The sequence below is a fragment of the Taudactylus pleione genome, unplaced genomic scaffold (assembly GCF_031769625.1).
Source record: "Taudactylus pleione unplaced genomic scaffold, aTauple2 ptg000241l, whole genome shotgun sequence".
In the NCBI taxonomy this organism is placed as follows: Eukaryota; Metazoa; Chordata; class Amphibia; order Anura; family Myobatrachidae; genus Taudactylus; species Taudactylus pleione.
In genome coordinates, this window is record NW_028284643.1 from 609,223 (window position 1) to 753,401 (window position 144,179).

General features: G+C 44.9%; 1 protein-coding gene across 3 annotated transcripts; it reads left to right on the forward strand.

Moving 5' to 3' along the window:
• The first annotated feature begins 27,412 nt into the window (after positions 1 to 27,412).
• LOC148516783 (P2Y purinoceptor 2-like) lies at positions 27,413 to 102,570 on the forward strand. Of its 3 annotated transcripts, none has more exons than XM_088479568.1 (2): positions 27,413 to 27,721; positions 98,751 to 102,570. In XM_088479568.1, exon 2 carries the CDS (start codon positions 98,774 to 98,776, stop codon positions 99,824 to 99,826), a length of 1,053 nt encoding a protein of 350 aa, XP_088335694.1. In that variant the 5' UTR covers positions 27,413 to 27,721; positions 98,751 to 98,773; the 3' UTR covers positions 99,827 to 102,570. The 3 variants fall into 3 exon arrangements, with proteins under 3 accessions (XP_088335694.1, XP_088335695.1, XP_088335693.1); XM_088479569.1 differs by having other exon boundaries at positions 27,413 to 27,523; XM_088479567.1 differs by lacking the exon at positions 27,413 to 27,721 and adding an exon at positions 43,766 to 44,218.
• The last annotated feature ends 41,609 nt before the right edge of the window (positions 102,571 to 144,179 follow it).

Consider the following 144,179-nt stretch of genomic DNA (forward strand, 5'->3'; position numbering starts at 1 on the left):
ACTGAGGTAATATTACAGCATTACATAAGTGTCAGATGTTATTATGGTATACTGAGGTAACATTACAGCATTACATAAGTGTCAGATGTTACTATTATATACTGAGGTAACATTACAGCATTACATAAGTGTCAGATGTTACTATGGTATACTGAGGTAACATTACAGCATTACATAAGTGTCAGATGTTACTATGGTATACTGAGGTAACATTACAGCATTACATAAGTGTCAGATGTTACTGTGGTATACTGAAGTAACATTACAAGTATTTCATAAGTGTCAAAGGCTTTTATTGACAATTACATTAAGTTTATGCAAAGAGTGAATATTTGCAGTGTTGACCCATCTTTTTCAAGACCTCTGCAAATCGCCCTGGCATGCTATCATTCAACTTCTGGGCTACATACTGACTGATGGCTGCCCATTCTTGCCTAATCAGTGCTTGGAGTTTGTCAGAATTTGTGGGGGGGTTTTTGTGCACCCGCCTCTTGAGGATTGACCACAAGTTCTCAATGGGATTAGGGTCTGGGGAGTTTCCTGGCCATGGGCCCAAAATTTAGATGTTTTGTTCCCCCGAGTCACTTAGTTATCACTTTTGCCTTATGGCAAGGTGCTCCATCATGCTGGAAAAGGCATTGTTCCTCACCAAACTGTTCTTGGATGGTTGGGAGAAGTTACTCTTGTAGGATGTTTTGGTACCATTCTTTATTCATGGCTGTGTTCTTAGGCAAAATTGTGAGTGAGTCCACTCCCTTGGCTGAAAAGCAACCCCACACATGAATGGTCTCAGGATGCTTTACTGTTTGTAATTTTACCTCAGTATACCATAGTAACATCTGACACTTATGTAATGCTGTAGTGTTACCTCAGTATACCATAGTAACATCTGACACTTAGGTAATGCTGTAATGTTACCTCAGTATACCATAGTAACATATGACACTTATGTAATGCTGTAATGTTACCTCAGTATACCATAGTAACATGTGACACTTATGTAATGCTGTAATGTTACCTCAGTATACCATAGTAACATCTGACACTTATGTAATGCTGTAATGTTACTTCAGTATACCATAGTAACTTCTGACACTTATGAAATGCCTGTAATATTACCTCAGTATACCATAGTAACTTCTGACACTTATGTAATGCTGTAATATTACCTCAGTATACCATAGTAACATCTGACACTTATGTAATGCTGTAATATTACCTCAGTATACCATAGTAACATATGACACTTATGTAATGCTGTAATGTTACCTCAGTATACCATAGTAACATCTGACACTTATGTACTGCTGCAATGTTACCTCAGTATATCATAGTAACATCTGACACTTATGTAATGCTGTAATATTACCTCAGTATACCAAAGTAACATCTGACTAAAAAGGTCTAAAAACACTGAAGCAGCAAACTTTGTGAAAACCAATACTTGTGTCATTCTCAAAACTTTTGGCCATGGCTGTATATGTACATATTGGTCTCCTTGTGCAGTGGATAGTGTATTATTATACAGTATTAATAATTAACCCTATTGATGGTCTATAGCAGAGCACCCCTAACAGTGCATGTTTTTCAGATCTCCTAGTTGGTGCACATGGGTATTTATTGCAGGCTAATGCTGGGCATACACTATACAATTATCTGTCAGATATCTGTCCCATCTGGCTGGTTGGATTGAAAACCTGGTAATGTATGGGAGCATATGACAGTCGATCATATGGTTTTAAACACTGGAAAACTGACAATAAAATAAGTGTTCAAATGGGTTAAATTTGTGTGTTTTAATCAATTTGTCTGAACGACCATTTTTGTCTGTTTTCCAGTTTTTGTGAGCAAATGGTCGATTGTCATTGGCTCACATACATTACCAGGTTTTTATTCCAACCAGCCAGATTGGACAGATATCTGACAGATAATTGTATAGTGTATGCCCAGCATAACACATGTTAAAAGATTCACAGGCGGTGCTGATTATTTCATTTGTGATACAGAGAAGTACATGAAGCAGTAGTAAAATGTTATTTTTTTACTATTTCTATTGTGGTCATGGTGTGGGCTGGTGTCGAAGCTGGATAATTGGCTGAGACAGAATCAGTTTAAAATTATATTGGAACGACGCCATCTTGCGAATGGCCACAAGACACCATCTTAAAAAAATGAGATCTGCACGATGCCATTTTGCGAATGGCCGCCCAGCGCCATTTTAGAGAAACTCACACTTAGCAGCTTAGATTTGCATGCGGTGGGATAAAGGAGACAATAGGCTGTTGGAGGCTGACCTGTGTCCATTTGAATCGACCTGTTAAATGTCCTGTAACAGAAGCACCGTGACGGAGGACCAATGGAATCATGCCAAACTTGCCTATTGTATTGCCTATCCCTGTAAGGGTATATATGTGCGTTCAGACCCCAATCTGGAGTCTTATTGCTGATGCTGTTGACGGAGGTTTTTTGTTGATGCCGGTAACTGGTCCCAGAGCGCGTGCGTATATAATAACTGTATCTTGGGTCTGTATGATTTCTTTGCGCTAAATTCTCTTTAGATCACAGCCTGTAACCTACTGTTTTTATGTTGAATAATAACCTTTGTGCGTTGGAAACCCATTTCAAAGTCTGAAGGCATTTATTTACTGTATGACTGCGTATGCAAATAGTGACAATTCTAGAAGGTATAGGCAGGATTTAGAAGGTATAGGCAGGTGTGTATAGAGGTTTAAATCCAGTGTCGTTAGTTGGGGGCTCGCAGTGTTAATCTCGCAACCGGTCTGTAACACTCGGTATCGAACTCTCAGCAAAAGGGTGGAGGCGCCTGACAGGAGAATGCATTGTGCGTTCGGAATCTGTTACTACCGTTGTTGCTGAGAGTGCGCTACCGGTTATTGTGACTTTAGGAGCGCTGATTGAGAATCCAGGGACCGGGGAGGAAAAAGTTTGTTTTCCTTTGTCGATAGGTTGTTTTTCCGTTTTATTTTGTGTGTTAAAAAAAGGGGGTGTCGCATTATTGCGTACAGGGCTGGGTCGCATTTTTGCGTACGCAGCTGAGTCGCATTTTTGCGTACGCAGCTAAGTGTAAGAGTCATAATATGGTTGTGTTATAGTCGCATTATTGTGTATGCGACTAGTCGCACAATAGCGTATACGCATTTCCAGTCTTGCTGCCACATGTTTTAAACAAAGCCGTTGAGATTACATTATCAATTGTTCCCAATAACTGGGTTAACATGTATTTTTCTGCGCAGGAAAAAGTGTGTAACTGTTAGTATTTGTTTTAGGGTGTAACACGGGACCTAAATGTTAAGGGTATCATATGACCCTTAAGTGCTAGGAGTAACGTACGGCCTAGTGACTCGGTAGCAGCTTACCGTTTACTTTACATAAGGCAGGCGTATGGGTTGTTATTTTTGTTAAGGTTCGGCTCCCAGTGTGATTATAGTATTCAGTAATCGGTTAGGCTTATTTGAGCACTATAATTGAACCGCATAGTTTTGGGCTAAACTGTGATTGTGAACTGGTGAGAGGGTGGACGAAATCAACTGGAAAACAAAGGGTATATATTGCCCCCTAGCAGTTGAAACGTAGTCATAAAGGGATTTCGGCGTGGGAGCAGCTTTTCTTCCATAGATGTGTGGAGGTCTTCCATAGGGTTTGTAGATACACCCTTTTTCCAAGGCGTCCGCAGGTAAGTGAAAGTATGTTGACTGTCTTTCACCAGTTTAAATTATTATTGAAAAACGTAGGATTTGTCCCAGGATGGGAGCCACGCAAACAGTAGAGATGTTAGACAATGATGTGCAGCTAATGGAAGCGCCGCTTGGGTCGGCCCGTCGTATTATTCATAAGTATGGTGCTTATGCAATAAGGTACTGTGATATACTGTATGGTTTAAGATGACGATAAAGAGTGTAAGGCCGTTTCCCAGAATTGGTAGTTTTGATAAGGATGTATTGAACAATGTCCGAGATCACATCAGTCTGGTGCGTTCTCGAGTGAAAAAGGTAAAATATAATGAATGTTTAAAATTATGGCAGCATGAGGGGGATGCGTGGCTTAAAGGTGTGCAAGAGATGCAAACTACCGTCTTGAGCACGTTACCAGAAAGTACACCTGCAGCACTAAATTGCAATGCGTGCGAGCCACGAAATAGCGCGCACGTGCAGCAAGGCAGCGTTGTGGAAGGTATTACCAGTGGTTCACGCGCACCACCGCCGCTATGTTGATGGTGGTGCAGGTACAGTTGTTGAAAAAACCCATAAAAATGTAACAAGTAATTTGTACCCTCTCTTAAGTAACCATATGGAAAATGTTTATTGTGTGGATGATGAGCCTATTGTTATGTCTGCCATTTCCCATGCTGTACACATGTTAGATGCTCCACCACGACAATCACAAGTGGTGCCGCCATCTCCATCAGTGATAGTACAGGAAGTGTTAACATCCACTGTAACAGTGTTAACATCCACTGCGCCCGTTGAGGAAGTTGTTAATACTATACGTTGCAGTAACAGACTAAACCCCCAGCCAGGTAATAAGGTCAAAAGTAACAGTGCGGCCGGTCTGCATCCCATCCGGACAATAACTGTTCTGAATGGGAATGCAGATGCGAACGGAGTAGTGCCCACAAGGGAAGTAGTAATGCATTGTCCTTGGACAAGAGCAGAGCTAAATTCCATAATGAATGATTTCCCCGATCCCAAAAAGGAATTAGCCAAATGTCAAAGATTTTTGAGAAATTTGGGTAGTTCTCACGAGCCAACCAACAAAGATTGGCCTGTCTACTACGCAATACCGACATGACAAAATTTATCACGGATTGTGTATTGGATGGAAATGTTCCCTTAAGAGACGAAATTAATCAAGGTAACATTTCCCGCATTGTAACTCAATTGGGTGTATATTTTCCAGTAGTAGTTAACTGGAACAAAATCTTCACCATAAAACAAAAAGAGAGTGAATCTGTAGAAGATTATTGTGACCGGGCTCTGCAGGCTATCACCCAGTACACTGGGTTAGAAGATATTAAAGATAGCACTCACCACAGGGGAATGATTGTCACTGTATCAATGGATGGTCTTAAAGAAAACCAAAAGACCCGGGTTCAGACCTCACAGCCTGGCTGGAGGGGAGTCACAGTAGACACCTTCATAGAATCCGCAATTGAACATGAGAAAGAAATCTCTAAGAAGAGAGAGACCCAGAGCGAGAAACTAATGGCTGTCAGTATTCAAGCTCTAGAAGGAATGACGGTAACATCACAGCCAGCAGACACACCTGCATCCACACCTGCACCTGCATTTGAACAGTTACACGTCCTCACTATTCCTACACCACAGCAAACGCAGCCCTACCCCACTTATCACACACAGCCACAAGTCACATACTATCCACAAAACCAATAACTCCCACAATATCCTCTCCCTCAATATCCTTACCCATACCCACCACCTTTCCCTCCTGCTCAACCCACACAACAATCCTTTCATCCACCCAACCCACAAAAGTGTTTTAATTGCAACCAGTCAGGACATCTAAGTAAGAACTGTACGGCAAAGAGGGTAGGACCCCCTAACCAGAGAGTACCTGGATATCCCCATAAAGGATATACACAGAGACCAGCAAATGTCCAACAGGCACCAGCTCCAATTGTGGCCGTTAATGCAGTAGTCTACAGATAGTCAGGTTAATGGGAAGTACTAGGGAAGAACCGGTAATGATGGTTGATGTAGCTGGTACTAATTATCCTTTTCTTGTAGACACAGGGGGGACCAGGTCAGTGATAAAATCTCCCGTTAATAGACAGGTAACCAACAAGACAGTACCAACAATGGGCGTAATGGGTAAAGTGCAACATTATCCTTTAACAAAATCCACAGAGGTCACTATCGGGCCGTTGCATACCAGGCATTCTTTCCTCCTGACAGTAGCAGCTCCTACTAACCTACTGGAAAGGGATTTGTTATGTAAGATGGGATGTGTTATGTATTGTACCCCTGATGGTGTATTTTTAGATATCCCAGAGAGAGTTGCGCACGAGGTGAGGGATATGTTGGACACTCCCCAAAAGATAATGTATCACTCTACCAGTTTAAGTGAAAATCCATCTCAGGTAGATCAAATGTTATCCCAAATTCCAGATTCACTTTGGACCAAGGATGGACAGGACACTGGATTAATGGCAAACGTAAGCCCCGTAATGGTAAATTTTAAAGGCGGTAGGCAAGCTCCAAAAATTCCCCAGTACCCACTAAAACAGGAGGTAGAATAAGGGGTTTATCCCATAATTGAGCGATTGTTACAACAGGGAATTTTAGTTCGTACAGCTAGTGTAGCCAACAGTCCCATCTTTCCGGTAAAGAAGAGTGGTGGGAGGGGTTATAGGCTGGTACAAGACCTTAGAGGTGTTAATAAGGTGGTAGAGAGCCAATTTACCGTAGTGCCAAATCCAGCTATCATTCTCATGCAGATCCCACCAAATGCAACCCATTTCACTGTCTTTGACCTCTGTTCTGCTTTCTTCTCTGTGCCTCTTCATCCTGACTGTCAGTACCTATTCACTTTCACATACAGGGGTGTACAATACACATGGACACGATTTCCCCAAGGTTTCATAGACAGCCCCAGTATCTTCTCCCAGGCCTTTCACGACTGTTTACAATCTTTTCAACCTGCCAATGGGTCTGTTCTAATACAATATGTAGACGATTTATTGCTATGTTCTTATTCGTTTATGTCATGTTTAAATGATACTAAACTTTTGTTGCTCCATCTCTCGCAAATAGGACACAAGGTTGCTAAGGACAAACTATAGCCATGCCAATCCAGAGTAAAATACTTGGGACATTGCCTAACCCAGGGGTTACAACATATAACTACTGATCAAATCCAGGCCATACAGAACATGACACTGCCGCAGAACCAACAGCAAATTCCTACCTTCTTGGGAATGTGTGGATACTGTAGAATGTGGATCCCAGGTTTTTCTATTTTGGCCTTGCCATTACAGGACTTAGGGCCTGATTCAGAGCGCTTGCTCTGAATCAGTGCCTGCCTATCGTATTTTTAGAGCGGCCTCCTGGCCGCTCACATAGCTGTGGGTGACCAACCACAGCTAGTGCGAGCGGCCAGGATGGTGGTCACGATGGTCAAGACCATCGCGACCATTGGACTTGCGACGAGACCCTTGTGGTACCACCCCAGCCTGACTGAGGCAGCGCATTGCCTGACTCATTTGGGAAAGCAAGGTATGTGCAAATTGGTGAGAGCATACTGGTGCACACCGGGGTTTTCTCAAGCGGAAAAGAGAGCAATGTCCTGTCTGACCTGCTTGAGGAAAAATATTGGAAAAAAGATCCCTACCGAACCATCCCACATTCCACCGACTGACGGACCTTTCCAGGTAATACAAATTGATTTTATCCAATTACCACCCTGCAGAAATCTCCAGTATGTATTAGTGTGCACTGACGTGTTTTAGAAATTGGGTTGAGGCATACCCAGCGGCCACTAATACTGCTGCGTTTACTGCCAAGAAAATTGTACAGGAGTTTGTATGCAGATATGGTATCCCTAAAATTATTGAGAGTGACAGGGGTACTCATTTCACAGGTGATGTTTTTCAAAATATGTGTAAACTGATGGGTATTAATAGTCGACTTCACACCCCCTACCGACCGCAAGCCAGTGCCAAGGTAGACAGGATGAACGGGACTATTAAAAATAAACTGAGTAAAATCATGGCAGAGACTGGACTAGGATGGCCAGAAGCGTTACCTTTGGTCCTACTTAGCATAAGGACCATTCCTAGGTTTTCTCTGAATCGGTCGACATTTAAAATACTATTTGGCAGACAACCTCATTTGATTATAAGTCCACAGGAAGACTTGAAGGGTAACAATGAGGTAACTATAAAGTATCTTATATCAATGAGTAAACAGTTAAAACAGCAACAGCAGAAATTTAAATTGTTGTCACATGATATGCCTGAAACTAACTGTCATGATGTTGAACCTGGAGAATATGTTATGATCAGAAATTTCTTATGTTCAGGTTGTTTGATCATTGGGAGGGTCCATATTAGGTGCTGCTCAAGGGTACCACATCTTTGAAGGTGGCCGAGAGAGATACCTGGGTCCATTCCACTCACTGCAAAAGGTCAACCAACCAGTAGAGAAACAAGGCGGAGACAAGGCTGATAACGTGGACCTGTCGATCACGAGCTTGTTTCGGGAGGATTAAAAGGTTGTAGTGAGATGCCTGAGCTAAAGAAATTTGCAGGTCCTTGCTGCGGCGATGGACTGGTCTGCTGTGTTCATTTTCATATTCTCTTCCAGAGTTTCCATCAGCCTGGTTTGTTCGGGGTTATCTGGTTTCTGTGACGGGGGACCGATAGAGGAGATGGGAGCTGATGGCAGTGCTGATGGAGTGGAGTCAAGAGGAGGAGTGCTATGCCAATCAGGGGAGTGTCTGACCAATCTTAGTACTGTAATTGTTAAGAGATCTGCTATTTTGGATAATCGGGGACAGCGTGAAGGTCTATCGTCTGAGGATTATTGTATGTGTGAGTTCTGTGGGTCCGTAATTGATGAGAGATGCATCCAGCGTTGTCAACCTAAGTATAATCAGTATTTGGGTGGGTATCCTTTAGAGGATTATCACACCATGGTGGGCAAAATTTTGAACCAAACCGACTGTTGGGTGTGCTCTCACATGCCCCAAGGACAGCATAATGTAGGATTGGTGCCATTCCCATTAAATATCTCTGAAATATTAGAATTGCCAAAAGGGAAGACACTGGATGGAAAATTTCTTAATACCAAACCACCTAATTTTAAACTCCACCAGTACCAAGTATATAAAACACTTTTATGTTTAAACATCACCAACTCCAATGACCCAGGAAGTTGGGAGGTGACTGGTAATAATCAGACGATGACCTTCTCACAAAGAGCTCACCGTGAGCCTATGAATTATGATCTGTTACGCACAATTAGATATAATGGGAGATACTTTAGGTATCGGTATATGCTTAGTGATACCAAAGAAATAGTTGGCAGGGTACCAGAAGGGTACTGTGATAAGGTTATACAACCAGAAACATGTATTCACCAGATGGGAGAACCCGAGATAGGATTATTTGCGAGGGAAATGTGTTTAATGATAATGATGGATACTATTCCTTATGTTCTCCCTGATGATGTATATTTTATATGTGGAAGGAAAGCGTATAAATGGCTCTCTCCAAGTTCTGAAGGTTTGTGTTACCTGGGAAGAGTAATCCCAGAGGTTATGACCCTCACACATGTTGAAATGCTAGGTATTCATAAAAACACACCATCACCATATCTTCACATGCAGTATGAACACAGAGGCAAAATAAATATGATACCTGGTGATTTGCATAAATCCACTCAGTTAATTAGTGAGACAACTGGCTTTCAAGTTTTAGTAGCATTGGATCACACCAGGATCGCTCGGGGTACACTAAATTTTAGATATATCCAAGATCTTGCTAAATTGATAGATAATATCACCGAGATGTATGATGACACATTCAGGTATACAGGTAGGGAATTGCAAGCATGCAAGAAAGAACTGGTGCAACACAGATTACTGTTAAATTACTTAAAAGCTGACACTGGAGGGTACTGCGTAACTTTGGCCACCCAATTTGGAGTGAAGTGTTGCACTTATGTCACGAATGATACCAGCGACCCCAAGGAGGTGATAAACCGGAAGATGGATGAAATTCTGCAGCTAAAATGGGAATTTTGAAAGAACCATAATGCTTCAGTGGCTGAAGTGGAGGAGAAGGTAGAGGAATGGGTGTCATGGTTGAACCCAGGGAAATGGTTCTCAGGTCTAGGAGAGTGGGTCCAGGAAATGATCGCAAACATAGGTAAACTCCTGATCCTCATAATGGTTGTCATCATAGTAATTGGCATATGTGTCAAGTGTGTTCCTACTGTGTTGAAGTGTGGAAGATATAAAAATAAGGTAAACCGGAAGAACAAAATTATGATGGTGGTCAGTAGTGACAATATGAATACTGAGGTAAAAGTAGACCTGCATTACAAATCTGAACTAGGAAATACCATCATATAATGTATTATATTTAGACTTGCACAAAATGTATTATTAAAATGTTACTTTAAAATACCTCAAATAATGTAAGTCCTTATTCCCTCTCAAGAATTCCTTTAAAGGATAGGTGCATCCCCACATCTCTCCCATGATCTTCCAAGATCCATGCGTATAATGGTAGTTTTATGTCCCCTCTTAGAGACCCATTATTGATGGATTAAGAACAACCTTGTGCCATCCCATAATAACATTAAATAATATGTCAAAATTTAAGCCTAAAAATTAAATGTAAGATCAGTGTATGATAGCATGTTGGTTGCTATCAAAGGGTGGACTGTCAAAGCTGGATAATTGGCTGAGACAGAATCAGTTTAAAATTATATTGGAACGATGCCATCTTGCGAATGGCCACAAGACACCATCTTAAAAAAATTAGATCTGCACAACGCCATTTTGCGAATGGCCACCCAGCGTCATTTTAGAGAAACTCACACTTAAGTACATATGGCGATGCTATTATTAGCATCATGCGATCGCATATTTCACCATACCCCATACACACATTAAAAATACGCACATTAGCGAATGCATAATACCCCGCGTACGGATGCTGTTTATTAGCTTCATGCGTACGCATCTTCCCTACGTTAAAAGTCCTCACTACATAAATCTAACTAGCGTCTTTTCCCAAACCACTAATACTTACACATTGCACACTCACATAAAAGGTTCCATAGCTTCAAAGTGTAATATTCAAGGTTTATTCATTTATTACTAATGTTGTGAAATAAAGACTATTTGATATCTAAGATTTAGTACATGATAAGCAAACCGTGTTTGGTGTTGTACTGATCTACTCTGTCTCAACAGCTTTCCAGTGTCATCAGTGAGAAGATCGCAACATGCGTTCGCAACTTATGGACTGTAGAGAGTTAAAACACTAAAATGTACTATGTAATGTTAGCAGCTTAGATTTGCATGCGGCGGGAAAAGGAGACAAAAGGCTGTTGGAGGCTGACCTGCGTCCATTTGAATCGACCTGTTAAATGTCCTGTAACAGAAGCACCATGACGGAGGACCAATGGAATCATGCCAAACTTGTCTATTGTATTGCTTATCCCTGTAAGGGTATATATGTGCATTCAGACCCCAATCTGGATTCTTCTTGCTGATCATGTTGACGGTGGTTTCTTGTTGATGCCGATAACTGGTCCCAGAGCGCGTGCGTATGTAATAACTGTATCTTGGGTCTGTATGATTTCTTTGCGTTAAATTGTCTTTAGATCACAGCGTGTAACCTACTGTTTTTATGTTGAATAATAACCTTTGTGCGTTGGAAACCCATTTCAAAGTCTGAAGGTATTCATTTACTGTATGACTGCGTATGCAAATAGCAACAATTCTAGAAGGTATAGGCAGGATTTAGAAGGTATAGGCAGGAGTGTATAGAGGTTTAAATCCAGTATCGTTAGGCAACTGGAAACCCCCATGCATTTGCCTATGACCACCTACCAAGATGTAAAAATTAGCTCATGTGTGATCTTCCAATAAAAGGATCTTCTACCATGAATTTAAAAAAAATTCCATGTCTATAATTGCTCGTAGTAGCCAGGGCCGGCGCCACCATTAGGCAGCTTTAGCAGTATGCCAAATTAACGAGTGACGGGTGTCTCTGATAGAGACATCCTGCAGTGGCAGCAGCCGTGGGTGTAATCAGCCGCCGCCGCTGTCAGTCCACATGATCTCACTGCACTGGTCACTGCCAGTGTGAGATCTCAGCCAGGCTGCCGCGTCCGCCCGGGTTGTCAATGCCTGTGACGTGCGCTGTTTACAAACATCGGCGCTCTTCCCTTGGCCAAGCAGCTCTCTCCTACCTATGATCGGCCAGACTGTAGGCATCAAAATCTCACTATATATATACAGGTTGAGTCTCCCATATCCAAAATGCTTGGGACCAGGGGTATTTTGGATAACGGAATATTCCGTATTTTGGAATAATTGCATATCATAATGAAATATCTTGAGAATGGGACCCCAATATACACACAGAATGCATTTATGTGTTATATACACCTTATACACACAGCCTGCAGCTCATTTTATACAATATTTTCAATAATTTTGTGGCTCAAGCAAAGTTTGTGTACATACATGAAATAAATTTATGTTTCATTTACACCCTATACACACAGCCTGAAGGTAATTTGATACCATATTTTAAATAATTTGTGCTTTAGACAAAGTTTGTGTACATTGAACCATCAAAAATCTAAGTTTTTATTATCTCAGTCATGCCAAAATTATTCCGTATTTCGGAATATTCCGTATTTCGGAATATTTGGATATGGGAGGCTCAACCTGTATATATATTTATTTATTTAATTTGTGTTCATATATATGTGTGTATATTATTGATTCCTAATAGTTGCTGTTTAGCACTGCAAGTCGCTTAAGAAAGAATTGCTTTCCAGTCCAATCGTGTGGTTCCAAAGCACAAAAAGTTATTTATGTAAACAGGGAAAGATTTAACAATTAGAATAAAAAGCAATAAGATATATATAAGTACAGCCAATACATACGCATGCGCTACTGGTCCGAGTATGCAGTATTTCAATCCTGAACCCTGCGGTCACCGTCACCCACAGAAATGGACAAATGACTGAGCACTGAGACCAGCTCATATTCGGTACAGGTTACAGAGAGAACAATGGGACAAGTTGGCAGGTTTCCATTGGTTCTTGCTTCTGGATAATCTGGTCATTGGTTAGTTCATACGGTGTCATCAGGGGGATGGCTCAGTCCTCAAACGGTCACATTGTGTAGTTTCCCGCCGAACAGCTAGCTACAATACTGCATCCTAATAATAACAATCTGTGCAATAACTCCCTATCATCCATAACTAGCAGATGCAAGATGCGACTTCTTTGCGGATAGGTACGGAAGTCTGCAAGTAAACAGGGATTTAGTATTATACCAAACATGACATGTCTACTATGTTCTAAACCTTAGTTCTCACTTAAGTACATATTACATCATAATTATTAATTAATAATACCTTTAGTAACCCTTTTTTATTAACTATTGCGAAATGGGAACCTATTGTATACATATGCATTCGCATATGTGCGTCCATGTAATGTCCGTATGTATGTATGTGAGTATGCATGTGAGCGTCTATGTGTACGTATGTGGATATACATACGAGTGTCTATGTGTATGCATATATGTTTATGTGTGTGCATTATGTGCATCAGTGTATGTGTAATGGATTAATATATATATATATAAATATATATATATATATATATATACCCCTAACTTTATCCATTAACTGACATATTTAATATTATGTTTGCCTGTACCAAATTCCAAGGTGTCATAGACAATAAAGTGGTTCTGCTCAGAGGTGACCAGCAGATATTTCCTGGAGTCATAACGTCTGACAGCTCATCAAAGGTTTTCCTCTGTTTATTTGGAGTGCAAATGTCAGTTCCTCTTAACTACAGTAGCATTGAACAAAAGGCATATAATTGCTAAAGATATTCAGTCTCTGACAATGGTCTTTAACTCTGCATTTAAAAACATTTAAAACACTCCCCTGCGCATACCAGTATCTGTGTGCATTTTAATTATTTGTTACAGACATACAAAAACCTGTTTCCCATACACTGACTAAACCTTGATACGCACTTGTGCGCATCGGATTGCGCCAATGCAGAGTAGCGTCTGATTTACTCTTCATTATAACCAATTATTTGATGTCGACAATATATATATATATATATATATATATATATATATATATTGTAGGGGGGAGGCAGTGGGCTGAAGCATAAGTAATTGTTAACAACTTGTTTAGCTGAAAGGGACCTGATCATACATCCGTTCCCCTCTGAGTAATTCACTCCACGTTTTATCAATTTCCCTCTGAGCAACTTTAAATTTAGTGTTCCAGACTCACTCTATTCACAGAATACTCTCATTTTAATGATAAGCCAACATCCTCCACTTCTTAGTTTATTTATTCAGCAATGGATGCAGAGGCGACAAGGACACACGCGGGTAATGTTTTAATTCTGCGCGTGCATCCAAGTCACACTGCGCAGGCGCCCCAATGGTTACTGCCGGGGAGGCAGAACAAATTAGTACGCAGTGCCTGGGTGATAACAGGGGGGTGGCTAGCCAGACACGGGAGCTTTGCAGTCAGCGACTGTGTCATTTTCGAGGCTGCTCTGATTTCGTCGGCCATGTTTAGACGGGCATTCTGCGCCTCCATAGGGCTGCTGCAATGTCCAATGGTGCGACCGATGTGCGACTTTGTACGCACAGTGGCGGATTGGCACCACAGATAGTGGGCATCTCTGCACGTATCCCGGTGGCGGCGGCATTATTATAAAGACACAAGCACGCTGCGTAAAGGGATGCATTCACATCCGCCTGTGAATCAGGCCCACTAAGTGCACCTTGCAAAAGCTGGGTTTGGATTAGCTTGCGGAAGCGCTAAGTACTAACTGTAAGACTGCAGATTTACTAGTGATTCTGTTTATCTTGTCATTGTATACACAGGACAAATCAGTGGGTTATCATAACGAATCACTGCAAAAATATTGCTAATAGCAACCGTGTGTTTATCCATTGAAAAGCTTTCTAGCATTGCTTTATTTGGCCGCTGTGAAAAATTCACACACTGCAAATATTAATGTTGCAATGTTTACCCTCCGATAACAGGCTCTTAATAAATAAATGACAGACTTAGCTATCTCAGCCAAATTGCAACAATGACACTATTCTGCAATTACTGGGAAAGTTTAGTAGAGACATTTGGTCATTTCTTTCTACAGGAAAAGATTCCCACAATAAAATATCCTTGTGTAAAATAATCTAATATTTTGTAAGATATTTTTACAGGGTAAAAGGTAAATTATACAAACGTTAAATAATATTATTTGTCGAATATATTGAGATCTATTAATCGTGTGTGTGGGTGACTTAGTTATATATCTGTTTGTTTTTGGCGATCAGCTGACCACTAAGGGCCCCATGGCAGCAGGTCTGGTTAGTTACTTTGCTGAGCTCTTTATTCAAAATAAGGTCATTTTACAAAATATATTTAGTTTTTGCAGATATTTCCTGCAGACATTTCAAACAGGATGATGTCACAGGATGATGTCACAGGATGAAAACACATCTACTGCCCCAATCAGACGTGGATGAGCTCACAAGACAACCTTTTGTGGCAAGATTGGGACCATCACAAATAGGACATTTCGGCCGTGTGTCCTCACTACATTAAACAAATAATATGGCACCGAGTTCCTATTTCAAAGTTATATATAAATCATTTGTGTGAATTACACTAAACCAGAGGTTCACAAAGTGGGTTCTCAAGGCACCCTAAGGGTCCATGGTTTAAGGCTATCCATGCTTGGAAACGTGTGACTTCATTAGTACTTCAGTCAATTTCATTTAACCATCTGTGCTCAACCATGGATAACCTTAAAACCTGGACCGTTAGGGTGCCTTGAAGACTGAGGGCCTGATTCAGCAAGGAACACAGTTGCTTGTAAGCACAAAATTAGTCGATTAATTCGCAATGCGCATGTGTATGCCTCACAGAATGTGAGCCAGTCTCTGCCATCGGGACTGAGATCGCAGAGGATTCCACAAACAGGAAGTGCCGTTTGTGGGTGGTGATGGGGGGGGGGGGGGGTCGTCGGGTGAATGCAGGCGTACCAGTGGTTTCAACTGCGTACATAAATTAGTCACTGTGATACCATACACTACCTGAGGCCTCATAGCGTGCACTGAAGTAAGCAATTCCTGAGTGAGGTCTGGGCTTCATTAACTGTGCGTATGGGTCCGATGTTACTCGATGTTACCGATTGTTGCTCTATGTTGACCAGGTATACGGATGTGAGTAAGGGGAAGTGGGCGTCCTTATGTCAGGCTGCGATCGCAATGCGGATGCAAACATTTACATGTCCCCACTGATATTAGCAACTGCGCTTGAGTTTGGGAACCTCTGCACTAAACTAATATGATTGTGGGTAAGTGAAAATGTCATTAGCAATTCAATATGTATAAAAGTTCAAATAAATTGCACATATAAACATTCAATAAAAGTATAATAATAATACAATCACAGCAGAAAGGTTCAGGTAATCAAGCCACAGACATAACTGTGAAAAATAAATAGTCTGGGTGCTAAAACTCTGCATTGACAGACATCAGCAACTTAATAACACAGAGGCTCACAGTATCTAAACAAACGGGTGTTTAGCAACAAAATAACAAATACATAGGGCCTCATTTAGTAACGAGTTTTATCACCAAAACGAGTGATAAATGTCACTGTGTGTGATAAATTTTTCTCCAGCCAATCAAATCCCAACTGTCAACTGTTAGAAAAATGACAGTTGGGAGCTGATTGGCTGGAGCATCATTTATCATACACAGTGACATTTATCACTCGTTTTGATGATAAAACTCGTTAGTAAATGGGGGCCATAATTTGCTCAGTTAAAGCGAGAATTCTTGTGCAGTTTTCCTGCTTCCCGGGACGCCTCCTTTGCAGAATGATTCTGACTTCTATCAACAGTCACAGCTGTGTTGTGGTTGTAGGTTCTCGGTGTCCTGCCTGTTGTAGACGTAAAACGTGTAGATTGCCACAAAGGGTGGTACATTCAGGAAAGCTAATCTCCACTATTTCCCCACCATCAATTGCAGAAATCAAATGTTCCAAATATTGATCCTACAAGCCACTGGGATGCGCTTCTATGTATGTCTTACAATTTCAATAAAACATAACTCTGGTGAACACGTTTTGTATCCCTCTGTTTTGAGTACCCTCAGTTTTAAGCATACATCTGATGTCCTCGTACAATTTATTATCTCCTTTGTGGGGCATAAAATTCTGTCATGTAATGGCAGAGCAGGGGGTAATGTGGGGTAGGATGTACAGTACACAGTGCAGAAAGAGCTCAGAGGGGCTTCCCAATGACTGTCTGCAAACTACAGTCAGGTGCATAAATATTGGGACATTGACAGAATTTTCATATTTTGGCCTCTATTCACCACCACAATGGCTTTGAAATGAAACAAACAAGATGTGCTTTAACTGCGGACTTTCAGATTTAATTTGTGAGTAATTACATCCAAATCAGGTGAACGGTGTAGGAATTACAACAGTTTCTATATGTGCCTTCCACTTTTTAAGGGGCCAAAAGTAATGGGACAAACTAAACAATCCTAAATCTAACTTTCACTTTTTAATACTTTGTTGCAAATCCTTTGCAGGCAATTACAGCCTGAAGTCTGGAACGCATAGACATCAGCAGACGCTGGGTTTCATCCCTGGTGATGCTCTGCCAGGCCTCTACTGCAAATGTCTTCAGTTCCTGCTTGTTCTTGGGGCATTTTCCTTTCAGTTTTGTCTTCATCAAGTGAAATGCATGCTCAATCGGATTCAGATCAGGGGATTGACTTGGCCATTGCATAACATTCCACTTTTTAGCCTTAAAAAACTCTTTGGTTGCTTTTGCAGTATGCTTCGGGTCATTGTCCATCTGCACTGTGAAGCGCCGTCCAATGAGTTCTGAAGCATTTGACTGAATATAAGCATATAATATTGCCCGAAACACTTCAGAATTCATTCTGCTGCTTTTGTCAGCAGTCACATCATCAATAAATACAAGGGAACCAGTTCCATTGGCAGCCATACATGCCCACGCCATGACACTACCACCACCATGCTTCACTGATGAGGTAGTATGTTTTGGATCATGAGCAGTTCCTTTCCTTCTCCATACTCTTCTCTTCCCATCACTCTGGTACAAGTTGATCTTTGTCTCATCTGTCCATAGGATGTTGTTCCAGAACTGTAATGGCTTTTTTAGATGTTGTTTGGCAAACTCTAATCTGGTCTTCCTGTTTTTGTGGCTCACCAATGGTTTACATTTTGTGGTGAACCCTCTATATTCACTCTTGTGAAGTTTTCTCTTGATTGTTGACTTTGACACATATACACCTACCTCCTGTAGAGTGTTCTTGATTTGGCCAACTGTTGTGAAGGGGTTTTTCTTCACCAGGGAAATAATTCTTCTGTCATCCACCACAGTTGTTTTCCGTGGTCTTCCGGGTCTTTTGGTGTTGCTGCGCTCTCCGGTGCGTTCTTTCTTTTTAAGAATGTTCCAAACAGTTGATTTGGCAACACCTAATGTTTTTGCTATCTCTCTGATGGGTTTGTTTTGATTTTTCAGCCTAATGATGGCTTGCTTCACTGATAGTGACAGCTCTTTGGATCTCATATTGAGAGTCGACAGCAACTGATTCCAAATGTAAATGTAGAATCAACTCCAGACCTTTTACCTGCTTAATTGATAATGAAATAACGAGGGAATAGCCCACACCTGTCCATGAAATAGCTTTTGAGTTGATAGTCCCATTACTTTTGGCCCGTCAAAAAGTGGGAGGCACATATAGAAACCGTTGTAATTCCTACACCGTTCACCTGATTTGGATGTAATTACCCTCAAATTAAATCTGAAAGTCTGCAGTTAAAGCACATCTTGTTTGTTTCATTTCAAAGTCATTGTGGTGGTGAATAGAGGCCAAAATATGAAAATTCTGTCAATGTCCCAATATTTATGCAGCTGACTGTATATCAAGTGCCATGTGACTGTGGTTGCTATAGTAGTCGCATGACACTGTGGACACTGGCCCTGATTCAGAGCCGGACGCTCTGACAGAGCGCTCGCTCTGTATCAGGGCCGTCCCTCTTATTTTTTAGAGCGGCCTCCCGGCCGCTCGCATAGCTGTGGGTGACCACCCACAGCTATAGCGAGTGGCCAAAAAGATGGTTGCGATGGTCTTGACCAGGGGTCTTCAAACTTGGCCCTCCAGCTGCTGTGGAACTACACATCCCAGCATGCACTGCCACCTTTTTGATATAACAGCATGCTAAAACTATGTGCAGTGCATGCTGGGATGTGTAGTTCCACAGCATCTGGAGGGCCAAGTTTGAAGACCCCTGGTCTTGACCATCGAGACCATCGGGCTTGCGATGAGACCCATGCGGTAGGGTCTCATTGCCGCAAGCCCTGGAGTGCTTTTGGCTCTATCAGAGCCACGCCCCCGGCACGCCCACCAAAGGGGGCGTGCTGTCACTCACCATCGACAGAACGCCCCTTTTGGTGTGAGACCCATAGCGATGGCTTGGCCATCGTTATTCGGGTCTCGCGCATGCGCACGACGGAGCCGCCTCCGTCGTGCGCATGCGCACTTGGCCAACATCGACCCGCTTGCGAGCGCTCAGCGCTCGCGAGTGGGTCTGAATTAGGCCCACTAATAGCTATCTGAAGAAACAAATCAAGGAAATATGGGAATCACCAAGCTTCGTCTTATAACCTGACAAAATGATGGGATTGCTGGCTTAAGTATGTCACATACAGTATAAACCAAATAATATTGAAAAATAAATAATAGATCCACATCCCCCCACACCAAGTTACATGCCCAATCAGCCCAATCATGTCTACATTTTTTAGAGGATCCACTATCAAATTAGAAAGTTTCATCCTTTCTCTGCACACAGTGGAGCCGGCTCCGTCGTGCGCATGCGCGAGACCCGGATAGCAACGGGCAAACCGTCGCTCCGGGTCTCGTACCAAAGGGGGCGTGCTGTCGATGTTGAGTGACAGCACGCCCCCTTTGGTGGGTGGGCCGGGGGCGTGGCTGCCCAGACGGCGGCGTTCCCATGGGAATGCCTACCGCCTGGGTCCAGCCCCACTGACATCACAAGTGATGTCAGTGGGAGTGCTTTCGGCTCTGTTAGAGCCGAAAGCAATCTGGGGCTTTCGGCAATGAGACCCTACCGCAAGGATCTTGTCGCAAGCCCAATGGGGGGTGGGAGCATTCCCTGAAGCAGGGGCATGTCGCCCCCGTTTTCCGGGAGGGACGAGACCAGGGTCTGCGTTGGCCGATGCAGATTTCCCAGCCTCGCAAATTGCCGGAAACTGGCCAGGCTGAGTAAATCTTAACTTCTTATCTTATGCAGCCTGGCTGACGGAGCGACCATCGTGACCATTGCGATGCTGATACAGGGCGGCAACTACGGACGCTGATCGCAGATGCAGGAGGGAGATTTCCTAATGTTAAAATCACTCTAAATTATCAACATTGACTGACTTTCCGTCCGCAAAATCTGCATAAATTGATCAACATCACTCTTTAGTAAATGAACCCCTAAATATCAATATTCCCAGTATATCGATGGTCCATCCCTAGGTTGCACTATCGGCTTGTACTAGATCATCCAGTACAATTAGACGGTAGTGCATCGTTAAACAATAAGATGGTTTTTCCTCTGCAAAATCATTCTGACCTATGAGGTAGATGAGATACTAATTAGCGGTCACTTTTACACAATAGGAAATCCCGGACAGGGCAATCAACAGCGGCAGCTTATTAATGCCCTAAGAATTATTTATGACTATCATTAGCTGAGAGCTGACTGCTTGATTTCTAATGTTCTGAGTGATATCATTTCTGAATTTAATGAAAGAGAGGGTTGAGGTCGTCATCATATCTGTAAGATACACACAGGCATCACACCTGGTGCGGAACCTCCTGACCTACCCGCGCCTCCTGACCCCCACCCTGAGTGCAAAAGGGGGCGTGGCCTCATGTCAGTGAGGCCACTTTCCCTGAGTTGTCCCATATTGGGGGTATGACTGCGTGTCACGCCCCATTGTTGTCATGCTGGGGGCTTTGCCATCGCCCTGGACACAGGGGTGTGTGTAATGGATGAGGTGCGCCACTGAAGATACATACTCTTCCACCTGCCAACATGATACAATAGGTACTGGGATGGTAATTTAAGTATAAATGTATCCATGACAATGCAGAGACCCATGTGTGATATAGTGTATAGTACATGTCATTGATAATGGAGGATGTCACAATAGGCAGGATGCACCAAAGCCGGGGGGTTTGACCATATTTCTTATATGTATCGCAGCCCGGAGCTTGGATCTACTCGCATTTCCCCCTGAAGCAGATACAATCAAATCCCTCCCAGCACACCCCGCGGCGTGCGCGACTCCAGCGGGACTTCTGGGTCATAAGCTCAGAAGTCCCTCTTTCGCAAAGGACAGCTCTTATCGGAAGAGCTGTCCTATGCGTTTAATTCATGCAATCCTGTCTTAATTAACGCCGCATGCATGCGATGAGTGGCGGGGAGCATCACATGCAAACTGCGATGCATCATGCATCCCGCACAATAGTGGTATTCCTCTAGCGATCCGAGCCATCGACTCTAACTTGACCTTAACAACCATTTGCATATGTTGCTCCGAGTTGTCCTGATTTTTTATCATAGCAGTTATGGTTATCGCCATTGGAAATTAATTAACTTATAGGGTCAGATGTACTAAGCTCTGAAAAGTGATAAACTGGAGAGTGATAACCCAGCAGCCACTCAGCTCCCAACTGTCATGTCACAGGCTGTGTTTGAAAAATGACAGTTGGGAGCTGATTGGCTGGTGGTTTATCACTCTCCAGTTTATCACTTTTCAGAGCTTAGTACATCTGGCCCATAATATTTATTGACAGCAAAAGCCCTCAGATAAACATTAGTGGGTGGGCTGCATGCGCGGTGCATCTCAGGTGCATGATAATGGGTTAATGCCATATCCAGATGTCATTAGTCCATTAACTGCAAAGGGGCAGCCCCGCCGGGAAGGGATCTTGCGATCCCTCTCCGGTGGCCTGCCGGAGATCCCGCTGTGCATCGCAGCCTCTCCTGCATTGCACATGCGCAGCTAGATAGCCGCACATTCGCAGTCGCTGCCCGATGTCAGACATATATGTGATCATTTTACTTATTCTTGATCCCAGGGACGGGAAACTCGTGTCCCAGAGTTTTAAACAGATACATTTGGCAGATAAAGAATCCTTATGCGGAAATAAGGATTCTTAATATTCCTGGGCACACCGCACAGTATAATAATTATGCCCCCAGATCTATACAATTTCCACCTGCACACTTGAGCCAGCTCCATTCAGAATGATGAAAGTCAGTCGCTGGCTCTGCTGTCTGATACTGTACAACTTATCTGTATTGACTTACTGATAGGGGTTCTGATCTACACAAGAGAGCAAACAGGTCCCTGGCCGGCGGTCTGAGTCCTTATAAAGGGGCCGCACCAACCAAGATAAAAGTAAAACTACTATTGTTATGATTTGTATATGATCATTGTTCAGCCTTTTTGTGATCAATTTGTTTTCTGTGCTCTTTTCTTTTTATTTTATTATGGACATTGAGCCTGATTCAGACCTAAGCTGCGAACGCACGCTATGGGCGAGTGCCGAGCGTCTGCACATGCGGATGCGGCAACATGCGCGAGCCACTGACTGCGATGGGGAATCGTGTGCTCGTAGTACACAGAGTAGACGCTACTTTGAGTGACAGATAGCGCCGTTTGTGAGTGGTAACAGGGGAAACAGCCTCCAAGAACCACATATGAAACACTTGGCCTGATTTACTACGGATAGCAACTGTGACCACGGCTGCGATTATGCACGCAGTCTCACTGTGATATGCTAACACGATGGTTAGCGTTACTGCCTCACAGCACTGAGGTCATGGGTTCGATTCCCACCACGGCCCTAACTGTGTGGAGTTTGTATATTCTCCCTGTGCTTGCGTGGGTTTCCTCCGGGTACTCCGGTTTCCTCCCACACTCCAAAAATATACTGGTAGGTTAATTGGCTTCCCTCAAAATTGACCATAGTGTGTATGTTTGCAAGCATGTGGTAGGGAATATAGATTGTAAGCTCCACTGGGGCAGGGACAGATGTGAATGGTAAGATAATCTTTGTAAAGCGCTGCGGAATATGTGTGCGCTATATAAATAACTGGTAATAATAATAATAATAATAATAATAATCCACTATGATCACTATGCCATTGCAGCAGAACATAAGGACGACCACCTTACCTTACACACATCCATAATGTTTAGCAAGACTGCGAAACCATCAGTAACATGGAGTACAATCGGAGCCTCACGTATACTTGCACAAGCTCTGACCTTACTCAGAAATTGCTAACATGCAGGGAAGTAAGATGTATGTGGACACATCTGTATGTTTGTGAATTTCACAGATTTGCTCCGATTTCACATGCAAATTTTTGTGGCACGAGTTCCATCGTATCCCAGATTTGAAGTACACCCGATTTGACAAATCTCACACATGCCATAACATGACTAGTTACACCTTCAAAAGACGAAACTCCAGCAAAACGATTGTTTATAAATGTGCATTTTGTAACGCAAAAAAATTTCTGGTGATAAAATGTGATAATGGATCGCATCCCAACACGATTCTTTAGTAAATCTCCCCTACCTGTTTCAGCATGGGGCAGGCATTTCACCGCATTAGGCTCATACACCTGTGAATTGTGCATTATATCAGCGAGGGGCGGGGCTTCAATCGTCAGCCACAGCCGGACCACCTACTGTAGAGGCGGAGACAAAGCTTTCTCCATCTCAAACCGGCCAGGGCGGGTCCAGAGTGGCTCACTTCTGGGCAATATTTGCTGCAATGTGGGGGTCCGTTCTGCCTATAATCCGGCGAAATAGGCTCCAGGTGTGTAAGTGTCTCCAGGTGCTTTTCTCACATAGCGGCAGTGTTTTCAGGTGCGCTGTTTTTCCTTTGTTTATTTTTTTTAGATCTATATGCCCCTAAATTATATATATAGAGACTTAAGAATAAAACATGTGTGGTACCCCCATAGTTATGGGGTTACCCCTTAGTAAATTAGGGAGGCACTTAGGTGTCCTGCAGCCCCTTTCAGTTTTTTTTCTCCATAGGTTTATACAGCACTATGGATCCCATAGGAAGATATAGTGAACTTTGATTGACCCTGCTCCTGTCAGGCCCTACTGAGCATGTGCAGACAGAAGAATTTATCTCTTGGACAGTAACCCCTTTTTGCGGGAAAAATCACCCCCATTCATTGGCAGCCTGGGTGTCCAGGCAGAGGACTCTAATGGCGGCCTTTTGCTGGGGTTCCCCTGTCCACTCAGGGAAGTTGGATAGTGGGGGGTGGAGAGAGATGTGTAGGTTTTAAAAGAGCAACCCCTGAGTAGAGGGAGTGAGGTGTGAAGATCTTTCTGTGGCGTGCCCTTAGATCTGTGGAATATGGGGAGAGTGTGTTCACCCCTTAGTTGCCCTGGATTGCAATTACTGTACTCCGTAGCAAAGAGGAGTACACCACTGGAGTGTTATACCAAGTCCCTGCAAGTGCCTCACCGTGGATTATAAATACTGTACTCCACAGCAGAAATGGAGTACCCCACTGGATTGCCATACCAAACCTCTACAAGTGCTGGGGTGTAATTACACTCACCCTGGAGGCTAAAGAACCCCGCTGAGCCTGCCCCTGCAGGACCCCTTAGTGTAATCAGCACCTGTACCTGTCAGCCACGGCACCCGGAGAAGACTGTTGCTGCCGGGACTTTCTGGGAGAGCCGTAGGACCCCTTATGCTGTGGGTTGCCTGTAGAAGTGCCTGAAGACACAGAAGATCGGAGCAGGGGAGCTGCCTACGGGATCAAGGGGAAGGAGCCCACACCGCGACTTGACCACCAGCGCTGACCGGAGGGGATGCCGACCTGGAGCAAGGCTATACTGGGAGGACCCGAGGACAGCTTGCAAGAGACAGCCCAAAGGAAAAGGCTCAAGGGCCCCTGGGCTGCAGTAACTTCTCTGCCGGACGGAGCCCTGAGTGGGGAAACTTTCCCTGGATACACCCTCAAGTAGTGCCTGCTGGAAAGCCGTGACACGGAGCTCTGGGGTGGTGCCTTGCATCCCGGAGCTCCGGTGGATGTCGAGAGGAGGCTGAACAGCCGCAGCAGGGGATGAGATTGCTACAGATTCCCTGTCACCATCATAAGTCCCTAGTCTCCACATTCCTCCTTATTATCCTCCTGGTCCCCATTAGTTTTCCCCCACTAGAAGTATAATAAGGGGATAGGTCTCCCGAGCCTAGTCTGGGCTTAGAGTTATTTGGAAAAACCCCTTTTATGCTTGCTGGTAGCTCTTTATCTATTTGTTAGGGGCTCCTTTACTTACCTGGTAGGGTGTGGCTGAGGATCTGTTCAGCTCAGTAGGCAAGGGGTATAGGGTTAGGTTACCCCTTCTGTTACCCAGAGTCATATTGGTGATTATTTTCCTTTTGAACCTCCAGCTCATGCTGGGAGGGGACGTAAGGTTTGGTTATTGCATCAGCTCATGTCTGATGCAAGTGATATTAATGTAAATGCTGTTGTACATGCCATGAAATGTATACCTATTCACTGGTAGTGGTGTAAATGTAATCAATGCACTGCTTGGTTGCCGGTATCTACTGCAGGGACAGTTCATGCTAATGTAATGTATATTCATGCCTGCTGATGCCTCATTTGAATGTTGCATTTCTCAAAGCACTGGGTATTTCTACTGTTATTCATTTTAAATGCTGGTTCTGTTATGCAATGTATATGAATGTAATGCTTATTTAACCTTGTGTAACCCCAGCTGGCAATTTCGGTAATTGGTGGCATAGGCATTAAGGTAGTTTGTCTCTATTTTTCCCAGCAAAGGCTCAAAGACCATCGTGACCATCAGGCTTTCGACGAGACCCTTGTGGTAGGGTCTCATTGCTGCAAGCCCAGAGAGATTTCGGCTCAAACAGAGCCAAAATCTCTCCCACTGACCTCACTCGTGAGGTCAGTGGGGCCACCCCCAAACGGAGGCGTTCACATGGGAACGCCTCCGTTTGGGCAGCCACTCCCCCGGGCCTGCCCACCAAAGGGGGCGTGCTGTCACTCAACATCAACAGCACGCCCCCTTTGGTGCGAGACCCAGAGCGACGGATTGCCTGTTGCTATCCGGGTCTTGCGCATGCGCACGATGGAGCCGGCTCCATCGTGTGCATGCGCTCTGGGCCACCATCGATCTGGTTGCGAGCGCTCAGCACTTGCGACCGGGTCTGAATCAGGCCCTCTGTGCGGTGTAATGTGAATAAGATTGTGCTACTGTGTGGAGTAGTGTGAATTGGGAATGCTATTGACCACACCCCCTTTCTTTTGAAACCTCGCCTTTAGCATACCTCCCAACCATCCGGATTTTGGCGAGAATGTGTCCCAGATTGGGGGGGGGGGGGAATGGTGAATAGATGCCATGGACCCTTCATAAAGATCCATCTATAACTGAAACCTGCACCACTACAATGCTCAGCAATGCTCAGCAGGGCACAGGCAGCTTTTATAGATGGGTTTATCTGTGTACCCCTTGTACCACCCTTGTCGCCGGGCCTGCGCCACTGCCTTCAGGAGGTCCGCCACTGAGCCCCATTCTAACTGTCAGAGTATTGTCTCCAATGTGAGCGATTACGCATCTGAGATTGCATCCAGTTCAGCGCCACACCCATAACACACCCATAAGACGGACCATCTCCATGTGACTGCATAGCTGCCTCCCTCTCATCTCTCAGTCACGTCTGAGTCTGTGCATCTCGATTGCTACATCACCTCTATGTGTTCACACCGTGGGATCCCTGTGACACAGAATTAGGCCCTGTGCTATGCAGACTATGGTGTGTTACTTGCTAATTATACCCTCTTCATGGGCTGGCCACACTCACTCTAAGGGGTTAATCCAATTACCCGCATAGGGGGTGAGTCGCCATTGCAAAGGCTTACAAGCACCGGCAACGGCACCTGTCGCACCCCCATCTCATGCCAGACTTGCACATTTTTGTACGCTGAACAGAAATCCGGCAGTACCGTCAGAGTGGCATACAGCCGCACTTACTCTAGTCACGAGAGGACTTGCGCCTAATTGGATTGCCCCCTAAAATCAAGTATTTGGAAATCCCCCTTTATAAATCCTGCATTTACCTCTGGCTTTGCAAGGTAACAAAACACATTTGGATTACATCTGTAACACAGCAGATTCCAGGGCACTTCCCTGGCTGGTTTGGAATCTTCCACTAATCAGACCAGAAGTAAATCCACAAAGTGTGAAGACTCTAAACTTGCATTGGATCCTGGAAGTGAGAGAGACCCTGTTATCCTAATGGCTGATCATTTGTTCCCTGAGCCCTAAGATTTCTATGAGAGCAGCTCAGTCAGTGTGAGGTCAATGTGCTGTGTTTATTACCAGCCTGCCTGAAGATCAGTCCCAGTCACTCCCAGTCCCAGTCCTCCTCCTCACACCCACTGGCTGTATGAGAGGAGGGGACGAGCCTGGGCTAGTGAGTAAGCACACACACACACACACCATGCTTTCCCTCTAGACTTTGGATCCAAGGCTCGGTCTATGGGAGGATATGTAGCCATCTGGGATCTGCAGGAGGATCAGGGACCTTGGCTGTACCTGTCCTGGTGAGACTGTGCTCTGTGGGATCATCTCATATATACAGTATATACAGTGTACTGTATAAGCCTGGGCTTGGAATCTGTCTCTACCTCTCATGGAATTGCAACTTGTAGCCCCGGGATGTCCTATAACTACAGATACATGCTGGGACTTGTAGTTCCCCATCATCTGGAGAGCTACAGGTGGCCTCTAGCTGACACAAGGTACTTGTGGTTCTACAATATCTGGACATTGTTTAAAACGCATTGTGGTCTGTTCTTGCAGCAATTTCAGGACTAGATAGATTCTATGCATACACCTATACAATATGTGCATACACCTATATTATATGTACATGTACCTAATCTTCATACATCTATAAAAATATTAATACACCTATATAATCTATTCATACACCTATATAATCTATTCATACACTTATAACGTGTACATAAACCTAAATAACCTGGGCATACACCTATATAATCTATGCATATACCTATATAATCTGTGCATATTTCTACATAATCTGTGCATACAGCTCTCTAATCTGTGCGTACACCTATACAATCTATTCACACACCTATATAATATGTGCATACACCTATATAATCTTTTCATACACTTATAACAAGCACATAAACCTAAATAACCTGGACATACACCTATATAATCTATGCATATACCTATATAATCTGTGCATATTTCTACATAATCTGTGCATACAGCTCTCTAATCTGTGCGTACACCTATACAGTCTATTCATACATCTGTATAATATGTGCATACACCTATATAATCTATTCATACACTTATAATGAGTACATAAACCTAAATAACCTGGGCATACACCTATATAATCTATGCATATACCTATATAATATGTGCATATTTCTACATATTCTGTGCATACAGTTCTCTAATCTGTGCGTACACCTATACAATCTATTCATACACCTGTATAATATGTGCATACACCTATATAATCTGTTCATACACTTATAACGAGTACATAAACCTAAATAACCTGGGCATACACCTATATATTCTATGCATATACCTATATAATCTGTGCATATTTCTACATAATCTGTGCATACAGCTCTCTAATCTGTGCGTACACCTACACAATCTATTCATACACATATATGTGTGCATACACCTATATAATCTGTGAATACACCAATATAATATGGGCATACACCTATATAATCTATGCATACACCTATATAATCTGGGCATAAACCTATATAATCTGCAGATGCCTATATAATGTGTGCATGCACCTATATGAGCATTGTACTGAGGATAGCACACTTTGCTACCCCTGTGATCTTACACTCTACAATGTTACTGTTTCTCAATGACCTGAAAGTGTCACTTACATGGAATGATATAATGGGAAACTAATTTGCGGGGTCTAGTTACTAAGTGAGAGTTTTTAGAAGTGGAGATGTTGCCCATAGCAACCAATCACATTCTACTTATCATTTATCTAGCACCTATATAGAAGATAATAGCTAGAATCTGATTGGTTGCTATGGGCAACATCTCCACTTATAAATATACCCCGTACCTGTGTTTAAAAGACCCCCGACCCCTACCCACATCAGATGGATTCTGTGGTCGGAGTAGGGGCTGGGATGATATGTGTTAGGTAATGGACACAATATGTTGCTGTGATGAATATTGTAACTGTGCTGGGCTTATGGTGTTGCAGGTGAGTGATACATTGTTACATTGTACTGTGGGTTACAGGGAGGGGAGGGGATCAGTTTCAGAATGTCTCTCTGTATAAAGCTTTCTTCTTATCTGGAACTTCCAGCTCCCCTACAGGTGTGTAGACTTTGTAACGATGCCCCCCTCCCTTTATCTCTTTGTATGCCCCCCTCCCTTTATCGCTATCTTTGGTTACATAGAAAGTGAAGGTTCCTTTGAAATGACAGTAGACCTGGGATACATCCGATGTGATTTCATAATAGCAGGTAGTGACAGGTAACCAGGACGCTTCACTTGTACCCTGTTTCCGGCTGTAGGGGGCGCTTTAGAGTGAGTGCCGAAGCCAATTGGAGTGGTATAAAGAAGGATTCTGCAGTTGGAGTGGAGTGTTTTGCAGCACTCTTTGTGTTGCTGGGCATAAATAATAATAAAAAAGAGTTGTATGGGCTAGTAATCAGCTGGACTGGGACAGTCCTTAATGCATAAGTTTCTGGTCACAGTTATGCTCCTATGTGAGCCTGTCATTTGCTGAAACAAGGTGTCTTTATGTAGATTAGATATAAAAAGCAATAAAGCGTACAATAACGCAAACTTGAATTTGTCGAATGTTGTACAACTTCTCAAATCCCCCCCCCACCCCTCCCACAAAAGATCGACATTTGGGAATATATCAGTATTTCCAGTGTAGTTCTATTTTATTTTATTTTCTGATCATTTTTTTTTTTACCGAAGTGTAATATATTGTACATAATTAGTTAAGATACAATATATTGTCAATTGAATGAGAATAACAGAGTGAGATAACTAAGGGCTGAATCACGTTACTTTAGTATAAATACACACACATTGCACATAACTTTGGAATATGAGATACTGTATACTTGAAGAATCATAGCTGCCACTGTAAGAAATGTGTAACAACAAAATGAGACTATTATTTTATTTCATAATGTGTATATTTGGTTGCAGCGCTTGTTACACTCCCTTTTTTTTTTTTTTTTTGTATAAGTAGTATGAAACACCAGAGACAAAATACCCACTGATATTCATTATACGCTCATGCTCGCCCAGGGGAGGTGCCAAGATCAAAGTAAGCCGTTAGATCAAAATACTTGCCATAATACCTGGTAGTGCCTCATACCTCAGTGTTAGGTGCCTGATAATCAGCGGTCCCAACAAAAAGTAAAAATAAATATTTTGACACTGATTGCAGCGGCATGACCATAGTGCCTGATTCAGGCCCTTTACACAATGCTGATATCTACGCAGAACGAGCGATTATTTGTCATTACGCGTGCGTGAAAGCCGTAGTGCACACATGCAGCCATTGGTTTGCGATTACACTTGCAAAGGGGATTAATTTGTAAAGTGATTAACAGGTAGTCAGTGTTTGGGAGTGGTAACGGGGGGTTGGTTAGGCAACGCAGACACGATGGGACCGTTTAAACTCCATTTTATGGGCGTGCATAAATTAGCCATTGCCATCTCCTTCACAGAATGAGAGCTCTCTGCGTGTCAGGGGAGCCGCAGTCTTTACGGCTGGTCAGACTAGCCGCATATGCAGCATACTGCACTGATCTGCGTCGTTGTTACCAATGTTTGCGCTGTTGCATGTCGTCGGACTGATCTGAGAAGGCAGCAGTGAGCGTCCCTAAGCTTGTGTACACTTTGGGGGACATTAACATATTTTCGCAATTTCGGTCCATAAGAGATCGCAGTTGTGAATGAATTAGTGAAAATCTTTGAATCAGGCCCATAGGTCAGTACTGAATATGAAGGAGGGGAGGGATCTGAACAGATTCCTCTACACTCCCTTATAGATGTTAGCATAGGAAACAGCTGCTCTAACACTATTATATGGGGCCACCAGGCAGGGCTATAAGGAGGGTTGTGTGAGCTGAGCCATTGTTCAGACCAGAACGTTCTGGGGGCAGCACCGTTGCTGTCCCACGGCCCCTGCATCTGGCTAGCAGGGTGCCTTAAACGGCCAGTAGCGCAGTTGCTTACAAAGGACCTTCTGGGCAAGCACCCTGCAGTCTGTACTGCCACCTGGAGTGTCCAGGCAGTAGCGATGGACATTGGAAGATAATGATTAGCAACCATCGATGTTTCCAATTCGATAGAAGTACTTTTTCCTTCTAATACCGGAAATTTGATGGTTGCCAGCCAACAGATGCAGCTTTCCGATGCCCATCCGATGGTTGGCTCTGGAGGGGTGCACGGCATCTATTCTCAGTGTAGGGGGAGCCTGGGGGTAACCCAGTATCTCAGAGAGTGCTGGGCAGACCCCCACAGTGATGCTGACAGGGGGTGCACAAGGCTCTGCCCCTTTCATGCTGGCTCCACCCCATTTTCTGAAGGTCGTAAAACTATCGCAATCATTAAACTATCAAATATTTGCAATGCAATTGCTAGTTGTCATCACATGTCATGATTTGATGTCGGTAGCCCAGCAACCATTCGATGCCGGGCTTCCGATGTCCGTCCCTACCAGGCAGCTCTCCAGTCTCCACTTTCTCCTGCCGGTAGCCCCACCCCCTCATGTGACTTCATGTGTTCGGGGGGCGGGGCGGCATATGGAGGCAGTGAGCCCTGCTCCGGCGCTGCCACTAGGGTCCCGTAGCTTTGTACATAGAACATAATTAGGCATAATTACAACCTCCGAGTTACATGAAGGTGGAGTTGGCTATCGGAAACCATCAGAGAAAAGCAAAGCATGCTGGAGCTAGTTATATTGGAGAAGACCAAAGGAGATATCTCTTGTGTTAGACCTTTCTAAAATACCTCCACAACCTATGAGGAAACAGCCATTTCCACAAGAGTTTGGATTTTTTTTTATCTCATTAAATAGTCCCCTTAGCCAACACCAGCAGCTTTATTTAATAAATAAATCGGTATCGAAGCGTGTACAAATCCCGCGTGCGACCAGGCAATTGCGATATGAAAGGGGTATTAGTAAACTGCGGCAATGACAAGGCCTCTGTTTAAATAACATGTCAGTTTTGCCTGTACAATGTAGGGGAACTTTCTATGGCGTAGGCAGGACAACTTCCTGAATATCTTGTTATTCAAGGCCTAAAGTGAATTGCATCAATATATGCATAATGTATGTTGTTTTTACTTAAATCCTCAGATATTGTCTGATCATCATAGGGCGTACTTGTCAGGGAGACTCCCTGAAATAGCAGCAATCTCCCTGTCTCCCTGAAGAGTCTAACAATCTCCCTGATTGCACCTTATCCCCATTATGAAGCTGTTATATAAAAATAAACAGAGATATTTACATTCTAATGGGATCATTAGTATTATTTCCCTGCATTCGTTACAAGACACAATGATCCCTATGGCTATACTGTATGTATTTTCTGTAATGTATCAGTGTGTCTTCAAGTAGGCAAGTATGTCATAGGGAAGTTATTTGTATGTGGTCATTTAAATAAATGAAAGGAATAGAAGTATTTTTATATTCAATCAGCAACATAGGACAGTAGAACATACAAGTATTTTAAATTATTATGTTTTTTGGGGGGGTTTTTTGCAACGTGCCACTGCTTCCGGTAGAAGTAATCGAAATGACAGTGACATTTTATGCACATTGAGTTTTGTGGTAGGACAATACACAGGTAGAATGGGCATACATCCCATGGAGCATGGTCATGTTACATTGTACTAGGCTGTCTTTAAACCTCATCCCATGAAATTGGGCACTTGTGTAGGTGCATGTTGGTTTGGGCAGGGGTACACACCATGTAAATCGGGACATACCCTCCTAAATTGGAATAGTTGGAGGTATGCATTTGGAAAATATAATGCTCTAGAATCAGTAGTGCAAATAGGCATACAATGTTATTTTCCAAATCCATTTCCACAGCCTAATTTGAACTGAGTATTCCTCCAGGATATTATGCAGACAGTACAATATATCCAATAAAAAAATAAAATAATGAAAATATAGGGCCTGATTCAGAGCCGCTCGTAAGCGGCAGTACGCTCGTTCCGAGCGATGTTCGCCCATCTGCGCATGCGTATGGTTTTTAGTACGCATGCGTGTACCAGCTAATGCGGCCGAAAATCGTTTGTTCGCTATATAGCGAATGCCTGCTACTTTGAGTGACAGAATGAGGCGTATGTGGGTGGTAACAGGGGAAGGTGCTTGAAAACAGGGAGTGGAGATCAGAACGCAGGCGTGCTTAAAGGTCAAAGCGGGCGTTTTATGGGTGTGCATAATTAAAACAGGGGCATCATTGACCACGTCACTTGGTTGTTTTATAGTCAGAACTGCTCGCAATATAGTGGTAGGGAAAACCAACCACAAGAATAGCGAGCAGTTCATACGCTGTTCGATGTACTCGATTAATCTAATATATAGCGGACATGACGTATGATGCGAGCGGCCAGGGGGCGTTTTTATCAAATAAACATACGCATGTTTTGTTCGCTCGTTCAGACATGGAGGCGTCAACAGACCGCAAGGAGCGAACGGTTCATTTGAATAGCCACCCCCTTTTTCTGAACGAGCGAGCGCTAATTGCGATCAGCTCTGAATCAGGCCCATAGTATTTTACATGAATATGTGTAAAGTGTGTGTGTAATAGTTGTATAATATACATGAAATAACAGTAGTGTTTATACAACTAATTATACCCTCTCCATACAGCAGGTTGCCATGATAAGAGGGAGGAGCTTCCCAAACTGAGCAAATGGGGATTGGCTGAGAGCCTGGCAGACTTGCTTTGTAGAAATTAGGGATGTGCAGGCTCGGTTCTACAGGCTCGGTTCTACTCGGTTCCGTTAGTTTTTTTTTTCCGAATCTTATTGGGTTTCAGCTGTCACGAGTTTTGGATAGCCAATAAGATTCGGTAAAAAAAAACGAACGGAACCGAGTAGAACCGAGCCTGCACATCCCTAGTAGAAATACACTCTGGATTGGATGATTCCTTTATTATCTAATATTAACATTTATAAAGGTGTCCATCTCCATGAAATCTCTGTACACTGTATTGTCCAACTCCACTCAGTATGTTGTATTATACCCATTCACTAATTCACCAAAGTAAGGACATAATGCTACCCTGAATGCGTCTGTAGGTAGAATTAGGACCTCATTCAGAGCCGGTCGCATAGAGCGTGCGGACGGTCTGAATGAGGGGAAGACGTCTTGAATTTTCAAGACGTCCTCCTTTGCGGTGGTAAGGCTGTGGGTTAACACACACAGCCTTACGGCCGCCTAAGGTGATGGTCGCGATGGTCAAGACCATCGCAACAATCGGGGCTTACGACGAGACCCTAGGGTAGGGTCTCCCTTGTCGTAAGCCCCGGAGAGCTTTCAGCTCTGTCTGAGCCGGAAGCTCTCCACTGACATCACTAGTGATGTCAGTGGGGCCGCCTCCAAACGGTAAGCGTTCCCATGGGAACGCCCCCGGTTGGGCTGCCACCCCCCCGGCCCGCCTTCCAAATGGGGCGAGCTGTCAATCAACATCGACAGCTCGCCCCCTTTGGATCGAGACCCGCTACGACCGGCGCTGTCGGTTGTAGCGGGTCTCACGCATGCGCACGACGGCGCCGTCGTGCGCATGCTCTGTGGGGGGCCATCGACCCGGTCCGAGCGCATAGGCGCTAACGACCGGGTCTGAATGACACCCTTAGTGTGGTAATCTCTCCGCTGTATGCAGAGGGTCGGGTACATGACATTTTGCGTATACTTGATGTAAAACATGGAAATGAGTAGTGTCACACAGCGATGTACGGGAGGTTTAGTGAGCTGTATATGTACTGTATATATAGGGTATCTGTTCTGCTGCAAGTCTCTCAGATGTTATCCGGCTACACAGACTGCAGAGGTTCTCAGGAAATACAAGTAATTATCTATCTATCTATCTATCTATCTATCTCATATCTACAGTTTATCTATCTATCTATCTATCTATCTATTTAATATCTATCTCATATCTACAGTATCTATCTATCTATCTATCTATCTATCTATCTATCTATCTATCTATCTCATATCTACAGTATCTGTCTATCTATCTATCTATCTATCTATCTATCTATCTATCTATCTCATATCTATCTATCTTTCTATCTATCTATATCACGTATCTATCACATATCTATCTCATATCTATCTCATATCTATCTCTCTATCTGTCTGTTTATCTATCTATCTATCTATCTCATATCTATCTATCTATCTATCTATCTATCTATCTATCTATCTATCACATATCTATCTCTCTGTCTGTCTGTCTGTCTATCTATCTATCTATCACATATATATCCCTCCACATATCTATCTCATATCTATCTATCTATCTATCTATCTATCTATCTATCTATCTATCTATCTATCTGTCTGTCTGTCTGTCTGTCTGTCTGTCTGTCTGTCTGCCTGCCTGCCTGCCTGCCTGCCTGTCTGTCTGTCTGTCTGTCTGTCTGTCTGTCTGTCTGTCTGTCTATCTATCTATCTATCTACCTATGTATCTGTCCATCTAATATCTATCTACTGTATCTATCTATCTATTTATCTATCTATCTATCTATCTATCTATCTATCTGTCTGTCTATCTAATATCTATCTACTGTATCTATCTCATATCTATCTATCTATCTATCTATCTATCTATCTATCTATCTATCTATCTATCTATCTATCTATCTATCTCATATCTGTGTTGTAGGTCTCTATCTATACAGTATGATACATTTTTACTGTACAGTATCTCATTTTTAGATCTTTCTCTAAGGGTTCTATTCATTACTTCTTAATTAACAATTTCACCTTTGTAGAAATTAAGTACAGTAACTTGGCCATTCATTATAAGGGTAAAGCAGGAGATGTCATGGAGATCTCCTGCTCAGCTTTCAGGGCCTGATTCAGAGCCACTCGTAAGCGGCCGCTCGTTCGCTCCGAGCGATGTTCGCACATCTGCGCATGCGTATGGGTCGTAATGCGCATGCGCCAACCAGTCAGTGCGGTCGGAAATCGAGCACTCGCAAAATAGCGAGTGCCTGCTAATTTGAGTGACAGGATGAGGCGTTTGTGGGTGGTAACAGGGGAAGGTGCTTGAAAACGGGGAGTGGAGATCCGAACGCAGGCGTGCCAAACGGTCACAACGGGCGTTTTAAGGGTGTGCATAATTAACAAAGCAGCGTCATCGACCACGTCACTTGGTTATTTCTTAGCCTGAACTGTTCGCATGATTGCGGTAGGAAAATCCTACCACAAGCACTGCGAGCAGTTCAGACGCCTTTCGATGTACTCAATTAATCTAATAGATAGCGGAGATGACGTAGGATGCGAGCTGCCAGGGGGCGTCTTTACAAAATAGCGAGCGCATGTTTCGTTCGCTCGCTCAGACATAGAGGCGTCAACAGACCACAAAGAGCGAGCACTCAATTTAAATAGCCGGCCCCTTTTTCTGAACGAGCGAGCGCAAATAGCGTCCGGCTCTGAATCAGGCCCTCAGTCCCTATATGGCCCGTTATCTTTATTGTATGGGAACCAAAATTCATCAAGCTCCGAAAATACTAGCTTAACAGTAGGAACCTTCACCATCTTCACATGGACGTATTTATAATGGGTCCATGTGAAGATGGTGAAGGTTCCTACTGGGTGTGTGGTGCACAGGGGGGGGGGAGGGGGGGGCACACCACACCACACCACACACCCTGCACCCATATTTTCTGATACTTACCTCTCCGAGGTCCCGCGTTGGGTGTTTCAGATAGTTTCAGACTAGTGCCCAGAGTCTACTGCTGCTGCGGTCAGCCATCAGTCTGCTGCCGGCCGCCGGGGGGGAGGAGGGGACCTTGGACGGGGAATGCACACGGACCCTCTCCTCTCTTAATACGCCTCTGCATCTCCAGATGACGTTTGTTCCCAGACCCCCGCTCCTTCCTATGAGAAGGTGGTCCGGTGTTTGCGAAGAAGGATCCGATCAGATCCCTCCGCCACTGTTCGGCTCCTTCCACCGGATGCCGGGTTCTTTGTACACATGAGTGAATGAAGTTTCTGCATGCGCACTAACATTGCTCATTTTCTCTGCTACAGAAGTAGCGTTGATATAGATTGTGGGGACAGATGATTTTCAGATTTGCTGTCTCCACCCCAGATACAATATTGAATTGCTCCGGTGTTTTAGTCCCACCGCTGCTGCTCGCAGCGAGTTGAATACTTAATTATAAGGGGCCATCTGGCCCCCGATAATGAATAGTCCCCTAACTCTCTCAAATCTGTCATATTTATGTCAGACCTCTCTCATATTCATGTTATATCTCTTTATTAAGTCATACCTCACCTCACGCACATATATACGTTTCAAATGGTGAATGCTGTTCCAAACCCTCAGATCCCAATTGATTCTTGAAATTTGGAACCTATTGGTGTCCGAAATGTCGATATAAAATAGTTTTCCTTTTTCTCTTTTCTACAGTATATAACTCATTCTCTCCCGCTCCCTCTTTATCCCTCTCTCGTTCTTTATCCCTCTCTTTCTTTCTGTTTGCCTCTTCATTTCCCTCTGCCCCTCCCTTTCCCTCTAACTCCCCCTCTGTCGTGGCCCCTCTCTTGCCCTCTAACCCCCCCCCTCTGTTGCTGTCCCCCTCTTTCCCTCTCTCACTTCCTTTCTCTGAATTATTCTGTATACTTTTATATGTATACTTGTGTGCACTGTTTGGTGGTAATATCAGTTTGTGGTGATTCACATTGTACTGTGGGTCTCATTCAGACCCACTCGCGAGCGCAGGCCGTTCGCAAGCGGGTCGATGGTACCCAAATGCGCATGACGGAAGCTGCTCCGTCGTGCGCATGCGCGAGACCCGGCGAGCGACGGGGAAGCCGTCGCTCGGGGTCTCGCACCAAAGGGGGCGTGCTGTCAATGACAGCACGCCCCCTATGGTTGGCGTGCCGGGGCGTGGCTGCCCAGACGGAGGCGTTCCCATGGGAACGCCTACCGTCTGGGTCCGGCCCCAATGACATCACTAGTGATGTCAGTGGGAGTGATTTTGGCTCTGATAGAGCCAAAATCACTCCAGGGCTTGCGGCAGCGAGACCCTACCGCAGGGTCTCGTCTCAAGCCCGATGGTCGCGATGGTCTTGACCATCGCGACCATCATCATGGATGCTCGCATAAGAGGACGCACCAGAAAAAAAAAAAAAAACGCCCTGATTCAGAGCGGGCGCTCGTTCAGAGCGTCCGGCTCTGAATCAGGCCCTGTGTTATTATGCTATTGCTATATCAACACAGGAAACATGCATTGAAAGTAGAAAGTAGCACTGGGCTGACACTCTAGTGTGGAAGTAGAGGGGTGTTGGGGAGTTATCGGAATATCTAAAGGCGTTAAAAACCAAGGGGTCGTGCTATGAAAATCGTGATTTCTTCTGAGCTTAGTGAATTGATGAAGACCACAGTGCTCATTGAGGATTATGGAGACCGTGTTATCCGGCGTTACTTAGCTGGACGCAGGAGAAATCTCTGCCTATATTCGATTTATAATAATACAGTATGAGGAATAATATACAGTACATTAGAGTCAGACTTTCCTGACAAATTATATTATGTGCAGAAATGCTGTGTGGCAGGGGGATCGGGGGATATAGGACGCCCCCTGGCTTCAGCATAGCTGCCAAAACAATGTGCAATAGTTTCAGGGTCATTTTGCTGCCGAGCGTCTGCACCAAAGCACTTCGTACATGACGCTGAATCTTTGAGGCTACTACAATCCCCATCGTCTCCTGTTTATTGATTATAACATTTTATTTTTTTTTAAATGACTGAACTTCAATTCATAATTGGGCAGCACGGTTGGTGTAATGGTTAGCATTACTGCCTCACAGCACTGAAGTCTTAATCTCGATTCCCACCTTGGCTCTTACTGTGTGGAGTTTGTATATTCTCCCTGTGCTTGCGTGGGTTTCCTCTGGTTTCCACCCACCATCCAAAAATATACTGGTCGGTTTTACTCGATTATGTTTGGGTCTGAAGTTACTGAAGTTGCGCTAATGTGGCGAATAGAACCAAGTGAAAACTGAACCGCTCATCTGTAGTGCCTTGCCACTGCCAGAGGCGCAATTAGGGCTGATGGTGCCCAGAGCAAATAAAAAAAATGTGGTGCGTCTGAAAACTGTCCAACCCCCCCTCCCTTTCCCCACGAGTCCCATTCCCTGGCTCCTCCCAATATATTGCTTATATTACTGGTTTTATAATTTATGTCTTCTCATATTATATTGCCCGAGTCTAACATTGCAGGCAGTGGCAGAACTGGTGAGTGGTGGGCCCAGGTGCAGAAATTTGCTTTGGGCCCCCCTCCTCCAAGTTCAAAGTGCAGTGGGTGACAGGGAGAGGTAGAGGGTGACAGGGAGAGTCAAGACGTAGACTAAGAGAGGCAAGAAGGTGACAGGGAGAGGATGACAGGGGGAAGCAGTGGGCGACAGGGAGAGGTAACAGGCAGTGGGTGACGGAGAGGGAAGAGGCAGGAAGAGGGCGATAGGGAGAAGTGAGAGGCAGTTGGTGACAGGGAGAAGCAGTGGGTGACAGGGAGAGGTGACAGGCAGTGGGTGACAGGCAATAGTGGCAGGGACAAGCAGAGGGTGACAGGGAGAGGGTGATAGGAAGAGGTGACAAGCAGTGGGTGACAGGTAGAGAGAGGGGCAGTGGATGACAGGGAGAGGGTGATAGGGAAAGGGTGATAGGAAGAGGTGGCAGGCCATGGGTGACAGGGAGGGGCAGCGGGTGACAGGGAGAGGGTGATAGGGAGGGGTGACAGGCATTGTGTGACAGGGAGAGGGTGATAGGAAGAGGTGACAGGCAGTGGGTGACAGGGAGATGCAGTGGGTGCCCTACACATTATACCACACTGTAGTGCCCCCCAGTTATGTCACACTGTAGTGCCTCACACATTATACCACACTATAGTGCCCACACATTATGCCACCTGTAGTGCCCCCACATTATGCTACACTGTAGTGCCCCCACATTATGTCACACTGTAGTATCCACACATTATGCCACCTGTAGTGCCCACACATTATGCCACACCGTAATACCCACACATTATGCCACATGTAGTGCCCACACATTATGCCACAGTGTAGTACCCACACATTATACCACACTGTAGTACCCACACATTATGCCAGCTGTAGTACCCACACATTATGCCACACTGTAATACCCACATTATGCCACACTGTAGTGCCCACACATTATGTCACTGTAGTACCCACACATTATGCCACTAGTAGTTCCCACACTTTGTCTAACTGTAGTGCCCAAACATTATTATGCCACACTGTAGTCCCCACACATTATACCACTGTAGTGCCCACACATTATGCCACCTGTAGTGGCCACATATTATGCCACCTGTAGTGCCCACACATTTTGCCACCTGTAGTGCCCGACACATTATGCTACACTGTAGTGCCCACACATTATGCCACCTGTAGTGCCCACACATTATGCTACACTGTAGTGCCCACACATTATGTTACACTGTAGTCCCCACACATTATGCCACCTATAGTGCCCACACAGTGTACTCACCAGCAGCATCCTCAGACAGCCGGCAGAGCAGCAGTCACAGCCTAACAATGAGTCACACCCATTAGGCTGCACTGCCGCTAAACTCCAGGTCAGAGGAGCATGTGATGGGCTCCTCCAATCAGAGCGCAGCACATGCTCCTCTGACCCCACTGCAGAGACTACTGGGATTTATTACCCAGTACTGCACTGCAGTGCTGCGCCTGACTGCACTGTGCCCTGGTCCTCTCTGCGTGTAGCTGCCGGCCGGCTCAGTCACAGCATTGATGACTGGCCGGCAAGCAGCTGCACTGCAGCCTACCATACAACTACAAATGGCGCCGGGCAGTGTGGATCCCTATATTGCGGAGGGCCCCGGTGCAGTGCATCGGCTGCACCGCCCGTAGTTCCGCCCCTGATTGCAGGCTACTGAGCTTCCAAACTGATGATTGTGTACGGCCTATTTGATCTGCATAAATGCTATGTTTAGTGGTGTATACTTTGGATTGTTATTTAGAAAATCAATAAAATAGAGTTAAAAAAAAAAATTAAATAATGGACTACAGACTGGCAATAATACTTGCCATAGCCTGGACCTGAAGGGCCAAAGCACAAAGCATATTCTGTGTAAGAAAATCGGGTTTTACCACTCAATCACCATTCACGGGCCTCAATGTGTAATTGTCTGCTCTGAGATTATTATTCTAATTTATTTATACGGCACCACTAGTGTTCCGCAGCGCCTTACACAGTACATAAACAAATAACTAACCAGTGACTTACAGTACAATACAATACAGGACCAGGACATGGATAATATACATAGCTACATTAGCGACCATAACACCCACATAAGCAGCAGAGGATAAGCACCAAGTGTTAGGTGCCTTAGTGGAGATGTTTAGTTTTCCCAATATATTTTCCCCCTTGTGTTCTCTGACATATCATGCAGTAGAACCTGTGTTATCCGGGCTCCAATTCATTCACACAAGCAAGTTTTTTGGACAAATACATATAATTTTTTTCTGTTAGCTTTTCCACAACGCAATAAAATTCCATCAGAACCATTGGAGCCTTAGGGGGTCATTCAGACCCGCTCGCGAGCAGCAGTACGCTCGCAAGCGGGTCGATGTTCCCCACTGCGCATGCACGCGACGGAGGGAACTCCGTCCATGGGAACGCCTACTGTCTGAAGCCGGCCCCACTGACATCACTAGTGATGGCAGTGGGAGTGATTTTGGCTCTGATAGAGCCAAAATCACTCCAGGGCTTGTGGCAGGGAGACCCTACCGCAGGGTCTAAGTCGCAAGTCCGAATGGTCGCGATGGTCAAGACCATCGCGACCATCTTTTTGGCCGCTCGCATGTGCTGTGGGTGGTCACCCACAGCTATACGAGCGGCCAGGAGGCCGCTCCATTTTCATGGAGGAGGGCCCTGATTCAGAGTGAGCGCTCTGGTCAGAGCGTTCAGCTCTGAATCAGGCCCTTATTTATATGTAAATATGGCCACATTCCTGCATTGCGGTCATATTTGCACTGCGCGCTGCCATATTACAGTCTGTGGCTAACACTAAATAAGTCATGAGAGTGAATGGACAATGGAACCTTCGTTATGTCCTATATTATATGTGTATATATTGTAAAGCTTTTGGGGCCAATGTATCTAGTTGTTTTTAACATATAATTATAATTTTATGTATTGTGCCTATGCAGGGCCGTAGACAGCCAGCCCGGGCCCCATTACTATCAGAGAGGGGGCGTGACCTAATTGGGAAGCGTGTGCAAATCCAGGGGGGGCGTGATCAGTGTAGTTGTTCCCCCCCACAGACAGAGAGGAGACTGACGCTGCTGCTCAGTAGCAGTGAGCAGTCTTCCTGATCTCCTACTGCAGCTCAGCACACAGCAGCATGTGCTGGGCTGCTGACGGATAAGAGGGAGGGGGGGGGCAACTTAGGACCGAGGCCTCTGCCAGGCAGGGCTGGATTAAGGCTTGTGGGGGCCCCAGGGCAACTAAATTGTGGGGCCCCCTCCAAGCCGCAGCTGCTGAGTCTCCACCCGTGAACAGGTGCCGTTGGACACCTGTTCTCGGCAGGGTCAAACCGACCCTATGTGGGGGCCCCGGGGCGACCGCCCCCTTAAACCGACCCTGCCGCCGGGTACAAGCCCGGGTAATTAGTACCCGATCCCCATCCCCCTCTGCGCCCCTGTAATTATGTACTAATTACACAATGCAGGAGATGGCCCCGGTAGTTTGTAACATCTTCAGATGGTGGTAACTGCTTTAAGCCTATGGAGGCTCCTGGAGCAGGATAGAGATCTTTCGATCTCTCTATCTCGCAGATTCCAGCCGGCGGCGGACGCTGTCACTGTGCGCATGCGCAGCATCTGCTTACACAGGAGAAAGACTTCTACTCATTGCAGAAGATATCATTTGCAGGGGCAGCGGTTACCGCAACCGCTATCCCTGCGAGTTCCCCTTTGTAAATAAAAATGAAAATATCCCCTGCGATATGGATACATAATAATCGCAGCAGTTCAGCGATTATTAGTACATAGCTCCTTTAGTTTTAAATGTGTATTGACAAATAACTGCACAGACGGGGGCAACTGCAGATAAGTAGGTGCGTGATCTCACAAAAGGGAAACAACAGCAAAATTGCTGCAAACTAGCAGTTTTATATTATTTCAAGTCAGTGACTTGGGGACCATCCAGCCAGCTACTTATAAATTACACTCTGGCCATACGGGGGCCCCGACAGTGGAGGAAAACTGAGTAGAAGGACTAGCTATGTGCCCCAACAAACAGTATAAAAACTTAGAAGTTACATCAATAATGTACAAACAGGAAGTATTGCAAACAACAGATTCCATTCCCGAAATCTGTTTCCAATTAAAAAATCCTTCAGGAACACATACACACACACACAAACACACACCCCCTACAATTGCAGAGTACTAGTAAGAGGAGATTGTAGTACAGAATTCGTAGTGCATTCAGCTCTGGGCCTGACGATATCGCAGAGAGATGACTGAGCGGCTGTGATCCGTGATTCATTCTCCAGGAATGTGGTTCCCGGATTATCTGCCTCCACTTTTATTTCTGGGGAAATTATTTTATCCTCGGCACTGAAGGGATTAGCCATTGCAAACACGCAGACACAGTGGTGCTCAGTGGTGTGTACAAACCTGCTTCCCGATCAGATGCTACCGTTGCTCTCTTTATTCTCATTTTAATCTATATGCAGCAACGACATCATCTGTCACGTAGCAGAGTTGATGGCATTACAGAAATATGGCAGCGAACACTGCACAACATGATCTCCTGAGCAAAACTGTGATATTCAAGGACTTGTAGCATAGTACAGTACCACTCCTCTACACAGTGCCACCATATGGAATGGGATTGAAATGCCGGCGGCTGTTTAGCTGTTCAGAACCCAGCAGCGGATGTCCGATGGGATCAAGATCCCGAAAGGGGCAGGTAAGTACCCTAACCTCTCCTGTTCCCCCCCTAGCCCTCCCTGGTGCCTAACCCTAACCTCCCCCCTTAGTGTCTAACCCTAACCTCACCCCAGGGGTGCCTAAACCTATTCCCCCCTCCACGCACCCTAAATCTAACCCTCCTGGGGGGGTGCATAACCCTTACCTCCCCCCCAGTGGTGCCTAACCCTATCCTCCCTCCCTGTGGTGCCTAACCCTAACCTCCCTCCCTGTGGTGCCTAACCCTAATCTAGTAAGTAAAGTAAGTAACAGATCTGCATCAAGATACAACCAGTGGCTGATTTTACCTTGGGGCTGCAACCCCCCCCCCCCCCCAGTAAATTCCGCCACCCACCTGTGTTCCCCACAGATCCCCTGCAGCTGCAAGTGAATTAGCAAGCAGACCTCCGTAATAAAAGCAGAAGCGCTTTCCTATTGGAAGCAGTTTCTGCCAATCACACTACACGTCAGACAGGCGGTCCCAGGGGAAGGTGTCTCCTCCCCCCTGGGACTGCCGTTAGCAGAAAGCTTTTATTATGGCAACGTTATTCGGATGCTTGGGGCTGCAGTGGATGCAGCCCCTAACCGATGCTGTTTTCTGCGCATGCGCGTTTTTTTCTTTCGTGTGGCTCTTCTTTTTTATCGTGCATGCGCACTGAAAAATGAGGCCCACGCACAGCCGCTGCAGCCCGTGCAGTCCCTCCCGCAAAAAAGGTAGGAGCCACTTATGCATACAACACTTGTTTTTTCCCCATATTTATTCATTCAGACAGCAAATGCCTCTATAATAAGGTACATAAATAATGTGCAAAAACTCAAACTATAATCCAGCTGCCCCTTTCACCTACTCAAGCTGGTAACACAGTTCACACAAAACTTACATGTATTCAGTTTATCTTTCTATACCCAAGCAACCCTCTGGCTAGGGATGGCCATCATTGGGCTGTCCATGGATGAGGGCATGGCAGGCTGCAGACCAATCAAAATAGGGTTGGGGTTTACCATGTCATAGGGGGTGGGGATAAGCTATGTAACTAAGGGGGGGGGGGGAAATATCGGGTCCTAGTCCGCTATCGATGGCAAAGAATCATTGTATCTCTGCCATCAATAGCAAAACCATTGGCCATCACTAGTTAACCATCTCTGATTAACTATCGATGGTCGATAGCCAGCCCTCCCTCTGACCCACGGATGAACATTGCTGAGAGACTGGATCATTAAATCCCACTAAGCACTTTTTTCCATTACAGTCTGGCTGATGCACTATGCAATCTCTGGCACTTAACCTCAGGTACCAAACTCTGGTTATCCCATAGATAGTAAGCTTGTGTGTATCATTTTGTCTTGTTTCATTACCGCGTTTGCCCTCAAATGTAAATCGCAGCAGAGTATGTTGACGCTATAAGAATTAATGGTAAATAATAGTTCTATAATTTATCTATACCCAAAGAGCAGCAACATAACATGTATCCGGCAGCTTCAGGTTCCAGGCTAGTTCAGGGTCAGTGACATAACCTGCAGCGTTATATGGAACCAGACAGATTCCCACAGACAGCTGTTGCCCAAACCAGAGACCAGGCTGCAGTAGTAACTCGTGCTCAGTCACACTAATGACTGTTTGGAGACGTAACCAGCTGTCACACGAGAGCAATTCATTCATTTCATACGGAAAAAGTGAAGCTGTAGTGGGAAGTCATTGAACTTTTATGTTGCATTATGGGAGATTTTTTTTGTTATCTTCCAGATTTGAAGCTTGTTTTAAACACCTCTGTAGTCACATTACAACATGGAATCCTGTCAGTACATGTGCTGCTCACTCATTAATATTCATATGACTGATTTCACGCAGGTACTCTGCATGTACCTTAGGCTTAAGGGAGGGGCAGAGTTTTCTTAACATGAGAGTGGGCTGGGATCATACTTCTCTACTTTTGCAAAAGCATTTCAGGGAGATTGTGAAAGCAGCAACTATGAGCGTGGTGGTAAAGTGGGCGTGTACTGCTACATCTGAGGGGCGTGTCATACATGTGATGGGCGTGTCCTGCTACATCTGAGAGTGCATGTAGCCATAGGGGATCATTGGGCCTGATTCAGAGCCGTTCGCTATTTGCGGTCGTTCGTTCAAAAACAAGGGGTGGCTATTCAAATGATCCGTTCGCAAATTGCAGTCTGTTCACACCTCTAAGTCTGAACGAGCGAGCAAAACATACGCTCGTTTATTTGTTAAAAATGCCCCCTGGCCGCTCGCACCATACGTCATGTCCGCTATTTATTAGATTAATCGAGTACATCGACCAGCGTATGAACTGCTCGCTACCACAATTTTGCGAACAGTTCTGGCTTAAAAAAAACCCAGTGACGGGGTCAATGACGCTGCTGTTTTAAATATGCACACCCATAAAACGCCCGTTTTGACCTTTAAGCACGCCTGCGTTCTGATTTCCACTCCCCGTTTTCAAGCACCTTCCCCTGTTACCACCCACATACGCCTCATTCTGTCACTCAAAATAGCAGGCACTCGCTATATTGCGTACAAATGATTTTCGGCCGCACTGACTGGTTCGCGCATGCGTACTAAAAACCGTACGCATGCGCAGATGTGCGAACATCGCTCGGAACGAGCGTACTGCCGCTAGCGAGTGGCTCTGAATGAGGGCCATTGTGCCTTATTATAACCAATGCAGGAAAATGATACTAATGATCAAATTTGAATGTATATATCTCTAGATTTTTTTTTATGTAACAGTTACATAATGGGGGTAAGGTGTAATCAGGGAGGTTACAAGGGGTACATTTACTAAGATGGGAGTTCTATTTAAGAAGTGATGTTGCCCATAGCAACCAATCAGATTCGACCTATCATTTATCTAGCACCTTCTAGAACAGGGGTGGGGAACCTCCTGCCCTCATCTGGCTAGCAGAGTGCCTAGAATGGTACCCTGCATCCAGAATCTATGCAGCAGTGCTCCCTGGAGCGTCCTTCAGACATTCACACCGCTGCCCTCACAGCTCCCCGGAACATCCTGAGGATGCTTCGGGCATTGCTGTAATCACCGGCGATTGTGGCCCCTTCCCCATGTGATGTCACACGGAGGGGGCGCGGCCTGCATCAGGCCCGCGAATAATGTTCGATATATAAAAATGGCCCTCGGCAGAAAAAAGGTTCCTCACCCCTATTCTAGAAGATAATACCTGGAATCTGACTGGTTGCTATGGGCAACATCACTTCTTAATAGATTTACCCCCTAGACTCTTCAGGGAGACGGGGAGATTGCTACTATTTCAGGGAGTCTCCATGACAATCCAGGAGAGTTGGCAAGTGAAGGCCCCCATACATCAGCAATTGATTGTGGCAATTCTGCAAATTGCAATGGATTGTGTATAAAAATCTGCAATGTACGGGCTTCACAGATCGCAGATTGCAGATTGCAACCAACGTGATTGGAATTGTTAAATCAGATTGTCCAACATGTTGGATGTCACAGATGGATTGGGGCTGTAGATTGCTAGTGTATGGATATGGACATGATCAGCAGATTTGCAGACCGTTACCAGTAAAATGATGGGCCTTTCAAGACTGGCAGATCTGTGTTTGCGGCAATCGATCTGCAAATCACTGAAAAAGATCTGTAGTGTATGGGCGCAGATTGCTAGATTGGGAAATCCTAAAATCAGGCAATAAATCTGCAAATTGTTCAATTGTGGTTTTCAGATTGCTGATGTACGGGGGCCTTATGACTGGGAGTGAATCAAAGTGTTTAGTGACTGGCTGTTTTCTTTTGGTAGAAGAGTTTAATAAATACCTTCTTTTAATGAGCAAATGGAAAATAAATGCAAAGAGTAAATTTCTCATGGTTCCCTTATTATGTTTGTGCTACCCCAAATACTTATCCCCCAAAGAAGTCAGCTAGGAGAGGAGAAAAGCAAAAAAAACCAAAAAAAACAATACAAGTAAATAAAGGCCCCCATACATCAGAGATGGATTGCAGCAATCGTGCAATTTGCAATCGATTGTGTATAAAAATCTTTCCCTTTTTCAATCGATTGTGGCAATTCTTCAATCGATTGAAAAAGGGAAAGATTTTTATATACAATTGATTGCAAATTGCACGATTGCTGCAATTAATCTCTGATGTATGGGGACCTTAACTTTGCACCAAACGGTCAAAACGGGCATTTTAAGGGTGTGCATAATTAACAAAGCAGCGTCATTGGCCACGTCACTTGGTTGTCTCTTAACCTGAACTGTTCGCATGATTGCGATAGGAAAATCCAACCACAAGCACTGCGAGCAGTTCAGCACTGAAGGGGCACCTCCTCCATTGCCCACAATATATTCACCCCACTTAGGGCTGTAAATATGTACCCGGAGTGTACCATCACAGCCGCCCAATACATGGCCCCTCTTCCCGGCACCTGAGAAGCCACCATAACCATTTACTAGTGGAGGGCTGTCAGACCATCAGATGCCGCTTCCGTCTATCTATAGCCTGTCCCAGCTCATTGATGTCGCAGCTCCTCAGCAGCTTCTTATGCCAGTGTGACACATCTGGTGCCCCCCTTCACCCACAACTGCAGACCTGTACTGTGGGCCAAGCATAACCGCGGCTGCAGATCTTCCAGGAGCTGGATGTCAACAAGGATGCACCAGATGGAGCTGCGGGTAAGCAGGGCCGAAACTAGGATATCTGTCACCCAGTGCAAGGCAGCAATTTTGCGCCCCCTCCCTTCCCGTACCTGGATTTTGTCCTTGCTCCTCGATAAGGCAGTGCACTACTCAGACATCCCTGGTATAGTGACTTACATTATCCACATACCATAATGCCCATTACACATTATGCCACACACTGTAGTGCTTATTACCAAAGTGCCACTTACATATTTGCCCAACACCATTTTATGCCCCACAGTAATGCTTCTAATTATTTTAAAATTACCTGCTCGTTGCCAGGGGGTTTATGCTCGTTGCCAGCTGTTACATGCTCGTTGCCAGGGGGTTTCATGCTTATTGTCAGGGTATTTATGCTTGTTACCAGGGGTTACATGCTCGTTGCCATGGGGTTTCATGCTCGTTGCCAGGAGTTACATGCTCGTTGCCATGGGGTTTATGCTCGTTGCCAGGGGGTTTCATGCTTGTTGTCAGGGGATTTCATGCTTGTTACCAGGGGTTCCATGCTCGTTGCCAGGGGTTTCATGCTCGTTGCCAGGAGTTACATGCTCGTTGCCATGGGGTTTATGCTCGTTTCCAGGGGGGTTTGAAGGGAGAAGATGCAGCTCTCGGCATCCTCTCCCTGCAGCGCCAGCGTTCCCGGCACTTCCGGGAATGCTGTGCGCATTGCGCTCTGCTAGAAGACACTAGAGGTCCAGTAGGACCTCTAGCATCTGTCTCTTCTTTGGCGGCGGCCATTTTTGGATGGCCGTTTTCAGCAGAGTCCATGCGGACGGCTAGTCCGCATGGAATCTGCTGAAAACGGCCATCCAAAAATGGCCGCCGCCAAGGAGGAGACAGACACTAGAGGTCCAGTAAGGACCTCTAGCATTTGTCTCCTCTTTGGCGGCGGCCATTTTCAGATGGCCAAGCCAGATTTTTCACCCCCTCGCAATACCCACCCGGTGCACGTGCACCTCTAGCCCCCCCTAGTTGCGGCCCTGGGGTAAGAGGCCATGGGAGGCGGGGTCCTGGGGCACCAGCGACTAAGCTTGGGGGCAGAGGTTTGGTGGAGCAACTTCCCGGCATGTGAAGCAGTCGGCAGTAGACTGGGCATTTTGTGATTTGTAGTTCCACCACAGTAGCAGTCTTACAGTATCTTGACTTAAATTCAGTCCTCAAAGCCCCCTCATCAGGTGGTTTTCCCCTCTATCTGGGTTATCAGGAGGGCTCCCCACCTACATCAGTTGGTTTTCCCCTCCATCAGGGGTATCAGGAGGGCTTCCCACCCACATCAGATGGCTTTTGCCTCAATCAGGGGTATCAGGAGGGCTCCCCACCTACATCAGTTAGTTTTCCCCTCCATCAGGGGTATCAGAAGGGCTCCCCACCTACATCAGTTGGTTTTCCCCTCCATCAGGGGTATCAGGAGGGCTCCCCACCTACATCAGTTGGTTTTCCCCTCCATCAGGGGTATCAGGAGGGCTCCCCACCTACATCAGATGGCTTTCGCCTCAATCAGGGGTATCAGGAGGGCTTCCCACCCACATCAGATGGCTTTTGCCTCAATCAGGGGTATCAGGAGGGCTCCCCACCTACATCAGTTGGTTTTCCCCTCCATCAGGGGTATCAGGAGGGCTCCCCACCTACATCAGTTGGTTTTCCCCTCCATCAGGGGTATCAGGAGGGCTCCCCACCTACATCAGTTGGTTTTCCCCTCCATCAGGGGTATCAGGAGGGCTCCCCACCTACATCAGTTGGTTTTCTCCTCCATCAGGGGTATCAGGAGGGCTCCCCACCTACATCAGTTGGTTTTCCCCTCCATCAGGGGTATCAGGAGGGCTTCCCACCCACATCAGATGGCTTTCGCATCAATCAGGGGTATCAGGAGGGCTCCCCACCTACATCAGATGGCTTTCGCCTCAATCAGGGGTATCAGGAGGGCTTCCCACCCACATCAGATGGCTTTTGCCTCAATCAGGGGTATCAGGAGGGCTCCCCACCTACATCAGTTGGTTTTCCCCTCCATCAGGGGTATCAGGAGGGCTCCCCACCTACATCAGTTGGTTTTCCCCTCCATCAGGGGTATCAGGAGGGCTCCCCACCTACATCAGTTGGTTTTCCCCTCCATCAGGGGTATCAGGAGGGCTCCCCATCTACATCAGTTGGTTTTCCCCTCCATCAGGGGTATCAGGAGGGCTTCCCACCCACATCAGATGGTTTTCGCCTCAATCAGGGGTATCAGGAGGGCTCCCCACCTACATCAGATGACTTTCGCCTCAATCAGGAGGACTCCGAGCCTCATGCTAATTGTGGCGTGCTGTCAGTCACCATCGACAGCACGCCCCCTTTAGTGCGAGACCCACAACGACGGCTTGGCCGTCGTTATTCGGGTCTTGCGCATGCGCACGACGGAGCTCCCTTCGTCGTACGCATGCGCATTTGGGTACCATCGACCCACTTGCGAGCGTCCTGCGCTCGCGAGCTGGTCTGAATGAGACCCTCAGTGCTCAGGACCCCACACAGTTCACGTTTTCCAGGTCACCCAGCAGGTGCACAGGTGCAGCCATTACTCACTGACACATTTTAAAATATCCACAGGTGGAGCTAATTTTATTTCACTTGCGATTCTGTGAGGAGACCTGGAAAACATGCACTGTTTGGGGTCCTGAGGACCAAGTTTAAGAAATCATTGTAAATATAAACGGTGTATGTTTTGCTGCAGTCAGGGTTTTTGACGTTTGCCACTTTACGGGAAGCAGTCGGGAAGCCGATGGACAGAATCCCGAGCGCCGGCTTCCCGACTGTCTAATCCCGGCAAGGGGTTAAATGACAGGCGTCGAAATCCTGACACCTGTAATTTTACCTACGCCGGGAGCCCGACCTCCGGGTTACCGATTGAAGGTAAGCCTGGCGCCGGGCGCGGACAGCCGCGGGGGGAGTTAGGTTTAGGGTTCCTGGGGGGACTTTGGGTTAGGCACCCCCCCCGGGAGTTTAGGGATGGGCTAGGGGAAGGGAGGGCCAGGGTTAGTCACCTCCGGGAGGAGGTTAGGGTTAGGCATCCCCCCAGGGGACTTAGGTTTAGGCAGCGGGGAAGGGGGGGTTAGGTTTAGGCACTTAGAGGGGGATGAGGGTTAGGCAAGGGGAAGGGGGTTTAGGCAGCCCCAGGGGGGAAGTTAGGGTTAGGCACCCCACGGGAGGGTTAGGTTTAGGCTGCGGGGAAGGGGGGGTTAGATTTAGGCACTTAGTGGGGGATTAGGGTTAGGCACTTGGGGGGGAGGTTAGGGTTAGGCACCCCTAGGGGAGGGTTAGGGGGTAGAATAGGGTAGGAAATACTTACGTTGGGACGATCAGGATTTTCACTGCTGCCGGGATGCCGTTGTCGGGATTTGAACCGCTGGCCATGCGGCCGGCGGTCAATCATACTGAATCCCATTTTACATAGAACAGTTTTCAATCAGTTTTGTTGAATAAGGTGTGAGGCCTTGTACACGAGAGGCGATTGTGTAAGGGCAGCCACAGAGGACGCCAGGTTCTCTATCCCAGCTGTCTCTACAATTTAATTCCAGATGCCTAGTCAGCTAATGTTGTATATCCTGCTTAGATAATGTACTTGTCGTGTTACCGCTGGACCTTGGTTCCGGCTTCTGTTGCCTGAATTAGTGTTTCCGCCTCTTCCCTGTGAGGTGCGTAACCTGCTGTCCCCAACTCTCTGCATTCCTGCCACCTGCTGCTGGCACCTCTGCGCTGCTCTTATCAGTAATTGCCACATGTCCTAATAGCTCTGAGTAAACGTTATCTTTACCACGTGACGCGTAGCACAAACTCTTCGTGTGGTGCTTAATTATGCTCAGTTCAAACAGCTTCAGCTGGCAGTGTTGGGGGATTGTGAATCCTTTGCCACGGGACCTGGGATCACACCATGAAGTCACTAGGGCCCCCACTTATTAATGATTGTTATTGCAATGCGATCTGGACATGACATTAACGCCCATGATCATACATCTGGGGGATACTAAATATTTGTGGTTAACCCCCGAAAACGAGTGTCAAATGTACAATGATAAATGGCTCCCAGGTGACGTACTGGTCAATTGTAATTGTAGATATGCAGATGTTTAAATGGCTTGTCCATATTTGGATAGCCCATTTTTAATTTAACCCTGGGTATCCCGCATAGCACATGGGTTACCCCCTTCTTATATTCCCATCACCGGAATCCACGTGGTACCGTGCTGGTGGAGCTGTCTCCATCCTCAGAGACGGATGGCGGGCTTGCTGCTCCAGGGCTGAGGACTTAGGGCAGTGAGCTAAGCGGGCAGAGCCGGCCCTAGCCAATTTGGTGCCCTAGGCAAAATTTTGGCTGGTGCCCGCTAGCAGATAATCCCACCAACATGGATGTAGTTATATTGCCATCGGACGGGATGCCGCCGGCCGTCCATATACAGACGCCGGAATCCCGCCGCCCGCAATAATGCTGACACCGATATCTCAAAGGAGATGAGGATACTGGCATCGGAGTCCCGAACGCCAGACTCCCGAAGGTCCAGAAGCGGGTAAGTATGTTGGTTTCCCCGGGATGGGGGGGGTTAGGTTTAGGCACTCCCGGAGGGATATTAGGGATAGGCACCCCCCGGGTAGGATTAGGGTTAGGCTACGGAGAGGGGGGTTAGGGTTAGGCACCACTGGGGGGCGGGGTTATGGTTAGGCACCACTAGGGGGAGGTTATGGTTAGGCACCACCGGGGGGAGGTTAGGGTTAGGCACCACTAAGAGAGGGTTGGGGGGGAGGGTTAGGGTATTTACCTCCCCCGTCGGGATCTTCAGTGATCGGGCTTCGGTTTATTCAGCAGCCGGCATATCATACTGATCATACACACACATAATATATATATATATTATATATATATATATATATACCTCCCAACATTTTAATATAATAAGGAGGGGCAGGCCGTGCTGAAGGCGCGCAAGGCCGAAAAGGGGGCATGTCTTGTGGGAAAGGGGCGTGATCTATGGGAAATGAGGCGGAGCCTCGCAGCTTCCCCCGTTTTCGTCACATTGGGGGCGTGCCCTGCACTCTCCGAGATGTATGATCTTTGTAAATATATGTATATATACTATATACATATACAGTGTACAAATATACACATATATACACACACACACGCACACACACATATATTTTGTACACATAACACATACATACAGACATATATCCAATAAATACACATATAATATACACACATATATATATTGTACACATAGGACCCAGTGCCTTTAAATTTAACTAGTAAAAAAATGAATAAACTGCCTGCTTGACCTTTCCTACTGTACCTGACAGACTACACGTTCCTCTCTTCAGAGAACATCCACCTCCATGCTTAGGGGCCAGGCTGCGGCTGTGCAGCCCTTCCTCCCGCCTTCTCCTTCCCTGCAGCCTGCATCTGTGGCAGGGGGCCCCATAAGAGAGGGGGGCACGGGGATACTTACCCCCAGTGCTCCTCCCCTTAATCCAGCTCTTGGGGGCAGCGTTGTGGAGGAGGCTGGGGCAGCGGCAGAGCCCTGGAATGCCCCCAGGCATTTGCTTAGAATGCCTAGGGCTGGCTCTGCAAACAGGGTTTGAAGTAATTTGTTGCCCCTTATTTCAGAAGCAGCTTTTATTATATCCCCTGTTGTTTATTTTATGCCGCCCCTCTAACTGATGCACTTTTTTGTATATAATCCGCAGACAATGCTATGATCTGTACACACGCTCGTAAACAATAATTCAGTATAACTTAAATGATTAAATATTTTTGGATGGCTTATCGGCTTCCGCAGGCGCACTGGGAATGGAAACCCGGACTTTCTGTTCCAAAATTGATATAAAAAAAATCAAATACATACGAAAAAGTCCTAAATCCTGCCAAAAAGTCTGATTTTCACCGGATTTAGGGGCCCGTGTATCAAGCTGAGTTTTACATAAAATTATGCAGAAATTGCATTGTCTGCATAATTTTATGTATTGTTTCTATGTACTAATAGCACGAAGCAGGAGATTCCACAGAGATTTCTGGCAAAGTGCTAAATAGTACTGCATATCGCAGTCCCTATTATTGTCAAAGGGGATTACGATCTGACCCCTATGTACTAAACTCCAACTAGAACTTTGTGGGCCCCATAGCAACATTTTTAAAGGTTCTCCCCCCCCCCCCCAAGTCGGGACTTCACCAGTGTGGGTATGGCAAGTGCAGCACAAGAGGCCTGGTTAGGTGTTGCCTATCATTTTGACGCATAAACATCCTTCTATCGGGATGCCGGGCGCCGGTCACCAGGCGTAGGTAAAATGACAGACGTCGAGATTTATACGCATGTCATTTAACCCTTGCCGGGATTAAGCAGTTGGGAGGCCGACGGTCGGCATTGCGTCTGACTGTTATCTCCTTTGAATCATTGTTATTAGTCAATACAGGATATTGCATTATAGATTTTATCATTTAACTTATAAAGTGACAGAGCACATGTGCTACAGTGAGATTCCACAGGGTGCACAGCTTATTACTGCAATTACTGCCCCAAGCAGCTATCACTGGAGTGGGAACACCTATGCTAAACTGCTTCTCAGCTAAACTACCTCACAAATATACATTGCACCTACATTAATGTGAGTATTACTAATCATGTCATGTTCTGTGTACCACCATTATTATTACTTCAGGTCTCCTAATATTTTTTAAATGACCTTTCAAACAACACTTTTTGGTCATACCTGGGAACACCTCCATTACTTTATATAGCAAAGCAGTGACTTTTTTAAAACGCATACCTTAAAAGTGACACATCTGATGTAAAATCCTAAACTTCAATTATAAGTCCATTGAAGCACAATGGATGAATGAGGAGAGAAGGAGGGAGGGGATAAAATAGGAGAGGGGATAGGAAAGGTGACAGAGGCCAATAAGAAAGGAGAGGGGAGGTGACTTAGGCCAATAAGAAAGGAGAGGGAAAGGGCAAAGCCAATCAGAGAGGGCTAGTGACAGAAGGCAATAAGAAAAGGAGAGGAGAGGGGAGGTGACAGTGGCCAATAAGAAAGGAGAGGGGAGGGCAAAGCCAATCAGAGAGAGCCAGTGAGAAGCCAATAAGAAAAGGAGAGGAGAGGGGTGGTGACAGAAGCCAATAAGAAAGGGTAGTGGATAGATCCCCTTCTGTTTATGTACCATGATGTCATTAGTTACTGTCCAATGTCATTCCCTACCATCCACATGGGCATAGAGGGGACAATTGAGTTCGAAGTATGGAGGGCAAAGCGAACCCCCGAGGGGACAACTGAGTTCTTTTGGTGGACTGCATGGGCAGGAAACCGCACTTCTGCCCTCACTGCACGTCACTTCCAGGTACAGAAACAGAAGGGGATTTATACACAACCAATAAGAAAGGAGAGGACGGGGCAAAGAGCCAATCACAGGGTAGAGAGGGGAGGGAATTAAAGAGGTGAGAAGTGGATGTAATCACTCTGACAGGAAAGGGGAGGTGACAGAAGATGATCACAGAGGAGAGAGGGCCGGAGGGGAGGTGACAGAAGATGATCACAGAGGAGGGAGGGCCGGAGGGGAGGTGACAGAAGATGATCACAGAGGAGGGAGGGCCGGAGGGGAGGTGACAGAAGATGATCACAGAGGAGGGGGGGCCGAAGGGGAGGTGACAGAAGGTGATCACAGAGGAGGGAGGGCCGGAGGGGAGGTGACAGAAGATGATCACAGAGGAGGGAGGGCCGGAGGGGAGGTGACAGAAGATGATCACAGAGGAGGGAGGGCCGGAGGGGAGGTGACAGAAGATGATCACAGAGGAGGGGGGGCCGGAGGGGAGGTGACAGAAGGTGATCACAGAGGAGGGAGGGCCGGAGGGGAGGTGACAGGAGATGATCACAGAGGAGGGAGGGCCGGAGGGGAGCCAATCTGGGCAGCTTGAGGGAGCATGAAATGTAGAAATGTATCTCAGATCTGTAACTTATTTAGGATATAGAGCAAACAAACCGAGATAAAACGAATAGGCGGCCGTCATCCTGTGCAGCGCCCTATAAATTCCAGAACTCAGGATGGCGTCCTCTGTCCATTTTGGCGCCCGTAGCTCATGCTCCACTGGAACCACCCTCGCTACACCCCTGGTTACGCCACACAGTAGTTCCCCTTATACACCGTAGTGCCCTGTTATACACGTTATGCCACACACACGAGCCCCTATTAACATTAAACTACACAGTGGTACCCCTTATACACATTATGCCACACACTAGTACCCCTAACACACTGTGTGTGCGCTCCAGCTCCCATCGGGATGTTGTCACCTCTAGTACATGCTGGGGCAAAGAAAGTGTCATTCCTCTGTTCTCTCTCCCCATGCCCATGGCCGGGAGCAGCAGCAGCCCACCACCACCACCACCGGCACTGATCTGTGACTGTAAGGCAGGGGTGAGCAATTACTTCAGTGAGTCCATCACAGGCTACCCAGTCTCTGTCTACTCCAACTTCACTTAAACAACTTGTCCCTGACGGTATACGCTTGCTGCGAGCTGCGTACGATTTGTAAGGCAGTGCTGCGTTCACAAATCAAAGGCTGGTTCATCAGTAAGACGGAGCCGCACTCCGTGGCAATGTGAGTGCGGGAAGGCTCATTCAAGTTAGGCAGTAGCAATTGTCCTTTTATTATTACTCTATTTTGTATGTCATTGTATGTATTTTGAGACAAGATAATCAATCTCTATATTTGTCATATGATTAATATATTATTTATTTTTTATTAAATTAGATTCATGCTTTATCTGTCAGCGCTCCCAGTCTTTTGTTTCTCTTCTTTGTCAATATAAGGGGTCAGCCTCCCCTGCTGGTGAGCTGCTCTCAGCTATACATTACTTACACTGCAACCGACGCGCCCGTTACATTTTACTGTATACTCCGATCATGTCATCAGTTCACAACGTGTGGAGCCCCGCTAGACTCTCACTTGCTCTTCATTACAGCTATCTACCCATTAAAATCCAGTCACTCCAGTAAATAGCAGAACAGGAAAAACCTGAATGCCCAAGAGAGTTCTAAATAGATTTTATGTGACGAGTGTCATCTACGCGGGATCGGTATTCGAGTTCATCATGTTTACAGTTCCAAAACTGACACTGTCAAAATGCTCTAAATCACATTATTTATTAGCATGTCGGCGTACCGTGTTTGACATAACCAGGGACGCGCAGTCAGGGGAGGCAGGAGAGGCAGAGCCTCCTCTGTCATACACCTGATATAATAATAATAATAATAATAATAATAATAATAATTGTATTTAGCGCTTTTCTCCCGCAGGACTCAAAGTCGCTTTACAGACATCAGAAAACATGGTACATTGTACAAGGATTAGGTATTGCAGAAAATAGAAAACTTCACGGGGATAATTAAAAACAACCAGAACCTAAAGAGCACAATAAATGTATTGCAGGGTTGGTGCAGACATTTTGGGAAATAACTTCCACGGGTTATATATTTCACCAACAAAAGGTACCAGATGATGCAGCCATCCTGGTTGCACTACGTACTACGTAGGATTACCCTGTGTGGAATAGGTTATGCAGAGAAGAGATAACACAAAATGGGTGGTTGCAGCGTCCTAACGCTAGGAGTAGGGTCCCACCATAATCGTCAGGTCCATGTATTTTTCATCCCATCCACGAGTGTACCAGGCGAGGCAGCCATGGTGGGCGCACTACGAAGGTTACAATGTGGGAGATAAGCCATACAAGGACCCAAGGCATATATGGGACAACTGACATGTGTGTGGCAGTGTGATATATCCAGTATGAATAGATCCATGTGAAGTACATCCTGCCAATGGAGGATGCACTACATTGGAGGTATAGCACGCAGGCATATCACACAGTGGGGCGTAAGTACATGGCTGAAAACAGGGAGTGGCAAATACTGCAAACAGTGACGCATTTTGGGCCTGATGTATATGGGTGACTGATACATTAGTAATATAATACACCCTGACTGAATAGATCCTGGTGTTTGTTCATCCTGCTAAGAAATAACCATCCAGGCAGCCATCTGGGGTGCACTGTGTAGGTTACATCTGGCAGGGTGTGCAAGTAGCGGAAGTATAACAACCAGGCAGAGAGAAACTAAAAATAATGAATAAGAGGTTAAATACAAAGGTATAAAAAGGCTAACTTAAAAGAATAGCGACAGCATTATAAGGTAAAAACCGTGTTAAAGTTAATCAGAAATGAAAAATAACGGTGTAAACTGTAACAGGTAACATGACTGCACCAAGCCTTTCCCTCATTCGAGTGTGAGAGCTTGTCGCATCCAGAAGTTTGTTGAGTGCAATTGGGATGCACCATGAGACTGCACCCAAACCCAGTCTAAGGGGGGGGGGGGGTGATTTGAAGGTGAAGTGGTAGCATTCCTGAGCTGCAATGTTTGAGAAATTGTTCCATTTTGGTTTAGAAAGTAGTTCATAGTCCAAATCCAGGTCCATATATAAAAGATATTTATAACTTTTAAACAACTTCTTTGTTTATTGTAATCAATTTTATAGTTAACACTCACCAGCTTTGTGGAGCTCCCTGGGACTGCAGGGAGACGAGAGATGACCCGGGTTGCTGCTAGGTGTAAAGGTGGCAAGGGTTGGATTCCGGCTAGCTTGCAGGGTTTAACTCAGGAACGACCCGTGTAACCCTGCAGTGTAAATGGGTAACCCGGGTCGTCCGACCTAGGTCCCTTTTACAGCATGGGAACTTCCGGGTTCTCCAATCACAGGTAGAAGTGTCCCACTGCACCCGGGTGCAGTATGAATGGCGCCGATCCGGGAATAACCTGGATTGGCCCGCAGTGGAAAAAGGGTCTATCCCGGGTCTGACCCCGTTTTGGAACTGTGGGCCTGATTCAGACCTGCTCTCTAGGCTGCGTTCGCACGCAGCCAGCCGATGTTCGCAATCTGCGCATTGCGTATGTATCGCAGTGCGCATACTAGTCCATGTGATCGGGAAGCATTCGCTCACTGCGCATAGACAGCTCGCTAGAATGAGTGAAAGAACGAGCCATTTGTGGGTGGTGACAGGGGATGGGCGATGAAAACGGGAGAGCGGTGGTGCGAACGCAGGCGTGCCTGAGCATCTTAACGCCGTTTCAGAGGCGTGCATAATTAAGACGCAGCATCATAGTACACGTCAATGGTTGAAATGCACCCTGAAGTACTCGCAGTGCTTGTTGTAGGGTATGGTCAGCCACAAGTTCTGCGATCGCTTCCGATGGTACTCGATGTTACCGATGGTTGCATACACTTCCTGGACATGGCGTGGGAAAGTGAGCGTCTTAAGACAGGCTGGTGGGCGTCTGCATAACCAGAGCGATTGCACGCTAAGATATAGTGGGAGTGCTATTGCCTTGCCGTGCGATCGCGGATTTGCATACTTTCGCTGTGTGCGAGCGCATCTAACGAGCGGGTCTAAATCGAGCCCGTGTTCCAAATCTCAGGTCAGACCCGGGACTGGAAAAACGATATTACACTGCACCCTTACCCAGGTCTTTCCCGTGTCTGACCCTGCTAGCTACAGTATCCCGGTTGAATTCCCAGGTCCTTCGACCCGGGTTATTTTGCAGGAACCCTTTACCACTGAGCTGCAAACCGGGTAGACCTGACAATAACCCGGATTATTGTGGCAGTGGAAAAGGGCTATTAGCTAGAGCACCTTAATTCCCTACCGATCACATCTCAGGTGTAGTCACAATTTGAAGTGGAACAAGTCCTTCTACTTACCGATAACCTCTAATAACTGTGTGAATGTCCGGGAGTTTGCAGTGATAATCTCTGCCAGTTGTTGCGTATGTGATAATAGTGGGGAAGACAACATTACAAAATTGTAGTAATGTCATCAGTTACCGTTGTGTTACCTTTTTTTTTTTTTTAAGCAGATTTTTAAAGAAAAAGGTTTTACATATATGTAAGTCTCACACTTTTTAGATACAATTTCCATTAATTGATTGACTCCCCATAAACTTAAGAAGTCTAATTCCCCAAACTAGCACATTAAAATTGTATTTGATTTTCCAGCCCTTGTAGAGAAATGTCAATGACCGAAGAGACACGACACCCTATAACGTGGGTTGTCCCTGTGTCTGAATGACACTAGAACATGGTTAATAATAACTGCAGTGACATCTCCTGGCAGGACATACATACAGGCCCGTTTCTACTAGTTTGCATTGGATTTAACAACTTGAGCCTGTTTATAAATATTGCAGAGTCCAGAGAGCTGAGTTCTGCCTGGGCTGTTGCTAGATTATAATAATTGGGAGCATTACGGTTTTGTAGTGGTTAGCATTACTAAATCACAGCACTGGAGTCATGGGTTTGGCTCTGACAAGGGAACTATTTGTGTGGAGTTTGTATGTTCTCCCTGTGTTTGCATGGGCTTCCCCTGGGTACCTAACACAATCCAAAATCATACTGGTAATTTAATTGGCCTATGACAATAATTAACCCTAGTGTGTAATATGTTTGTCCATGAGGTAGGGAATATAGTTTGTAAGCTCCAGTGGGGCAGGGACTGATGGAATGACTGAAATACTCTCTGTTAAGTGCTGCATGATATGGTGCGCTATATAAATGGCTGTTAATAAATTAATAATATTGCTGTGAGGGCCTGATTCAGACCCGCTCGCAAGCAGGTCGATGGCCGGGTGATTTCTCACTCGCTCTGTGGCTCGCAGCAAAACGGGGCGGCTGTCGATGTTGATCGACATCTCGATCAACAGAGCAGGAAGCTCCCTGGGGCTTGCGGTTGCCGAGACCCAACCTTAGGGTCTTGTCGCAAGCCCCGATGGTCGCGATGGTCTTGACCATCGCGACCATCACCCTGGTTGCTAGCTAAACTGTGGGTGGTAATCCACAGCTTAGCTTGCGACCAGGAGGCCCACTAAAAAAAAGAAGCGCCCGCCCTCATTCAAAGAGAGCGATCGCTTCTTGCGACCGCCTCAGAATGAGGGCCTTTGTCCTTGATCCCACTAAGGCCCCCTCTGTGTGGAGTTTGTATGTTCTCTCCGTGTTTGCGTGGCTTCCCTTCGGCTGCTCCGGTTGTGTCCCACAAAATTCAAAAACATACTGGTAGACTAACTGGATTGTGACAAGTGTGTGTTGGGAAATGTAAGGGTCTATTAAGAGAACAATAAGTGAACTGAACGGAGATAACGTTCCAGCCAATCAGCTCCTAACTGCCATGTCACAGGCTGTGTTTGAAAAATGACAGTTAGGAGCTGATTGGTTGGTACTTTATCTCCGTCCACTTTATCAACATCCAAGACTTATTAAATAGTCCCCTTAGACTTAGAATAACAAGTGAGCACACCCTCTGCAATAATGTACAATGATTTGAGTCCAAATGGAAGAAAGAAACTATATAACATACCATGAACATGAATTACTACATTTGGACACTGGATAATACTGTACACTAACTACTGTATCTTGGTAAGTATTATAAGGGCTGCCAAAAGAACGGGGGAGGGGGGGGGCGGGTACTACTTACGCGGGCCTGGGCTACAGAGGGACGAGGAAGGCTGCTGCAAATACGGGCAGCACAGACGGTGTAATGGTTAGCATTACTGCTTCACATCACTGAGGTCATGCGTTTGATTCCCACCAAGGCCCTAATTGTGTGGAGTTTGTATATTCTCCCTGTGCTTGCGTGGGTTTCCTCCGGGTACTCCGGTTTCCTCTCACACTCCAAAAATATACTGGTAAGTTAATTGGCTCCCAACGCAAAATTATCCCTAGTGTGTGAGCATGTGATAGGGAATATAGGGCCTGATTCAGAGCCGTTCGCTATTTGTGGTCGCTCGTTTAAAAACAAGGGGTGGCTATTCAAATGATCCGTACGCACATTGCAGTCTGTTCACACCTCTAAGTCTGAACGAGCGAGCAAAACATACGCTCGTTTATTTGTTAAAAACGCCCCCTGGCCGCTCGCATCCTACGTCATGTCCGCTATTTATTAGATTAATCGAGTACATCGACCAGCGTATGAACTGCTCGCTATTCTTGTGGTTGGTGTTTGCTACCACAAATTTGCGAGCAGTTCTGGCTATAAAATAACCCAGTGACGTGGTCAATGACGCTGCTGTTTTAAATATGCACACCCATAAAACGCCCGTTTTGACCTTTAAGCACGCCTGCGTTCGGATCTCCACTCCCCATTTTCAAGCACCTTCCCCTGTTACCACCCACATACGCCTCATTCTGTCACTCAAAATAGCAGGCCCTCGCTATATTGCGTACCAACGATTTTCGGCCGCACTGACTGGTTCGCGCATGCGTACTAAAAACCGTACGCATGCGCAGATGTGCAAACATCGCTCGGAACGAGCGTACTGCCGCTAACGAGCGGCTCTGAATGAGGGCCATAGAGCATAAGCTCCACTGGGGCAGGGACTGATGTGAATGGCCAAATATTCTCTGTGAAGCGCTGCGGAATATGTGTGCGCTATATAAATAACTGATAATAAATAAATGCCTGTTTTTCTCTGGAGAGCGTGGCCATGCTTCCTGTGAGTAAGCCACGCCCCTGAAATGTACCGGGGCCCTGCCCAGCTCTCTACGGCCCTGAGTATTATATGATGTCACCTAGGGGAAAAAGTGTATAAAATTAGATAGATCCATTGAAATGCTTTATAGAGGGAAGGATTGTAAAAAAAAAAAAAAACAAGTTCCAAGAAAGTGTAAAATCAAGAACCATAAAAAAATAAAGTTTAACTATGTAACAAAAAATGTGTTACATCTTGTAAACTTTTGTTAGAGTATCAACGATAAACTATTCGTAGTTTGCAGACATATACAGGTAGGAGGCAGTGGGTTGGGACTACAAAGCGATTCAGCAATGCAGGGGAGGGGGAGATCATGTGGAATAAAAAGCAGTGAGGAGGGGGGATATTACCACATTTCCTTCTTTCTTCACACACAATTCCCTTAAAGAAAAAAGAAACATATTATTTTTATTATAAAGGAAATTGTCTTATCACTGATAACATGAGATCTTTTGGGGAATTCCACCGGGGTATTGTATTTTATCATTTCATCATGTTATGCCCTGTCATACACCACCGGTTACCGCACAGTCCTCTGTAAGGATCATTGGTGGTCATCGCCCCCCTGGCGAGAGAACTGCAGAATTTCCTTCATCCAGGGTATAGATCCTGTGTCTCACTTCTGTCTCCTTCTTCCCTCTAAATTCAGGTCATACAATGATGAACTCTTTATTATTAACGGAGGACAATTTGCAGAAAATTAACGTAAAATTATTCCATATAATTTATTAATAAATTAATATTCAAAAAAAGTGTCACAAAGTAAACAGAAAACGGTTCATAAGCATTAGGCATGAAAGAAAATAAAAAGAAAACCATGTCTATGGGGCATATCCACTTACCCGCGGGACTTCTCCCGTAAGTAATTGAGGCGTGAAAGTCCCGCGGCATGGGGTTAAGCTATTCAATAAAATAACTTTTTCCCCGCGCCGTTAAATCGGCTCTCGCGCGCGGGAACACACTGTTTCCACGAGAAATGCGGCAACAGTGTGTTATTGCCTCTCGCGCGAGGCTGATTAGGGTGGCTTCACGCAGATTTTACCTCACACCTACATGAGGTGCGAGGTAAAGCCCGACAGCGGGGACTCGCACGAGGGGTCTCGGGGACACCTGCACGTGCAATCCCTGCTAATTTGCTAATTGAATTCCGACCAGCGCGATAATTAGCCGCGGGGTAAAAGTTCCAGGGTCGGATACGTTCACAATAAACCTGGGTCCGCACTGGAATTTGGTGTGGATTTACAAATATTTTTTTGTTCACAGTAATGACATAATATAAAAATTTGCATTATTAGAGTAAATACCACAAAGTTTGTTTATTTACAATGTTTTTTTCTATTGAAGACCTATAAAGGTTTACATTACAATATAAGAAAATTGTGAATATAGCCTCTGGAAAGTTGCGGTCTATGCAAAGACACATTTTTCACATAAAAAAGTTAAGCAAATAATAATACACACTTAAATTCGTTTGCTCCCCAGCCATGTGGTCTGTGTGACTGCAGTTGATGTTTCAGTGAGCACAGAGACACATGTTTGTAACTTTAGATATTACTGCTCCCACAGGCTGCATAGCCGGAGGCTGCCATAGTCTGTGTTAAGATTCAAAGTGTTCTGATTATAAGTGTAAATACAATTTGATAACTAAGTGGGAGTTACGCTGGAGTTAAACTGGAGGAAAACTGAGGGAAAAGAAACTCAAAACCAGAACACTTTCTGAACGACAAGAAGCAACATACTTATGTGAATGAACAAAGGCCCTCATTCAGAGCCGTACGCTATTTGCGGTCGTTCGTTTAAAAACAAGGGGTAGCTATTCAAATGATCCGTACGCACATTGCAGTCTGTTCACGCCTCTAAGTCTGAACGAGCGAGCAAAACATACGCTCGTTTATTTGTTAAAAACGCCCCCTGGCCGCACGCATCCTACGTCATGTCCGCTATTTATTAGATTAATCGAGTACATCGACCAGCGTATGAACTGCTCGCTATTCTTGTGGTTGGTGTTTGCTACCACAAATTTGCGTGCAGTTCGGGCTATAAAATAACCCAGTGACGTGGTCAATGACGCTGCTGTTTTAAATATACACACCCATAAAACGCCCGTTTTGACCTTTAAGCACGCCTGCGTTCGGATCTCCACTCCCCATTTTCAAGCACCTTCCCCTGTTACCACCCACATACGCCTCATTCTGTCACTCAAAATAGCCGGCACTCGCTATATAGCGTACAAAGGATTTTCGGCCGCACTGACTGGTTCGCGCATGCGTACTAAAAAGCGTACGCATGCGCAGATGTGCAAACATCGCTCGGAACGAGCGTACTGTTGTTAACGTGCGGCTCTGAATGAGGGCCAAAATCAACATCTTCTGCTGTATGCATATCCAGGCAACTACTTACTGCACTCACTGCTTGGACACTGCAAGTGCTCCCCTGTCTGTGTGCTGCTCTTGTTGATTGATCTTTGTTGATCAGAACACTTTGGACTGGATCAGCTCGGGTACATTGTAATTTTGTCCTCATTCATTTTGTATTGCCTTTTCCAATTGTGTCACATCTATCCACTTTAATCATTTGTTTAAAAACTAATTCCTGCACCCACTGCTCACATACCTCTCCTTTATATATCACTTTTGGAGCTGCGCTCATACATTAGCAGCACTGTTCTTTACATGTATTTTTGAACATTTAACAACTTTAATCCACACTGTCTCTATATCACACTGTCTCTATACCACACTGTCTCTATATCTCACAGCCTCCACTCCAGTTTACATCTCAATTATTACCTTGTCCACAGCATGAACACCCTTACTTCACACAACCCCCATATTCTATGTCCACATAATCCTCTACTTTATCCATCCCTCTCTTCCCCCTCCTGTTTCCTCCACTTGCTGTTCTTCCTTTTTTTCTCTCATCAGTCTGCTTCCAACCCTCTGCTTCTTTCCCCCACCTCTCCTATACCTCCACTCTCAACCACCTCCCTCCATGATCTTGTTACCCCACTACTAAGCCCCATTCCCTCCTCGTTCTGTCTGTCACCTCCAGGGCTGCCAAGAGAAATTCTGTGCCCGGGTACTGCAACATCCTGTGGGACCACATCATGTATGGCTGCACCCATTTGTGAGTGGGTCTAGCATGTGAGATGCACCCACTCACAGGAGCATGGCATAGCACCCAGCAGCTGGAACTAAAGTAGTCACTACTGTATTAGGATGGCGGGACAGTCCCATAATAGCTGCATTTCTTGTCAGGCTGTATATAGATGCTAAAATGTAACACACAAATTAAAGTGCTTCTACTTTACTTTGTACATCTCTCATGTAAATAACACAAACAATCTATTTTCTATCATAGAGATAGATGTATGAAGGACTTAATTTTTACATAACATCAGGTCGTCTTATACACACACATTCCGCAGTACATATCCTAACCCACTGCTCCATGCTCCTTCTTCACTATCTACCCCTCTGTGTCGCCCCTGTCTGTCTGCCCTTCCCCTTTAGAATGTAAGCTCTCATGAGCAGGGCCCTCATCCTCACGTGCTTCTCCTCCCCTTACTTATAGTATAATTTACTCCTAACTCCCCACAATGGCACCTAACACCTGGTTGCTCATGTCCTGCTGCTTGTGTTTTGCAGCTGAGTTTATAACCTTGTCCTTGTCCTGCCTTGTTTTGTATTACTATTTACTGTTTTTCTTGTGTGCTCATTTATGTACTGTGTAAGGCGCTGCGGAACCTTTGTGGCGCCATATAAATAAAGGATAATAATAATAATAATAATCAGCAGGTGCATGGAACAGCCAATGAGAAGGTTTTCTAAAAACCCAGGTCTAAAAACCTGGGTTGGATGCATTCACACTAGAGGCTACCTGGGTTGCACCTGGGACAAATCCTGGTATAAAGCAGGGTCATGGACCTGGGACTTCGACCCGGGTCGTTTCTGTTCACACATAGCAAAAACCCGGGTTGATGCACGTTCATGACCAACAACCCAGGTTTTTGCGGTATGCAGTCGGGAAGCCGGTGGACCTAATCCCGACAGCCGGCTTCCGATTGCTTAATCCTGGCGAGGATTAAATGACAGACGTCTAAATCTAGACGCATGTCATTTTACCGACGCCGGGAGACCGGCACCCGGCATCCCGATCGAAGGGACGCCGGGTGCCGAGCGATGATAGCCGCGAGGTTTAGGTTTAGGGTTCCCAGGGGGACTTAGGGTCAGGCACCCCCATGGGAGGTTAGGTTTAGGCTAGGGGAAGGGGGGGTTAGTGTTAGGCCCCCCCGGGGGGGACTGAGGGTTAGGCACCCCCAGGGGGACTTAGGTTTAGGATGCGGGGGAAGAAGGGGGTTTAGGTTTAGGCACTTAGAGGGGGGATTAGGGTTAGGCACTGGGGGGGAAGGTTAGGGTTAGGCATCCCTAAGGGAGGTTTAGGGTTAGGGGGTAGAATTAGGTTAGACAATACTTACCTTGGACGATCGGGATTTCTTCCTCTGCCGGGATCCTGCTGTCGGGATTCCAACCGCCGGGCATGGGTCCCGTGGTAAATCATACCGATTCTGTTTTTGCTGTATGTCTGAAAGGGGTATAACACAAAGTCAGGGATTTTGTAGGGTTATAGGGCCTGATTCAGACCCACTCGCTAAGCCGCGGATGCACGCTATGGGCGATTGTCGCCCGTATGCGTACGCGTCATAATACGCATGCACGAACCAGTCATTGCGTCCGGAAATCGTGCGTTCGTAGTACACATACTGGCCGCTATTTTGAGTGACAAACAGGGAAAGGTGCTTGTGAACGGGGGAGTGGTGCTGCGAACGCAGGCGTGTCTAGGCGTCAAAACGGCGTCTTATGGGTGTGCATAATTAGCAAAGTAGCGTCATTGTACACGTCACTTGCTTCTATTTCAGCCTGCAGTGATCGCAGTGCTTGCGGCAGGGTATAGTCAACCTCAAGCGTTGCGATCGCATCCGATGGTTCTCGATGGTTCTGATTAGTCATACACTTCCTGGAGATGACGTGTGTAAAGAAAGAAAGGTGGGCATCTTTATACTGCCGTGCGTTCGCTCTGCCGTCACTCCCTAAGACACAGAGGGCGTCCTTACCCTAGACTGTGCGATCGCGGAATTTGCATACCCGGCCCCATTTAGCTGCGAGAGAGCGTAGCTTAGCATCCGGGTCTGAATGAGCTCCATAGTCACGTGTATGATTAACCAATCATACCAAACAGGTGATAATGATCATCGTATTCATATGTAGGTTGAAACACAGTCATTAACTGAAACATAAACAGCTGTGTAAGAGGCTTAAAACTGGGTGAGGAACAGCCAAACTCTGCTACAAAGGTGAGGTTGTGGAAGACAGTTTCATGTCACAGGTCATACACCATGGCAATACTGAGCACAGCAACAAGACACAAGGTAGTTATACTGCATCAGCGTGGTGTCTCCCAGGCAACGATTTCAAAGCAGACCTGGTTTTTCAAGATGAGTAGTTCAAGCTCTTTTGAAGAAGCACAAAGAAAGAGGCAACGTTGAGGACCGTAGACACAGTGGTAGGCCAAGGAAAGTGCATCAGATGAAAGACACATCATGCTTACTTCCCTTCAAAATCGGAAGATGTCCAGCAGTGTCATCAGCTCAGACCTGGCAGAAAACAGTGGGACTCAGGAGAGAAGAGAGGGCAGTTCCAGCAGAGCGCAAGCTCTGGGTGCTGAACCAGTAAGAGAGTGCTGTCTGTGGTTGGAGTCCAGCTCCGACGGCTGTTTAATAGCTGACAGAATGCCGGGTACCGGCTCCAGGCACGCTGCTTCCTGCTTCTAAACCCCTCCTCTGCTCTTCCACAGTGCCATAGCTAGGAGCCTGCCCTGGTTCCTGGCAGTCCCACAGTGGAATTGTCAGGATCCAGGGCGGGTGCTTAGCTGACTGTAGCACCGTGGAAGAGGGGGAGGGGATCAGTAAGAGTGGGACTCCTAATCTTACTGGACATCCAATGAACCAAAGACATCAGGTGATGATGCTGTCAATGCTGTGTTGTGTCTTATGACCCTGTGACGAAGCCACACTGCCGGAGTGTAGAGGAACAGAAGAGGATGTGAAGTAACTTATCCCAGGGGGAAGAGGACAGTATACGGCATGGTGAGCTGGGAGGAAGGGGGGGTGATAGTCAGGGATGCTGAGACGGTGGGGCCCGGGCTTGCTAGAGGGGCCCAGCGGGGCCTGGGACTGGAACCACCCCCTCTTATCTCACAACAACGCAGCACACAGGACATAGGTATAGGGGGCAGCACAATGCAGGATATACTAATGAGGTGGACAGTACAATGCAGCACATACAAATTGGAACAATGCAAGATGGTTATTATGGCTAGATCCCCTTCAGTTAATGGACCCTGACATTGTCGTTTACTATACACGTAGACATCTATTAGGAATAGTAACCTGTGGCGAGCGAAGCAGAGTGAGCCACCATGCCAGAGCGTGGCGTGCGAAGTGAGCCCGCAAGGGTACAAGTTTCTACTGTTGGTGGCCAGATACTACATTTGGGACAAAATACAAGCGCTTTAAGGGCAATGAACCGCGCTTCTGCCCTCTCTCAACATAACTGAAGGGGATCTAGACACAACCAGTGCAGGACATGCACATGGAGATGGACAGCACAGTGCAGAACAGGCAGCATAATGCCGGACATACAGATGAGAAGGGGACGGACAGCACAGTACAGGACACACAGGCCATATAAAGACGAAGGAAAGAAAGGCAAAGTACAGAATATACAGATGAGGGAACAAGCAATACAAAACAGGTAGAGAGGGAGGCTTAGTACAACAAATGCAGATATTGGGGTCATAACAATACAATACAGACAAAGTGACACCGTAGCATAGCCATACTCCAGGTGCCATGGTGCTACACCTCTAGTGGGACCCAGGTACACTCATCTACTGTTCGGAGAAGTCTGGACAGAAGTGGTCTTCATGGAAGTATTGCGGCCAAAAAGCCATACCTTCAATGTGGAACCGAGGCCAAGCGACTCAACTATGCATGAGAACATAGGAACTGGGGGGCAGAAAAACGCCAGCAGGTGCTCTTGACTGATGAGTCAAAATGTGAAATATTTGGCTGTAACAGAGGCAGTTGGAGAGCGGTACTGTAATGAGTGTCTGCAGGTAACATTGAAGCATGGTGGAGGTTCCTTGCAAGTTTGGGGCTGCATTTCAGCAAATAGATTTGGGGATTTGGTCAGGATTAATGGTGTCCTCAATGCTGAGAAATAGAGGCAGGTACTTATCCATCATGCAATACTATCAGGGAGGCGTCTGGCTCCAAATTTATTCCGCAGCAGAACAACGACTTCAAACATACAGCCAATGTCATTAAGATCTATCTTCAGCGTAAAGAAGAACAAGGAGCCCTGGAAGTGATGATATGGCCCCCACATAGCCCTGTTTTCAACATCATCCGGTCTGTCTGGGATCACATGAAGAGACAGAAGGATATGAGCAAGCTACATCCACAGAAGATCTGTGCTTAGTTCTCCAAGATGTTTGGAGCAACCTCCTTGCCGAGTTCCTTCCAAAACTGCGTGCAAGTGTACCTAGAAGAATTGATGCTGTTTTGAAGGAAAAGGGTGATCACACCAAATATTGATTTGATTTAGGATTTGTTCATTTACTTTTAATTTTGTTAATTGATACAAATCAAATATTAATTGATAAAAATAAAATATTGACACCTCCTAGTGCAAAAATTTGTGAGAATTAGAAATCAGGAGTCATGAAGTTCAATATATACTTTATGGACGGAATGTGTTGAGGCAGTACTAATTTCTGGGATCATTCCTGTTATTCAGCAGTTTATGGCCCTGATTCAGAGCCATCCTTCTCTTTTGTTAGAGCGGCCTCCAAGACCATCACGACCATCGGGCTTGCAACGAGACCCTTGTGGTAGGGTCTCGTTGCTGCAAGCCCTGGAGTGCTTTCGGCTCTATCAGACAAGTGTTGTCAGTGGGGCCGGCCCCAGATGGTAGGCGTTCCCATGGGAACGCCTCCGTCTGGCCAGCCACGCCCCCGGCACGCCCACCAAAGGGGGCGTGCTGTCACTCACCATCGACAGCACGCCCCCCTTTGTAGCGAGACCCATAGCAACGGCTTGCCCATCGCTATCCAGGTCTCGCGCATGCGCACGCCGGATCCGCCTCCATCGTGCTCATGCGCACTGGCCCAACATCGACCCGCTTGCGAGCGCTCAGCGCTCGCAAGCGGGTCTGAATTAGGCCCTATGTTCCAGTGTTTCAGATAAGCTCTATTTGCACTGAACAATGGGCCTGATTCAGAGCCGCTCGTAAGTGGCCGCTCGTTTGCTCCGAGCGATGCTTGCCCAACTGCGCATGCATACGGATCGTTATATGCATGCGCGAACCAGTCAGTGCGGTCGAAATTCATGTGCTCGAAAAATAGCGAATGCCTGATAATTTGAGTGACAGAAAGAGGCGTATGTGGGTGGTAACAGGGGAAGGTGCTTGAAAACGGTGAGTGGAGATCCGATCGCAGGCGTGCTTAAAGGTCAAAACGGGCATTTTATGTGTGTGCATAATTAAAACAGCAGCGTCATTGACCACGTCACTGGTTTATTTTATAGCCAGAACTGCTCGCAAAATTGTGGTAGCAAAAACCAACCACAAGAATAGCGAGCAGCTCATACGCTGGTCGATGTACTCGATTAATCTAATAAATAGCGGACATGACGTAGGATGTGAGCGGCCAGAGGGCGTAGTTTCCCAAAAAACGACCGCAAGTTTTGTTCGCTCGTTCAGACCTAGAGGCGTGAACAGACCGCAAAGAGCGAACGGTTCATTTGAATAGCCACCCCTATTTTCTGGATGAGCGAGCGCTAATTGCGTCCGGCTCTGAATCAGGCCCAATATGTGCAACATTTTCACATACTTTTGTGTCAGGGCCATTCATCAAGTTCCGAAAAAGCATTTTTTTTCAGAACTTGATGGTGTCACTGAACACCACTTTCACATGGTGTTCAGCCCACAATAACCTTCACAGGCTACCTGTGAAGATTTACAAGGCAGCCACAGCAGAGGGATGTATTCAGATCCCCCCCCTTCACAGACAGAAGACAAGTGAGCCCCGATGGGGAGAAGATGCGGGGTGAGGGGGTGGATCGCAGAAGATCGGACAACCGTGGGGGGGTAGTAGGGGGGTGTGTTTGGAAACTCGGGGTGGGGGCAGGGGGTTTATGGTGCGGGGAAAGGTGGGGGGGCTTTGGTGGTGATCGAACACCCACTCGGATGCCCACAGTGGGGGCCGCATCAGACCCCTCTGCAGGAGGGGGGCTCAGACACCTGCAGGGGGGAGAGGGGCCGCATCAGACGCCCGCGGGGGAGCAGGGGCTGTTAACCAGTGGGGAATAGAGAGTGAGGGAGGGGGTGGGGAGAGCCATGCAGCAGTGAGGAGGAAATCCTTGTGGATACCTCAGCTGCAGGGGAAAAGTATTACTTTCCTGGAAAGCTGACTCCACAAAAAGAGCAGCTTTTCAACAGTGATACTTTTGTGAGGGAGGCATGATGAATGAGGCATGATGAATGCCTCCAAAACATCTTTTAAACTCGCAGCGAGTTTAAAACATAATTATCACTAATGATAATTATGTCCTGATGAGTAGGCCCCTTTGTGACATATGCTTCATTGTCTTTTGTTTTTTTTTGGAATAAATCTATTTTGAACGTTATTACACATAGACACAGAAGTTCCTCGTTCGCAAAGGACAGCTCTTACCGAGAGAGCGGTCCTTTGCGTTTTTGTTCATGCCTAACGGCGTGCCTAATGCAGGCATGCATGCTAAGAGTAGCGGGATGCATCGCTGTCCGAATGCTATGCGTCATGTATCCTATCCCATGTCTAAAATTATACTTAGGAACTGCGAAATGATTTTGGCATAAAATGTAAAATAGCATAAGGCGAAGGTATTCTGTAACAAAACAATTGTTCAAATGATACCTATTGCATAACCCAGGATAATATCATTATCTGAAGAGGTTTAGTTTGTGCTGTAATGTAATGCGAAACGTGCATTTATACTCTTATGCATTGTTATAGGTCATGTGACCTCTGTGCGCTGTTTGTAGTGACACCTCATTTGGTTGCCAAGTAATTATCTTAATAATACAATTTTGTGAGAAGGGAATAATGCTGAACGCTTGAATGGACATGGGCAACATAGGCAAATGCAGGGGGGGTTCCATCTGCCTGGAAACCCCCCTCCCCAGCCCACACCATGACCCCAATATAAATAGTAATGTAATAGAATTTTACTAGTGCTTCATGTTCTTCCCAGTATCACAAATGAAATAATTAGCACCACCTGTGGATCTTTTAACATGCATCAGTCAGTAATAAACAACCTGTGCACCAACTAGGAGATCTGGAAAACATGCACTGATAGGGATGTGCTGCTATAGAGCCCAATATGTAGATATATGTCCAGGGCAGTGCTAGGTTCTTCTGCTGCTCCCAGACTTGCTCTAATGCTCTGGAATGGAGCCCACATCTAAAATAAAAACATTCAGCTCAGGCAGGATCACTGTGATCGCTGGTCCTGTATATGCTGCAATTATGACACACAATACACTATGTATGATGTATATTAAAGCTGGTTAAGTGCTAATTCTGCCCTCTTCATGGACTGGTCACACTCACTATAAAATCAGGCATTTGGAAACCCCCCTCTAGAAATCCTGCGTTTGCCACTTGGCAATAAAAAAAAAAAGTGATTGCAGGACTAAAGTGGCCCATGTCACATGACCATTGTGGACCCCATAGCGAGGAGCCAAATAGCCAGATCCCGACCAGTTTAGCCACCTGCTTCGCCCATGATAATCCAGTACAGTATAGACTGGGTGCACACAGTACAATAGCTTGGCCAATCTTGCTCTCTCACCATCATATAGTGTGTACCCCCAGTTCATTGTTTGACGAATAATGTGGTTGCATCTTCCCATGTGATGTGCTGCACATTAGATGGGACAATGCAATGTGCGATGCGGTGTGGTTACATTAATCCTGTAACGATATATCGTGTCGTCGTGCTGCGGATCGTGTAGTGTGTACGCAGACACCATATATTGTTACATTGTATTGGACCTTTGCTTTATCGCCGGGTTATTCGATCTCCAGGGAAAGGAGCAATTCTTCACATTTTCAATAACTGTATTCCCATGAGGGGAAATATTTGTCTTTCCAATGATAGACTCTCTTATCATGAGTCCAAGTGATAAGGCAGATTAATTAGTTAGTTTGAGAAACAATGAAAATAATATCAGTGCTTAACCAACGTGGAACACTTAATCCTCACCAACAAGACGTATGTTGACCTACGATGGCCGCCTGTCAGAAAGACGTATCGAATACCCGCTGTATGTCTATTTCCCTGCCAGATTGTTGCGTGAGTCCCTGTGTCTGAAGGCCAATCAATCACCTGACAATATTGCAAACACCTAAACAAACGTGGGATACTGCACACCTTACAATGTAAATATAGGAAGTGCCACGTAAATACCTGAAGCCGTATCATTGTCAGGGACTGTCACCTAACATGTCAAACAAGCACTTTCCTCCTCACTACATATACGCAAAACACAAATACTGTACAAGACATAAAATACCAGATAGCATTAATATCTGTGTGCACCACCTTATGCTGCTAGTTACCTCAGATAATCCATATATACAGCCTTATCAACCACATAGCAATAAGAGTTTCTTATCCTTGGAGGACAATATTTTGCTATTCTTTGGGTTGTCCTCCTTCATTGATATACATTACACAAGAGGCACGGGAAATTTGTCATCATTACTGTATGTCGTCTCCACCGATCAGTTAGCCCAATGTGCCATTTTTTTTTTTTTACAGGAATTGCAGCATAACTGTTAAAACAACGTACAAGCTGCATATAAAAAATAATAATACAAAAAGTGACTGATTGGAAAACTGTGAATAACACGGGCACCTAGAACCTCACATGGAGAGACCACTGATCAGGGCCGGTCCAAAAAAAACTGACATGCTTAAATATACAGTAACTGAGTCAAAAATGTACGCAGATATCGCAATCAATCTTCTATTACTGCAGGTATGTGCGCTCCCGATACCTGCAGCATCCAATAGGAAAAAATTGCAACATTTTTCCAGGCAAAATTAAAAAAAAAAAAATGAGGAACCACCTGTACCCTAAAAAAAAATAAAAAACAATATTGGGTAACAGTATAATAATGGTTATTACTATCCCAAAGAAAATATATTGTTTTTTAAAAATGCATTAAATGGTTGACTTATGCGTTTTTTTTAAAGCAAAAAAATTATCATTAAGCAAATTTTTTTCTATTAATTTCACTTGAATAAAATAAAATAAATCCAAGAAAAAAGGTGATTTGGGGCTAATTTTCTGACAATTAAATTAAAAAAAAAAAAAAAAAATCTAATGAAATTTGGCGTGCCTTGCAAGGCTCCTGACGCGTTCTGTCAGTGCCGCCACACAGGAGCGCAGAGTCCGGCTGAATAAAATCCCCGCCCGGCCTCCCTCCCTTCCTACACCCACCTGCTGTAGGTATAATTGAATAGTCAGGGGGAGGATTCAGGGAAGGAGTGGGCGGAGGGGAAGCACAGGATGGCGCTGGGGGCAGAGACACTTAGCGCCAGCCCTGTGGAGTGCATAAGTTAACAAAAAATATTAATTTGAGGTAATATGAGGCCAATGTTTCTTTTAACAAACAATAATGACATGTAATTTTTGGTCCAATTAGGCTAATTGAAAACTTACAATTGCCTAATTATTAGTCAATGGGGGAGTGGGGGGTGGGATGTCCAAGGGGTTCCGAAGGGGTCTTCGACATTCTTATTTTAAATTAGAGATTTAAAAAAAAATTTAGACCTGTTCTGGAGCTGTGAGAAAATAGCAAAGGTAATTCCTATAGGAATTACTTTCTACCCAGCAATTGAATAGAAAAAAACCTCATGGCTGCGCAAAAAAATGTTTTCCAAAATGTTGCCTGGAATTGGATATGCCCAATAGGCTTTATAAACTGATCTATGTGATTTGGCCCACAGAGAACTAGGCGGGTCTGCATTAGATAAGAGTTATAAACCAGGGTGGCGCACAGCATCAAATAACACTTTATCACATATGGTAAATAGAAGGCTTTATCCTTGGTAAATACTGGGTAAATAAACAGCTGCCTAATTGTTTATTTGTGCGGTGGGAGCAGATGTGTCTCCAGGACTGATTACACAGCTATAAAGTTTCCGGTCACTGGTGTAGTCCGAAATGACAGTAATATATTGTGCATTGGGGGCTGTTTATTTTGTCCAGTTTCTTTCCAGCTCCATTCAGCTGTTCCCCGAGTTTCTCTTTCCATTAAACTCTCGCAACGAGGATTCAGACATTTTTCCAAGTTTATGAAACTTTACGTAACGTTTCTGTCATATTTATTTATTTATTAACAGTTTCTTATATAGCGCAGCATATTCCGTTGCGCTTTACAATTGTAAGCATTAATAGAACAAAACTGAGTAATAACAGACAGATTATATAGGTAGGAAGGCCCTGCTCCCAAGCTTACAATCTATAGGGAAATAGGCATTGATACACAAGGATATATATATATATACTATATATTGCATTTTGGACCAGCCAGAATGCACAGTTTCTTGGTGGGCTGCATGATCTAGGGCTCTATTTATTAACATTATTTTTACTAAAATAAAGTGAAAAAGGGTGTTTTCACACCCTTTTCACATTATTTTAGTTTCACCTGTAGTTATTATAGGGCAATTGGAGTAGAATTAGTAAATTGGAGTAAAATTAGTAAAATTCTACTCCAACCCCCAGTATCACTTATTTTTAGTAAAGCAGATCGCATTTCCCATAATTGTAATGGGAAATGTGATCCGACCACAGTTACTAAAAATAAATTGTAAAAAATTACCGGGGGAAGCCCAGTGATAATAATGCCACCTGGAGGTGGCGTTATCCAGGGTCTCTCCCAGTTACCGGGCTCCCACTCTGCTCTAACGGGTAACCAGTAATCAGCTATGTGGTCTAAGCAGACCGCAAGCTGATTACTGTAAAAAAAAAGAAAAAAAAAATTAAACATTTTTTTTTTACTTACCTGAATCCAGGGACCGGTGATCGGGCCTCCGGTGATGGCTCCTCTCCGGTCATCTGGTCTCCCATAGTACACTGGGGCCCCGTCATCAGGTGATCGGGCCCCAGTGCAGTAAGGGAGATCACCTGATCGGGAAGCCCGGAGAAGATCACCGGAGGCCAGGAGGATGCAGGTAAGTGTAATGAAGGGAGGGGGGGTCGCGGGGGACCGCGATCGCGGGGGCGGGGCTTAGCGTCGGTGGGGGGGTAGTAGCGGTGGTTGGTCGGTGCATGCGTGGGCTCTTAGTCGCGCTATTTTTTCAGAAAATACAGCGACTAGAGTGCGGATGGGATCCGCAGGGACAGAGCTTTATCGCAAGCTCTGTCCCTGCAAGGGATTTATAGTAAATCCCTGTGATATTGCCTGAATTCGCAATGCGAATTCACTCGGTAATATCACACTACAATCCGCATTCAATATGCGGATTGTAGTAAATAGAGTCCCTAGTCACACCGGAATGTCGGCCAAATGTCATGAGGATGTGAGAGAAAGACGATGTGTGAGATTGTGTGTGGACTGTAAAAGGGGATGTAATTAGATATGGAAGCTATGAAGGTTATGTGGGAGGTTCTGGAATCTGATAAGCTTGCCTGAAGAGGTGAGTGTTCAGGGAACGCTTGAAGGATTGGAGACTAGAGGAAAGTTATTGTGCGAGGTAGTTCATTCCATAGAGTGGGTGCAGCGCGTAGAAAGTCCTGTAACCGTGAATGGGAGCAAGTAATGCATGGTCATATATTTTCTCTGTCTCCTTGATTGCAAACTCTAGTAAGCAGCTCATTCTGGCAGCATTTATCATGCTTGTCTACCTATCACATCATCGCTGTCCTATTGTAACAGTAATAATAATAATGTTATTTATGTAGCACTTTTCTCAAAGCTGGACGCAAAATGCTTTACATTTGCATTTTTTTCTAAAAACATGATACAATATAATTATTTTGCTTGGAGAGCCAGGTAGAGGGCATTGCAGTAACCCAAGCATGATGATACATATCCATGTATGACTGTAGACAGATCTGGCTGTGTTCCTCAGATGAAGGAATGAGGATTGATTATGGCTGATACTTGGTGTTTAATGCTGGGTACACACTGACAGATACATTGGCCGATCAATTGATCGGCCAATATATCTGCTGCCCGTTGACCAGTGTGTACCCCTGATATGTCGGTGAACGTCGGCGTTCACCGACATATCGCATTGGCTGTGCTGAAACAGCCGATGGACAGATATGTCTGCAAAGTTAGGGTGCATTAGGGAGCAAGAAACAAGGGTTAGCTTTAGAGGCAGAAGGGGGGAGGTTTAGCATAGTTATGTACCCCTGGGGGATACTGAGCATCGGGATGCTACTGTCAGCATTTTCACAGCTGGCATCCCATATGCCGATATTTCATACCCAACCCGTTTCAGGGCTGTGCAGTGAGGTTTATTAGAAGAGGTGGAACAAGTGGTCTGGAATCAGCCAGTCACAGGAGACTTGGGTATGACATCAATATAGTGTGGTGGAGGTTTTAGAAGATATGGCAGCTGTATGCTCTATGTCAGACTCTGTGGCTCTATTAATTTGAGAGACTGTACCTTTATTTTCAACTATCCCCCCAGCCCAGATTATATTACATAACGCCTGAAAACGGCAGAAAAACAGTCAGGATCGTCTGATTTGATTATCATACATGATTGTCCCGACCTCCGTTCTGCCGATTACATGCAGTGAATTGTACATTGTGGGCCTGATTCAGACCCGCTCGCAAGCGCTATGCACTTGCGAGTGGGTCGATGTTTGGACACTGTGCATGCGCACAGCGGGACCGGCTCCGACGTGCGCATGCGCGAGACCCGGCTAGCAACGGGCACTCCGTCGCTCCGAGTCTCGCACTGTTGGAGGCAGGCAGGGGGGGTAGCTGGCCAAACGGAGGAGTTCCCGACGGAACGCCTGCCACTTGGGGGTGGCCCCACTGACATCGCGACCATCTGGCACTATTAAGAGCCAGAATCTCACTGGGGCTTGTGGGACCGAGACCCTACCGCAAGGGTCTCGTCACCAGCCCCGATGGTCACGATGGTCGAGACCATCGCGACCATCACCTGGCCGCTCGCAATAGCTGTGGGTAAGCAATATGCAGCGGGCATGAACGTAAGTACCATAAGGTGTAAGGGGTTGCAGCTGCTATGGGGCCCATCTTCCTTATCAAAGTTACATGTGTTATGTACATTTTTAACTATTGGGTGATACATAGGATCCTTTACAGACTTTGGCTATGGGCCTTCACATACCCTGTTACATCACTGGGTACGGGGACCAAGCTCTGGGATGCAAAGTATTCCGGAACCTGATAACTCTGACAGCATTGTGGGACAGGTATCAAACCTCGGAGAGAGATAAAGAGTAGTGAGATAAAGTAAAAAACCAATCAGCTCCTAACTGCCATTTTTCAAATACTTTCTCTCTCCAATGTTTGATACATCTCCCCCATAGAAACCTATAGGGGTTGTGCGATATCTTCTGTGATCCCTCCGTAATACATTCAGGGGATGCTAAATATTTTCGGTTACGGGTGTTTTTCCGGGAAATAGGCCACAAATATTTATAGAGGTATTTATCAAAGCTTGGAGAGAGATAAAGCTCCTCACTTACATTTTACAGGCTGTGGGGTCTATGTACTAAGCCTTGGAGAGAGAGATAAAGTGATCAGAGATAAAGTACCAACCAGTCTGCTCCTAACTGTCACTTTACAGGCTGTGTTTGAAAAATAACAGTTAGGAGCTGATTGGTTGGTACTTTATCTCTCTCCAAACTTTGATAAATACCCCCCTTAATGATAAATGGGCCCCTCAGTTATGGTTCAGTGGTTGGGGGATTAGGTAAAACCTAGAGCTGTTGTTTTTTTCATTCCCCTTAGAAGCCTGCCCTAACAATAATGTCCCAGACTGTGCTAGTTAATGAGCATAAATAGAAACTTCGGTGACCTCATATGTGGAGGTCCTGGCCTCTGAAGTCAGCCTCTAGTATCCTTGTATCCTTATGGATCTAATGGTGGGTACACACTATACAGATATATCTGCAGATGATGGTTGTTCGTACACACTGAACAACCATCATCCATACTTGCCGACAATCTGGCTGCTCCTTCCGGGAGGGAGCAGCCAGATCGGCAGAACAGGGGGTGTGGCCGGCAAAAGGGGGCGGGTCCAAACGAGCTGAGGTCGGTTTGCGGGCGTGACAGGGGGTGGGGCCACGCGATCGCGTCATTTTAGCCCCGCTACACAATGCAGAAAAAGGGCATTGCAAAGCAGGGGGCGGGGCCAAAATTATGCGAATCGCGTCAGCGCCCCCCCCCCGCTGCGGGGGTTTATCAGCTAATGGCAGGATACTTGCCTGCCTTTCCAGGGGGGGCCTTTAATCGGGATACTCCCGCTTAAATCGGGAGGGTAGGCAACCCTGTCATCATCTGTCTGTCCGCAGGTCATGGCAGCCAGGGGGCATGTCGGGGGCGTGTCCCAGCAGGCAAGGGCGTGTCCCGCCTCCCTCCTCGCTGCTGCCGACATGTCTGTCCACCAGCTGCGCAGCACAGCCAATGCGATATGTTAGTGAATGCCGACGTTCACCGACATATCGCGGGTGCACACTGGCCGACGGGCAGCAGATACATTGGCCGATCAATTGATCGGCCAATGTATCTGTCAGTGTGTACCCATCTTTACAATAGTATAAACTAAGGCAGCAAGATTTTATCTTGAGATCAAAGCGCACTAAATTAAAACATAACTTTTATTAATCAATACAGATTAAATAAATCTATACAATAAGGAAGAAGCAGCGGAATATTAAAAAAGAGACAAAATATTCATAGACAATAGATAATATATATCGTGTGAATATGACAAAAAAGTGTTAATGAAAACAAGTATTCCCGCTGTGTGTTTTATACAAATGTAATTATAATTGTGCTATGTGCTGTGAGTATAAGAGAGATGCGGATTCAGGGCCTGATTCAGACCCGGTCGCAAGCGATGTGCGCTCGCAACCGGGTCGATGGTAGGCCAGTGTGCATGCACACGACGGAGCCGGCTCCGTCGTGCACATGTGCGAGACCCGGATAGCGACAGGCACTCCGTCGCTCTGGGTCTTGTACCAAAGGGGGCGTGCTGTCGATGTTGAGTGACAGCACGCCCCCTTTGGTGGGCGGGCTGGGGGCATGGTTGCCCAAACGGCGGTGTTCTCATGTGATGTCGGTGGGAGAGATTTTGGCTCTGTTAGAGCCGAAAGCTCTCTGGGGCTTGCGGCAACGAGACCTTACCTGTGGGTGGTCACTCACAGCTATGCGAGTGGCCAGGAGGCCGCTCTAAAAAACAAGAAGGCCGGCCCTGATTCAGAGCGAGCGCTTTGTCAGAGCGACCGGCTCTGAAACAGGCCCTCAGTCCTATATATCTTGCTGTAAATTATTACATTGAATTGTTCCACGATCTCCCAATATTAACCACACAATGGCAACATATTTTGCTAAATAGTTTCTATGAAACAGGCTGTCTTGGCGGTATGCGTTATGCGTTTATGATGCCGGCGGTCGCTATGCCGACCGCCGGCATCTCCACTACAGAATCCCTGCAAGGGTTAATTAACCTATGCCGGGAGGGATGCCGGGTGCCGAGCGTGGACAGCCGCGAGGGGGGGGGGGGTCGGTTGGGAGGGTTAGGTTTAGGTTTCTGGGCGGGGGACTTAGGGTTAGGCACCCCCCGGGAGGTTAGGTTTAGGCTAGGGGAAGGGGGGGTTAGGGTTAGGCACCCCGGGGGGGGATTTAGGGTTAGGCACCCCCCGGGGTACTTAGGCTTAGATGGCGGGGAAAGGGGGGTTAGGTTTAGGCACTGAGAGAGGGGATTAGGGTTAGGCACAGGGGGGAGGTTAGGGTTAGGGGGTACATTAGGTTAGGAAATACTTACCTTTCGGACGATCAGGATTTCTCTCCACGTCGGGCTGGCACTGCCGGGATTTGCGGCCGGTGGTATAACATACTGATTCCCTTGGCTTGCTCTGAAAGTGACTGACTCATACAGTGAGTATAGTATTATCACTGTTTATTCTGTGTGAAATCATTCCACTAGACCTAAACATATGGTATAGTAGCTCTTAGTTCAACTGTGTAGTAATTAATAAGTACAAAGATACTGATTATATGTATCACCGCTATCTTTTAATATAATTGGGGTCTCCCTTCATCCACTTTGGGACGGGTCGTGATAACCAGGTAGAAAGACAATATATTATATCAGGCTGTCTTCTCTCATAATACACCTGTGACCTGCAAGGAGTACTTAATATTGGGGTTGTGCTGTCGGCATACTGCAGCGTCATAAAGTATTATATATATACAGTCACGCTGTTAATAATAATACTATTCATGTATTCGTGCCAGCTAAGCTCTTATATTAGGCAGATCTCTATTCTTTAGTAGCCCGCCGTGTGTACTTGATGTTTAAACAAATGTGACAGGCTGCTAATACAAAGTCTTTTGAGTGTTTAACATAGGACCAACGATAGAGATTAGAGATATGTGTATAATCTTGAGGATCCATAGTTAACAATGAGAATATGCACCTGCTCTGCATACATACAAACGCTGCACTGTGAGATTAGGATGACATAAAACTGACTCTGTAAAGTTCTCTTGTGATATATCCCTTGTCGGTGAATAGAGATTAGTCCTGTGGGAACCGGCATGAATTACCGCTGGACCCAAGGCCGGCGGTTCAAATCTCGACAGCGCCTGCTCGACAGAGGAGGAAATCCCAATCGTCCCTAGGTAAGTATTCACTAACCTAATCTACCCCCTAACCCTAACCCTCCTTTAGGATGCCTAACCCTAACCTCCCCCACTGTGCCTAACCCTAATCCCCCTCATAGGTGCCTAACCCTAATCCCCCTCATAGGTGCCTAACCCTAACCCCCCTCTAAGTGCCTAACCCTAACCCCCCTCTAAGTGCCTAAACATAACCCCCCCCTTCCCCGACGCCTAAACCTAAGTCCCGCGGGGGGGTGCCTAACCCTAACCCTCACTCCCCCTAGACTAACCCTAACCTCACAGGGGGGTGCCTAACGCTAAGTCCCCCCCTGGAGCCCTAAACCTAACCCTCCCCTTCCCGCGGCTGTCTGCTGCGGCGCCCGGCATCCGCTCCATCAGGATGCCGGGCGCCGTTCTCCCAACATCGGTCAAATGACAGGCGTGTAGATTTAGACGCCTGTCATTCGTCCCCAGTCGGGATAACAATGTCTGGAAGCCGGCGATCGGCATTCCGTCCACCGGCTTCCTGAACGTATACCGTCCTGTGAGAGAGGACACTCAGCACTTAGACATTGATATCACCGCTTTATATGTGTATGTAAATCTGCGGCTGCCATTATAGCCGGGGTATGTTAAACGCAGATCAGTAAGCCTAATGGAGTAATTCTTTAATATTTCTACATGGCAGATCAATAATTTAATATTATATAGAAATCCTATGAGTAGAGGATTGGCTACTAAAGAATAGAGATCTGCCTAATATAAGAGCTTAGCTGGCACGAATACATGAATAGTATTATTAACAGCGTGACTGTATATATATAATACTTTATGACGCTGCAGTATGCCGACAACACAACCCCAATATTAAGTACTCCTTGCAGGTCACAGGTGTATTATGAGAGAAGACAGCCTGATATAATATATTGTCTTTCTACCTGGTTATCATGACCCGTCCCACAGTGGATGAAGGGAGACCCCAAGTATATTAAAAGATAGCGGTGATACATGTAATCAGTATCTTTGTTCTTATTAATTACTACACAGTTGAACTAAGGGCTACTATACCATATGTTTAGGTCTAGTGGAATGAATTCACACAGAATAAACAGTGATAATACTATACTCACTGTATGAGTCAGTCACTTTCAGAGCAAGCCAAGACAGTCTATTTCATAGAAACTATTTAGCAACATATGTTGCCATTGTGTGGTTAATATTGGGAGATCGTGGAACAATTCAATGTGATAATTTACAGCAAGATATATAGGACTGAGGCCCTGATTCAGAGCCGGTCGCTCTGACAGAGCGCTCGCTCTGAATCAGGCCCGGTCTTTTTTTTTTTAGAACGGCCTCCTGGCCACTCGCATAGCTGTGAGTGACCACCCACAGCTATAGCGAGCGGCCAGGAAGATGGTCGCGATGGTCAAGACCATCGCGACCATCGGGCTTGCGACGCGACCCTTGTGGTAGGGTCTCGTTCGTCGCAAGCCCCAGAGAGATTTCGGCTCTAATAGAGCCGGAATCTCTCCACTGACATCACTTGTGATGTCAGTGGGGCCGGCTCCAAACGGTAGGCGTTCACATGGAAAGGCCTCTGTTTGGGCAGCCACCCCCCCAGCCCGTCCACCAAAGGGGGCGTGCTGTCACTCAACATCGAAAGCACACCCCCTTTGGTGCGAGACCCGCAGCGACGGTTTGCCCGTCGTTATCCGGGTCTCGCGCATGCGCACGACGGAGCCGTCTCCGTAGTGCGCATGCGCTCTGGGCCACCATCGACCCGCTTGTGAGCGCATAGCGCTGGCGAGCTGGTCTGAATCAGGCCCTGAATCCGCATCTCTCTTATACTCACAGCACATAGCACAATTATAATTACATTTGTATAAAACACACAGCGGGAATTCTTGTTTTGGTTAACACTTTTTTTGTCATATTTACACGATATATGTTATCTATTGTCTATGAATATTTTGTCTCTTTTTTCATATTTCGCTGCTTATTCCTTATTGTATAGATTTATTTAAATTGTATTGATTAATAAAAGTTATGTTTTAATTTAGTTTAATTTTCAATTTAATTTATTCTATTGTATGTATAGTTGTCAAGAGGCTGCACCCCCATCACTAAATATTATATATGAAATTTGTATATATTATTTGATAGTGGCATCTGGGTCTTTTTGCTTAATTTTGCATAATTACAAGAACTGGTGCAGCAATCCTTCCCCTCCCTTTTTCCTTGTGAAACATTGTACCCATCTTTACCCTGTGTATCTCATCCTGTCACCTCTGTGCCTGCCCCCAGACAATCGCCTGAGGCTTCTGGAGGGAGGATGGGAACTGGTACACTGAAAACTTTATGAACTAAAAAGTCTTGGCATGAATGAGACACATTATACCACCCATTACACACACTGCATAACGGGGGAGATGTATGAACCGCCGAAGCGGCATCAGCTCATGTTAGGTGCGCTGATACCGTTTCTCCCCCATGTATAATTGGGGGGTCTGGGCGGTAAATGACAGGGGAACTATGCGCCCCTGTCATTATCAGCGTTAGTATCTACAAGATAGCAGCGCCGATAGGCAGGGCAATGTATGAACGGTCAGATGGCCTGACCCTTCCGCCTGCTGCAGCTGTCGCTATCGACAGCTGCACCCTGGTGATGCCCTATCCCCACAGCAGGGACAGCGCTGTCCCCGCTGTGGTGGCTGACGGCTCCAGGGCAGCACGCATACTGCTCAGCGGAGCCGGCCAGGACTGAGACACAGGGCATCAGTACTAAGCTGATGCGCTGTGGTCTCTAGCGGGGATCGCCAAAGGGGGAAGTTAACACTCCCCCGCTCCGGCCGATGAGATGTTCTTACATCTCATTGATAGTGCTTCCTGCTTCGCCTCGGTAAAGAAGCGTTCTAGCTGCACATTACATCTCCTCCAATGTTTCCACTAACACTTACACAACTCTAATGCTAGGTACATACTGGCCGATGGTACATGTCGGCTGTTCAATTGAACGGCCGATATATATCGTGTGTCCGTCAGGCTAGTGTGTCCAGCGACATATCGCATCAGCTGTGCAGCACAGCTGATGGCAGCTATATGTGCAGATGTATGTGGCAGGGCCATAAACTAGGGTGGTGCGACATGTGCCACGGCACAGGGCACTGCAGGGCAGGGGGCCTTTCAATTTTGCTTCACCAGTGCTCTCCCACATCTAGAGCTGGGGAGTTATACTGCACAGTATTGTGTATCATCATTGCAGCCATTGGATTCTCACCGCATTTGGCAGTGACACCTGGATAATAGTGGTACAACGGGATAATCATCGTACGGGACTAATCAGATTGTCATGCCCCTTCTCCATGAGGCCACATCTGTTTTTCAGACGCTTGTGTTAATGTGCCAATGCTCTTTCAGGCACAGGGCACCAACAAGTCTAGTTATGGCTCTGTTGTGCTGTGTCTGTGAAATACAGCTTCATCAAGAATACAAATAAGTACAGTGACTATTGTTAGTACATTTACAGCACATAGGATTTCTTACTTAGCAAGCGCTGAATCCAGCGTGTCACATAACCATTGTGATCCTGTTTATCTCCAGACAGACAGGGGCTAGCTATAAACGTCATATAAATAACCCAGGTCTCTGAGATTTATGGTAACTCTGCAGCAATAACAGGAAACTCAGACACTTAGAAGTCACTGGGAACTGTGACATTAGGGCCACCTTATAATAACCTGACATTTATCTAACATTTCCTGGGTTTGTCTCTGTATTTGGTTATGCGGTTAGTAATCATCACAATGAGTGTTACTCCAGTTAGTATCTGGCATGATTTCAGTCTGCGCATGCCGGGGATAGTGGGCGCACGCTTATTATGAACACATGCTGATTTGCGTAATTCTGTCAGTTACTTTTGTCTGTGTAGGCAGTACAGTAGCGCTCTAACATTATCCGAGTACAGTGTTTGCTCATTTGTGTATGGATGCAGACCTGGACTCACCAGAATATACACCTGATTATTTGCGGGTGGTCAGGAGCAGGTGCATGAAGTGGTTGATGACTGCGATGATGACATCCCCAGCGCTAGCGAGCCACTGTGATTGGCTGATTGTGAACACTCCAATGGCGCTTATCGATGAGTTGATGTTTGTGTGTGTGTTCTAGCAAACGTTTTTTTCTTTTCTCTGTACGGAAGACGTGGGGTTGTTTCTGCTGTCAGAGGGTTTTGCCATATTATTGAAGGCTAATATTGAACGTTTATGACGCAAATATAAGTGGTTAAACATATGTAAGTGTATGTGACATCTGCCTAGCATACACCGAACTCATACGCTACTGTTGCTGACTGGAGGACACCATAACAATTGCATGTACGTGCAATTGCGGTTTTTGTAATGAACACTTTGGGGTATATTTACTAAAGTGCACATTTTTAGTTGTGGAGATGTTGCCCATAGCAACCAATCAGATTCTACTAAACATTTATCTAGCACCTTCTAGAAGATAATAGCTAGAATCTCCACTTCTAAACACCCGTACTTTAGTAAATATACCCATTATTGTGCCAGTGATTTCAAGTGCAATTGCACCCAACTCTGCATCATTCTCGATGTCTTTAGATTCACACAAATATAACGTACACATATACAGTTGTGGTAATATGCTCTTAGTTGAAGACCATTAAATCTGTCTTATATTGAAAAATAACATTTTCTGAAATGTAGTATTTTCCATACAGGTATGGAGACCTTCATCCAATAAGAGCAGAGCTGACAGTTGTGCCATGGGAGCTAATAAACAATATATGCACACTTCCCAACTTACCTCCCAATGTGCCTCTCAACATACCTCCCAACAAACTTCCCAACATTTCTCCCAACATCCTGTATCTCTCAACACATCTCTCACCATATCTCCCAACACACCTCTCAGCATATCTCCCAACATACCTTACAATGCATCACTCAACGTACCTCCCAACACACCTCCCAACACACCTCTCAGCATATCTCCCAACATACCTTACAACGCATCACTCAACGTACCTCCCAACACACCTCCCAACATACCTCCCAACACATCACTCAACGTACCTCCCAACATATATCCCAACACACATCCCAAAACACCTCCCAACACACCTCCCAATGGGATACAGTCAATATTTGGCCTATGCAATGCCGGCACTGATATTACCGGCGCCAGAATCCCAACGCCTATCACAATCCAGGTGCCGTCATCCTGACTGCCGGGATACAAAAGTAAGTAGCGGGGTGGGAAAGAAGGTTAGGGTGCGGAGTTAGGGTTAGGCACTAGGGGGAGGGTTAGGTTTAGGATGTGGGGAGGGGTAGGTTAGGTTCAGGCACTATGGGGGGAGGTTAGTGTTAGGCACCAAAGAGGGAGAGTTAGGGTAGAGAGAGGGGGAGGGTTAGCCTACCGAACAACAAGTGTCTGTATGCTAGCCCTATCGGGATGCCGGTATCGGGATTCTGACAGCCAGGATCCCAACTGCCGCCATCCCATACCGATTCCCTCTCAACATACCTCCCAACATATCTCTCAATGTACTTCCCAACACGCCTTTCAACATATTTCCCAACATGCCTCCCAACATGCAGTACCTCCCAACACATCACTCAATGTACCTCCCAACATACCTCCCTACATATCTCCCAACATACCTCCAACATACAGTACCTCCCAACACATCACTCAATGTACCTCCCAACACACCTCCCAACATATCACTCAATCTACTTCCCAACAGACCTCCCAACGTCTTTCCCAACATGCCTCTCAACATACCTCCAAACATACCTCCCAACAAACTTCCTAACATATCTCCAAACACACCTCCCAACACATCACTCAATGTACCTCCCAACATACCTCCCAACATATCTCCCAACACACCTCCTAACATACAGTACCTCCCAACACATCACTCAATGTACTTCCCAACAGACCTCCCAACACGCCTCTCAACATACCTCCAAACATACCTCCCAACAAACTTCCTAACATACCTCCCAACAAACTTCCTAACATATCTCCCAACACATCACTCATTGTACCTCCAAACATATCTCCCAAAATATCTACCAACACAGCTCCCAACATACAGTACCTCCCAACACATCACTCAATGTACTTCCCAACAGACCTCCCAACATATTTGCCAACACACCTCTCAACATACCTCCCAACATACCTCCCAACACACCTCCCAACACATTACTCAATGTACTTCCCAACAGACCTCCCAACTTATTTCCCAACACACCTCTCAACATACCTCCCAACAAACTTCCCAACATATCTCAAAACAGCCCACAACTTACCTCTCAACACATCACTCAATTTACTTCCCAACATATCTCGCAAAACACACCTACCAAAATTATTTCCCAACACGTCACTCAATCTACTTCCCAACAGACCTCCCAACATATTTCCCAACATACCTCCCAACATACAGTACCTCCCAACACATCACTCAATGTACTTCCCAACAGACCTCCCAACACGCCTCTCAATATACCTCCAAACATACCTCCCAACAAACTTCCTAACATACCTCCCAACAAACTTCCTAACATATCTCCCAACACATCTCCCAACACATCACTCATTGTACCTCCCAACATATCTCCCAAAATATCTACCAACACACCTCCCAACATACAGTACCTCCCAACACATCACTCATTGTACCTCCCAACATATCTCCCAACACACTTCCCAACATATCTCCCAACATACCTCCCAACACATCACTTAATGTACCTCCAAACATACCTCCCAACACAACTCCCAAAATACCTCCCAACACACCTCTCAAAATACTTCCCAACTCATCACTCAATATACCTCCCAACACACCTCCCAACCAACCCAACTCCCAAAATACCCCCCAACACACCTCTCAAAATACTTCCTACAGTAACTCATCACTCAACGTACCTCCCAACACACCTTTCAACACACCTCCCAATAAAGTGAAATCAGGATACAATAAGTCCATACTTGCCAACTCTCACTCATTGTCAGGAAGACTCCCTGAAATAGTAGCAATCTCCCTGAGTGCCTGAAGAGTTTAACAATCTCCTTGATTTCACCTTACCCCCATTATTATATTCAAAATTTTATACATTCAAATGGAATCATTAGTATAATTTCCCTGCATTGGTTATAAGGCACAATGATTCCTATAGCTACATGCTTGTTCTGAAAAGTAACTGTTTTGGGGCTCATTTACATTTGTATGTAAATCAAGTTTATGGCACACCTCTCAGATGTGTACACGCCCACTTTACCGCCGCACTCATAGGTGGTGCTTTCACAACCTCAAAAGTAGGCAAGTACTGTATGAATAAGTCCCACCCAAACTAAACACAGATCTGCCCAAGTGATGCCAGGATCCACAAAACCACACCCATAATGTCACTATCTAAGCAAGAATTGCGACAGTTCGACCAAATTAGGAACTGCTGGGAGGTATGACTTATGTAACAGAGAGTTCTGCGTTATCCTCTGACAGCTATCGCAATGTCACTATCTGAAGTATGAATATTGTAATTGTGCAGATAGTCTAATGATCGTACAATTATCCTACATACATTAGTTAGACCATCACAATGTTTACATGGTCATCAGGTGTACAAAGAACATGTCGTCATGTTCATGATGTCTACATTGATCTTGTTGACATATATCTTGCCGACAAGGATGCTATGTCCTCATTGTTACAATGTTGACCTGCAGGTTTTCTTCTCCTTCTGTCCCTAACACGTATCCTAACTCTAAGCCTCCTGGAAATGTCGACATAATGACAACATTGTCATTTCCGACATCGACCTTCTGTCAATGTCAATATATTGAGGGAGTCATCATTAATGATGTTGACTTTTTAATCAGGTTGACGTAATCAATGTCGACCTTCTGCTGCCGACATGTTAACTGCCGACATAGTGACTGCATACCCATTATACATTCATCGGGAATGTGTTTCTGCACCATCAGATTAAAACTGAGTTAGGGTGGCCAAGTGTTGGGGGACAGGATCATCGTTCACCTGTGTGGCCAAATCAGGAGAGATCCAATCATTTGACGGAGGATACATCTGGCTGTATTGTGGTTTGTAGATCGCAGTCATCATTTCCACAATGCGCAATAATGTTCCTGTAGATCTCAATGATTATTCCATCATTATCCAGGGCCATATGGGGGCAGTTGACAAATATAGACAGTACGCGGTCAGGAAGTCGACACTCAATGTTTACAGTGAGTATGTTGACCTCACAATGCCAGCATCGGGATCCCAACACCGGACTAAATACATACCATGTAGACATGCGGGAACAGGTATACAGTGTATACCTATGGGTTGGGTAGGAAACACCGGCAGCCAAGATTCCAGCTGTCAAAATACAGACAGCGGCATCCCAATGCTCAGTATCCCGACGGGTCCGGTATATATGCTAACCCTCCCACCTTCTCCCCCTAACCCAAACCCTGCATCCTAACCTTAACCCACCCCACCCCTCACCCTAACCCTCCCCCTTAGTGCCTAACCCTAAAGCCCCCCAGTGGTGCCTAAACCTAACCCCACCTGTCAGTAGCATAACCCTAACCTCCCCCTACTCCGTAGCCTAACCCTAACACCCCCCGGTGGTGCCTAAACCTAACCCCCCGACACACACACGGCTAACATCTAACCCTGCCCCACTATACATACTTTCGAGATGCCGGCTGTCGGGATTCCGGTGTCAGTATCTCAACTGGCGTTGGGATTCCGGTGCTGGTTTTCTGTCCTTGGGCGGGAATCTGATGTCGGGATTTCGACAGCGGCATCCCGCGCATCGGCATCTATTCTACATCTCATACCTATTAGGAGGCAGAACTGGTTGCTTTTACCTTAAAACTAATTGCTGCTTTAAATCTAGCAGAAATGTCTCAGAAATCACCCACAAATCGCACCACATTACTTTTGGCCCAATATTTCTGCTCATACTACAGTGAAATTATTTAAATCGTATTTTCCTTTAAACCATTTAATCATTTACCAACAAATAACTCATAGTAGAGCTCTTTATGCTCCAGCTAATATAAACATATGCATATTGTGTTTGTTTTAGACTGTGCTGCATTTATAATGGGTCTATCGATTTTAATTTCTTGTCTTAATGAAATATTAATCTTTACTTAAAGCTTGTGTCCATGGATTTCTGCATAATTCGCCTCCGATCCTCTGTAATGTGTGGTAGGTGGGCACTATATATGAATATTTAAGCTCTTGGCCAAAGGTAGCAGCATTGGATATTTCCAGTAGAAATCCATTATTCATTCTAGGCAAATAATACACCGAGTCCAGACCTATGCAGTAAACATCAGTGTGAGTGAATGTAGTAAATTTGAAAATAATTAATATAAAATTAAGTTCATGAGATAATAACACATGCGTACGTACATAGGTCCTGATTCAGACCCGCTGGCGAGCGCATATCGCTCGCAAGCGGGTCGATGGTGGGGTACTACGCACGCGCGGCTCACTACAAACGGGGAGGCTGTTGATGTTGATCGACAGCTCGCCCCGTTTTGTAGCCGGGGAGGGGGGGTGGCTACATGAATGGAGGCGTTCTCGAAGGAACGCCTGCCGTTTGTGGGAGGCACCACTGACATCACCAGTGATGTCAGTGGAGAGCTTCCTACTCTGTTAGAGCAGGAAGCTTTCTGGGGCTTGCGACGGACGAGACCCTACCACATCATCTGGCTGCTCGCAAAAGCTGTGGGTGGTCACCCACAACTTAGCGAGTGTCCAGGAGGCCGCAACAAAAAAAAAACGTCCTGATTCAGAGCGAGCGCTCTTCAAGAGTGTCCAGCTCTGAATCAGGCCCATAGCTCCCCAGTTTTTGTAGGTCATGGTAATCCTGGCAGAATCACCAGGACCTCTCTGGAAATGGGCACAACATGGTTTAGGTGGATCATGGGTGTTGCATATTTAGTCAACCAGTGGAGAACATTGTTACTGCGGTAGAACAAGTTGATCAGAGAAGTTGGCGAAAATTCAAATTTATAAGGGGTGGGGGCTGTGATAAAATAGTGACAGCGGGGCAAGTAATAGTGGTCAAGCTGACCTGGTATCTCTCTGCCCATTAACTGGCAAATTCGCTCTGGATTCGTCCACTGTTTCTATGAACAACTTCATTATTATGTGGGCATGACAAGTACACTCCACATTCGGACGTGGACCACGAGAAAGAATAAAAAGTCATGGCAAAACATAATTGCATCAGTCAGGTTGTTGGATAATGCTGTTATACAAATTCGCTCAACCCAGGAAGGATCACTTACTCCAGGAAGGATCTCTTACCCCGGGAAGGATCACTTATCCGGGAGGGTTGGGGATCCTTGGGGGAGGCGGAGTTAGCGATTTGGTGACAGAGGGGGTGGCTTTGTTTGGGATCAAAGGAGAAGCTGACATCTGCGATTGCTAGTCATATCCGGTAGCGCTACCCATGATTTTGGACGTTGACATGCTTCCAATACGAGTAATATTGGGAGGCTTTTTGCACCACAGCAGTACGTGAAACCGGTATATGAGGTGAGCCCGTCCAACACAGGAAAATTCCATGACCTGTTACTTGCTAGAGACTGGAAGCATGGAAAGCAGGCCATATCAATTTCCCATGTGTCAGAATATCCTCCACTGACCTCCCTTAATGCAGACACCAGCGCTTGTTAACCTCTTCATGTCAGACACATTCACCAACTGTGTCACTGGTATTTGAACTTCTGCTGGCCATACACCAGTGGTTTCCCAGTGTTATTATCAGTTTCCTCAGGAAATGCTGTCGAGCCCTCTCACCCACCGCTTACACTTCTGCTGTTGGAGTCATCCCTCCTGCATGAGGTTTTGAGATGTGGGATAAAAATGATGGAGACAAAAGGTGGGGGTGGGGAGAGAGAGACCTATTTATCATATATTAATATTTGTGGATATCCCCCCAAAACACATGGTTTCACGGGGTACCCCCAAAGACTAAAGGGGTAGATGTACTAAGACTTGAAGAGATATAAAGTGAAGACAGAAAAAGTACCAACCAATCAGCTCCTAACTGTCACTTTACAGGCTGTATATCTCCCGATTGTAACTACGGGGAAGATATCTGCTGTGATCCCCCGTTATGATTGCAAAAGCTGCTCCATAGAGACCTATAGGGGCTGCTTAATTGCCAAATTTATCAAGCTCCAAAATGCACCCGGGTCCGGAAGGAGAAGTGAAGTGATCCTAATACACCGCAGGGACGGGCTCATCCTTGCAGGTGTATTTTCATACATTTAAGTCATTTTTTATTTATTTTTGCCACATTAAGAATTAAAATGATCAGGTCTAGGGCTCCCTAATTAATTAGAGGGAGGGGGGTAGAAATATGTGGGGATCTGATGCGTCAGTCCAGCTGGTCTGAAATATAATAGTTTGCCCCATGAATTAGATCTGTGAAGGATTTAAGTTAGATACAATTGAACATTAGGGTTTTAAACGTGAATAAAATGAGGTTTACAGGCAGGTCACGGGTCTGGACGCCTCTTAGAGAAAACAGAGAAGATTGTGACATAATGAGAAGTTACAAGGTACAGTACAAAGTATCCAGTAAATCCTGCAGTGAGCTTGTTGCATATAATGTAAAGTTGAAGGTTGCACGAGGCACGTAACGCATGAATCCCAGGTCACATTATTTTGTGTATAAGGTGTTTTTTCCCTACTGTTTTTTTCCTCTTAAAAAAACCTTCAGAAAACAAAAAACAATAATGTTCCCCAGCTTTTTTTTTGTTTAAATACAAAATACAATACAAAACACAATACAATACAATACAAAATACAATACAATACAATACAAAACACAATACAATACAAAATACAATACAATACAAAATACAATACAAAACACAATACAATACAATACAAAATACAATACAATACAAAACACAATACAATACAATACAAAATACAATACAATACAAAACACAATACAATACAAAATACAATACAATACAAAATACAATACAAAATACAATACAATACAATACAAAACACAATACAATACAAAATACAATACAATACAATACAAAACACAATACAATACAATACACAGATCTGAAAAATGTGTGATTAAAGTTCGTTTTTTGTGTATGGCCCTCTGTACATCGCCTAACTCCACATTTCTGCCATTCTACATTCCACTGACTAGGATTACAAACCAACTCCCTCCTCAGAAGCCGTTTATGACCTTATTATTTATTTTGACTGTTTGCATCTCATGTTCATGTTTCCTCTCTGTTTGCTCACTTTGATAAGTAATTACAGCGGGGAATTTCCGTTACAATAGAATTCTCTCTGCTCTAAGTAAACACAGCGCTGTACCTGCCCAGATAGAGAGACATTACCCGTCAGTAATGCCTGAGGACTGTGTAATATTTATATAGCAGAGCAGAAAATACTCAGCTATCACTTTGAAGTATATCAGTCTTGTATACTAAAGCCAGAGCCAGATGTGACCAATTTGGTGCCTTAGGTGCAGTAAAGCTGGTCACACACTATAAGATTTTGCCCAACAATATTAACGGCAAAACCAATTCCGACTGACTGAATTGCTCCAGAAAGCGGCCAATGTACAGCGTGCACAGGGGGCCTGATTCATAAATTTACGTAAATCTCATATTTACTCAAATCTCCAATGTTTTCAGATTTGCGCGGGAGCCACACTTTGCATGTGAAGATGTGGTCCTGCGACATCGGTCACAGTGCCCCGAAAGCATGATTGACATGTTGCTGGCGTTTGGGGGTGGCGACGGGCAGCGTTACATGTCTGCGCCATTTTCTGGGCGCGCGAAAGCCAGCGGCTGCCATCTTGGTCACAGCTTCACTGGCCACGGCAGCGTGACCTGAGGGTAACTCAGATGTCCAATGGTCATGCAGGTCTAAATGATCCTCTTAATTCCAAATCACCTCGCCAGCAGACATTGGGCAGATCGTCGTACACACTGCACTTTGTGAACGATACCAAAATGACTGAAATAGCGCGTGTTGGGAGCAGATCTGACAGGTTTTTGACCGACCATCGGGTTCATGGTGCTGTGTACACACCATACAGTTCTCGGGCTGACCTGCCTGATGTAGCCAAAATCACCCGAAAATGGTATAGTGTGTACCCAGCTTAAGATTTTTGGGAATCGGACCCAAGACCACAGTGCAGCAAGGTAACCATAGCACCACTGTGTTGCCCAACACATGGCACCTGTCTCATTTATGATCACCCCTGAAAGCAGACTGCGGCTCCCCAGTTCATTCCGGTGCTGCCAGTGTCGGGGCTGTGCACAATAAACTCCGATACCCATATAACTATAAAGTAATAATGACAGCTGACAAATAATAATACAGCAAATTCAGTTTACGAAAAGTCAAAGTATTGTTCTGCATATGGACTGTTACCGTTCACAGCAATGGTATTGGGCACACACACCTGGCGATATAGGGAGTGTGAGGGCTGGCATTATGGAGGAACAAAGATCAGCTTATCTTGTGTAACATGTAGAGGCTTTAGAGTACATATCTCAGATAAGGTGAGCTGATGAGTTCTGACTGTACGGCCTTGGTGTCAGAAGATTTGTGTGGAGCGATATATATTGCTTACTGGTGGGAAGAAATACCATTACTGCAATAACAGTGCTCTTATCTGCAGAAACATTTTGGACTAGGCTCTTATAGAGCTGTAAATACCCAAACCGGCTCAGTCGTGTATATTCTGCACATGGTAGGTCAATTGAAATTTCCATAGATGGTGTCCTGCATCGGCATTCAGGGTTTAACTACGACTCCCAGCATTCACTGCTGCCCCTCTTACTTGCTTACTATGGGCCTGATTCAGAGCCGCTCATAAGCGGCCGCTCGTTCGCTCCGAGCGATGTTCGCACAACTGCGCATGCGTATGGGTCGTAATGCGCATGCGCCACCCAGTCAGTGCGGTCGGAAATCAAGCGCTCGCAAAATAGCGAGTGCCTGCTAATTTGAGTGACAGGATGAGGCGTTTGTGGGTGGTAACAGGGGAAGGTGCTTGAAAACGGGGAGTGGAGATCCAAACGCAGGCGTGCCAAACGGTCAAAACGGGCGTTTAATGGGTGTGCATAATTAACAAAGCAGCGTCATCGACCACGTCACTTGGTTGTTTCTTAGCCTGAACTGTTCGCATGATTGCGGTAGGATAAACCTACCACAAGCACTGCGAGCAGTTCAGATGCCTTTCGATGTACTCGATTAATCAAATAAAAAGCGGAGATGACGTAGGATGCGAGCGGCCAGGGGGCGTCTTTACAAAATAGCGAGCGCATGTATCGTTCGTTCGCTCAGACATAGAGGCGTCAACAGACCGCAAAGAGCGAGCGCTCAATTTAAATAGCCGGCCCTTTTTTCTGACCGAGCGAGCGCAAATAGCGTGCGGCTCTGAGTCAGGCCCACTGTTTCCTTGACCTTGCAGCTGAGAAATGATTTGTAGTTTGGATAATATAGCAATTTACTATCAGACCTCGTTGTTTAGCTATAGCATGTGTTCGGCCATTAAAGAGAACTCATCAAGCATACAGTTTGCTACGGTATACTGTCATGTTTAGTTACGGGACCAAATGGATACCGGGCCGATGAACGCAGCACAGTGAAAAAGCTTTGTCTTAGTTTGGGAATATTTATACACTGAAAAATGGTAATGACATATTGGGCCTGATTTGGAGGTGGAAGCGGTATCGAGAACGCACACAGTTGGCTGATGCGGTAAGTCTGCGCATGTGTACGAGTCACATAGCACAGGGAGACGCAGAACGATTTTAGACACAAGAGCTGGGGATTACAGTGGACATTCCTGGGAGGTAACATGGGCGTGGCTATCCAGACACGGACGCAGCGCTGACGATGACTGCGTCTTAAGATGCAGCAGCACTGACACTGTGTTCAGATGGAGAAATTGCACCTGCCATGGGGCTGGTGCAGGTTTCGAATGCGCAACCGATGGTGCACCGGAACGGATTAGCAAAGCTGCAAATGGGCGTCTCAGTGTGCTAAGCGATAGCATAAAGACACATGCACAGCTGCAACACAAGACGCGGCCCGCGTCCACCTCCAAGTCAGCCCCACTGCATGAGCCTGTATTTTCTTCTCCACAGCTGTCTGATAAGTCTGATAACGTTTTCCATGTTGGCTCAATTTTCTCCTTTTTCTGTTTGTCGCAGGCGAGCAGGACCGTGACGGCACCATGAATAACACAGGAAGTGCCGGGAACTCCACCTACAGGTGTAAATTTGATGAAGACTTTAAATATGTCCTTCTTCCGGTGTCCTACGGGATTGTATTCTGCGTGGGGATCGTACTCAACACCCTGGCACTGTACATCTTTCTGTTCCGAGTGAAGCCCTGGAATGCGTCCACCACGTACATGTTCAACTTGGCTATCTCTGACATGATGTACGTCATCTCCTTACCCCTCCTCGTGTACTATTACTCTCAGGGCGACAACTGGCCGTTCGGAGTGGCCTTGTGCAAAATCGTCAAGTTTCTCTTCTACACCAATATGTACTGCAGCATCTTCTTCCTGCTCTGTATCAGCGTCCACCGCTTCCTGGGAATCTGCTTCCCAATGAAGTCGCTGGGTTGGCTGAAGGTGCGGAATGCCCGGATCATATCAGTCATTGTCTGGATTGTGGTGACCGCCTTCCAGTCCCCGATACTCTACTTCGTGACCACGAGCAGCAGTGGGGACTCCACCATCTGCCATGACACGTCCAGCACGGATTTGTTTGATAACTTTGTGACTTACAGCTCTGTGAACCTGGCCCTTCTGTTCTGCGTGCCTTTCGTTACCATCATCGTCTGTTATGTTTTAATGACTCGAGCCCTTCTACAGCCATCGGCGGCCTCATCCGACACGTCCAATTCCAAGAGGAAGTCTATTAAAATGATCATTATTGTTTCGTTGGTGTTCATCATCTGCTTTTTACCGTTCCACGTGAACCGTACCTTGTACTACTACTTCAGGAAGTTGGACCTTGAATGTGACGTTTTAAATGCAATCAACTTGGCCTACAAGGTGACGCGACCACTGGCCAGCGCCAACAGCTGCCTCGATCCAATCTTGTACTTTCTCGCCGGGCAGACTGTTCGCAGGAATATTATCTCCAGGACTGGGATCACCAAACTCAAAACCAAGTTTTCAACCTATCACAATAACTCCAGTTTTGTCACGAACGGAAATGCCACTGAGAATATCTCTGCCCCCAGCCCCAGCCTGACGGCAATCACCAGGGTGTGAATAGCCCGCCCATTGCATTGGTGATTGGGTAGAGATAATGAAGTAGGACTTAGAAGCTGGAATGTCATAGAAGCTGATGTTGGACAATGCTATGTTCTAGATGATGGGCATGTTTTTAGAAGGAATCATCATGGCTTAATCCATAATGCATTTAAATTAAATGATCTATTTATTTGAAAAGGGAATGGCTGAGCGTGATTGACTTCAGAACTGGTAAAAACCATTGGAAATCTGTCTTTGGTGAATGACTGGTCAAAAGTGACATCTAATAAGAGGAAGTTGGCAGTATCTTCAGAGAGAGAATGTGGCTGAGAGATAAAGTACCAACCAATCAGAATCTAACTGTCATTTTAAAGGCTGTATTTGAAAAATGACAGTTAGGTGTTGATTGGTTGGTATTTTATATGAATTTGATATATCTGTGTTCTTAGACTGAGGGGAAGATGTATCAAGACTCCAAGGCTGCACTGCATCGACGGCATGAAACCACTGATGGAAATCCATTGAGTGTTTGAACCGTACATGGGCACCCCTGCTGTGGGAGAATCAGGGAGCCCGGCGGAGGGCTTAGCGGTGTGGTGGAGAGGCGGAGCTAAGTGGCGGGCCAATCATTGGTGTAACTAATCCCATTCAGCAGATAAGCTGCATTAATTCACCTTACAGAATGGCAGCTATAACTGTGTGTAGCTTTACAACGCCTACCCTAGTTGCGAGGCGCTGAAATGTCTGTTGGAGCTTCTTTGCGCTGTTTGCAGCCACCCCTCCCACGTTAAAATGGGACTCCTGACAGCTATTTATATTATGCGATTCTTTACTCCTGTTTGCCCAGCTATACAGGACACTTTCACAGACATGACAAGACACTTACAGGAATTAGGCAGTTTCTGCCTATTTGTTTTTCTCCCATCATTACATTTTTATTGAATATATGGAAAGAATAAAATTATAGGGGTACTGAAAGAAGAATTGGGGACAGCAATAATGGTGGTAAGGGAGACAAATCATCGGCAGACATCAAAGAAATCAGACACCAGAGGTTTCAAAATATACAGGTCAAGCATCGGAATCCACCATTGGAGGTTCATTTAGATTGAAAGGAGGAGAGGGGCCTCCGCTAAATGGAACCTTTACCCTCTGTGACATATTCGTGGCATAGGAGCCACTTCATAATGGGAGAAGAGGGGTCCGTGGAGTAAGGGGCTTCTCTAGTCTCTATTTCAAAATGAGACTCAGTTTTGGAGACAACTTTAGCAAATGGGGGGGAGAGAGGAAGATTTCCAGTGCTGAGCTATAGTGGCCCAGGCAGATATTAGAATGTGACCAAGAACATAATGGGCAGCCTTAGGAACAGTTGTGGGTTACCAATGGAAAAGAGCTAAATAGGGATCTGGGGTTAAGGAAAGGTCCAAAACATCCTGTATGAGGGCAAACACTTCCATCCGAAAGGAACGTAAAACAGGACAGTCCCAAAAAACAAGGAAAATAGTACCGTCTGAATGGCAAAGACGCCAGCAAAGTTTAGAAGTTGTTGGCCATACCTTATGTCATTTAGAGGGAGTCATATACAATCTATTCAAAAGTTTAACATGCATTTCGGTGTGATTAGTGCGCTTAGGTCCTGATTCAATATGTATCGCTATTGCCATCGCAGCTGCGATTACGCACGCAGACCCACTGCGATAATATGCTAATGAATACTATCGCAGTGCCGTCGCACATCCAGCATAGAAACGCCCACTGCCGCCCACTACCACTATCTCACATCCGTAATACCTCGTAGTCCTGTGTATACATCGGGAATATCGAGTAACATCGGCCCCTCACGTACAATTACAACAGGTCTGACCTTACTCAGAAATTGCTAACCTCATCACACGCAGCGAGTACACAAGCCGCGTATTCCGTCGCAGTGGCTAATTTATGCATGCCCATGTAACAGCGATCAAACAGACAGACACGCCTGCGTTTCTCCTACCACTCCCACGTCACCACCACGAAATGCTGACCTCCCGTCACTCAATCTGCGATGGTTTCTCATCTGCGTAGGTGATCGCAGGGCGAACGAAATGCTAACTCACGCACGCGCACTGCGGTGCATACACATGGCCAGTACGCACCATCGGCCGATCTTCGTACGCTGTTGCAGTTGCGATCCGTAATAAATCAGGCCCTTAGATAGGAAAAAGGAAGAAAGATGGATCATCTCCCACTGTTTAAGGGTAAAAGTACATTGCAGAATAATCTCCCACTTGAGCTGAGCAGAAGACGTCTCTGTGGAGTCCGGGGGCGACCATAAACACTACCAGTAAGATTTGGCACCTCGGGAGCAGGGTTAGAGCTGATCACATGGCTATAAGCATTCTAGGGGAAGGCAGTTTCTGCCTAGTTGTGATTGGTCTGTACCTGTCAATTCCTTGCTCATACTACAGCCATGGTTCTATAGGGTATATTATTAATCAGGGTGTAACGACATATCGGTACATGCTGTCGACTTTAAAAAGTCTGTGATGCCTGGGTTATCTAATAAAAACATGTACCTAGCCAGAGGACGCACGTTGTACACGTTATGTGTATGTAGTATGTATATGTACAAATGTATGTGAGTATATACAGTAAATCTATATTTATATAATACCAAAAGCATATAAAATATAGTGTGTATATATATATATATATATATACTGTATATACATTTTTTTAAAATGTAAGTATGTCAATCTTGTACGGCAGGCGCGGACAGCCGCGGAGGAGGGGGGGATGGTTAGGGATAGGGGCTCCCGGGGGGGACTTAGGCTTAGGCACCCCCGGGTGGGAGGTTAGGGTCAGGCCCCCCCCCCCGGGAGAGATAGGTTTAGGCTGCGGGGAAGGGGGGGGGTTAGGTTTAGGCACTTACAGGGAGGGTTAGGGTTAGGCACTAGGGGGGGAGGTTAGGGTTAGCCACCCCTAAGGGAGGGTAAGGGTTAGGGGGGGGGCGTAGGGTTAGAAATAGTAGAAATACTCGCCTGTTCGGGATCTTCTGTTGCCGGTCGTATTTCATACTAATCCCGTTTCAGTAGGTTGGGACAGACTGGGGGCAAAGAGGGACAGAGCAGGGGGCGGAGCCGGCCACCACCAGCAAATATATTACACCAAGATTACATATTTGTTGACTCCTACTGTAACTATAGGGTGAAATTATTAATGCTGGTCATCATGGGGCTAATTCAGAGGTTCATGCTATCGCAGCCACGATTGCGTCTTTATGTTATTGCGGCAACCCATAGGCTTCCTACCGAAACGCCCAACGCCCTGGGCGCTACTACAGTGCTGTGTGTATTATGACTAAAGACGAACGGTTCGGTTTTACTCGGATATGTTCAGATCTCAAAAACGGCATCATATTGGCTATCCGGCTGTCACGTGTTTTGGCTAGCCAATAAGAGAGATCCGAACTAATCCAAACTTATGATAATTTGGCGATAAGAACCGAATAAAACTGAACCCGGTGCGACACACCAGCATCTGGCTAGCCCGTTACCTTCAAGAAATGCCCACCGAAACTGCATGGATCTTGTACGTTAACGGTTGGCACGCATACGCAGTGCGACTAGGACGCATGCGCGGACTGAAAACATCGGCAGCTTGCGCACGGCCCCGACGTCGCGCTCACCTGTGAAACAGGCCCCGTGAGTCTTACATTTAGGAAATAATAGCAGAATAGTAAATAAATGAGGGCTGACATTTGTGGGAAGGGCCTCGTCACCGCATGAGGAGGAATGAAATGTTCTGTAGCTCATTTTTCCTGTGTGTCCTAATGTTCTATTTTAGAACGCAATGGAAAATCCTGAAACCCTGCAATATTACATGCCTGTATATTTTCCATGTCATATCATATGTCATGTTGCAAAGAACTGTACTAGAATTATAATACTGACATTTTACTGACGTACTCCGCAAGAGGAAGCCGCTTAGGAAGCTCATTTATAATTCACCTTATTTTAGTAGGTAAAACAATTTTTTGTTTTCTGATACAAAAATAGAAAACTGGTTGTTTTGGAATAAATTGAAATAACCTGTTTAAAATATATATTTGTAAGTGATCTTTGACTGAAGTCTTATTTCATTTAATAAATAGAATCATTTCCAGGTAATATTTTGTTTATAATACATTCCATAATATCATTGTCCTGTGTGGGAGCTTTCCACCGTCAAATAACTTTTATTTATTTCTTGGCTTGTGCGTGATCTGCTTTGTGCCTTCTATCTGTGCTTTCCAACATTGTATTTATACTATTCAAACTGTTGTGTCTGCGTAGCCCGCTGTTATGCAAATGATGTGATGCCAGATTTGCATTCGTCATCGTCAGACAGAGAGACCCTTTCTTGTCGTGTCTAAGGGACTTACAGCTCAGCTGGAGTTTGCGTGGATTTCCGAGCTGTATTGAGGTGGTGGGAATTTGCCAGGAGACCCCCTGTAAAACAAGACATGTGCAGACCACCTACCATCTAACAGTCAGTGATTAAAACACATCCCTAGTCAAGTATTACAAGAATCATAGAAGTACACATTGCAACTATTACCTGCTAAACAGTCACATTATACTGTGTTAATGGCATTTATCATTGAAATGATGAAGATAATCCGCAAATCTACTGAAAAATACAAAGAATTTGGTCTGAACGCTCTCATTAAACATTCATACACATTGTAGACTGTGAGGATCTATATACAATAAACACTTGTTATATTACCTTTGTAGACACCTCTCAGCTATGCTGATCTACAATAGGTGGGAGAGTCCCTACTCTAACAATGGGGGTCCTGCATAGGACAAGTGACACGCGCTGTACAAACCTAATTCTGGGAGATCTGCAGAGTTTCTATAGAGGGTAGAGTATAGAACAAGAGTGATCGTGATGGTTAGCACAAGTCAAGGAGTGTCAGCTCTTGTGCAACATATTAATAACAAATTAAAAACTTATTCTACTTCTAACTATGTCCTGAGGGTATTTGAGGGACTTTCCCACTATACCACGTATTAGGACATTTATGTTAATTCCAGGACAGCTGGGAGATGACTAGTGTCCCTTCAGTGTCATGCATACCAGCAGAAGATGTCCCTGGCATTGGAAGGAGCCTTTTAGGGAAGGAGAAGGTTGCTGTCATTTCTTCAGAAATGATGGATATGTCTATGGGAACATGATACGCCCCAATATGACATGCCACACCCTATGCAGTGAGTTCAGGACCCCTTCTCTGTCCATTTAGAGCAACCTAATGTTGTGAGGTATGTTCCAGCCCACAGAGAGCAGGGATCTGAAGAGACAGAGGGATCTAGTTACTAAGCAGTGTTAGGATACAGAGTGAAAAGTGATAAGAAAGTGATAAGCTGCCAGCCAATCAGCTCCAAAACTGCCATCTCACAGTCTGTGTTTGAAAAATGACAGTTGGGAGCTGATTGGCTGGTACCTTATCACTTTCTTATCACTTTTCACACAGTCTCCTAACATTGCTTAGTAACTAGAACCCAGAGTGAAAAGTGATAAAAAAGTGATAAGTTGCCAGCCAATCAGCTCCCAACTGTCATTTTTCAAACAGTCTGTGAGATGACAGTGGGGAGCTGATTGGCTGACACCTTATCACTTTTCACTCTGTCTCCTAACACTGCTTAGTAAATAGACCACTGAGCCTGGAATAATCCAGGACACAAGGTAGGTGCATCGGCAGTGAGTACCCCACGTTACATACATCTGTAGCAAGGGGCTATATCAGTGGTTCTCAAACTCGGTCCTCAGGACCCCACACAGGTCATGTTTTGCAGGTCATCCAGCAGGAAAACAGGTGTATTCATTACTCACTGACACATTTTAAAAGATCCACAGGTGGAGCTAATTATTTCACTTGTGATTCTATGAGGAGACCTGGAAAACATGTACTGTTTGGGGTCCTGAGGACCGAGTTTGAGAACCTGTGGGCTATATTAACACCACTGTCATTACCCACCACAGTTGTCCATTATTAGAAACATGTTGAACAGTGTACAGTAAATAGAAAATAATTAAAGGATCTTGAGGTTAAAGATTTTCCTATTCACTGTACTCCAGATTATAATCATCTTTTATATATATATAAGGTGCCATGAGGTTTCCATTACACCAAACAAGGGTATAAAATGGACAAGAAATATATGTACAGACAATATATAAACTTACTCAGATATATATAATAATTGTGTAAGGTCTGTCCCATCTCCAACATGCGTGTGCCCCAATGGCTCCCACTGCTAGGTAATTTCATATATGTACTCAGGGAATGAATATATGTAAGTTGGGTTTAATGGTAATTCATGTATTCACACTTGATTAAATTGTTCAACAAATATAGTAATGTTAAAATTGCCGATGGTGCTATGTGGGCACCTATAACCCTTGTGCCACCATACTGTTGAACTGATGTTCCCCCAAGATGAACTAATGGACTCTTCGAAACTGCCCTAGCATGGCAGCAGTGCAGGAAGTCCTCGGGACAAGGACTCATCCATTGAATCCCAAAAGGGGAGCCGTGCCGGAAAGTGAGATTTATTATTTACATAGGGAATACGTGGCCAGCGCGTGAGTACAGTGTGTGAAACAGCTGACTCGCGCTCAGGTCCGGGGAGAAGTTATAAAAAAGGTCCGGCAATTGACATTTGGTGCAGTGCGTCAGAGGCGGCTGAAGTGAAGGGTAGCCCTGCGCAACATCTCGCTTACCTCAGGGGGAGAGTGGAGATTCCGGCTGGGGCAACCGTGACCAGGACACCTAATGGCAGACTCCGGGGCTCTGTGTGGATAGTGCAGAGGCGACTACAGGCTCATACACACTAGACGATGTATGAACCATATTGGTGAAAGATTTCCCTGGAACTTTCTGTAGTGCAGAACAAACGATATTGGCTGTAGACAGAGCTGACATCATAAAATCTGGGGCCTGGGAACTGACAGAACAGACAGGGCCCCCTCCCCTCCCGTGTTTCTGAAACTCCAGCCCCGCATTGTCTCCCCATCTTTCTCTTCAGTCCCTCCTCTATCTGCCCAACCAGCCCTCCTTCTGTCTCCCCAATAATCAGGGCCGGCACGGTATTTCGGCATAAAAGCGGTATAAGTCAGTCAAGGGACAGCAGCCAGAGTGAATAGACTACAACATTCCGACAGGAGAGGAGAGTACAGCTTACCTCAGCATTCCTGACTAACTTGCTAGCTAACCTGTTAAGCAGGATAGACAGTGACCTCAGAGGATACAGTGATATCATATTATGAGCTTAGGGCCACTCATTTCTTCAGCCTCTGCAAGTGAGTTTGTTAAAGATAACAAAGGGTTCCTATTCGGATCAGACCCGGAATTTAGCCGGCGCCGACTCGGGATATTCCCGAGTGGGCGCCGCTCACACCACAGTCGGGTCTGCTTAGACCCGGCTTTTCCGGCGTGAAAGTGGACGCTTGGAGATGACGTCATCTCCAAGCGCCACTGAAGCCGGACCAATCGGCCGGCTTGCGGCGCACTGCAGGTCATCAAGACCCGGAGTGCGCCGTACACACAGCAGGAAGGCGCTGCCCGGGTTAACCCTGCAATAACCCGGGTTTTAGCTCCGGTGTAAAAGGGGTATTAGTCAACACAAGTATTAATTCAGTTTGTAGTACTGCTAGGATCTTATAAACAGTGATTCCAACAAGTACCCCGGGCAACATTTGCAAACAATTTATTTTTAGACAGTTCCTTGCCTGCAAGAGTAATGGATAGCTATTTTATTGTGCACAAAACGACAGTGACATATTGATTTTATTTCCTGTACCGTGTTGTTATATCTTTGTCTGCATGAAGGTATATAACCTTTGTTTTCACAGTTGAACGACGAATCACCTTGTGTTCCGGAGTTCCAGCATAATAAAATGTAACTAGGATCACTTGTATTATCTTTCACAAAAGTGTGTGCTTCATATCGTTTGTAGAAACTGTACTTCTATTTGTGACAATCTGCTAACGAGTGAAAGTGTTTATTTGTGAGTAAAATCACACTATTATATAAAAGTAAATTGGATATCCATTTACCTGTATCTTCATTGCAACCAGTCTGAAGTAGCTCAGGGGACCGAGAGGCAGTTCTACCTGTTACGTAAACACGGCACAACATTACACCTGGGACTATCTACTAGTGGGGTGTTTCAGTGGCAAGCAGTCAGGAAGCCGACGGCCGAAATGCCGACTGCCGGCTTCCCGACTGTCTAAACCCGACAGGGGTCTAATGAAAAGCGTTGAAATCCCGACGCCTATCGTTAGCCCTACGCCGGGAGCGCGACGCCCGGTATACCGAACGAAGGTAAGCCTGGCGGCAGGCGCGGACAGCCGCGGAGGAGGGGGGGATGGTTAGGGATAGGGGCTCCCGGGGGGGACTTAGGCTTAGGCACCCCCGGGTGGGAGGTTAGGGTCAGGCCCCCCCCCCCGGGAGAGATAGGTTTAGGCTGCGGGGAAGGGGGGGGGTTAGGTTTAGGCACTTACAGGGAGGGTTAGGGTTAGGCACTAGGGGGGGAGGTTAGGGTTAGCCACCCCTAAGGGAGGGTAAGGGTTAGGGGGGGGGGCGTAGGGTTAGAAATAGTAGAAATACTCGCCTGTTCGGGATCTTCTGTTGCCGGTCGTATTTCATACTAATCCCGTTTCAGTAGGTTGGGACAGACTGGGGGCAAAGAGGGACAGAGCAGGGGGCGGAGCCGGCCACCACCAGCAAATATATTACACCAAGATTACATATTTGTTGACTCCTACTGTAACTATAGGGTGAAATTATTAATGCTGGTCCAATGACACAACAATGGAACAATGTACTTGATATGACCACTCTTATTCATATGCATGTGATTGGCTCATGTGGTATAAAGGGAGTCTATATATCTATAGTCAAATAAATATATCTACTGTATGTAATAATAATAAATACATTACATACAAAGATATACCAACATGGCTCACTGGCTATGTGGAATATATATCCAACATTGCAGCCTTATACATATATACAGTTTTAAACATTTAACTAGTGATTCCAATAGTAAGTACAGAGATGTGACAATATCCGCTGCATTACAGGTAAGACAAATCAACAGAGTATAGAATACACAGTAGTGATAATTATATTTATGCTTCCTTATCTAATTATATAATATAACGCAAACAGATATTCTACAAATGTAAACAATGACACATACTAATCCTGCAAGAATATATTTACAGTAATTACACATCATTAGGGATGATATATTTCTACCTTCTTGTGTGTCCGTCAGGCTTTCATCTCCTTCTGTTCTTTGTTTTACTGCCCCGACCCCTCCTAATATATATATACACACACACACACAGTACTGTGCAAAAGTTTAAGGCAGGTGTGGAAAAAATACTGCAAAGAATGCTATCAAAAATAGAAATGTTAATAGTTTATTTTCATCAACAAAATGCAAAGTGAATGAACAGAAGAGAAATCTAAATCAAATCAATATTTGGTGTGACCACTCTTTGCCTTCAATACAGCATCAATTCTTCTAGGTACACTTGCACACAGTTTTGGAAGGAACTCGGCAGGAAAATTGTTCCAAACACCTTGAAGAACTAAGCACAGATATTCTATGGATGTAGCTTGCTCATATCCTTCTGTCTCTTCATGTAATCCCAGACAGACTGGATGATGTTGAGATCGGGGCTATCTGGGGGCCATATAATCACTTCCAGGACTCCTTGTTCTTCTTTACGCTGAAGATAGTTCTTAATGACATTGGCTGTATGTTTGGGGTCGTTGTCCTCCTGCAGAATAAATTTGGAGCCAAACACCTCCCTGTTGGTATTGCATGATGGATAAGTACCAGCCCGTATTTCTCAGCATTGAGGACAACATTAATCCTGACCAAATCCACAACTCCATTTGCTGAAATGCAGCCCCAAACTTGCAAGGAACCTCCACCATGCTTTGCTGTTCCCTGCAGACACTCATTATAGTACCGCTCTCCAGTCCTTCGGCGCACAAACTGCCACTGTTACAGCCAAATATTTCAAATTTTGACTCATCAGTCCAGAGCACCTGCTGGCGTTTTTCTGCCCCCCCAGTTCCCATGTTTTCGTGCATAGCTGAGTCGCTTGGCCTTGTTTCCAAGTTGAAGGTATGGCTTTTTGGATGCAATTCTTCCATGAAGACCACTTTTGGACAGACTTCTCTGAACAGTAGATGGATGTACACCTGGGCCCCAATGGTTTCTGCCAGGTCTGAGCTGATGGCCCTGCTGGACAGCTTCCAATTTCGAAGGGAAGTAACCATGATGTGTCTTTCATCTGATGCACTAAGTTTCCTTGGCCGACCACTGCGTCTATGGTCCTCAACGTTGCTCGTTTCTTTGTGCTTTTTCAAAAGAGCTTGAGCAGCACATCTAGATACCCCGGTCTGCTTTGAAATCGTTGCCTGGGAGAGACCTTGCTGATGCAGTATAACTACCATGTGTCTTGTTGCTGTGCTCAGTCTTGCCATGGTGTATGACCTGTGACAGGAACTGGCTTTAAGCAACCTCACCTTTGTAGCAGAGCATGGCTGTTCCTCACCCAGTTTTAAGCCTCCTACACAGCTGTTTCTGTTTCAGTTAATGACTGTGGGCCTGATTCAGAGACGGATGCTCTGAAAGAGCGCTCGCTCTGAATCAGGGCGTTTTATTTTAGTTTTCGTGTGGCCTCCTGGGTGACCACCCACAGCTATTGCGAGCGGCCAGGATGATGGTCGCGATGGTCAAGACCATCGCGACCATCGGGGCTTGCAACGAGACCCTTGTGGTAGGGTCTCATGGCCGCAAACCCCAGAGAGCTTTCGGCTCTAATAGAGCCGAAGCTCTCCCACTGACATCACTGGTGATGTCAGTGGGGCCGCCCACAAACGGCGGGCGTTCGCTTGGGAACGCCTCAGTTTGTGAAGCCACCCCCCCACCACGCCTACAAAATGGGGCGAGCTGTCGATCAACATCGACAGCCACCCCTTTTGTAGTGAGCCATGGAGCGAGAGAATTTCTCTCACTCCAGGGCTTGCGCACGCGCAGTGCGGCGCTGCGCGTGCGCAGAGCTCACTATCGACCCGCTTGCGAGCGGGTCTGAATTAGGCCCAGTGTTTCAACCTACAGTACATATGAAAATGATGATCATTATCATCTGTTTGGTATAATTGGTTAATCATACACCTGACTATAATCCTACAAAGTCCCTGCCTTTGTGCAAGTATTGATTTGATTTAGATTCCTCTCTTGTTCATTTACTTTGCATTTTTTTAATTGCTAAAAATAAACTATTAATACTTCTATTTTCGAAAGCATTCTTACTCTGCAGCATTTTTCCACACCTGCCTAAAACTTTTGCACATATAAATATCTTATTTACCTATCCTCTATGATTATAGACTTTAATTCAGCCATCAGTTCTTTGTATTTTAAATAAGGCCTTGGCAAATTTGGACTTTCATAATCTAGTTGACTTGATCAAAGTAACCTTGTTGACAACAAGTGGATCTATTGCTTGGCCCCCAGTGTTGATCAAATGTACAGTAAACCAGTTTTGATTAAGATATTGTAACTATTATGACTCTCTATACCTAGTCTATGCCAAGAGAACCTGTTTCTCCAAAGTTGCACAATGACTTACAGTCAAACACAAATATACATCTATATGCACACATATACAACTTAGCATGCTTAATTATCTAAACGATTAATTTATATAGTGAAAACTATTTAATTTACTCTTTACTATAAAATATATCTACTATTTACTATGGTTACAAAAGACTTAGGCCCTCATTCAGAGCCGGACGCTCTGAGCAGAGCGCTCGCTCTGAATGAGGGCAGTCCTCCATAAAAATGGAGCGTCCTCCTGGACGCTTGTATAGCTGTGGGTCACCACCCACAGCACATACGAGCATGCAGGATGATGGTCGCGATGGTCTTGACCATCGCCAGTGCAACCAGAAGCCTGTGGTCGGGGTTTTCGACCACAAGCCCTGGAGTGATTTTGGCTCTATCAGAGCCAAAATCACTCCCACTGACATCACTAGTGATGTCAGTGGGGCCGGCTTCTGACGGTAGGCGTTCCCTTGGGAACGCCTCCGTCTGGGAGGCACGCCCCCGGCACGCCCACCAAAGGGGGCGTGCTGTCAATCAACATCGACAGCACGCCCCCTTTGATCAGACACAATGATGAAGATGTCATGGGTATGGGTCAGATTGTTGCAAACTGGTCTGGCAGGAGAAGGGGAGGGATGGAAGAGGAGAGATGAGGATGAGGTTAGAAGGGTTACAGTTGGGGGTCCTTGGGTTTGAGGTGATGGGAGTGAGAGAGATAGAGGGTGTGGATAGGTTGAGGTCTGGGGAATTGGGGATGAGATGGAGAGTGGGAGATCTAGTCAATAGAGGGCTACTCATGATGAGCCAGTAAATTAGTCAAAAGGTAGTACAGTGGCAGTATTATACATTAGATACCACAGGAAGGTGACTAAATTAATCAATACATAATACAGTAAGTCATGAATGTAAAGAAATTCAGGCTAAGAAACAATCAGAGGGAGAAGCATAAATTTAACAATAGAAACGGCAATGGATAATGGATGAAACTGCAATGGATGTGGCAATATGATTGTACAATGAATGTGCAGTTCTCAGTATCTGGTGACGTTTTGTATGTACAGAGAGTTGTATGGTGCTAATTTGATAGTATTTGTTATTATAGTCTATCACTATAATCATTATAGGTGAAATAAAACTGTGAGTGAGGGGCGTGGCATGGTGGGGAAGTGGGTGTGGTCCTGTAACAATAAGCAGGGCCCAAATAATAAAAAAAAGGTTCAGTTACAAAACTCTGTTCCTTGGTGCAAAATGTACTGGCTATACCTTCCCTGAAAATAATACATACTGTATAAATCAGAGTGAAGAGGGAATGCTACTAAATATTGAAAACTTTTAGATTCCAAAATTATTTCTAATGATCATAAGCAAAAGTAATTGAGCTCCAAATAAACAAAAGTTAGCTACAAAAAAAAGAAATTTAGAGAGAGTTCAGCAACACAGAATAATGGAAAAATACAATACGGTGCTTGTGCGGGTTTCCTCCGGGTGCTCCAGTTTCCTCCCATAAACCAAAAATATACTGGTAGGTTAATTGGATGGACCCTATTGTTTATGTATATGTGTATATAAATGTGGTAGGGAATGTAGATTGTTAGATCCGCTGATTTGAATGGCCAAATATTATCTGTAAAGCGCTGCGGAATATGTATGGACTATATAAATAACTGGTAATAATAATAATAATTAATACAATTATACATCTCAATTACTGGCATTTCCTTTGTAGCCATTTTGTATAAAACTGCACCAGTTGCAGAAAAAAATTTGCGATTACTATTGGGGGTTCGGCCGAGAAAAGCACCTTCGTTTTCTCGATCAGTATACCTGCTGTGTATACCTACTCAGTAGTAGTTGTGCCTCGTCAGACACCTACCGAGCTGTCCTTTGCTGTACTGATCGCATATGTTAGTGCATATGCGATCAGTATAACTGCGGTATCCGGCGGTAAGTTTTGCACTCTGTTAGTGCATCTCGCCCAGTGTGAGAGTGCCTCATTATCTTAGATAATGCTAATTATCGTACATACATAATTGTTTGTTTTCGCCGTAGTGTGGTAATCCCCAGGGCTGCCATCAGAAATTGTGGGGCCCGGGACTGACAAAATAGGCAGAGCCCCCAGGCCCCCTCTCATCTCTTATCTTATCTCCTTGAAGAAGGCTCCTTCTTGCTTCTTTTCATGGTCTGGCAGGCTAGCGCTGCTCCTCACGTGCCTGAGGTCCTCTGACTTCTCCCTTCCAGCGGCGCTGCATGACGTCATGACGTCACACGCGCCGACTCAATAAAAAACAAAACTTTATAAAACAAGGGGGCAGACGGCCATGTCATTCAATCAGCTAGGCCTCAGGTAGTCAGTGCGGCATTCTGATTGGAGCGGGCTCTACTCCTTTCCCTCGGGGATCGTGCGAGCCAGCAGGTGGTAGCATGGGTCCCCAATTCACTCAAGGGGGTAGTGTGGGCGGCCAGTAGAAACGGGCGGGCCCCCCTTTCTGCTGAGTGCCTGCGCCTGGTACTCCAGTTCCAGCAGTCCCTCCTTGATGGCGGCCCTGGTAATCCCAGATATTTTTCAGTGTGATCCTTTCACATTACAGAATGATGGATACCTGCACCAGACATGCAAATAATACTTATATACTAAAATGTCCAATAGTCAAAGAAGCCATTTTGGATAGTATTGTGGGTAAAGCCCTAGGCAAATAACGTTGTTTACCGTGGATGGAATGATGATGGTGACAGAAAGCAAGTGCATTTGCATGGTGTTACCCACAATCCTTTGTGGATTACCCATAAATCACAGCAGGTAGGGTTTTGGCTTTGTAATGGATATGTCACAAACATGTCTGAGGGACAGGTCTCTGATGGATGATGCGTAAAACAATGATCCCTCAGCACAGAGAGCAAAGGTCCTCTGTACACAGGAAGGAGGCCATTGTGTCTGACTGGGAAATTACAATGAGTCACTGAATGTTGTATATAGTCGGTCACACATAGCCCTGTTCTATAATGTATTGCAGGGGAATCATTACATTCCATCAGTAGATTGTGCTCAGTTCTCCACCGTTCAACAATAAATGATGTGGCATTTTTATCTGTAGCAGATCTTGTTTGTTCGAATTTTAGGAAATATAATATTCAGAGAGTCAGGCCGCACTGATCTGTGACACAGGTAGAAATTCTATTGCCATCGACAAGCGCTATTCTCACACTGTAGTGGTTTCAGCTGATCAAATCTGGGGCTTATTTTCTACTTTCAATGGTGGAACATAGGGTGGAATATAGGGCCCAAATTATCACGGATCGTAACGGCAACAGCATACGCAGGTTGGCCGATGGTGTGTACTGTGCATGCACCGCAGTGCGCGTGCGTAAGTTGACACTGCGATCACCTACGCAGATACAAAGCCATCACAGATCGAGCGACTGGACGTCAGCGTTTGGGGCTGGTGACGGGCAGGGGCGTGTCTATAATGGGTGCAGGGTGTGAGGTGCACATGGGCCCTTGGGTCCAGGGGTCCTGCAACGCACACCCTGCACCCATATTATCTAAAGCTTACCTCTCCGAGGTCCTGCATTGGGTGTCTCAGCGCTGCTGAAAACTCCGGAAAATGGCCATCGCGGCCACCTTTCCGGCGTATTGCACAAGTGCAGTGAGGAAACCGCCAGGAAAATTGAGGCCGCGCCATTTCCCCGGCAATCTGCGCATGAGCAGTAGACTCTGGGCACACTTTAGTGCCCAGAGTCTACTGATGCTGCGGTGGCCGGGCAGCCGCATCAGTCTGCCGCCGGCCGCCGGGGAGAGAGGCGAGGGCCCCGGACGGGGAATGCACACTGTCCCCCTCCTCTCTTAAGATGCCCTTGGTGACGGGGGAGTGGTAGGAGAAATGCAGGCGTGCCTGTTTGAACGCTGTTTCTTGGGCATGCATAAATTAGCAACTGTGACGGCATACGCAGCTTGTGTACTCGCTGCGTGTGACGAGGTTAGCAATTTCTGAGTAAGGTCTGACCTGTTGTAATTGTACATGAGGGGATGATGTTACTTGATTCTCCGATGTACGAGGTATGTCTATTAAATAACGAGACTGATTAAATAACTCATCTTTATTTATTGGTATTACAAATTTAATGTTTGTCCCCTTCAGTATACTCCCCATTTGCACTAATACATCGCTGTAGTTTTGTTTTCTACTGCTGGAAGGCATGGAGCAAATCCATTTCTCTTAGTTGTTTCAACATATCTGCCGTTTTCTTCTTTACAGCATCAACTGATTAATAATGTGTTCCTTTAAGCACTGATTTAACTTTTGGAAAAAGATAGAAGTCGCAAGGTGCTAAATCGGGCGAGTATGGAGGATGTTCAAGTGTAGTAATGTGATTGTCGGTCACAAACTGCGTCACAGAAAGTGCTGTGTGAGCAGACGCGTTGTCCTGGTGAAGAATGAAACCATTTTCCACAGTTGCGGCCGTTTCTTTCAGAGTCTCTCTCTCTCAGCTTTTTCAAAACTTCCTTATAATAATGCTGGTTACTGTTGTGCCTTGTAGAACCCATTCTTACAAAATTACACCCTTGATATCGAAAAAATGTTACTAAAAATGTAAAATTGACGCGTTGTTCAACTTTTAAACTTAGCATTTTTTCGGCACTCTACAGAAAACACAACCAAATTACATGGCGACTCACAATCAACTGAACGTCATAGAGTGTTGCTGCTCGTCATGCAGGTTCAGGCAAGTTCAAGGTTACTACGTATGCAGTTAGAACCGGTCCTGACTGCTTTGTTTACTAGGTGGAATCACAGTCTCGTTATTTTATAGATATACCTCATATATGCAGGACTGCTAGGTATTACGGATGTGAGATAGCGGTTGTGGGCGTCTCTATGCTGGCTGTGCGACAGCTTTGCGATTGCAGTCATTAGCATATTTTTGCAGCAGATCTCTGTGCGTAATCGCAGCTGCGATCGCAATAGCGATCCGTAGTGAATCAGGCCCATAGAAAAGAGTACCTGGTGCCCCTGCAGAAAATCACATTTACAGGGTGTTAAAACTGAATAAATGCCTATGACATCACCAAAGCTGCCAGCTTTCAGTCAATTGGCTCTGGGAGATCACATGATATCAGGGTCACAGGAACTTCTGGCCAAACAAACAGCTTGCCATACACATTAGAACACCCAGTCAGATGGATACATTTTTCTGTTACTGAATCTTGCAACATTTTCCACTAATAAACAGAATTTAATATTGCAGTCAATTATTGCGGTTTTAACCGCTAACTGGCAGAACTTTAATATGTTTACTGCTATAGACTTCATCTGCTAAATATTGTGATTACATTCGCTAAAAGAGCAGAATTATTATGCTTTTTGAAGTTTAATCGTGAGATGGATCCTCTGTCTGTGTATTAATAATATTTAAAGTACAGTGACATAGGGATTAATTTCTCTGGTGTTCAAGAGGATTTTTAGCACAGTAAGACAACTGAATTTGTAATAAACTAGTGTCACCACTTTAAACTTCATTTACTGAAATAAGGAGAGTTATGGTAAAACTTACCCTTGTTAACTCTCTTTCTTCAAAGTCCATAGGGTCCACAGGGGAGACAATGGTGTGTAGGTGGGACCTGGAGGACCGGACACCAATAGCAAAGCTTTTCAATCCCAGGATGCTCCAGTCCTTCCCCCTATACCCCGCCCACAGCCTGAGGGCAACTCATTTTTGTTAACAAGCCCAAGGCAGGAGCAGAATAGGAGAGAAGGAAGACAGGTACATTGAAGAATCACACTCTCACCCAGAGAAGGGAACAAGTGACCAAGAGAAGAAACCCATAGAAGCCAGGTGCGTCAGGGCGCGTGCCCTGTGGACCCTATGGACTTCAAAGAAAGAGAGTAAACAAGGGTATGTTTTACCATAACTCTCCTTTTCTTCTTCAGGGACCATAGGGGTCCACAGGGAAGACAATGGGGATGTCCCCAAGCAGTTGTTTACAGGCGGGAACGCTCCTGAGCTGAGAGGAGAACCCTGCATCCGAAGGAAGCATTCTGAAAGGCAAATGTATCAAAGGCATAGAACCTAAGAAAGGTGTGGACAGAAGACAATGTAGCCACCTTGAATAGTTGTTCAGCAGAGGTGCCATGCCAGGCTGCCCACAAGGGACCCACAGAGCGAGTAGAACGAGCAGATACTCTAGCTGGCACAGGAAGGCCAGTCTGCATGTAAGCCTGTGAGATAGTCATGCAAATCCATCTGGCCAGAATCTGTTTGTTAGCTGTCCATCCCTTCTTATGAACAAATGAAGAGGGTCTGATTTCCTGATTGAACTAGTACGGTCCACATAGATCTTAAGAGCATGGACCACATCCAAGGAGGCCTCACCTGCCAAGAGGTCTGGTGATTGAAAGGCCAGAACCACAATTCCCTCATTAATAGGGAAACGAGAAACCACTAAGGGAAGGAGACCTGGGCGCGTTCTAAGAACAGCCCTGTCCTGATGAAAGATTAAAAAGGGGGAGCATCAGGAAAGCACCCCAAATCTGAGACCCTACGGAGGGATGCTATAGCAAGAAGAAACAGAGTCTTTGCAGTAAGCCATTTGACATCCACTGATTTCAAGGGTTCGATTGGAGGTTCCTGAAGTGTGTGGAGCACCACTGACAAATCCCACAGAGCCACAGGAGGGACAAAGGGAGGTTGTATATGTAGAACACCCTGCAGGAATGTGTGAACATATGGTAGAGGAGCAATTCTGCGCTGAAACCAGATAGATAGAGCAGAGACATACACTTTCAGAGATGCTAGACAGAGTCCAAGATCCAATCCAGTCTGAAGATAGGCAAGCATTCTAGAAACCTTAAAAACTTGAGGGTCATAGTTTCTAGGGGTAAACCACTGGAAATATGTATGCCATACCTGGTAATAAATCCTGGCAGAGGCCGGTTTACGAGCTCTGATCATGGTCTGGACCACAGAGCTACAAAATTCATTGGACCTTAGGAGGGATGTCTCAAGAGCCAAACTGTTAAAGACAGGCGGGCCAGGTCTGGATGTAGACAGGGACCCTGAGACAACAGGTCTTGTCATAGAGGAAGTTGTAGAGGAGCATCTATGGAGAGACTTTGCAGGTCGGAGTACCAATGGCGTCTGGGCTAAGCCGGAGCTATCAATAGGACTGTGCCCCCTTCCTTTTTGAACTTCCGAAAAACTCAAGAAAGAAGGGATATTGGAGGGAAGAGTACTCCAAATGGAAGATCCATTTCACAGATAATGTGTCCACGAAGGCCGTGTTGGGATCCCTTGTCCTGGTTACATACACTGGAAGTTTGTGGTTGTGTGTCGAGGCCATTAGATCCACATCTGGAGACCCCATCTGTCAACCAGAAGCTGAAATGTAGAGACCACTCTCCTGCAAGCACGTTGTGATGGCTTAGGAAATCTGCCTCCCAATTGAGAATTCCTGAGATGAACACTGCGGAGATGGCATTCGGTCCATGTGAGAATGCAGGACACTTCTGCCATTGCTGCTCAACTTTGAGTGCCTCCCTGGTGATTTAGGTAGCTCACAGCCATGGCATTGTCAGATTGTACTTGTACTGGCCTGCTCTGAAGGACATCCTGAGCCAGAGTGAGATCTCTGTAGATTGCTCTGAGTTCTAGGATATTGATTGGCAAGACCGCCTTGGCCTGAGTCCAGCAGCCATGAAAGGAGAGCTGGCTGGTCACCCTTGGAGGCTTGCATCCGTGGTTAGGATTACCCAGTCCAGGATCAAAAGGGGTGTCCTACCAGGCCATAGACAGGTGAAACTCTGGGGAGAGACTCATCATCTGTGATCTGAGCAGATAAGGCAGCCCATTCCACCTGGAGAGGTGTTGTAGGGGCCTGGAGTGAAACTGAGTGAACTCCATCATGTCGAAGGTGGACACTATGGATCCCAGGGTCTGCATTGCAGAGTGAATTGACACTCGGTGACTGTGTAGTAGTCTGCGCACCCGGTGCTGTAATACCGAGATCTTGTCTGCTGTTAGGAAGATTCTTTGAACCTGAGAGTCCAGGAGGGCTCCCAGATGTATCATTCTTTGAGAAGGTGTCAACGAAGACTTTTTCTAGTTGACCAGCCAATCGAGCATTTGTAGAAGGCAATGGTTATTTGTAGATGGCGGTTAAGTGCTTCTAGGGAGCTGGCCAACAGTAAGAGGTCATTAAAATATGGGAGCAGTCGGATACACTGATGACAAAGATAGACCGCCATAACTGCCATGATCTTGGTAAAGACCCAAGGAGCCGTTGAAAGGCCAAAGGGCAGAGCCTGAAATTGGTAATGTTGCTGTAGTATAGCAAACCAGAGATATTGTTGAGGAGATGGCACTATAGGTACATGTAGGTAAGCATCCTAAATGTCCAGTGACACCATAAAGTCTCCAGGCTCCATAGCCAGAATAATAGAGCAGAGGGTTTCCATGTGAAACCTGGGCACCTGATAAACTTGTTCAGAGAATTGAGATTGAGAATAGGCCGATGAGACCCATAGGGTTTCTGAACTGAGAAAAGGGTAGAACAATAGCCCATCCCTCACTGTTCGGAGGAGACCGGAATTATTAATCCTGAGAGTAGTAAGGCCTGAATGGCTTTTTGGATCAGCAGGGCTTTGCTAGGGTCCACTTGAGGGCCTGTGCAAAAGAACCTGCGGGGGTGTTGTCACCTCAGGAAGGATAGGGTATATCCGTGGGAGACCACTTCTCTTACCAGGTGGCTGTTGTGGTCTGACGCCAGAACTGGGCGAATTGAAGAAGTTGGCCTCACACCCTGGGAGCCCTCGGGGAGAGGCCCGCTGCGTCAGTCTGGCTCATCCTCAGATTTGGTAGGTGGACATCTAGTAGCCCAGGTCTGCTTGGTCCTATGCTTGGAAGCCTTAGTTGAAGCCTGATGCCTTGAAAAGGACTGGCTTTTAGTTTTCCCTTGAGGGTGAAAGGACCGAAAGGATGACGTCCGAGGCTTAGCATTATATGGAGGGCAGGAATGCAGTCTTGGAAGCTGCTAAGGTAGTCACAATTTTGTCCATTCTGAACCAAACAGGATATCTCCTGAATAAGGCAGACTCCAGAGCCTTTTTAGAGCACGCATCTGCCTTCCATGAGTGGAGCCTAACAATACAGTGGGCTACTACAGAAATGGCAGATGCCTTGGAGGCTAGGAGAGCCGTATCCATAGCTGCTTCACCCAAATAGGAAGCTGCATCTCTAATGTGAGATATGTAGGACAGCTGTTCCCTCGAAGCATCAGAGGGAAATGACTCTTCTAGGGCCTCAGCCCAACTCTCAATGGCCTTAGCCACCCAGGCCGTAGCCCTAGCAGGACGAGTAATAGCTCCTGAAAGAGAGTATATAGACTTTAGACAAGCCTCAATCCTTCTATCCATAGTCTCCTTCAAGGAGGTTGCAGTATGGATAGGTAAGGTAGCATTCTTGACCAGACGTGTCACGTGGGAATCCACTGCTGGGGGGACTTCCCATTTAGTGCAATCAGTAGCTGGAAGAGGATAAAAGGAGCTTAAACACTTAGGCAAATAAAGAAAGAAATAACAGCGCTGTGGAACACAATACAATGCAAATGACTGTGAGCTTAATTTAAACAAATATTGTGTATAAATAATAAATAAAAAGAAAATCAGTTATGCCATTAAAAGGTTGTTTTAATTTATTAATAAATACGCTGAATCAATCGCTATCTATGTATAAAAAACATAAAAAATGTATACATATAAAAATACACTGGTTTGGGATCATCAAAAGATGTTGTATGGTATCTGCGATCAAATACCACAGCTAATAATCAGACAGTTCAACAAAATAGCTAATCTGTATCGACTAATGTTGCAATATATATAGAACTGAAACAAAATTGCTGGTTTCTTCATATGGGTAAGCTGGGGATTTTTTAGACACCACAATTTATAAAAATCTTCTGTGTACATTTGTAATCCACTCCGTTCTGCAGTAAAAGTAGACAAATAAGCGGGGAGCACTTTTGAAACATCCCTATCTATATCCAACCTAAATCGATTATGAAATGACCAGTCACTGAATAAAACTTTAAAATATAAGTATATTATGATGATGCCTCTACCCGCATTCGGCTAAAGGTTTTATTGGCAGGTTCAATACCTGAATACAGGGGTGAGTGGTATACAGCATTCATTAGTGTTAAGCTGAAGTATTAATTGGTTATTCAGTCAAAGTACTCCACAGTCTCACTGGGGGCCAGTATAGTAATGGTCAATATTGCTGACCTGGCACTCACCAATATGAGGGAAGACTGATTATTAGTGTGGTGAGGTCCACCTTATCTTACCGCATCCCCGGCTTTTTTGCGGCCGTGTACAAAGGATCCAGTCACCCAGCGTGGCAAGAACCACCTATTCTCACCTCATCCCTGGCTTTGTTGGGCAGTGTGCGGAGGGTCCGGTCACCCAGTGGGGCAGGGTCCGCCTTCTCCCACTGCGTCCTCGGCTGTATGCAGCTGTTGAAGAGCACCGGCCGAATTCCAGCTAACTGTGTCCTAGGCTAGGTATAGCTATTGGTGAGCCCCTGCAATGTCCTGAATCCAGTCAGTCAGACAAGAATTTGCCACTCGGTGGAGACAGAGGCTATAGCCCAAGCAATGATCAAAAAATAAAGTTCACTAATCCGTTTCTTCCCAACAGGGATTTCCCCAGAGGGGTGTTTCCAGAAAGGAGTCAATTCACCCTTAATATACTGATTGAAGAGAACACCTGTATATTAGCAACCCATCAAGGTGCAATGTTACTGTGTTTAAAAATATACTGTCCTAACTAAAGGTAACTAAACATTAGAGATATATGTCTAAAAAAATATATAATATAAAAAAATAAAATACATCATAAAATACACACTTATACAATATATGTGTGTGCAGAAACACACACACACATACATATATATATATATATATATATATATATATATATGTGTATAGTACACCGATGGCGCGGCACTCTGTAAACCAAAGTCAGAGTATGTACCTTGCTCCAGGTGCCCTCAAAGGTGGAGCTCACTCGCCTTGATATAAACAGCAATAGACCAGCAGCACTCAGGAGACTCCTTAATGCGGTGAAAATAGTGTCTTTATTTCGACGTTCCTGAAGACGGGGTCACCTAACCCTGAAACGTTGAAATAAAGACACTATTTTCACTTCATTAAGGAGTCTCTTGAGTGCCGCTGTTCTACTGCTGTTTATATATATATATATATATATATATATACATACATACACATATTTTTTGTGAGGAAAGCTTATTGATTATATTTAGGAAAAAGGTATGTTATCTGTTTACCCTTATGTTAATTACTTAATCCGTCAACATGCATAATTAATATTTTTTCTGAATGAAAAATAATAATAATGAATTTGAATTATATTGATAGGTACTTATATCATAAATTTTAGATAAGCGCTTATATTAAAAAAAAAATTTAGATTATGGTACCAATTATGGTACCAATTTTAAATGTGTTAGTACACATCTATGTGGAAAATCTATTTATAGTATCCAAAGTATCACATGCAGGATACAGCTATGGATAATATTTATATATGTAGAAAAGAAAGAAGGAAGGAAACAAGGGATTTAGTAATATACCCAAAAATAGCCAATTTCACAATATGACATAACATAACAGTTACAAAAATACATACATGCATACACATAACCATAACTATATGCACACATACACATATATACACTTCCGTTAGGATAAACTTGAAACAATGCATAAATAAAATGCACATATACATGCCCATGTACAAAATACATATATATATATATATATATATATAATATATATATACATGCTGACAAAACTAATCTAAAGTGTATACCCACAGTGAATACTCGGCACCCTAGGTCACACAATCAACAACCAACTAGTGGGGATGACACACCATATACAGTTCATAATAATACAAATAACAACAACAAAAATGTAATAGTAAAAATAATAATAATAATAATAATAATAATAATAATCATATTAATAATAGTGAATAATGAATCAAAAAAATAATTCAAATGATTTTGATAAAGCAGAAAAAAGAACAAACAGATAGATGACTTGATCAGACATCATGACCCTAGATGACATAGGTTGAAAACAGACAACAGCCAAGTTATGAGAAAGGACATAGGTAAAAGATAACACTATGCTGAAGTAAAATAGAATAATATAAAATTAATATATTTCAAAGAACTTCATTAAGGTCTATGGCAGTGGTTCCCAAACTTTTTTGAGTCACGGTGCCCTAGAGTATCAGGATTGTTTTCACAGCACCCCTAAGTTTAAGTTTATTATTGAAAAATTCTGAAAAAAATGTAGTGAAGTAGTAAAGTGAAGTAAATTGTGCTTCCTGCCATCCTTAGGCTCAGTTATGTGGTGGGGACAGGTTTGCACTTCTATTTGCTCACATATTTACATTACACTGACCATAAATAATTTGATTTGGTGCTGGATCACCAACCTAAGGCACCTCTGCAAGTGTCCCGAGGCACCCCAAGGTGCCACAGTGCAGTTTGGGAACCACTGGTCGATGGATTTATTAAGTCCGTCAGGAAAAGGGCTATTGAACTCATGAATCCTATTAACCTCCCTTCTGCAAAGTTGTTTGAACCTGTCCCCTCCCCTACTTGTCTGTTTAATATGATCCACACCAAAGATGGTGAGACTTTCTGGATTGCTGTTGTGACATAAAGCAAAATGTCAGCAGAGACTGAGAGTTATAACTCTGTTGATGATATTCCTCCTATGTTCTCCGAACCTAATTTTCAGATTCCTAGATTCCTAGTTGTTCTACCTATATGAGAGAGTTTACAGCTGCATGGCAATAGATTGATTACATAATCTGTTTTGCAGTTGATAAACTCTCTTATCTTGTACATCTTCTTTGAGAAAAAGATAATTCTTCTGTTTTGTTCTTAACATGTGAGCACATGATGCACCTTGTACTTCTGCATTGATAAAAGCTTGGTGGAACAATTGAAAGCCAAGAGTAACCTGACTGTTGTCCTAACTGATTAGTGGGTCTGAAAACACTGGGCTTTTATAATACGATTCTTTTTGAATATGATGAGTGGATTATCAGCAATAATGTTGTTGAGAATCAGATCTCCCTTGAGAATTGGATAGTTCCTTTTGATGAGTTTCTTGATTTGGTATGCTGCTTTATTATATTTACACAGAGGGCTATGGCTCACACAGTCACGGTGCTTGTACTTGTTATACACAGAGGGCTATGGCCCATAGTCACGGTGCTTGTGTTTGTTATACACAGAGGGCTATGGCCTACACAGTCATGTAACTTGTATTTGTTATACACAGAGGGCTATGGCCTACACAGTCAAGGTGCTTGTATTTGTTATACACAGAGGGCTATGGACCACACAGTCACGGTGCTTATATTTGTTATACACAGAGGGCTATGGCCCACAGAGTCACGGTGCTTGTATTTGTTATACACAGAGGGCTATGGCCCACACAGTCATAGTGCTTGTATTTGTTATACAGAGGGCTATGGCCCACAAAGTCACGGTGCTTATATTTGTTATACAGAGGGCTATGGCCCACACAGTCACTGTGCTTATATTTGTTATACACAGAAGGCTATGGCCCACAAAGTCACAGTGCTTGTATTTGTTATACACAGAGGGCTATGGCTCACAGAGTCACGGTGCTTGTATTTGTTATACACAGAGGGCTATGGCTCACAAAGTCACAGTGCTTGTATTTGTTATACACAGAGGGCTATGGCCCACATTGTCACGGTGCTTGTATTTGTTATACCCAGAGGGCTATGGCCCACAAAGTGATGGTGCTTGTATTTTTATACACAGGGGGCTATGGCCCAAAGTCACAGTGCTTGTGTTTGTTATACACTGAGGGCTATGGCCCATAGTCACGGTGATTGTATTTCTTATACACAGAGGGCTATGGCCCACAAAGTCACGGTGCTTGTATTTGTTATACACAGAGGGCTATGGCCCACAAAGTCACGGTGCTTGTATTTGTTATACCCAGCAGAGGGCTATGGCCCACAAAGTGATGGTGCTTGTATTTTTATACACAGGGGGCTATGGCCCAAAGTCACAGTGCTTGTGTTTGTTATACACTGAGGGCTATGGTCCATAGTCACGGTGATTGTATTTCTTATACACAGAGGGCTATGGCCCACAAAGTCACGGTGCTTGTATTTTTTATACACAGAGGGCTATGGCTCACAGAGTCACGGTGCTTGTATTTGTTATACACAGAGAACTATTGCCCACACAGTCACGGTGCTTGTATTTGTTATATACAGAGGGCTATGGCCCACACAGTCACAGTGCTTGTATTTGTTATACACAGAGGGCTATGGCCCACACAGTCACAGTGCTTGTATTTGTTATACACAGAGGGCTATGGCTCACACAGTTAAGGTGCTTGTATTTGTTATACACAAAGAACTATGGCCCACACAGTCACGGTGCTTGTATTTGTTATATACAGAGGGCTATGGCCCACACAGTCACGGTGCTTGTATTTGTTATACACAGAGGGCTATGGCTCACACAGTCACGGTGCTTGTATTTGTTATACACAGAGGGCTATGGCCCACACAGTCACGGTGCTTGTATTTGTTATACACAGAGGGCTATGGCTCACACAGTCACGGTGCTTGTATTTGTTATACACAGAGGGCAATGACGCACAAAGTCACGGTACTTGTATTTGTTATACACAGAGGACTATGGCTCACAAAGTCACGGTGCTTGTATTTGTTATACCCAGAGGGCTGTCGCCCAAAAAGTGATGGTGCTTGTATTTGTTATACACAGAGGGCTATGGCCCACACAGTCAAGGTGCTTGTATTTGTTATACACAGAGGGCTATGGCCCACAACAGTGACTGTGCTTGTATTTGTTATACCCAGAGGGCTATCGTCCAAAAAGTGATGGTGCTTGTATTTGTTATACACAGAGGGCTATGGCCCACACAGTCACGGTGCTTGTATTTGTTATACCCAGAGGGCTATGGCCCACAAAGTGATGGTGCTTGTATTTGTTATACCCAGAGGGCTATGGCCCACAAAGTGATGGTGCTTGTATTTTTATACACAGGGGGCTATGGCCCACAAAGTCACAGTGCTTGTATTTCTTATACACAGAGGGCTATGGCCCACAAAGTCATGGTACTTGTATTTTTATACACAGAGGGCTAAGGCCCACAAAATCACAGTGCTTGTATTTCTTATACACAGAGGGCTATGGCCCACAAACTCATGGTATTTGTATTTTTATACACAGAGGGCTATGGCTCACACAGTCACGGTGCTTGTATTTGTTATACAGAGGGCTATGGCCCAAAGTCACAGTGCTTGTATTTGTTATACACAGAGGGCTATGGCCCACACAGTCACGGTGCTTGTATTTGTTATACACAGAGGGCTAAGGCCCACAAAGTCACAGTGTTTGTATTTTTATACACAGAGGGCTATGGCCCACACAGTCACGGTGCTTGTATTTGTTATACACAGAGGGCTATGGCCTACACAGTGACGGTGCTTGAATTTCTTAAACACAGAGGGCTATGGCCCACAAAGTCACGGTACTTGTATTTTTATACACAGAGGGCTATGGCCCACAAAGTCATGGTGCTTGTATTTATTATACACAGAGGGCTATGGCCCACAAAGTGACGGTGCTTGTATTTCTTATACACAGTGGGCTATGGCCCTCAAACTCACGGTACTTGTATTTTTATACACAGAGGGCTATGGCCCACAAAGTCATGGTGCTTGTATTTTTTATACACAGAGGGCTATGGCCCACAAAGTCACAGTGCTTGTATTTGTTATACACAGAGGGCTATGGCCCACAAAGTTACAGTGCTTGTATTTGTTATACACAGAGGGCTATGGCCCACAATGTCACAGTGCTTGTATACTCACTTACACAGTGGGGTACAGCACCAAAAAATAAATTTTATTTTTTTACTTTTACACAGTCACTTTTGTGCTGCCACTGAGCACAGTATAGCGTAGCATCAGCATGCAGTGTGTCCCCCTATACAGCCTCTCAGCCAGCCAGCGATCAGCATGACCCCTCTCAGCCAGCCTGCCCAATTGCAGAGTAGCGCGCTGATAACGCTGGAATATGTGACCATACATATTCCTTCAGCAATTCACGAATATATGCATGCTTATGTCTTTCATTATTTTCATTGCAATTAAGAGTACATAGAAATGATTCAGGATATATATTAGTTGTAAGTTGCAGAGGACAGTCACATGTGTTGAATGGCCTCAGGCCTAGAGATGAGGTCTGCCCTCTCTCTAAAGTAGGCAGGTGTGTGTCTGAAGCAACAGTTATTATTGTTTAATATTGTTTAATCTAAAGGTATAGGTGTTATTACAGAAATAGGTAGAAATTAGAACTGATCAAAGCCATTTCTTCACTAGCAAGACAGAATAATGGGTTAGTTGAGTATGAACAGACTAGGAGACAGTAGGTCCTAGATCCGTATAAACAAGAAGGGAGTTAATCAGGATAGCCTTGGCCTATATGCGGTCACCAGTATTTTGAGAATATTGAAATGGAGATTATAGGTTTTGTTATGATTAAAATAAATAAATAGTGAAATGTTTAGTGCGCATGAATATTGAATTAATTAATTAATATTCGCCATTTTAGAATATGTCAGTAGCAGAGAGGAAAAGTATAAAAGATTGATCAAAAAGGGGAGGGGGCGGGCAGTCGGGCTGAGCAGGAGAGATCGTAGGTCGAGAGAGTCGCGGCGCGCTGGGCTGTAAGTATAAACATGGCTGACTGTCACCTTGGGAGTCTTTGCTCGGCATTGCAAATAATCATTTTGTTACTGTTGCTGAACTAATGATTTTTTTTGTTGTACGTCTGCTTTGTCAATAATACATGTAGAACTAATTTGCTTTTTTAAGTAAAACATTGTCATTTATTTTAAAGTTGGTATTGGTGTGAATTATTTAATTTCTTCTTATAATAAGTAAGGTTTAAAAATAATATCCAAAACACCTCGCAATATCAATTATGGAGGCCCCAGCGAGATACACCGGTTGACACCCGCCGTATCGGTGATTGAGAGAGAGTGCACGGCAGTGAGTTATTTTGCTCATTAGATAATTTTTATTTTTAAATGTGCAGTTTTGTTTTTTTCTCACTTTCTTTGATATGGTGGTTAAGTTAAATTGTGCTGTATTGATTATTTTGGATTTGTTTTGTTTTGGTAGGATTTGTTTCTCAAAAGAAGGTTTTAGGAGGAGGGATTCTCCCCTCCTTTTCTGGTCTGGGCAGTGTGCCCAATAGATAGAGAAAGTAAATGGTATTTGCTGAGGTTTTTTTCTCCTTCCCCGTGCACTGAAATATGTTAAGGATAAAATAAATTTGCAAGTTGTGATTTTCTTGTCATTTATGTTAGTTGATATATCTATTTCTGAAATTATTGGTAGACTGATGTTTTTTTAAGAAGTTTTATTGATACCTTCTATTTTCTTTTTCTGCTCACTCTGAGAAATTTTAATTTTTTGCGCAATCCAGTTTTTTTGTTTTTTTTCCTTCTTCATTTTTCTTCCTTCCCTGCTCTGTATGAAAGAGTGATGTATGATTGGTTGAATCACGTATGTTTGGATATTTGGCTGACCTTCACGGCAGCAGCTTCTGGAAAGGACCCCACCCGAGTATCGCTTACGGCTTCCGCTTGGTGCTGGGGTTAGATTAGGGTCTTGTGTCAAAAAAAAAAGAAAAAGAAAAAGACACTATATAAAAAAAAAACGTAGACAGCAGTGTATGCATCTTTTGTGAGTGAACTATAACTTTTTTCTTAAAAGAAAAAAAAAAAAAAGGTTGTGCATACTGTCTTTTATCTTTCCTCATTCTTCTGTCTTTCTCTTTCATTGATAGGGACCCCTGATGTGTCCTAATTGTGCATATGTTGCTGTGTTAAATATATTTTATGACATATGCAATGTTGTTGTTTTTTTTTGTTTTGAGGATTTCGATCCAATAGTGTTGTTAGAGAGTGATTTGTCATTTGATTCGGTTTTTGGACTTGGGTTCAGACGGAAGCAGTTCATTAGAATTGTTGTTTGATTTCTGGTTTCCAGAAATTTGAATTTGTATTTGAGTCATTTTTCCCAGATATTAGGGGCAGTATTGTTGTTGTTTTTTTGGTGGTTGGTTTTGTGGTTATAAAAATTAAATGTCAGCAAGGGGTTAGGACGGGAGGCATTTGGTGAGCTAGCTTTTCCCATTTTCCCCTGTAGTATGCCTTGTATAAGAAGTGGAGTAGAGAGGCATGAATCTGGTTATGTGAATTGCGGGGTAATATTATAAACAAAGAAGAGAAGTCCACATGGCTAGATGGTGTAAAATCGATCTGCAGATATTTAAGAACAAGATAATATTGATGTAAAAGTGTTAAACCTGATTACGAGGGCAGGTGCACAAGGTATACATGTAGTTACAGGTGTAACAGGTGCGTGGAACCCTGATAACGAGGACCGGGGAGGCACCAGGTAACTGAGGTACAAATCTGTTAACGAGGTCAGATTGTGCATGAAAGGTGTTGACCTGATAACGAAAGACAGGTAACACGAGGGTAGAGTTTTTGGGGTTTTCATTTTGACAGACATGTCACAATTTTAAAGTGAAAGAAACAGTTAATCTCATTTGTTTTTTTAAAAGGCAACATTATCTCAGTACTTGTATGGGATTGAAGGTCGTTAATGTAAGTGATATATAGAAGGTAAGCGCAAGTGATTTGAGGGTGAAGAGGTTGATTGTAGCTTGATAAGCTACAGAGTATGGGGAGAATGGCGCGTGACGCACCTGGATGGTAATGGTTGTTTGAATGAAGGTGAGAAGGAATTGGTTTGGTGAAACGGAAAATTGTTGCCAGGGTAGTTTACCATGAAATTGTAAAGGTATCCCACTAACAAAACTTGTACTTAAGAAAGAATTAAGTTTCTCATTGCAAGTGTAAAAGCTTATTTGAGGAGCTGGAAGAGTGTTCCCGTTTGAAGGTCATAGAGATTGGCTATTTGAGAAAAAAAATGCAGTTTTATTTTTGCAGCAGAGCGAGAGAAAGACTTTTTTTAATATGGCATCGAGTGAGTTGCCAAGAGTTACGAGGGTAGTCATTTAAAAAAAAAAAATATGTTAAAGAAATGCAACAGAGGATGGGGAATGAGGGTAGTGTAATGCGGGATCTAGGAATAATAATAAAACAAAAGCATATGTGATTAGGTATGACAAATATGTATGCAGTTATGAAAGACAGGTGCGGAGATGAGTGTGTGAGGTTTGTTGCAGGGTGAAGTGAGATGAGCGGATGGACCTCTGGTCATTTCCCCATGGCTGGCACATTTAACCAATCTGTTTTGTAGGCTTTGAAAGCAACAGTCATTTTGTCTAAGTTGGTGAAGAATAGGGTTAAGTATTTGCAATGTCTGGCAATATGGCAACAGGAGGCTAAGTGGCAGTCAGCCATCAGCACTGGCAGCGCCCCCGGCTCTCACAGCTGGCCCAACTGACCCCCCTTTTGTTTTTTACTTTGTTTATTTTTCAAGATTTGAACCCCAGAGACTCCTGTCTCTAGTGATGACAATGTTGATGTAATGCTTAAGCTTATTGCTTTCTCTATGCTTGCTTATTTTAATCAATAATACCAAGATTTGTATCTCACAGACTATGGTCTCTGAAGCGAACTTAAATGTCTAAGCTTATTGTTATACTTATGCCTGTTTATTCTAATCAACAATTTGTTTATGACTATTCCCCAGAAGAGAACTGTTAGATCTGATTCAGCTGATACAATTGATGATTATTACTGATGTCCGTGTCCTTCCTGCAAATAATCTCACTATCATTAGCAGGTTCAATGTGTCCTGGATACCTTGTGTTTATCTGACCATTTATTGTTTGTGAGGACTTCACAGTTTCCGGATGTTGTCACAGAAATCCTACATCATGTGCAGCATCATTCACAGCTAAAGGCCCCCATACATCAGCAATCTGAAAACCACAATTGAACAATTTGAAGATTTATTGCCCGATCTTAGGATTTCCCAATCGAGCAATCTGCGCCCATACACTACAGATCTTTTTCAGTGATTTGCAGATCGATTGCAGCAAACACAGATCTGGCAATCTTGAAAGGCTCCATCATTTTCATGGTAATGGTCTGCAAATCTGCTGACCATGTCCATACACTAGCAATCTACAGCCCCAATCGATCTGTGAAATCCAAAATGTTGGACAATCTGATTAAACAATTCCAATCACTTTTTGCTTGCAATCTGCAATCTGTGAAGCCCATACATTGCAGATTTTTATACACAATCGATTGCAAATTGCACGATTGCTACAATCCATCTCTGATGTATGGGGGCCTTTAGAAATTGTGCAGTTATTTATGTTTCCAGATATAGTATAGTATCCTATGTGTTGTTGAAGGTGACAGAAGTACACATTTTACAGGGAAGGTATTACAATCAATATGTCAATATATGAGTTTATAAAAATTTTTTAAAAAAAGCAAAATTGAATGTGTAATCACTAACATTAAGTACATGTTAGCTAAGGTGGGTGTGGGGACTGCCATGAGTTGACTGGGGGCTTTTACCTCTGGTTTTGTATAGCATCCACATCACTCCAAAGCGATCACTTAACCTGTGCCTTGTGAGCTACTTTTTTTTTTTGAAAACTGCCTATCCTTATTGTAAGTCCAGCAACAGACTTGTCACTGTTATATGATTTAACTACGGACTATGTTATACAATTCTCACAGCATCTGAAGGAAAGCTTATGAAGAGACTCCCAGAAGAGCCTTGTCATGGAGTCCAGTCTGGAGACTATGTAATGGTGAGAAATTTCTTATGTTCTGGTTGTCTCATAGATCGATGGCAAGGCCCGTTCCAGGTTCTGCTAACAACCTCGATGTGGCTGAAAAGGACAATTGGATTCACAAAATCTCACTGCAAGAAGGTTGCCGACCCGGCGGTGAGGTCAGTTAAAGCCAAAGAAGACGCAGATAAAGACATTGACTGTGATTTAAATCTAATAAACTTATTTGATGATGGGCCAGATTAGAGCCACAGTTCAGGCCAAGATAAGGTTCACAGAATCGGGGACATTATTAGTAGTAGTGTTCTGCGGGTTGTGAACAAAGAAAAGGAAAAATGACTATTGGTGATCAGGTCTCTGTGTATCCATTGATTGGGAAAGTAATTTTTTTTCCATTTTTAAATTTTTTATAGTGAATAGGAGCTGACAAGGACTGGTGACTGATGAGGACGGTGTGGAGTGTTATCCTAGGGGTACTGCCGGGGTCATATTGGTAGACTCCACTCCTATTTTAAAACTCATGGTCATAAGAGATATGGTTTTAATCACATTAAGAGTCATAAAAGACGTACACACTCATTTTACTACTGATTCTCCCAGGTATAGGTACGCATCAGAGGATGGTCAAAAGACCAAGGGAAAAAAATTCTTAAAATGGTTGAAAAGAAAATACATTAAAATAACAAAATACAGGTAAATAAGGTCTCATACTGGTACTACGTACAAGATACATCTGATGAAGTATCGGAAAAAAAGAGCCATTACAGTATGGCAAATGTGTGAAGGGTTGCCTCACAATTCCAAAATGTATATGTAAATACTGTGGTTTAAATTCAGAAAAGGGATATACAATGGTGCAAAGACAGCATCTCTATACAAACTGACACTTCTTCCCTGGACATTTATCATGTGCTTATAGAAAGAACAATAAAGTTGATTGTTGGGTATGTAGTCACCATGTCATTCAGGGAATGTTGTGCTAATGTCTGTTTCATTGCACTTAAATGTTTAGCACTTCACTCACTATGTGGAACTTACACACTTGAACCGTATAATGTCACAGGTTCCCTACGTTTAAAATTAACAAGATATCCAAGGTATGATCAGGACAACATCATGTCTATTAACAAAATGGTACAGGAGCTGAAGGTATTTATTTGGGAACCAGTGTTTGTAACACAATCTTACAAGGAGGATCTTACTGAATTAAACTTGTTTGGGGATCTTTTAGAAATTATTAAATACACAAAACCTAATAAATTTTTTTTTATATGTGAGTGTATTAATAAACTGTTTAATAACAGAAGGAATGTTGGGGTACAATAAAACATACAGTCATCATATCGCAGAGTGGAACAAGCAAGAAGAAAGCGTGAATGAAAAGGGTGCCCGTTGTAATGTTCCTTATAATGCTTTTCTAACACATTGTTTAATAAACCATGACACTACCACAGGGGTTATATTATATGTGTTGGCATAAGGTTTATAAATGGTTACAAATTCTTTTGAAATGGGTCTTATAAGAACATTGGCCCTCATTCAGAGCCGCTCGCTATTTGCGGTCGTTCGTTCTAAAACAAGGGGTGGCTATTCAAATGAACCATTCGCTAATTGCGGTCTGTTCACGCCTCTAAGTCTGAACGAGCGAGCAAAACTTGCGGTTGTAATTTTGAAAAATACGCCCCCTTGCCGCTCGCACCATACGTCATGTCCGCTATTTATTAGATTAATCGAGTACATCGAACAGCGTATGAACTGCTCGCTATTCTTGTAGCTGGTTTTTTCAACCGCTATTTTGCGAGCAGTTCTGAGTAAAAAAAAACCCAAGTGACGTGGTCAATGACGCTGCTGTATTAATTATGCACTCCCTTAAAATGCCCATTTTGACCTTTAAGCACGCCTGCTTTCAGATCTCAACTTCCCCATTTTCAAGCACCTTCTCCTGTTACCACCCACATACGCCTCATTCTGTCACTCAAAATAGCAGGCATTCGCTATATAGCGAACAAACGATTTTCGGCCGCACTGACTGGTTTGCACATGCGTATTAAAATCCGTACGCATGCGCAGTTGTGCGAACATCGGTCGGAACGAACGAGCGGCCGCTTAGGAGCGGCTCTGAATCAGGCCCTTTGCTACTTGATGCAAAGGTAACACAACAGAAAAATCTAAAAGAAACATATGAAATAACTATTGTGTAAGAACGGTAAATAGAAGTACAAATGGTATATGGAAAAGTACAAGCACCTCTTTACACTGTCCCAAAGCTATAAGGTTGGTTTAGGATTTGGTAACATAACAACATTTGGTACATAGGGAATTAATAAACAATATCGCAGACATATTGTGGTAAGAGAGTTTCAAGCAATAAAACACTGAATTAAAATGCAGCACACACTACCTTACAGCTGTGACTTTGGATATTGTGTCACATTACAAACAGTATATGAGTTAAAGTGTTGTACATACATCACAAATTCTTCTGATGCAGAAGAAATAAAATAAAAGTTAAATGAAATTACTCAGGTTAAAAATGAATTTGCTGATTAAATAAACATGATGGTACGATTCCCGACAGCTGGTTCACCTGGCTGAACCCCAGCACGTGGTTTGCATGGGTTGAAAATGGGTTTAGCGGCATTATGAACGCAATGGGAAGACTAATATTTTTTGTCATGATAATGTTGATTTTCTATATACTAGTGAAATGCTTCAAGAAGATTTTCCAATGTATTAAGAAGAAATCCGATGTTGCAATCTATGAGAGATATGAACTTTCTTCAGAGATATGAACTTTTTTCGGAGTTATGACCCCTCAAATTTCATGAGGATGGAACTGATAACGCTGGAATATGTGACCGTACATATTCCATCAGCAATTCACGAATATATGCATGCTTATGTCTTTCATTATTATTTTCATTGCAATTAAGAGTACATAGAAATGATTCAGAATATATATTAGTTGTAAGTTGCGGAGGACCGACATGTGTCGAATGGCCTCAGGCCTAGAGATGAGGTCTGCCCTCTCTCTAAAGTAGGCAGGTGTGTGTCTGAAGCAACAGTTATTATTGTTTAATATTGTTTAATCTAAAAGGTATAAGTGTTATTACAGAAATAGGTAGAAATTAGAACTGATGTAAATCATTTCTTCTCTAGCAAAACAGAATAATGGGTTAGTTGAGTATGAACAGACTAGGAGACAGTAGGTCCTAGATCCGTATAAAGAAGAAGGGAGCTAATCAGGATAGCCTTGGCCTATATGCGGTCACCAGTGTTTTGAGAACATAGAAAGGAGATTATAGGTTTTGTTATGATTAAAATAAATAATTAGTGAAATGTTTAGTGCGCATGAATATTGAATTAATTAATTAATATTCGCCATTTTAGAATATGTCAGTAGCAGAGAGGAAAAAGTATAAAAGATTGATCAAAAAGGGGAGGGGTCGGGCAGTCGGGTTGAGCAGGAGAGATCGTAGGTCGAGAGAGTCGCGGCGCGCTGGGCTGTAAGTATAAACATGGGCTGACTGTCACCTTGGGAGTCTATGCTCGGCATTGCAAATAATCATTTTGTTACTGTTGCTGAACTAATGATTTCTTTTGTTGTACGTCTGCTTTGTCAATAATACATGTAGAATTAATTTGCTTTTTTAAGTAAAACATTGTCATTTATTTTAAAGTTGGTATTGGTGTGAATTATTTAATTTCTTCTTATAATAAGTAAGGTTTAAAAATAATATCCGAAACACCTCGCAATATTAGTCCAGAGCCTGCAGGACAAATGGCGCCGAGTCACGGGATTCAGCGCCTTATGTAGAGGAAAACTCTCGCCTCTCGTGAGAGTTCGGCACTCTCGCGAGATCCAACGTCAGGACGCTGATGTCGCGCTCACAGTGAGGATCCGAGTCGGCGGGAACACCCAAGCCTCGGCTCGGTTGGACTCGGATCCCCACTGTTCTGAGCGGTTCAGATTCCACAGAATCCGAACTGCTCTTCCCTAATTTTGTGTAACTGTCCCTGTTAATTGAACTAACAATAACATCGAAGAGTCTTTGGTTATTAATAGCTTTGGATGGGAAATCTCTCCTCTCCTTTACTCTGACCAAGGAACCAAAGAACGCCAGTGATGTGCGGTCAGGTGAGGCAGGTAACGCAGAGCCCTTCCTGTCATACTTCAGTATACACCAGAGTTCTCACTATAAAAATAAGAAAAAATATAATAAAATATTATAAGTACCTTCTTTGTATTATTCTAATAATTTTTATAATCAAAACTCTGTAATACAAAGTGTATTTCAGGTGAGGCGCTGCCTCCCCTGTCTACCTTTTCTGCACATCTCTGATCAAAACACACCAAATGTCCAGCACTATATACTGCTGCACCTTTGTATAATGCCCACATGAACCCTCAGATTCATATATGTATCTGTAACTCTGTGTCTGATACTAGCCAGTGCCTCCCCAGCCATTTACCTCACCGCACGTCACTGCTAGCAGTGCCTCCCCAGCCATTTACCTCACCGCACATCACTGCTAGCAGTGCCTCCCCAGCCATTTACCTCACACGTCACTGCTAGCAGTGCCTCCCCAGCCATTTACCTCACCGCACGTCACTGCTAGCAGTGCCTCCCCAGCCATTTACCTCACCTCACGTCACTGCTAGCATTGTCTCCCCAGCCATTTACCTCACCGCACGTCACTGCTAGCAGTGCCTCCCCAGCCATTTACCTCACCACATGTCACTGCTAGCATTGCCTCCCCAGCCATTTACCTCACCACACGTCACTGCTAGCAGTGCCTCCCCAGCCATTTACCTCACCGCATGTTACTGCTAGTAGTGCCTCCCCAGCCATTTATCTCAGCGCACGTCACTGCTAGCAGTGCCTCCCCAGCCATGTACCTCACCACATGTCACTGCTAGCAGTGCCTCCCCAGCCATTTACCTCACCACACGTCACTGCTAGCAGTGTCTCCCCAGCCATTCAGCTCACCGCACGTCACTGGAGAACACTCACCTGGGAGTGTCGGATGAGATTTTTGTGTGTGTGTATGTGTGGGGGGTCTATAGAACATAATAGAGATCAAACAGGTGTGGGGAACAGAAATATAAACAGAATATAGAGATTAGGGGAGCACAATTTAGATCGGGGGAGGGCGCGACATTGGACATACAGATTTGGGGGAGGTGGGCCACAAACAGGACTGGCGGTCTGAGGGGCATGTGGGAAATATCTGGACCTTGGGAGCCTATTTTTCCATGTACGCTCCCCCATATCGAAAGTTGGCCATGCCACTGACTGCCACCTGTAATATCTCCCCCCTGCACTGGTGCCTCTAGATCATTATTTAGGAATACAATTATTATTACATCTATTGCAAAGAAAGAAAGAAAGCAGGACAATAAACCCCGTAAAGCTCCGTAACCTAGGTGTCACCCTCAACTCAGAACTGCTCTCAGGGCCTGATCAGAGATGGGCGCTAATACTATATTTACTAAGATCGAGCGATTGTTTGCCATTGTGCATGTGCTGCAATTGTCTTGCGATTCCACATGCACAGAGGATCCTTTCACAAAGTGAGTGACAGGTAGTCAGCGTTTGGGGGAGGTAACGGGGGAAGTCATTAAAATGCAGGCGTGTCTGACCGTTTAAACGCCATTACATGGGCGTGCATAAATTAGCCTCTGTGATCTCCTTCGCGGCATGAGAACCCTCTGCGTGTCAGGAGAGCTTGTCAGACCTGCCAAAAGGGCAAGATGGCCAATCTATGCGTGTCTATGTTACCCATATTTACGCAGGTAAGCGACATCGTATGAATATGAGAAGGCAGCGGTTGGTGCGCTTCTGCTGGGGTAAGCATAGGAACTATGGGGCCTAATTTATTATGGATCGCAACTGTGAATGCAATAGCTATTATGCACGCCGTCTCACTGCGATAGTATGCTAATCCACTGCGATCGCTATGCCGTCACAGCACAACATAAGGACGCCCACCTCGCCTTACACACATCCGTAATACTTAGCAAGACTGCAAAACCATCGGTAACATCGAGTAACATCGCAGCCTTGCGCACACTTGCACAAGCTCTGATCAAACTCAGGAATGGCTAACCTTCCAGTGAGAGCTTAGGCTGCGTAAGGCATCGCAGTGGATAATTTATGCGTACCCCTGCAACGCCGTTCAAACGCACTGGTACGCCTTCATTTCTCCGAGTCTGCGTAGTCTCTGCGATCGCAGTCCCGATCTCAGTGGCTGGGTCACGCACGCGCACTGCGATGTATGCACAGAACGCAACAATCGGCTGATTGCGTGCGTATTAGCAGTTGCGAGTCTTGTTGAATCAGGCCCTATTAGCATTATTTTGCAGCTGCGATCAAATTCACATCCATCTCTGAATCAGGCCGCCAATTCCTAACATTCTCTAACATATTCTCATTATTTCCCATATTGCATATTGCAATCCCCTATCACACAAGTTCCTATGTATGTGTGTTATTGCTAACTGGTGAAGTGACAGTGACCCACCGTAGCGGCTAAAGTGGTGACCGCTTCTCCTTCTCGGGGTGTGTAGGGCGGGACTTTAATGTGTATGCCTGGTGTCTGGTCCGGCTCCGTGTATGCAGGGCTTATTTCGCCGGGTAGCGGAGGTGGTGCAGTGAATATGCCCTGAGTGATCCAGGTACTTTGCTGATGCTGCCAGAAGAAATACAGCTGTCTGTGATGTCATCGCGTTTCGTCTCTGATACAGTGGAGACTTTTACGCATTTATCAGAGGGCCTGATTCAGAGCCGCTCGTAAGAGGCCGCTCGTTCGCTCTGAGCGATGTTCACACAACTGCACATGCGAATGGGTCGTAATGCGCATGCGCAAAACAGTCATTGCGATCAGAAATCGTCCGCTCGCAAAACAGCGAGGGGCTGCTAATTTGATTGACAGAATGTACCGTGTGTGGGTGGTAACAGGGGAAGGTGCTTGAAAACGGGGGAGTGGAGATCCGAACGCAGGCGTGCCTAACGGTCAAAATGGCGTTTAATGGGAGTGCATAATTAGTAAAGGAGCGTCATCGGCCACGTCACTTGGTTGTCTTTTAGCCTGAACTGCTCGCAGTGATTGCGGTAAGAAAAACCTACCACAAGCACTGCGAGCAGTTCAGATGCCTTTCGATGTACCCAATTAATCTAATAAATACCGGAGATGACATGTCATGCGAACGGCAAAGGGGCGTCTTTACAAAATAGCGAGCGCATTTTTCGTTCGCTCGCTCAGACGTAGAGGTGTCAACAAACCGCAAAGAGCGAGTGCTCAATTTAAATAGCCGGCCCATTTTTTGGAACGACCGTCCGCAAATAGCGTCCGGCTCTGAATCAGGCCCAGAGTTTCTGGTTCATTCATAAACAGCAACATTATATCTAAACAACGTTGTGATTTTCATACTGTTATTATATGTATCTATGTCTGGCAGCATTTATGTATTATTCGTTGTATCATGTTATACTTATTTTTCTATAAAGTGAAATGATTTATGGTCATTTGTTGTAGCCTCATACTTGTATATATTGTGATATAGATTTAGGCTATTACTTAGTGCAGTGTAATTTCCCCATCTTTTGTCTGTGGTATAGGAAATACCAAATATAGCACTTATAATAAGGAATACTTTCTATAATTTAATCTAATATTCACAGTTTTGTTTACAAATGATTAGATACTAGCTGGGATACCTGGCGTTGCCCGGATTGAAGACTGGACCCTGAAGTACACCTGCAGCTTTTAATTGTTTACATTGCCCTCGCCTATAACCCCATTCCATTCATCCTGAAAAGGACCCCACTCTTTGCTAATATGCATGCAAACAGCGGAGTAACTGTCGTGGGTGCAAGGGGTGCGGCTGCTATGGTGCCTAACCTGCCTCTGTGGCCCACCGCAGCCCCTGCACCCTGTGACGCACACAAGGTGGGCTGGTCCAGTCAGGGCCACCGACGGGGGCCTGGATGGCAGCAATGTTGATTTGATGCCCGTCCGCCAGCTGATTACAGCGAGTGCTCCAGCAGGCAGACATGGAGAGACACACCTGCTGGCTGCTTACGACATACAGGGGGAGGCAAGAGGTTGCTGTAGAGTGACAGGAGGTGAGTTGTTGGGGGGGATTATAATGTGTAAGGGGCATTACTGTGTGGCATAATGTGTAAGGGGCATTACTAGTGTGTGGAATAATGTGTTGTTTGGGGCACTATTACTATGTGACATTATCTGTAAAGGGCCTAACTGTGTGGTACAATGCGTAAGGGGCATTGCTGTGTAGTGTAAGGGGCATTACTGTGTGGCATAATGTATAAGGGACACTACTACTGCGTGGCATTATGTGCATAAGGGTTACTACTGTGTGGCGTAACCTGAATGGGCTCTGGGTGGCATAGCATGAATGGGTTCTGTATGTGTTTTTTTTACCTCTGGGGGGGGCCCTTTTACGATCTTGCTATGTGGCCCCCAAAGTTCTAGTTATGCCCTTGCATGCAAACACAGAGGGCTGACTAATATATATGGTCACTTTAAAAAAGAATCACTATGGATTTAATATGAACTTGCATGAGTCATACAGTTTGACACTTGCTCAGACTGTGAGGGGTAAAATTATACTTTTGTAGCTTTCACACAGGTTTTTGGCTGACTGCCAAATTGCACTTGAGCCAGCCCTGAAACCTTTGTAACGTAAGAGTGTCCCCATTTTTAGGGATTGTTTGACAGTGTGTGGCTCTGACAAACTTCAAACCTAGGCAAAACCCTAATTCTGGTCAAACTACACCACCATGCCAAATTTGGTGGAGCTAGGTCCAAAACTCTAGCCATGCATAAAGGACAAACAGACAGACATGCTTATTACATAGATATGCGTGGACCCCAGTGATTTGGTAAAGCCACCCTCAAATGTTTTTGTTTGGTTTTCATTTTAGATTTCTTTACAATTGGTAAAAGCAGCGAAAATAAATAATGTACTTTGACCTGTTTACATGCAATCCAAAACACCAGATCCGTTTTTTAGATCCGAGATCCGAACTTACTGGTAGACCTGAGGCAGGACTAGGTTCGACTTGGAAGCCCAAACTTTGGGTGAGTTCATTTTTCAGCAAAACCGAACTACCCATATCTACAAGTTATATCCTCCCCAAATTAGTGCTTATATCATCACGTTTTCCTGCACACAAACCGCCACCACTGTCAGCCACCACATGTTTCATTTATTTGGCTTTTCCACTCATCAGGGTCATCATGCAACTGTTTTGCATTAGGAGTGGAATTTTTCCCAATGACTGACTTTTTTAACACTTTCCTAGATTAGTTGTCACAGAGACAGTGAGAGCTGATTACACTCCGTGTGTAGCCAAATTTCCTCTGCAAATATTGACCAGAGCAGATGGCATTAGTACTAATCACTGCATACTGGATAAACCAAGCGAGCACCCAATCACCCTGCATATTGCGCCAGTTATAAGGGAGAGATTTCATCACACTCGGGAACTCAGAGCTTGATAAACAAATCTTACAAGTAATTGAAAGGGAAAAATAATAGTTGTTATTTTGGTTGATTTATTGGATGTTCTGCAGAGAAGTGGTGTGAAACCTATTCCCCTGTAAATTGCATTCACTACAGGAGTGGGACCTGCCATGTGAATTGCGGGACCAATTTACAGAATGGCCGCTGCTTTTAATCAGAGTGTTTTAGGGGGAGGTGTATCAAACCTTGTAAAGAGGGCAAGTGAAGCAGTTACCCATAGCAACCAACCAGCTCCTAGGTATCATTTATCATGTGCATTCTATAAAATGATAGGAATAGCTGAATGGTTGCTATGAGTTACTTCTTCACGTGTCCTATTTAGAGGGTTTGATAGATTTCCCCCTAAAACACGGATTTACAATCTTATAATTCAGCAAAATAAGCACTAGAAAACTTATACAGGGGTCACTGTATTTATACCTCCCGATTCTTGTGGGACAGTCCTGATTCACAGTCTGTGAAAGGGGGTGGGGAGTATTAGTAACAAGTGGGTGGATTGCAATGGGGGTTGTCAGATAAGGGCATATTTGGGGTGAATCGAGGGCTGGGCCTATTATGTCCCGATTTGGCAGGTGTAACTGTTGGGAGTTATGTGTAACTGTTGGCAGGTGTAACTGTTGGGTGTTATGTGTAACTGTTGGCAGCTGTAACTGTTGGGTGTTATGTGTAACTGTAGGCAGGTGTAACTGTTGGCAGGTGTAACTGTTGGGTGTTATGTGTAACTGTTGGCAGGTGTAACTGTTGTGAGTTTTGTGTAAATGTTGACAGGTGTAACTGTTGGGTGTTATGTGTAACTGTTGGGAGTTATGTGTAACTGTTGGCAGGTGTAACTGTTGGGTGTTATGTGTAACTGTTGGCAGGTGTAACTGTTGGGTGTTATGTGTAACTGTTGGCAGCTGTAACTGTTGGCAGGTGTAACTGTTGGGTGTTATGTGTAACTGTGGCAGGTGTAACTGTTGTGAGTTTTGTGTAACTGTTGGTAGGTGTAACTGTTGGGTGTTATGTGTAACTGTTGGCAGGTGTAACTGTTGGGTGTTATGTGTAACTGTTGGCAGCTGTAACTGTTGGGTGTTATGTGTAACTGTTGGCAGGTGTAACTGTTGGGTGTCATGTGTAACTGTTGGCAGGTGTAACTGTTGGGTGTTATGTGTAACTGTTGGCAGGTGTAACTGTTGGGTGTTATGTGTAACTGTTGGCAGGTGTAACTGTTGTGAGTTTTGTGTAACTGTTGGCAGGTGTAACTGTTGGGTGTTATGTGTAACTGTTGGCAGGTGTAACTGTTGGGTGTTATGTGTAACTGTTGGCAGGTGTAACTGTTGGCATGTGTGGTGTGTAACTGTTGGCAAGTGTAACTGTTGGCAGGTGTAACTGTTGGGTGTTATGTGTAACTGTAGGCAGGTGTAACTGATGGCAGGTGTAACTGTTGTGAGTATTGTGTAACTGTTGGCAGGTGTAACTGTTGGGTGTTATGTGTAACTGTTGGGAGTTATGTGTAACTGTTGGCAGGTGTAACTATTCTATGTGTAAAACTGTTGGCAGGTGTAATTGTTGGGAGTTATGTGTAACTGTTGGCAGGTATAACTGTTGGGAGTTATGTGTAACTGTTGGGTGTTATGTGTAACTGTTGGCAGGTGTAAATGTTGGGAGTTTTGTGTAACTGTTGGCAGGTGTAACTGTTGGGAGTTATGTGTAACTGTTGGCAGGTGTAACTGTTGGGAGTTATGTGTAACTGTTGGGAGTTATGTGTAACTGTTGGCAGGTGTAACTGTTGGGAGTTATGTGTAACTGTTGGCAGGTGTAACTGTTGGGTGTTATGTGTAGTTGTTGGCAGGTGTAACTGTTGGGAGTTATGTGTAACTGTTGGGAGTTATGTGTAACTGTTGGCAGGTGTAACTGTGTAACTGTTGGGTGTTATGTGTAACTGTTGGCAGGTGTAACTGTTGGGAGTTATGTGTAACTGTTGGCAGATTTATCTGTTGGGAGTTATGTGTGACTGTTGGCAGGAATAACTGTTGGGAGTTATGTGTAACTGTTGGCAGGTGTAACTGTTGGGAGTTATGTTTAACTGTTGGCAGGTGTAACTGTTGGGAGTTATGTGTAACTGTTGGCAGGTGTAACTGTTGGGAGTTATATGTAACTGTTGGGAGTTATGTGCAACTGTTGGCAGGTATAACTGTTGGGAGTTTTGTGTAACTTTTGGGTGTTATGTGCAACTGTTGGCAGGTGTAACTGTTGGGA

What these genes read in the sequence shown, in the direction of transcription:
- LOC148516783 (XM_088479567.1), top strand. Translation starts at nt 44,185, where the DNA reads ATGTCCGATGGGATCAAGATCCCGAAAGGGGCAG. An exon ending in CAAGATCCCGAAAGGGGCAG is followed by an intron (nt 44,219 to 98,750) that starts GTAAGTACCCTA and finishes TGTTTGTCGCAG; the next exon opens with GCGAGCAGGACCGTGACGGC.